General features: G+C 38.6%; 11 protein-coding genes and 1 long non-coding RNA gene across 15 annotated transcripts in view; 8 read left to right on the plus strand and 4 right to left on the minus strand.

The window, feature by feature from the left end:
• Nucleotides 1-1,690, plus strand: part of LOC144655012 (neuronal acetylcholine receptor subunit beta-3-like) — a 4,864-nt gene extending 3,174 nt beyond the window's left edge. Inside the window, exons 4-5 of the mRNA XM_078515235.1 lie at nucleotides 1-200; nucleotides 849-1,690. The exon at nucleotides 1-200 is cut by the window's left edge and continues 87 nt beyond it. Coding sequence (XP_078371361.1) covers nucleotides 1-200; nucleotides 849-1,690 — 1,042 coding nt within the window. The remainder of the gene's footprint in view (nucleotides 201-848) is intronic.
• A 2,326-nt stretch (nucleotides 1,691-4,016) lies between these two features.
• LOC144654240 (adenosine receptor A1-like) lies at nucleotides 4,017-7,707 on the plus strand. Its single transcript, XM_078514324.1, has 2 exons — nucleotides 4,017-4,089; nucleotides 5,838-7,707. The coding sequence occupies exon 2, from the start codon at nucleotides 6,017-6,019 to the stop codon at nucleotides 7,148-7,150; it is 1,134 nt and encodes a 377-aa protein (XP_078370450.1). The 5' UTR covers nucleotides 4,017-4,089; nucleotides 5,838-6,016; the 3' UTR covers nucleotides 7,151-7,707.
• A 1,040-nt stretch (nucleotides 7,708-8,747) lies between these two features.
• On the plus strand, nucleotides 8,748-31,807 carry LOC144655588 (ubiquitin carboxyl-terminal hydrolase 19-like). Of its 4 annotated transcripts, none has more exons than XM_078515872.1 (23): nucleotides 8,748-9,091; nucleotides 10,382-10,440; nucleotides 10,684-10,784; nucleotides 11,371-11,442; nucleotides 12,395-12,510; nucleotides 13,222-14,229; nucleotides 15,026-15,159; nucleotides 19,141-19,233; nucleotides 20,787-20,963; nucleotides 21,623-21,733; nucleotides 22,281-22,364; nucleotides 22,955-23,049; nucleotides 23,510-23,570; nucleotides 24,299-24,414; nucleotides 25,217-25,360; nucleotides 25,635-25,723; nucleotides 26,144-26,260; nucleotides 26,804-26,901; nucleotides 27,968-28,010; nucleotides 28,134-28,209; nucleotides 29,288-29,440; nucleotides 30,060-30,232; nucleotides 30,792-31,807. In XM_078515872.1, the coding sequence occupies exons 1-23, from the start codon at nucleotides 8,989-8,991 to the stop codon at nucleotides 30,992-30,994; spliced, it is 3,426 nt and encodes a 1,141-aa protein (XP_078371998.1). In that variant the 5' UTR covers nucleotides 8,748-8,988; the 3' UTR covers nucleotides 30,995-31,807. The 4 variants fall into 4 exon arrangements, with proteins under 4 accessions (XP_078371998.1, XP_078371999.1, XP_078372001.1 ...); XM_078515873.1 differs by having other exon boundaries at nucleotides 10,385-10,440; XM_078515875.1 differs by having other exon boundaries at nucleotides 8,748-9,082.
• A 1,907-nt stretch (nucleotides 31,808-33,714) lies between these two features.
• On the plus strand, nucleotides 33,715-44,755 carry LOC144655589 (dual serine/threonine and tyrosine protein kinase-like). Its single transcript, XM_078515877.1, has 5 exons — nucleotides 33,715-34,476; nucleotides 35,945-36,844; nucleotides 38,463-39,010; nucleotides 42,283-42,529; nucleotides 43,207-44,755. The coding sequence occupies exons 1-5, from the start codon at nucleotides 33,835-33,837 to the stop codon at nucleotides 43,663-43,665; spliced, it is 2,796 nt and encodes a 931-aa protein (XP_078372003.1). The 5' UTR covers nucleotides 33,715-33,834; the 3' UTR covers nucleotides 43,666-44,755.
• A 4,764-nt stretch (nucleotides 44,756-49,519) lies between these two features.
• LOC144654248 (uncharacterized) lies at nucleotides 49,520-51,555 on the minus strand. Its single transcript, XR_013570884.1, has 3 exons — nucleotides 51,469-51,555; nucleotides 50,384-50,434; nucleotides 49,520-49,997 (listed from the first exon to the last, which is right to left on the minus strand). It is a non-coding gene; the product is annotated as an uncharacterized LOC144654248 (long non-coding RNA).
• A 4,170-nt stretch (nucleotides 51,556-55,725) lies between these two features.
• On the minus strand, nucleotides 55,726-57,002 carry LOC144654241 (QRFP-like peptide receptor). The gene has a single exon (XM_078514325.1). It carries the CDS (start codon nucleotides 56,961-56,963, stop codon nucleotides 55,851-55,853), a length of 1,113 nt encoding a protein of 370 aa, XP_078370451.1. The 5' UTR covers nucleotides 56,964-57,002; the 3' UTR covers nucleotides 55,726-55,850.
• Nucleotides 57,003-61,310: 4,308 nt separating this feature from the next.
• Nucleotides 61,311-62,530, minus strand: LOC144654243 (QRFP-like peptide receptor). The gene has a single exon (XM_078514327.1). The coding sequence runs from the start codon at nucleotides 62,446-62,448 to the stop codon at nucleotides 61,354-61,356; it is 1,095 nt and encodes a 364-aa protein (XP_078370453.1). The 5' UTR covers nucleotides 62,449-62,530; the 3' UTR covers nucleotides 61,311-61,353.
• Nucleotides 62,531-69,639: 7,109 nt separating this feature from the next.
• LOC144654242 (substance-K receptor-like) lies at nucleotides 69,640-71,748 on the plus strand. Its single transcript, XM_078514326.1, has one exon. It carries the CDS (start codon nucleotides 69,823-69,825, stop codon nucleotides 70,933-70,935), a length of 1,113 nt encoding a protein of 370 aa, XP_078370452.1. The 5' UTR covers nucleotides 69,640-69,822; the 3' UTR covers nucleotides 70,936-71,748.
• A 7,903-nt stretch (nucleotides 71,749-79,651) lies between these two features.
• LOC144654776 (P2X purinoceptor 7-like) lies at nucleotides 79,652-81,285 on the minus strand. Its single transcript, XM_078515002.1, has 3 exons — nucleotides 81,080-81,285; nucleotides 80,586-80,712; nucleotides 79,652-79,963 (listed from the first exon to the last, which is right to left on the minus strand). Exons 1-3 carry the CDS (start codon nucleotides 81,279-81,281, stop codon nucleotides 79,777-79,779), a joined length of 516 nt encoding a protein of 171 aa, XP_078371128.1. The 5' UTR covers nucleotides 81,282-81,285; the 3' UTR covers nucleotides 79,652-79,776.
• A 4,829-nt stretch (nucleotides 81,286-86,114) lies between these two features.
• LOC144654244 (neuropeptide Y receptor type 6-like) lies at nucleotides 86,115-88,229 on the plus strand. The gene has a single exon (XM_078514328.1). It carries the CDS (start codon nucleotides 86,541-86,543, stop codon nucleotides 87,630-87,632), a length of 1,092 nt encoding a protein of 363 aa, XP_078370454.1. The 5' UTR covers nucleotides 86,115-86,540; the 3' UTR covers nucleotides 87,633-88,229.
• A 5,000-nt stretch (nucleotides 88,230-93,229) lies between these two features.
• On the plus strand, nucleotides 93,230-94,423 carry LOC144655013 (neuropeptide Y receptor type 6-like). Its single transcript, XM_078515236.1, has one exon. It carries the CDS (start codon nucleotides 93,305-93,307, stop codon nucleotides 94,421-94,423), a length of 1,119 nt encoding a protein of 372 aa, XP_078371362.1. The 5' UTR covers nucleotides 93,230-93,304.
• Nucleotides 94,424-97,745: 3,322 nt separating this feature from the next.
• Nucleotides 97,746-99,941, plus strand: LOC144654245 (neuropeptide Y receptor type 6-like). The gene has a single exon (XM_078514329.1). The coding sequence runs from the start codon at nucleotides 97,839-97,841 to the stop codon at nucleotides 98,949-98,951; it is 1,113 nt and encodes a 370-aa protein (XP_078370455.1). The 5' UTR covers nucleotides 97,746-97,838; the 3' UTR covers nucleotides 98,952-99,941.
• The last annotated feature ends 3,152 nt before the right edge of the window (nucleotides 99,942-103,093 follow it).

Raw genomic sequence — 103,093 nt, forward strand, 5'->3', positions numbered from 1 at the left:
TTCACCCGTGTCCTTCAAGAGTGCTTGCAACTTCGATGTCACCTTTTTCCCATACGACGAGCATCGCTGTGACATGATTTTTGGTTCATTGACAATGGACAAAACGCTTATGGATATTGAAACAGAAGAAATGCATGTACGCAAAGACGAGGACAAAGAGAAAGAGAAAGTCAAAGACCACGATGAGGACGAAGAATTTGGTACGTATAAATCATCCACGTATGTAAAAAATGTTTTAAGCACGCTGTTGTTTTTGTTGACATACGGGACTTTCAGTTTTTTATCGTTAAGTCAATTTTCTTAATTTCGGTGTCATTGAAGATGGCGGATTTGAAGGCGTTGTTGACTAGGGTCCTTTAATAAGGTTTAATAAAGCAGATGATCACGTGACATGTTTAGGAAAGAGAGGACGCCAGTTTTTACGATTAGGGAAACATTTAAGCTTGGTTGGAGCAAATCTAACTAATGATAAGTGTATAGCAAATGATCAATATCTACTTTTAAAGTTTATACCATTGTTATATTTCCGTTATTGTTATATTTTTGTGAGGGCCACAAGTTTATCAGTTTGATTACTGTCAGGTGTCACCCTCATTAAATAAAGTCATACTTACTTACTTACTTACTTACTTACTTACTTACTTACTTACTTACTTACTTACTTACTTACTTACTTACTTACTTACTTACTTACTTACTTACTTACTTACTTACTTACTTACTTACTTACTTACTTACTTCTTTCTACGTTAACGTTGGTATGTCATTTCCATGTTTAGGTAAGCAGAAGAGTAATATCCTGTAGGTTACAGTAGGAACTGACGTAATATATTTTTTTATCCTTACAGAACAGGTGGGAAAAAGTGGGTCCTGGTCAATCCAAATGATAGAAGTGAAAAGGAGGGAAAAACGCCTAAGAGGCTGCCCGAATCCATTCACCGAGATTCGCCTTAGTTTAATCATTCGCCGTAAGCCGTTGCACTTCGTTGTATTCTCCATGGTGCCGTGTATGTTAATCGGAGCACTGATCCTCGTCAGCTTCTTCATTCCTGCAGAAAGCGGTGAACGAATCGGTTTCAGCTGTACAATCCTCCTCGCTGTCAGCGTCTACCTGCTGATCGTGACAGAAGCACTTCCCGAACAGTCAGACACGCTGCCACTCATCGGTGTGTACTACATAATAATCATGATAGAAATAGGGCTGGCGCTGACCGCTACCATTGTCGTACTCAAGGCGCATCACGCTACCATAGAACCACCAGCTTTTCTCAAATGCTGCTTGTTCATCAACAGCATTTATAGATGTTGCCGGAAGTCTAAGGTTAGACGCACTTCGAAAATTGAGCCACCTGTCCAAGTGACCGTGCTCGACTGCGATAATGTCGATAATGTCCATGAAGAGAAACGCAACGGCGCTGAAGAAAGATACCTAAAGCCAAGTATGATTGACATGAGCCGACTGTCAGTAAGCAGCGGTAGCGAATTATTTACTCGCCCCAATAGCGTCGTCGATGTGGAAGAGGAAGACTGGAGCGAGACCTGGCGCCAGATTGGCAAGGCTTTAGATCGACTTTTCTTCTGGACGTTTGTCATTTCGTTTTTTATCTCTACCGTTGTAGTGTTTTCGTACGGCCCTTCCTTAGCTAAGCCTTTGAATAATGAAGTTGATAAGTTGTACAACTTTCACTGATACAGCCCATTTCAGCCGTGATGACAAAATACAAATTGCTCACCCCCATCCTTTCTAATTGTACTGGTTAAGGGAATCTGATTGTACCTAACGACAATTTTCTGTGAATAGTGATTTTACTTAGGACATGCAACATTGAGGGGTTTTTTTTCTGCAAAGAGAAATTTGTGTATATGCTGTACGGAGGCACGCAAGAGGTGTGCAAGAAGGGTGCTGGAGGCGCGCCTCGAAAGCAGTTTGCTCGCGTGGTTCTGCAAGCTAGATTTGACTGCACTACAATTTTAAGTTTCTTTATAACAAGACAAAATAATTATTTATCTTAATTCCACAAAGACGTTGCCCGCTATGCTCTTAGGCTAACTATGCAGATAAAATTTAATTAAATATTTTTAAGGATTTTTTACGGATTATCCACGGTCTCATGGCGTTGCTTGAGATTGTGAAACGCCTGTTTTGACGTTGGATTAATGTTGCCGTTTGGAGTTAGATGTCATTGCTGGAAAGAGATTTTACAGTTTCAATAAAAAAAGTGTTTATCATTTGCGCATGGTTATCAATGGTAACAAAGTTGCTATAGTTGTTGTTTTTTAAACAAACGAAAAGTGACCCCAGTCCTCTCGCGCTTAATTCAAAATGGCGGCAACTCGGAGTAACCGCCATATTTGGTACAGTAGGTAAAGTTGAAGGTAAAGTCTGCGTTCAAGGCAAGTGATCCATTAGGTCGGAGCTTTTCTCGGTTTCCGTAGCATGAAGCGACTAGGAATATTTCTACTCCCCTCTGGATGGGAGTACTAGTCCATCACAGGGTTACCTCCAGTCATTAAATTAGTCGCCGGTACCCATTTATACACCTGGGTGGAGAGAGGCACTGTGAGGGTAAAGTGTCTTGCCCAAGAACACAACGCAGTGCCCCGCCATGTCTCGAACCCAGAACTCTTGATCCGGAGTCCATAAATAAACCTGAAAATAAATTGAACGTTTACGTTCAGTCCAATAAGTAATTTAATTATAATATAACGAGATCGACATGTATATAATTATAATTTGCCATGTTCTGGCTAAACAATGTCATGATAAAATTTGCGTTCGTGGTTTTTCTGAAAGTTGTTTTATGACAATTTCAAGTCGACATCATGGCATATTGCAGCATCGTTTCAGTAAAACTAATCTCACGCATTTTATGTTGCTAAATAATCTTTTTTTAGCGCAGAAGAATTTTAGCAAATTTGTTTGTCCTCAGCACTAAAACATGTTTTTTTTCTGAAATAACTGTATGTAGAGAAAGGAAGCTGAAACTTTAAAATACGTTGCCTCCAAGCTGTAAAAATAGCTATCTTCTAAAGATATGACTTCAGTTCAAATTATCACACCATAGTATTCGCGTACTTTTGATTGACTAAATGTATTAAAATTGCAAATGATGAACCATGCTATTAAATGCCATCTTGACGGTTTCTTAGCTAAGTCGGTTGAGAGCACCTTGCATTATTTTCGCTTTGCTATTTTACTCGTTCAGTCGAAGAACATTACATCGTGGAACGGGAAATACGTGTTATCCTAGAGAATTACGTTTGGTTTTACTTGGTTTGGATCTGTGATAAATATAGAAATAGAACGGAACTGCCCCATTGAAGCCACAATTTATTTTGAAATGTGATTAACGAATGTTTCCGAGAGTTGTTTTTAATTTAACGGGTACTTAAATTAGTAACAAATTTGAAGTTAGCAGGTTACTTGAATTGGGAACTTAAATTTGCGCCAATTTCGTATGTTGCAAACTAAGCAGTATCTAGTTTCGGTTTTGCTTGTTATGTGCCCTGACAGCTTCGGAGCCTGAGAAACGATAAATGTATATATTTTTCCTTTTAAATAAACTGCACATAATAATATGTATACAGATGGTCATTAGTAATATTTCGCTAGCGTTTATAACATTTTTTCTGTTGTAACTTTTAGACAATGGACGAAGTTGCATAACTAGTTGAAAAACCTTGACAGACTCGTGGCTTTTTTTTCGAAATGTTCAAAATTTTGTTAGACATTAATATCTTGAAGGAAGAAAACAAGAAGGCTTTGGTTGGGCTCATTTATTTTTCTGACAAGACATCTTGAAGCTGTCGATCAGTGCAGTACAAGTAATATTGTTGTATAAATATTGCGGAGATGTTGCGAATCACACGTTCTGTTTCGGAAATATGTGATTGACCGCTTGTCATTCCTCAGGATATGAAATTTAGTGAGAACGGAAAAAACGATAAACAATCTGGCAAGTGCTTAGTAACAATTTCTAAACACTGCTAGCGCAAAGGTGTGCAACTTGGAAAAGCGGCGAAAAAGATGTTTGTAACAGCTAGAGAAGAAGCCTCGAACTGCTGATCAATTTGACTCAACTGTAACAGGTACTCTACGCTTGCTGATTCAAATAACAACCGCGCGATAGGGAAAGAAGAGATCCTTTTCTTCCTTAAGTGCTTCGTTTCACATCAAAATACCCTCAATTTAGTTGCAGCTATTCCTGGTAGGTCATTACTAAGACACTAAAGTACGGGCAGACGTCAGTTATTTTCAATCGGTCACCATATTCACCTTTAAAAACACGCCAGAATTAATTCTCATGCATTTCTTTAAAATCGTGAAAGTTATTGACTGCAGCTAAAAGAGTCAAACACTCGACAGAGTTGAGTGTGAAACATTCGGTTACCATAATTTTTAGATATTACAAAACTAGTGCGTGGGTCTTCGGCGCCTGCACTGAGCAGCTGAGTATCCTTAGCTGTCTACAAGCGCCGATTTCTCCCAGTTGTTGAAAAATATGTATGCACTTTTTTCTGGTCTTTGCTTTTGATTATTCGAGCTTGGAAAAAGTTATTTTTATCATTTCAGAGATGCGTAGAAAGAAAGGAGCAATGTTTTTCTAGTTTTTACAGAGTTGCGATAATTTGAATGTTTGGGAGATCTGGAAAGACTTAAATGTTAAATTCACAAAATCTTTGATGAGAATCTCTTGTGCTTTAGATCACATAAAAATACTTTGAATTCTTTGTTTCCATAACATGGACTGTTTCACCGACCGTGCTGTTTTCAGTCCACCGCGAAAATCTCTAATGAGCCCTCTATAACTTCATTGACGCACAGAAAGACAGTTCATGCTGCACGAGATAAACGTTTGAAATAACGAAACTTTCTTGCAATTCGACTGGACACTTTATTATAAGCTGCAAAACAGAGTCAGGCCAAGCGAGAGTAACCCTAAATATCAATCCAGCTCCAATTACCATTGGCAACTTTTCTCAATGAATGTAATACACTGGATACCTTTATGAGAAGCTACACCAGCGAAGTTCTGCTGGTGTGCCTTCCATCGATACTTACAAAAGTCAATATAACTGCAAATGATGTTTCGATTTTTTCATGGAACAGTACTTCCGTTTCATTGAGCAATTATGGCAAATCCGTATTAATTTGTTGGAGGTAATTTGACACTTTTCAAAGGCAAATTGGTGAAATTGCAGTTGTAATTATAACTATTTGCAGTTGCTTAAAAAATATTAGTTTTTTGTGTCTAAAATATACAAGCAATGACAGCGTTATTAAAACCTTCTGTCAATTAGCTGCCTTGGTATCCCCAAAAAAGCCTTGGGAAATCAGTGAAAAATTATAATGGTACATTTTCTATCCTTACTATCATTGCCAGGGTGAGCAAGCAAGCCCCCATGGATTTAGTGAAGTTTGAGTTATTTTAATCGAATTGAATTCAAACATTGATTCTGAGTTTCTGGGGGATTTGCCTGGATGTAAATTGTTACAACTTACATGAAAGTTAATGTGGTAAGGCAACTGGCTGGAATGATTAACATTCTGTGACTTACTTTTGTAGATAAAAATCTTCAGACATCAGAAACTGAACATCAAGAAATTGTCTGATTTGGATATAGTGTGCGTTATTCAACTATACAGAACTGAAAAAGCTCAACAGATCTGTGAAAAGATACCCTTCTGATTAAAATTAGCTCGTTGACAAGTCAACAAAAATAGAATAAAAAGTAAATACATTTACCACAGAGGCACATATGTTAGTTAGCTCAGTACACAAGGTCACCAAACCTTCAACCAGTATTTAATTTGTATTTTTTAAATTTATTTTCAGGCGGATGTGCGACCCCAGTGGTTAAATATTCGCTGTTCGTCTTCCTTTAGGTTCATTGTCGCTTTTGACTCAGATTTATATTCAGTGGTCTGGTACTGCCGATTTAGCTGGTACTGAGATTAGGGCCGGGCCTATACAAGCTTCGAAATCAAGGGGAAGAAAACGGAGACAAGAGCAAAATGAATAAAACTACCGCCCCTCGGCCTCATCCAAGGCAACCTTTTCTGCCACCAGAGCTAGCGTCTCTCGTCGACACAGTCAACATGGCACATTTGATATCAGGGATTTATCTATCGATAATCGCTGTCATAACAACCTTTGGCAATGGTTTGTTACTTCTGGCGATTATTAAAGACCCTTTCAAGTCGTTCCGAACGCCAACTACTCTGTTTGTCGTGGGTCTTGCGGTGGCAGATGTTCTTACAGGTGCTGTTGTGGATCCTTTGACCGCATTTCTTTATATTGCTTCTTACTTGAAGTTGTACCGCGACCCAGACGTGAATAAAGTGTGTGAAGATTGCGTCAAGGTTAACAAATACGTATCTTTTATTACGATGAACGTATCCTTTCTAATCCTTCTCGCGTTGACATTTTGCCAGTATCTGGCGATATCGTTCCCGCACAAACACCGCGCTATTGTAACACGCCGAAACGCCATTATCACTCTGGTTGTCATAGCGATATATTCCATTGTCTTCTCACTTCTCCCTGAATTCAACGTCCCTGAAAGATTGAAGCTGGAGATCGACACGCATTTGAACACGAATGCAGTAGCGATTATTCTGATCCTTTGCTATGTATTACTCTACCTGGCTTATCGTGGACATCTCAAAAGGGTTAGCAGTTTGGACGAGAACGATGCCGCGCGAAATCGAAGAAGAGGACAAGAACGCAAATTTACTGCAGTGAATTTACTGTTAGTCACATTTCTTCTTATCTTCACCCTGCCTTCCATGATCCTATGGAATCTTCGCCTGTACAAGTATTACGATCTTCAATCCCTATCATATGGTCAGAGCCTAAGACTTGAGCTTGCAGGAACACTTATTTTTGACGTTCTTGTCATGAAGTTTGCTCTGGATCCTTGTATTTACGCGTGGAGATTGTCCAAATACCGCCAAGCAATCAAAAGGATCATTAAGTGCGGTCATGTTCCTCGCGTGGATGGAAACAGCTCAACGAATACGTCGTCGCGCGTCATTTCAACATATGTTGAAGGCGGAGAAGGAATGGGCCGAGAACGCGCGCAGACCGGCTCCACCCTTCTGCCCCTAAATTCACCCCAGCGAGTAGTCCCGGTGCCCAAAGCCTGAAGGCTGAAATTGAAATGGGTCCGTTTCGAATTTAAAAAAATTAAATAACAACAATAATAATAAAAAACAAACTACAGGAATTAAGAAGATTCAGCCCTACCAATAAAGCGACTCACTGATAGGTTGTTGCCTGATTCTGTTGGTTTATTTTGTTTATGCTTGTAACGGTATAAATTTGGTAGACAAGAAGTTTGAAAAGTAAGCGAACTCATCAACATCGGTCGGCTGCCACTTACAAGACGCCAAGAGTTTTAATTTAATACTTAGCCAAAATGTCTAGAACATACTACATGGTAATAATAACATGTACCCCATTTATCATATAAGAATGATCCCGCTATACTTATGACTGAATCAGATGCGCAAGTATGTGATAAAGAATTAACTATTGTAGTATTTTCTAGGAGAAGTTAGTGTACAATAAAATGTAAAGCTTACATTTGACTTGTTTCGCTTCGTCGTATCCTTGAAAAATAATCCCGCTTGCAATGCTTCTGTTTACTTATAGAGGTGCATCGCCTTTTAAACTAAGTGCTGGAAAACTAACTGTTTCACCTCTTCCCGTCAACACAGCAAAGCAACCGAGTATCTTTTGAAACTGAGTCGCATTGAGTCTTTAATTTCTTGACTTAATTTGATCCAAAATGAGTTCTAACGTTAGCTGGTGTTAACTCAGCTGAGTTCTACGTGATAAGGAGCCCACGTAGCGTTAGGGGTATCAAATGGTCTTTCGAACATTTGCGAGCATGCGACCACAGCGTTTTTCTTTGCGAGCACGAGCATTGACAAAAATTAGCCTTGCGAGCAACGAGCACTTTTCAAAAACCTACCTTCACTAAAAACCGAGCATGCGAGCACTTGTAAAATTGTGCGAGCACCCACTAAAATTTTGCGAGCATTTGCGAGCATTGCGAGCACTGCGACATTTTGAGGGACCATTCATGACCCCTCGCAATGGCCGGCGATCTTTTTATTAACGTAACCGGCTAACCTTTAATCTGTGATCAGGCGTTTTTTTTATACTAGTGGCGTCCAAAGGGAAGAACATTTCTTCTTGATTTTTCCTCTCTTCTGCCGCAGCGTAAAAGAAGGACGCCTGACCGCAGCCGTAGCTTCACCCTTCTACTTATTCTCTTCTTTACCCGGCTCAACATCTTAATTAGTTTTACAATTGCAAATCGCGTAGAGAGAGCCTGACACAGAATTGCTTTATCCAGTCAAAATCTGGAGGTATGTCCACCTCCACCCTAAAGCACGGTGTTTCGAGCGCTAATCGGTCTATCAGAACAGTTACTTAACTTGAATGCGGCAAGAAGGATGAGGGATTGCCCCCCCCCCCCCCCCCCCAAAAAAAAAAAAAAAAAAAAAAAAAACGTTGATTTCCCTGCGGTTTTCAATATTATTTTTTCATGGCGTAAGAAGAAAACTCAGCCAAACAGGCTGCCGGTGAGTAAGCGCAAAGGAAAGCAACCTTGTGACGTGTTTTTCCTCGTCCCCCCTATTACTTCCGCTTCCGCTGTCTTCGTGCATCGCTCCTCTTATTGCATGATGGGTAAATTGTAGTTATTGAGCATGCGTGATACTAGCACGTGTTCATATGATGTCACGACGGGCTCACGAAAAGAAATTTTTTCACTGTATCGGTGACTTTTTCACAGTTTTTACGGACCCAGAACTACCTAATGATTGTGAACTACCCAGGGACTACCGGTCGAGACATCTTGTGAATGTTTTTCTTGCTTTAAGGCTTCAAAACGCGGTTTACCACGACGATTACGCGCCCAAACATCAAGAACTCTACGGTCCCAGCCAGACGTAAGCGAGCGGCTTGCGGGAAAATGGCCATAAAATGTATGCATTCAGACCATTCTTCCGCCGAAGAACAGCACAAATACCAGAAGATTCAAGCTGAAGAAGCACAGGAGTGTAAAGGTAATGAAGGTTAGTGCTAAATGTTAGTGCTAAATGACATAAACATGTTAAGAAATTGTCCAAAAAATTGCTTAGATCGTGAACGGAAGTTACCTAAAATTTGTACGTTATCACAGTGATCGTGCAATTATTAATTGTTAGCTTCATTTTACGATCAATCCATTTTTAAGATCGATAGTTTGAAGTTTCTGCATATAATTATTGTGTTTGAATTATTCAAGTTTGTTAGCGATAAGGGTTTCTCCTGTACAAAATTGTACATGCAGTAGATGTTTTGATTAAATCTTGGGTTGTTTACAAACCGGCATGTCAGTTTCACGTGCCGTAAAAATATAAAACTGAAGGTGATACAAGATGGATTTCTCTCCAGAAGTCTCACTGTGTTCTTATAAATGAGAGTTACAGTCACATGTACTCAATCACATAACAAAAAATGGCCAGGGTAAACTTTATAATTCCGGTTATGTTATGTTTCAGTTTTCTTTGAACATAATTATGAGCCCATTTCTTTCTCTCTGTTCTTTAACACCCTTACAATGCAAGTACACTGCATTGTAAGGGGCCGCCTGAACAAAAATTTACCAAACAAAACAAATCTAGCAAACCAATCAAAACTTGAAGCAAATACACATACTAAGCTGGCCAGAAGTATAAGAAAATGCATGTCAACAAATCACAATTAGTTTTGCTTTCACTTTCTGATTGGTTAAGAAAGTGGTACAAATTTTTTAAACCAACCACTTGTACAGTAAAGTAAAACCAAAGCAAATGCAAGTAACTTCGAACACTCAAGCCAAGTGAAAATCTCTAGAGCTATAATTTCAAGTAATTTAACAGACCTTTATATTTCTTCACTTCGTTTCAAATTTAAGCTGTACCCTTTACATGCAGATGTGTTGTCTGGATGCTTCAGAGTTATTTAACACAGGCTGCATTCTGTGTTTGGTCAAGATGTTGCCCAAGTAGATTTCATGTTAACTGAATATTTTGCCCGAAGTGGAAAACATCAAAACTGTAGTATCATTCATTTAACTCTGTAATTCAATTCAATTCATTTAACTCTGTAATTTAACAATGTAATTATGTGTACTTGTGTCGAAACACTGTGTTGTTTTCGGTGATGACGATGTTAGCCAAGAAGTTAGTTAGTACTCAATGTTGATAACAGTGTGGGGTCTAAGATCAGTCAGATAATAAATCGTTTATTAGCCAGTTTCAAAGTTTGTAGTTTTGCTGTACATTCTAGTTTATTGTTTGTATTTTGACTAAGTTATAAATTTCTGGCATTTTTTGTTGTAGCAGCTAAACCACAAGACACACATAACCTGGTCCATGTGAAGCATGACTGGTTTGACAAGGTAGATTGAATGTGTTTGTTGTAAGTTTTTGTAGTTCCTTTTCACTCCAGTAAAGAAGAATATTTCTACATAGATGTACATGTTAGATAGGGGCAGAGCTTTCAAGCTTTGTACATGTTTGCATGTCCTTTCTGCTTTCAACTGTCAAGTTGATGCAAATTCTACTGTTTTGAAGTTGAACACATCTCTTTATGCCTATGTGGTGTGGATGTTAATCGACCTTTTTCTTTGTGTTTCTTCCAGGGAGATACCGTAGTTATCCACTTGTACGTGAAAAATGTCAACAAACAGCTCCTGGATGTTGTTCTTTATGAAGATGAACTTCATGTTAAATTTGCTACAAGGTTTGCAAAGAGATTACTGTTGGCCCATGCATATTTTGTAATTGTGTCAAAAAATTAGAAGCCAGTGCAATTCAATTCATACTTGATTGTTTATCAACTAGAAAAAAAAGATTCATAGCTATTCATTCAGTTGAACTAGGTTGTCCGTCCGTCCGCTGTCTGTCAGTCCGTCCCTCAGTCAGTCACATTCAATTGATAATTTGTTATGGATTGTTACCAACACTGAGCTGTCCAATGATCAATATTATAAAGTTATTATCCAGTGGCAAAAAGCTTTTTTTGATATAAAATTCAGCTTCTTAGCAAAGCCTAGAGGACACACACAAAAGAAATATGGACCTTATGTTGACATGCTTGTTCAAGTTTCTTTGTGTCCTCCAGGCCATGCTTGCAGTGTAAGTAACAAGCTGACTTTTACTACATATTAAAAGTACATATGTAGCATATTGAAGAAGGACACATCTATTGTTTTGACATCAGTTTCAATCTTTTGCTTGTTTTGAAAATTACATGATACTATTTCATGTACAATGTACTTGTGTTGTGAAAGATTTCTGATCATGTTGTGGTACTGAATTTTTTTCAGCAACAATGAGTTTCTTAAGATGTATCCTGGTACATCAGAAAATACTCTGTTTTCATGGAATCTAAAACTCAGGTTTGTTGAATTTTCATTATTTTGAACTGCAGAACTTTACATGTGGCTTACACTTGCCAGTATCTGAAATATTCTTCAAATCTTGGATTGATGTTCAATATCGCTGACACTGTGTGCCTATTTTAAAATGAGTTGGTGATACACACAGTGTACCCTGAAACCAGCAATAAATGTATTATTTTCCATTTCTTTTACAGCAGTGTCTGTTGCTTATCGCGAAGTGAGCTCCCATGTACATGTACAAGTACACTGTAGCTTAGTTCTTGATTTGGATTTTTTGCGTTTACCACTGTACTGGGGATTAATAGAAATTTTTTTTACATACAACATTGGCTTCATTGCCACGGCAAATTTGACCACTAGACAACTACTGAAAAGTTCCCCAGTTGGTAAAAAAAAATGTTCAAATTATTTCTGCTTGCCGTGCCTTGTGTTTAGAAGTCATTGCTGGCCTAGTGGTTAGCTGGTCTCCAGATTGTGGCAGCTGAGTCGAGGATCAAGCCCTGGCCAGAGTGATTGCATTGTGTCTTGGGCAAGACACTCCTGTCAGTCCACTTTCATAGTGGCATGCCTCTTTCTTCCCAGATGTACATGTACAGTACATGTATAAATGGGTATCAGCAAATTTAATGCTGGGAGTAACCCTATGAATCCACTCCATGGGGAAGTAGAAGTACTCCTAGTCTATGCTTTGGAAACTACTGAATTATCTGTAGATCTGGTGGTATCAGAAACTATGTCTTGTCCTTGAAGATTTTACCCATTTAAAATGGATTTTATACGCAGTGAGCCTAAAATAGTGACAAAAGCTGCTTGAGTTGGAAAAATATAAAAGCCCAATAATAACGTACTTTTTCAAGTTGTTAATATTGTTAAAGGGAACCTCCACTCCGAAAACAAAGATTACCTTGTAGATTGTTTTGAATGATGTTGTGCCATTGATTGCCTACAGGGGGAATGTCGAGATAGCAGAATCAAACAGCAGAGTAGCAATAGCCTTTGTACAGGTGTCGCTAAAAAAGAAATCTCCTGCAAGATGGAATGGCTTAGAAAAAGTCAAAATTCCAGGTATTTATGTAAACTAACAGCCTTGAACCATTACTGTGCCTTTCAATCACATGTTAATTCTGAAGTTCAAAACCCAAGTAATGATTGCGTTTACGCTGCCGTCATTCATAATTATGGCAACAGCCAACAAACAAAAAAGGAAAACAAGAAACCAACAGTCAGAATGGATCAAAATCTATCAATCAAAACCAGCGAACATGACCTTTTGAACTGGTTGAAGTGAACTTTCTGTTTCCTAAGAGGTCACTTAGATGATTCAGATTGATTGCAACAATAAACCGTACTGTTGAGTTAGCAGAGTTTGAGTGTTTTTGAAAGGCGCAGTGAAACAAACAACAAAACAATCCTAAAAATTCTAAAAATTTGCTCTAACAACGTCGCAGTGTTAAACATAATATCATAGAGTGCAGGTCTAACTTTTCTTTAGAATGTCATGGGAAACAACCTTTTATATATGCATGTGCACTGTACAAAAACTGTATGTTCTTAACATGTACTGGCTATGTAGTACAAGAAATTATATTGATTGGAAATACATTGCTTCACAAATCAAATTTTGTAGAATTGATACATTTTTTAGACACGATTGTCATGTCAAACATGTTTTATGGTACATTTGTACAATGAAAAAAGGTTTTTCCCCATGAAGCTTTAAATGTGATTTGTTGTACATATTTTAATATTGAAACTAATTTGTTTTTCTGCCTTCAGGTCAAAAAGGAGACAGTGCTTTATTAAGTGACAGACCTTTCAAACAACTGTTCAAACCTACAGAAACATCTCAGGTGTCGCAATCAAGGGAGAAAATGACCAATGGAGTTCATGAGACTGCTAGCAACACAGACAACTCTGAGATTACTTGCTCAAAGGAATCTAAAAACTTTACCAAAGAAAATGCTTCTAATTTAAAAGTTAAGGAGGAAATAATTGTTACCACACCTGAGGAAAAGCTTCTTCCGAATGGGGTTTCTGAGTCAAGTGCAGTGGAAGATCCTTGTGATGCCTGTGGGTCTTCTGACATGGAAACTATGAACTCGCAATTCACTACAGATTGTATACCACAAGATATTGATGGTGATGACATGTCAGTAACGTGCAATTTAAAAACTCCACTAGAATATAAACCAGAGACAAAATTTAGTGAAACGAGAACTACATCAACATGCGATGAATCAGCAAATGGACATGTCAATTTAGAAACTCCAATTGAATCGTCAGGCATGGAAAAGGATTGTGATTATCAAGCTCAGCATGCTACGGCAACATCCACTGCTGAGAGTCTAACAACATCATTCAGTACTTTATCGACTACCGTACAACCAAGTACATCAACTTCAACCTTGCCTTCAGTTTCATCATTTGACTCAGCTTCAGCGTCAGTAAGCCAAACGGCGATTCCATTACCACCACCTACCCCACCTCCTCCTCCCCCTGCCCCTCACTTATCTGAAGTGCGGGGATGCGGCGATGGCCAAGCGAAGACAGGAGTGATGGGTGGGAGTAAGAGTAGCGTCACTCACCTTCCGTTTAGTGACGCCATCAAAGCTGCTGCATCTAAAGGTGCAGACGCAGTTGAAGGAAGCTTTTATGAGGAGGAAGATTCTGATGAATGTGTCCACATTGGTCTCACAGGGTTGGATAATCTCGGAAACACCTGCTATTTGAACTCCATTATCCAGTGCTTGGCAAACACAAGGCAGCTGAGAGACTTTTTCCTTGGTAAGTTGAGCATTACACTACCGGTGCCAGAAGTTTTCCTTGCACAGCTTCTGGTGTTGGTCATGTCTCTATTGTTACCATATGAAGAACCTCTGGAACAGAGCACTATTCTTGGGTAGTGCCAAGCCAATGACAAACCTGCTAAATCAGTCTACATGTAGTAGTCCAGAATCTGGACAAGAAAGCTGATTGGCTTCTTATGGTTTCCCATGGGTCTTCTAATCTAAGCAATGCTGTGATTGGTGTATAAATATTACACATCAACAAAATCCAAATTTTTTTTTCTTGTAATAAATCCAACATAAGAAACAGTGTTTATCTGGATATCAAAACACCAAAAGAGAGTTGAAAATACGAAGCCCAGCAGAGTATTTTCAACGAAATTCAAGGTGTTTGGATACCCAATAAAAGACTGTCTCAAGTATTTGATATACAGTGTAAGGGATCTTCTCAATCTAAACAAAAACTACGGAGTAAACAGAGAAATAAAATCGTAAAAATCTATGCTAATTAAGACTTGGTATCCAAACCTCCTTTGCGGTTATGATTTTCTTTGTTTTGACTACAGCTGTAGATGAATTATCAATGTGTTTTAGAATGTAATTTCTGAATTTTTGTAGGCAAACAGGTAAATAATAGAATTTTGCACATTAATCAAGGTTTCGGCCTTGAACTGGTAACACTAGCCTTGTCTGGGTTTTCCTGTCATATAATTCAGTCACAAAAAACCTTGTGTAACAATATAGGAGATTGAGAGAATGTTTGTGACCATTGTGAAAAAATTGTATTTTAATAGGTGATGAGTATAAAGATGACATAAACACAGAGAACCCACTGGGGACTGGAGGAAAGCTTGCTGTTAGTTTTGTCAACTTAATGAGAAACCTGTGGTCTGGAAAGGATAGATCTTTATCTCCATATAAACTCAAGGTAAATTAATTAATGCATAATAATGGTGTGGCTCAATTTTACTCTTGATGCAATCTGGTATTTTCCTTGTTTTATAATCATTATATATATGTATTGCATACACCAGAACAAAGTAAAATACCAAATTGTACATGTACCAAGGATAAATCAAAGATCTCTTCGAGATATCGACTTTTTTTTGCATGAAGTTAGTATGAGTAGAAGGTTTATCCTGGGCATTGTTGTTCGAACATATCATAGAAGAATTCAAACGTCTTTCAGTTCAAGCATTTTTTTATTTTCGCGGAGTAAATGCTGTACTTGTCAGTCGCGACGGCTGGGTGCTTTGCGACTCATATACTTTGGCTTGGTTAAAAAAGGTAAACTTTGACGTTTGCCTTTAACATGTTTAATCGAAATAGTTGTTTCCTTTCGAGTTAGAAAGATTTCTACTCGGCTTAATGCAGAAAAATAACGCCTGATCGCAGGTTAGGTTACGCACGACAGAGTTACCTTTTGTCTCGTCACGCAATCTTAACCCCACATTGAGAAGTAAATTTTCGTTTGGATATTACCAAAAGCCGCTTCTCCTCGCTATTCTTTACCTTACGGCTACACATCCCATTTCTAACGACTACATTTCCAGCAAAACAGTTGCTGTTTATTTTTCTAATGGCGATGCATTAACTTCTGAACGGAAGAAACGTTTAACGTTTACTGCTTCCACCGGAAGTAATTTCACAACAGGCTACAAAAGCACTTATAAATATCACTTAACACATTTAATGATGTTGCAATTAGCGAAGCGCACTAATGACGTCACAGACTGATTTGACCCCCGGTGTGAGTCAAAATTCGGACAAACAAACCGCTCTTAGCCTGCGTAGCAGGCGTTGGCGGCCACTTTGGAGGCATATTTAGCGATTGTTTCACAAAACCATGGCCAGATTGGCTCGGACTTCGGAAAGCCTTACCTGTGCAACGTAGAAAGCTCAAACCGTGGTTTGAAACAAAAGGTTTGTCAAACAGAGCGATTATTCAATAAATGTGTAAAATGTTTTACTCTCAGTTATTGAATGGATTATAAAGGCCCGATTTGCTGCCGGGATTTGCTGAAAGAAAACATTTATTTTTATGAGAAATGCAAAACTTTTACACTGCGATTCCCTCGCCGCTCGCTCCAAATTCTTCGCGGTTCCCTCTATTTGCCGTTCGCCGGCCCGTCTCAAAGCGAGCACTCGCACTCGAATCCCGCCAGCTACGCAGGCTACAGATCGGATGGCCGGCGATCAGTGCCGTCAAATTCGGGAAGAATTCTGAACTTCTTGCAACCGACGATCTTTCCGGTGCCTAAATGAAGCAATCCTTCGCAATTATATAATTGGATAGTAATTCGCTATCCGCCGCTCGGCAGCCTGAATAATTTTGCAGTGGAAATCAACGGTGTCATTACCGGATCTTCGACTAATAAATTCAATTTTGGGCCATTTTTTGGATACCTTCAATCTATTTTTCACTTACTAAAGCAAAAATGTTTGAAATCTATCATTTTTCGAGCCTTTCGAGAATCTCGGCCTCAAATTGTGCCTTTCTCGCCCTTTTTTTCTTGTCAAGAATGCGTCCCCTCCATACAAAGCCTTTGCCAAAACTAAAATTGTTGTCCGACTCACGCAGGGGGGGGGGGGGGGGGGGTATCATGTGGCGAAATCTATTTTTAGTAATAGTGCGCTTTGCTAGCTAGATGATGTTGCAATTCTAAATTGTGCAACTCAGCAGAAATAATCAATTGTCACGAAATGAGTTCCCTTTGGTTAACTATTAGCAACGTTTTAGTGTGTTCGTGCGGGTAATGTTTGACCTCCTGACCTCTTTCAGTGCTTTGGCTAAATTAAAGGCACGGCGCCGCACAGTAAAATCTTTAGAAAAGCAGTCACTTGAGAAACACACAAGTCGTGTTTCCGTTAGTCACGGAGTGAACGTGACATGAATTTCTGCCTAGCCGGAAAAATGCCTGCTTACGCATGCAAATATTTATTTTGTTCCGAATGTTCAATAAAATAACCCAAACCAGTTCATTTAAAAGAAAGCCAAATCACGCCAAAATAAAGAGTAGACTATAAAAGCTATCCCATTGTGTTTCTCCGTTAAGCGTCTTCCGACAAGCTTTTGGTAATTCCCCTGACGCGATGACGTGTATCCCGTGCTTTGACACATTCTTGCTGAGCTTGCAACTTACGTTTCGATAACGTTTCGATTCTCAAAATACTGTAAACTCAAAACAAAAATTGGGATATCCAGAAAATAAGTCGTTGTTTTGCAATATTTAACACGTTCTGGGTAAATTGTACGACTTGTACTCGCTCCGAGCCAAACGCTTGAGTAACACAACAATAAATATTTCACACAAACAGAGCGCAGAGCATTCAAACTGAAAATAGGTGAATGATTATTTATAGCTACAAGCGAGAGATCGCGTGACATGGGTCTGACGTAGTGGTAGTTTTAAATAGCTTGGACATGTCCAAGCGGTCTTTGTTTTCGCTATGTGATTTTAGGTCAAATTGATATTAGCGCCTAAAGACTTGTACTGGTAAAAATTGCGTTCTTAATCGTTTTAAACTTCGCTGCCTTCTGTAATACTTTTATTCGTCCATTATATTTCTAATTTACAGAAATGTCATATATCTGCTAAAAATATTAATAGATAATGACTGGAGATCTTAGCAAGCTCTACTGAGCTTTTCTTAAGAAGATCCCCATATGTTAAAAACTAACAATAATATAGCAGATGGATATAATTTCTATAAATGTAGTATCTAACACGGGTTTTGCTATTTTTAAAAATTAACTATAATCTAGCTTAAGGAATACATATGATTTTGCACATAGACTTCGAGCGCTGAACCCCTTACATTCTTAATTGGTTATGTGACGTAAGATTTGGGCTACTCACGTTTTTGATCCTTATATAATGTTTGTAAATTTGACAAGTCACGTTTTTTCTACAAGAACGGAAGTGCTGAAGCACAACTATAGAGTGACACTTTACAAGTCACGCGCTTTGATCACCCACAGCGGAAAGTATTCCCTTGAGAAATTAAAGCAGTCCCTTGAGAGTTAACAAGAATGCAATCCCTTCCGGTTCAGATTTTAGCCCAGGTAAACGCTATTCTTCCTCTTTTTGCTTGTAAACAAGCAAAAAAAGTCGAAAAAAGGGAAATTGTACATGTAAATTTAAAGCAACTGTGTCATTTAGCAGGAAGAAAAAGCGTTAATCATGCTTTGTTCAGTGAAGCACAAAATGTAGCAAAAGTACAAACAATCATATAGAAAAACATGAGCTATTAATAGTCTCTATTTCTTTGTTCTTATTGATCTCTTTTAAAGAACCCATCATTAATGTTGATTAATTGATTTATTAATTTTTAATAGTTACTGCAGTACAAAGCAGGATTGAGGTTTTTTAATTCTGTTTTTTACTAATAGAGAAATTGTGTTTCGTTTTTCATGATGAAATGTTGAATTTAAAACAGTTACAGTTCTGATGTAATGTATATGAAATGATTCATACATGAACTGTGGATGTATATGAAAGTGATAAATGATCGTCGCAGTGAATTTTTAATTTAAGCAATTGGAATAAAGAAGCCTGAAAAGAAAAGGGAGGGAGGTCAATTGTGAGTCACAATGTGTGGCTTCAATAGCTCAGTTGGTAGAGCATCGCACCGGTATCGCGGAGGTCACGGGTTCGAATCTCGTTGAAGCCCTGAATTTTTTTTTTTCAGGCTTCTTTATTTCAATTGCTTAAATTGAAATTCACTGCGACGATCATTTATCACTTTCAGTTACAGTTCTCTTGTGAAATAAATAACATCATTTCTTTGCTTTATATGTATTTTACAAGGCATGCTCAAATCCAGTTTGCCAGGATTGACACATACAGCTCACAATTTACAGTGACACTCTTGATTGAACTTGACAATTTTTTTTTTACTTCTGTAGGGCATTGTGGGTGAAAAGGTCTGCCAGTTTAAAGGTTATATGCAACAAGATGCACAAGAGTTTATGGCATTCTTACTGGATGGTCTGCATGAGGTAAGACTTATAATTCCACAGAAAAAATAGATATATTCAGTGTTCTCCCTAGGATTTTGGGAAGGCCAGGCGGTATTCGGACTGTGATTTTTAAATGCCGTCAAAACCTGATTTGCGGAACTTGTTCCCCCACGTTTCTATCACTTTTCTATTTTTTTTTTTTACAGAGTAAAAATTTACTAATTTTGCTTTAAGAAGCTTTTAGTTTCTTTTCTGAGTAACCCGAGTCGGCTGAGTTCACCATTCTTTCCACAAACACGAGAATTTCGTTAAGTATTCCATGTACGACACCTTGAAGTGCTGTTGTATTCCTTTGGAAATTTTTGATAAAGCTAAGATAGCTGGCGTTCAAGGAAACGAATGAATTACACTCACAGGTTTGAACATGTTAATGCAAGGGTAAATAACTTTTATGATGATATTACAGGTGCAAAAACAGAGTAAAGAAAATAAGTGATTTCGTCTTTGCTTATGGATAGCAATCCCCAGATCTCAAACAGTAAGGTTACTTTGTGTTAAATCTTCAATTTTAAGCCAGGCGGCAACGATTTCCTTGCGAATCAAGCTAGGCGGCCCGCCTGGCCTAAAATACCCAGGGAGAACACTGATATTACTTCTTTAGCCTGCATTGTAGCAATCATGTGTACATCTGACTTAAACATGAAAGTGATAAATGATCATCGCAGTGAATTTCCAATTTAAGCAATAGGAAATAAAGAAGCCTGAAAAAAAATTCAGGGCTTCAAGAGTTTATGGCATTCTTACTGGATGGGCTGCATGAGGTAAGACTTATAATTCCACAGAAAAAATAGATATATTACTTCTTTAGCCTGAATTTTTTTTTTTTTCAGGCTTCTTTATTTCCTATTGCTTAGCCCTGAATTTTTTTTTTTTCAGGCTTCTTTATTTCCTATTGCTTAAATTGAAATTCACTGCGATGATCATTTATCACTTTCATATACATCCGCAGTTCATATATGAATCATTTCATATACATTAAATCATGACTTAAACATGTAGCATAAATGCAGCACTGTACATGTACATGTAAAAAAGGTTATTTGAGATGTACAGTCAACTCTCGCCTTGGGGACACCCCACTATTGCGGACACTCGCTATTACGGACAAAATCCAGATCCCTGGCGAAAGAGGTTTGACTGGAATTGACTCCCGCTATTACGAACTCTTGCTATAACGGACACTAAACGATGTATGTAGGTTGGACTGGGAGGCTCATTCCTCTGGAGCTTATCCTGGTTTCCATAGCATGAAGTGACTAGAACTATTTACTTTCCACTCCCCCCTAGGTTTGCTGCTACCGCATTAAATTAATTTGTCCATTTGTAAGCCCGGGTGGAGAGGGGCACTGATTAGAAAGTAAAGGAACTTGCCGAAGAACAAAATGCAATGACCCTGGCCAGGGCTTGAACCGGGACCACACTATCTGGACTGGAGTCCAGCACACTAACCACTTGGCTGCCTTGCCTCCCAAGAAAAGTATCAAATTTAATTGTTTTTTTTGTTGTTGTTGTTGTTGCAATATAATCTTAAGGACCTAAACAGAATCAAGGAAAAGCCTTATGTTGAGGAGGTTGAAGGAGCAGGAAAGCCTGATGCTGAAGTGGCTAATGAGGCATGGAGGAGATACAAAAGCAGGAATGACTCGGTGATAGTTGACTTGTTCCAGGGGCAGTTGAAATCCAAGCTAACTTGCCCCATGTGTAATAAGGTAAGTGGGAGTTTTTAATTAGTGAGTAACTGGAATCTAGATAGTAAGTTGTAATGACACAGCCTCTAAGACAGTGTAGTGAAACAAAATGGTCCGGCCAAAGCTTAATGTTAACTTAACCCTTTAACCCCTATGAGTGCCAATTGGCACATAATGTCATAACTTGGTCAATATTTGTCCAAATGATTTGAAATTTTGGCACCAAAATTGTCTCGGAAAGATCTGCATTTTGAAAGCATAAAATTATACCTCCCCCCTATTTGTGACTTGATTGACCACCCCTATAACTTTTAAAACTTTTTTGCCTGATACATTTGTGGTAAGCAACATAACTGAAATTAACCACTACACGTCTGAGAGCTGCGCAATAAGATACAGTTTAGGGTATACCCAAAATTTAGGGAGATAAACAACGTTTTAAATATTTTTCTTTTAAATGTTTTAACTCATTTCTTTCAAAGCTGTAACATTCTTTTTATTTGCTATTTAAAGTGTTTTATGCAATTTACTGATCCACACCTTTCAAATGGTATCTCATACATGGAAATCTGGTTGAAAATTTTTAATATACGAAAAAAGGCCATTTGCTTTAGGGGGTAAAGGGTTAAGATGGTTGTTATGTTGCAGATATTCACAATCAGTTTATTTTTTTACTTTAGATCTCTATCAAATATGATCCTTTCATGAACCTGTCTGTTCCATTGCCAAAAGAACAGAAGCTGTTACCGGTGTATGTTTTCTTCAAGGATTACAACAGAGTTCCTCTTAAGGTACATATTTGAAAATGTTACATTGTAAGTTAACCAGTATTGTGTAAAGGCCGATTTACACTGTGCAATTTTGCGGCATGCAACAAGCTAGCAACATGCCTGCGGCAATCGTTAGCGAGTTGTAGGTTTGATTTACACAACACAATTGGTGTCGTAGGCCTGTCGTAAGCATGTTGCATGGGACAAAACGTACCATGCAAATCAGCCTTAATAGAAACAACATTACAGATGTACTGAGTCCCTGTCACAATTAATGAGACAATTTGCTCCAGGTTGGAAGGTGTGACTCATTTGTCAACCTCTTACCCTCCCCACCCCTCATGTTCAGTTAAAGACTTTTGGACACTATCATGATTTTATCAGAATTACAAAAAAGATGGAGAGAAACAACTCTCAACAATCGTGATGCAGACTGAAGAAAGTTTTTGCTAACAGTCATGCACGCATGACTAAATGTAAATTCAGTAAGGTGTCTCTTGATGAGGCTGACATTATGTTGAATAATTTTTACAAAGGTTTGATGTTTTATTGTTCATGCACACTGTAGATTAGGGTCAAGGTAACCCAAGATGCAAACGTGGAGCAACTCACTGCTGCTGTAGAAAGGATCACTGGAATTCAAGTAGAGAATGTAAGAAACTAAGCAAGAGGGTGCCAGTTCATACATTTGTGTAGTCGTGGTAGAGTTATTACCATATTTTCTCGATTAAACACTGGACCCCGATTAAACGCCGGCCTCGTATAAATGCCGTGTCAAAATTGCTTATTTTTAAATAAACGCCAGGGGCGTTTGTTCGAGGTCTCGGCATTTATTTGCGGTCACGCTAACAAGTGAAAATATTCTCTTAGACATACTTGTATGATATGCTGCTTTCCAAATTTCAATTACTGTGCAAAGGTAAAAGGCTGGCGTAACATAGCTAGGATGGACGCTGTACAACAAAATAAAACCTGCAGCTATTAATGTTTGCGTTCCGGTCCCGTCTTCATGACTGACGCATTTTTTTCCTTACAAGTGTTAGTGCTCACAGTCATTGAAATCTCAAGGATTCCTCCAGCGTGTGTTTATAAGTTAAAGGAGGTTGTTTAAAAATGTGGAGGATATTGTCGACATTGCCGTTTATGAACTTAAACTTTGTACCCATAATCTTTATGCTCCTTTATTCATATACCGTTCATGCTATGTTTGTCACGCATTATGCATTGTACGTTATCTCATAGATGAGGGTATATGAAGTATTTCATGGCAAATTCCATCGTGCATTTGACAGAGGGTGCAGCTTGTCATCTGTGGCTCCAAATGACATCACTGTTGTGTAAGTATTCTCTCTAGCTGTTTTGCTCGTCACTCACTGTAATTCTTACGTTATGGCTCGTTCAGTCTTGAAAAGTGTCCAATGTCCAATGCTCTGAAAAAGGCCACTAGGGGTGAAAACGTTTGAGCTAAAAGACATAGAGAGAACACTGACTGCAAAGTTAGATGTTCTAGTACACTGGAGTAGGAAACCTGTACTGACTTAAATGATTAAAAAATATTTGTTTTAAACAGACGGGTAGGTCTTTTTTGTGAAATTGTGAGCAAATAGATCTAGGGCTTGAAAATTATTTTTGTCCTCAAAATGCTAAAACTTCACGAGCCATGTACGTGTATTATACCAGAACAGAGCAATGAAATAGCTTTGCAACAAAGCACTGAAATTTTAGCTCGTCTACGTGAAGAGAATTTAGTATCTTACAGTTTGGCTTGATATTGTTACTTTGATCGTTTGTGCACAGTTATGAGGTGCTTAGTGAAGAGGAGGCAGGCGAACAAGTGTATGAAGTACCAATTATACAGGTAAGATGCAGGGATGTCCCTAAGGGCCGGCTGCCGACTATTTTCACCGGCTGAATAAGAACTTAAATCGGGCTGAAATTTCACATGAAAACAAAGACTTGGGTTTTCTAATGAGCTGGCTTGGTGTTTTCTTAGCTACATTCCTGAAGATAACAGTGTTACTGAAATTGAAACTTGCCGCAGTCAAATCGTTCTCTCGTTTCCCCGGCTCTTAAGATGTACAATGCAGCATACTGTAAGAAAAGACAAGAACCAGACTCTCTTTCAGTAGAGGTTTTTTTTTTTTTTTTGAATTCTTAAAGTTGTCCTTGTTAACTGGAGTCCTAGTTTTTTGCCTGAAGGGATCACTAAATGTTTCTTGCATTGTATGGTTACCTACCGCGTTCTGAAAAGCGTGGACAATCAAGAACAAATTTTAGGTGGCAGGCTTTTGTTTTTGTTGCTACATTGATTGATTAAGACGTGTTGGATGAAATAATAAAGGGTCTCGGCAAGGTTTCACATACATGGCTTGCTACCCGGGCCTTTGAAAGAAAAAAAGAACAAACAACAACGCCCTACATGTAGCCCTAAAAACAATAACTACTGTTTCACTGGAGGTTGAGGAGCAGTACAATTACAAGCTTACGAGAGTTAATTGCTACACTACTGATAGTGAACACTTTGCACAAATAAGTTTTAAATTTATAAGAAAAGTTTGATCAAGTGTTGGATTTTTGTCACTGCAGAGAACAGTATGCCCCCGTGTGGTCCCAGGTCACTGTGCAAGCTGCTACAAACGCCCGAGACCTGGTGAAGTCCTCCGAAGGTGTACGCAGTGCTGGGGAATAGGATACTGTAATCAGTAAGTAAAGGAACCTTGGGTTATACCACACAGCGGTCAAACGCAAAAATGACGTCACCTCCGGTTTTCGGCGCCTCGAACTTTTCTGAGAATTTGTCTCGAAAGTGTGCAAACTTTTGTAGGAAATTGTTAAAGAAATGGTACGGTGAAAGAACAGTTCAAGCTGGGACACTCAGTGGAGATGAATTATCAAATTTCCAATCCATAAGCGGCGTATAAACCTTAACTTTCCAGGGACGGCGTTAACTTTTGGCTTTAAAGCGAAAGTTTTCGGAAAATTTAAGACTTTGTATGGAGAAGTTTGGCGGGAATTGCACAGTAACTGCGCAGGCGCGCCACGTTTGGGAATTACAAAAGACGAGACGGGTAGCAGCTCTCACAAGGTGTTAGATGAGTTGCTTGCTACCCTTCGAGAGAACAATAATACAAACAACAGGAACAATGCCTCTATCCTCCAAAACAGTAGCAACTGCTACACTAGGGTAGAATTATAAGCTTATGTGAGCTGCCACACTTATGCAAAAGACACTCGATGGTTATGAAAGGAAAGCAAGGAAGTAAACTAGTCAGTTATCAGTGCCCTGTTGTAGAATTCGAGATAAACCCAAGCAAGAAAATAGTCCATTCACAAATTTTTTACCATCAGTTGCGTGAATTCCTCTCCTGGGAAAGATGTAACTCACGCGTGGATAAACTACTTGCGTGGAAACTCGTGCGCGCTTATTTGGTGGCTGTCTATATAAGAGAAGAAAAGAATGACTGGTCGTTAGACATTTTTTTTTATTTCTTTTGCTTTATACAGGGACTGCCAGAAGGATCACTGGGCGACTCACAAGAAAAGCTGTAAGAGAGTACCTCAACCCATAGGAACTCCTTTTATACTCAGCGTTCCTGCCTCCAAGGCAACCTTCAAACAACTTCAAAAGATGGCGGAAGAGTATGCAAAGTAAGATTAATGGACATTTTGAAGGGCAAGAAACATGATGAGTTTTAGGCGTGAAGTAGTACGGCATCAGATTGCCATGCTTACATTCATGTATTCAGTTAACTATATACTCATGCCTCATTTCATCAACATTGCTTAAAATTAATAGCTAGGACGGCTCATTGTAATACGTTTCCTTGTAAACATATTTTCGCCCGCATCACCTTGATAGAAAAGGGAGCTTTGAAAAGTGTGGCCGGCGTATTAAAATTGTGTTTGAATTCTTTGTTTGCAGATATTCAGTAACTGTGCAGCCTGGTGACACTGTCCAGGCGAATTCGTCGACAACAGGTGAAACCTCCTCTGAAGAAAACACGGCTTCCGGTGAGTCTTAAAAAAAACACAAGCACAACTTGAAAATATTGCTCTATAGCCCTGTCTCTTTCTCTCTTCAGTCAACAGAACAGGCTCTGTAAAAATTCAGTAAAAATTCCGCCTTGGATACTTAACTTGTACCTGCATTGTGTTCTGAGAGGCTGTAACATGCAATCAATAACAAGTGTCCAAAAGCTTTAGTGTATGTCACGTGTGTGCGGCATGTATGTCATGTCTGTGCGTCATGTTTGTCACGTGTATGAGAGGCTGTAACATACAATCAATAACAAGTGTCCAAAAGCTTTAGTGTATGTCACGTGTGTGCGGCCTGTATGTCATGTCTGTGCGTCATGTTTGTCACGTGTATGCAACATGTATGCTTTATCTAATCCTTGATTAATCTATTGTCTTTTTTTGTCTTATTCTCAGGCGTCACTTGTGTAGTGGGTCCTCCTAAGGGTAGCTTCCCTAAATTTTACATCAAACCTGTGACTGTGTACGGTGATGCTGTGACCGGACAAGAGGGAAATCGTCTCTCAGAAGAAGGTAAAAGAAAGGGGAGGATTACGCAACAACGGTGTCTTGTATCAGATCAAAAGTCTCATTTGCGATCCTCCGATCCGCCTTAATCTGCCTAAGGGGATCAAGAACTGTAAAGAGAAACAGGAACATTGACATTTATGATATGGACTTTCAAGTAGAGAATTCTCGTACTGCAATTTAGATCGAATATTTTTTTTTTAATATATAGTTCTTCTTTTATTGTTGCTCTCGAAGTCGCTTTTACTATTTTTCTACATTTTTAAAGACACTGTTTTTATTATTTATGTAAATAATATGTTTATATATAAAGTTCTTATTCGAATAGTCAAATCATTGTAATTCTTTTAGAAATTGGTTAATAAAGTTTTTTAATATATAAAAAAAAAATGCAATGTGATTTTTTTACACGATGTACTGCTGTGAGTAATATAACTTTTGCTTAATTTTTGCTTTACTCTTCCAACAACAGAGTAATGGAAACTTTTACAAACACGATATAATATTAGCAGGCTTTCTAATATCGATGATCTTTTTTTATGGCAACAGGGACAGAACCACTCGAGTTAGAAGGCAAATTTCTTTCCATTGACTGGAGAAATCATCCTCGGTCGCAAGAGTTTGTCGATGTGGACGAAAAAGTTTTGGTAAGTTGGAATAATGGGTACAGTCAACTCTCGTCGTGCGGAGACCTCGCCATTACGGACACCCCGTTATTACGTACAGGAGTTGAAGTCTCGGTGAATAAGAATTACTGAAAATAACTACCGCTACTACGGAATTCCTTTTTTACGGACACCAAATGGGGGCCCCGAGGGGGTCCGTTTTAGAGGAGGTGGACTGTGCATGTATTTTTTTTATTTGGGCATAGAAATCTGATCTGCCTGTACCTCTGCCTTAACCCTTGTATGCTCTTACTGAAGTTGGGCGAAAGAAGTGTTGTGGCGCGCGCTAAGCGTGTGGTTTCGCGGGCTCACTATGCGAGAAGTTGTAAATTTGAACGTCCGCGAAGTTTGTCGACTTTCAAGGCCACTTTGTGGAAGATTTATATGGCGAACACGCGTGAGGCGTTTGAACTATAACCACAGACCAAATTGCTGGAAATCTTTACACGTTTGTTCTTCACTTCCTCTTCCATTTAATGTTTAGCTGATAACCTTACTCACGTGCAAGATTATAAAGTGAGGTGCCAACATTGATCGGGGGGGGGGGGGGGGGGTTGGGGGATCCTAAAACAGTATAGAAATGATGTTGGCTATTTTGAATTGAAAACTCACTATTTTTTACAACTTTCCCAACTTCTTTTGTCTGTGGCTGTAGTCAGTAACTCCATTGAGCAGTTTGTAATCAAAAGTGATGAAATAGGGAATAGAAACTGTGTATGACCTTCGGATACGAGGCTGAGCCAATTTATTGCTTTTCCTTTCTATTGCCATTTGCATGACACATCATCGCTGTTTGGAAGGCGCAAGTAGTTAATCTACAGTGCCAGTGAAATGTAAGTTGGCAGTCAGTGATTCTCAAAACTCGAAAACGTGGAGTATCGATACCTCTAGTCGAAAGCTTTTAGTTTCATTCGAGAAAACAAAGAGCTTACCAGTCGATTAATTCTCCTCGAGACTACATCTAATGCGTTTACGTCATGAAATTCTTGTCTATTCTTTTTAAACACAGGGTGCCTTGATCGATAACAAATGTTAATTTTTGTTTCAGGAATGTGAAGAACATCCATCTTGTAAATCTGAAACGGTTACAGGTGAATATTGATTTTTTTTTGTCCTGATTCAGGTTTCTAGTCGATTTTGTGATCGCCAGATATGCTTCCGTGTACATGAATGGTTTTAATATCTCACGAGAGTTCTGTTTTTTTTTTCTACAGAATCATATAGTTGTTCGTTAAAAGAGTGTTTGGAGCTGTTCACCGAACCAGAGACATTGAGTGAGAACGATGCTTGGTGAGCTAACAGGCCATCTCCGAGTTACCCTTTGTCTCTGTTTCACATCGAGTCTACGTGCAAAACCATTCATATGGTATTGAGTTTCACCTTCAGATCCATTTTCATGCAAATCAAACTTATTTTCATTTGAATGGTTTCGCACGTAGACTCGTTTTGAAACAGAGGCAAAGGGTAACTCGGAAATGGCGTATTTCTCAACATTAGCTGCGAAGCGGCTAGCCAATAATTACGAACAAATTTGTCTCTATGAAATTTCTTTCAACCCAAAAGTCACATTTGGTGAATAGAATTGTTTTTGGTCCCTGGTAAACTGGAGAAACGTGTTATTGTTGTTTGCTATGTGTTTACTACATACTAGTTATGCAACGCTTTCGAGTGGTATACTATGGAATATCCCACGAGTCACTTGTATTTTCTCGGTATACACACGAGCCTTTAGGCGAGTGTGTATGCCAAGAAAATACAAGTGACAAGTGGGATATTCCATAGTATACCACGAGAAAGTGTTGTGTAACTATTTTATACCATGCCATAGAAAATACGCTTACTAAATTTCGTCGAGAATACAGTCGCAGCGCACTATGGGAAGGTTGGGTTGAATACCGTCGAATATACAACGGCTTTCCTGTATTCTGATTGGCTGTATTTTCTATGGCATGGTATAAATGGTAGTTGTGGAGGCGTTGAAATCGTGTGCAAGCGAAACTGGTAAACAAACAAGAAAAAATAAGTTGAAAATGGCATGATATTGGTACAGTTGCCAGAACATTCGATACTGACGTTATATCATCTTTAAAGAGTCGAGACTATACGAAAGAAGTGAAAAGCACAAGTTATTTTTAAGTTGCCTTTTTACCTCAGTCTCATCGAGTCTTGGTTCGCAAAAATAACATATCGAAACGAGTTTGATTTGCAAGACAATGGAATGCGCAAGTAAAATGCATTTCCATATGAAAATTTGTGCACTCATTTTGAGACCAGAAAAAAGCCTATCGGAAATGGCCTATTGAGCTATAATGCATTAAAAAATGTTTTTCTTGCGCATGTGATTAACGTTTTACCCGCTGACTAACAGGTACTGTCCTGAGTGCAAGGCTCATCGCGAGGCTACCAAGCAGCTGTCAGTATGGCGTCTACCGGAGATCCTGATTATTCACCTCAAGAGATTCTCGTTCAGGAATATCCTTTTCAAAGACAAGATCACCAAACTCGTCGAGTTTCCATTAAGGTTAGTGAACTATGGCTAGGATAATAAGGATTATGGGGGTGACGAATGAATAGTATTGACTTTCGTGACGGTTCGGAAGCAATGAACAGCAACCTTCAGATTAGAGTAAGAGTACGAGATTGAGTACGAGTACGACTTTTGAAACCTAGAACTTGTACTTTCGATTGTCACATTTCAACAGCGATCTCACACCGACAGTCTCCTTTTCATCTGATCAGCAACAGGGAGGCGTGAGGGCTATTGTAACGTAACTGAATTGAAATTCTAAAGTCATACCTGTAGCCGTTCTCGTACTTCGATCTGAAGGTCCCTAAAGCCGGGCTGACAGAGCCTGATGTACCCATTTTTTGTATGCACGAACCGCAGTTAGCCTCTACCTCTCAAAAACCTCTATTTTTATTCGTCCGTTATAAACACTACCTCTATTGTTTTCTAAGGCTAAGGGTATTGTTGTGACATGCTTGTTCTAAGAACCAATGACGTTTTTCGTGTCGAGGTGTAGTGGGCGACCCACGAACCGCGCTGTTAGTTATGAGACGATTTTATGTTGACACGTTGTGATTTTATTGTAGTAAGGTTGAAATTATTGAATCGTCTAATGTCGTCTCCTGTGTACTAGGGGCCTTGACATGTCCCGCTTTACTCTGGGCAAAGATGACAAAGAAGGGTCCCTGTACGATTTGTTTGCTGTGGCCAACCACAGTGGAACTGTCAACTTTGGTCATTACACCGCATTTGGCAGGCTAGCAGAGGCAGACCAGCCTATTGACGGACTGAAAAAGGATGGCTTTGGTATGTATTGCTCGTCATTTACTTATCTACGGGTAAATTATCGCCTCGTATATTTTAGAAGAGTGCAATGTCTGAGAGAAAAGAACGAACCCCAGGAATTTCTGTGAGTCCATAACTTCAAACAAGACAGGCCGTCCCGTAGATTTATTCTTCCTCAGGCAGTATTAATAATTCGAGATAACCATAGTTGATAATGCATCCTTTATATTTTACTTTGAGACGTCGTTTCCCTAAGGTACTCGCGTCCCTTCTTAGTTTTTAAAACTAAAAGACAAACGGGAATTAAAAAAAAAAACATGGAATTGCTTCTTATTTCATACTCAAGGTGTACTTACTTTCGAGGACGTTCTCAGAAAAACCAATAGGAAAAAATTAGTTTTGCGACTCACGCGAGCCTCTGCGGTGGGGTATTCCCCCGCTTAAGTTGCAGCTTGAACTTTCCCAACCACCTACAATGAACAAACTTAAATTTTGTCCGACGGAATTCTTAAGTTTGCCTAGCTTGTGTACTCAATGGAAATTAATTCACCTATGACCTGTTTTCATATTTATTCTACAGGTTGGCGTTATTTTGACGACAGACATGTCACGGAGACCTCAGAGGAACGCATCGTGTCCAAATACGCCTATGTGTTGTTTTATAAAAGGCGGCCCACTATAACCGACTTGGTCAATCCAGTAGTCTCGCTAAAACAAACTCAACAAGCCACGGAAACAACAAAGGCAAGCCTGGAGGACGTTGACGAGAATGAATTAGATTGAATGATATAATTGTACATATAGTGTAAATACGTAACTTAAATAGTGCTATAAAAAATTTGCTTACTTAGTAAAAAAGGAAGAATTGTAAAAGCAACTTCAAAGCTCATTGCGTCTCTCATTGCTCTGTGTTACTTTTGAGCAGTGGGCAGGTAAATTAAGCGCGTGGAAAGTCACGCTGTAGTTAATATTTGCACTTCCGATCGGCTGAGACAAGCTGCAGTGTTTTGATTGACCCATTCAAAAAATACCAACCATTCAGGAGGTCGAGCGGTATTACGGCTGACCTATCGGAAACAAGGGCGGGAAAACGCGACACGGTTGTAAATTAAGCGTGGGAAGAGTCCCGCTGTAGTTTATATTTGCACTTCCGATTGGCTGAGACAGAAGCTGCTGTGTTTTGATTGGGCCAAGCATAAAGTACCAACCAATCAGCAGGTCGAGCGGTATTTACGGCTGACACATAGGAAGAAACGGCGGGAAAACGCAACGCGTTTGTTTTTACTTGCCTTCTGATTGGCCGAAGAGAAGGTTGCCGTGTACGTTGCGTGTTCTTCGAACGGAAAATAAAATTGGGCCATATGCCTTTTGCATACATTTAGGAAGAAGCTAGTACTGTTTTGCTGGTGCTTTTTCGTTTTTTGGCAGCTAAGGTTTGCATCGTAGGAATTTGTTTTTTAGAGAGTTTAATTTAAGGGAAGAATAATGCATAATCTTACAAAGCATGTTTAGTTATTTGTTCTTATGTAAAGTTAAGATCCCCTGAATAATTCTCCTTTTTTTTTTGGAATGGTGAATAAAAAGATACTTAGGGTTGGTCGTCATTGTTATTTTTGATTGCCGATTTATTAACGGTTGCTCTGGCCCATAGGACTACAAAATAAAACCTCGTAATTTAACAACCTCTAAAACTTTTCACTGTACTGTACTTGGAAGAAAAAAGGATTGACCTGAGACTCGAAAACCTAGGTCTCGTTTACACGAATCGCTCATTAATCAATTAAAGCAGAACTTGGCCCCATTTTATGTTGTTTAGACTCTTTCCTCTACATAATGCTTTCTGTTATCAAATTTTGGAAGGCAATAACTAGTTCGAAACTTACAAACTAAAAAGACAGAATTGGACCTTAGTGATTGCCGTATCAATTAAAGTACTTCGTGACATTTACAAACACTTATAGATGTTAGTGTGCAGTTCATTGATTTTCCTACCGCTGTTCTTGGTGGATCGTTCTCTGATATCAACTGTTTATTTTTGTTGTGGTTTTTACATTCGGAAATTCTCCCAATAAACAAATAAAGAAAGCAATTACATGTAAAATACTTTAGCCATTTAGTGAAGCCAGTTTCGATACAACTTTTAAGTTGTTGCTGGTTTCCATCACTTTTCATTCAAACGTATCGAAACATGGCTTCTCTAAGGGCCTGATTACATGAGCCGGGCTGGCCCGGCTAGCCGGGCTGGCTCGGCTAGCCGGGCTGGCTCGGCTCGGGCTGGCTCGACAACCGGGCCAGCCCGGTTAGCCCATTATAAGAGCTAACCGCAAGCAATCTAACGTGGTGTAATATGTCATCAGCTGTCTCCACATGGTCTGAAGCAATGCTTCGAAGTGATTTCCGTTTGAAAAACTTTGCCGACAACTCTGATTTGGACTATGAACTCTGATCACGCGCGCGAGTCACACCACCGCGTGACGTCATCCATGTGTCTGTACTCTGATAGATCATGGTAAGAACCAATCAAAATGCGCGTAGAAATCAGGCTATTATATAAAAAACAATAATCCCAGCGGACTATGTTCTATACAGGATGGGGCATTTTCACCTCACATAAGCACGAGGCATCGTAAAATTACGGTTAAGCCCACTCGCTTATAAGTCCCCTCCACCGGTTATAGGCCCATCTACCTGGAAACAGAAAAATACATCCGATTATAAGCCCCCCCCCCCCGGATATAAGCCCCCCTCTACTGGATGACAGTACTGAACAGGGCTAAATGTTGCCTTATTTATATGCGTTTTTTAACTTAAAAACGGATTTCGATCAACACTCCCGTGGCTCGTTTCGAAACGGTTTTTTTATTCCGCTAATAATATAAGCCCTCCAGGATGAAAGCCCCTCCGCTTATAAACCCACTCAAAGGCCCTTATGAAGTTGTATAAGACCAGGATTTATAACCGGAATTTTAAGGTATTTCCCATCCCGAAAAAAAGGAAGTTCAAAATATACAGAAACTCGAGATAAAGTACCCGGAATGGACTTCGATTCCTTTCTCAAGCATGTCACGCATTTCTTCCGTATGCCACCGAGTTCGTCCTGCTACGTGACGAACTGACCGATTTTATTATTTTTATTATTTTTAACGTCTGAAAGGGCTTTTAAAGGATTTATTTCAAGGCACGTACTAGATCCTTAAAAACCTCTTTTTCTCCTCTGCTTCTATTTAATAATTTCCCTCACGTGATTTACTAATGATATTAAGCATAACGTGTGCAGACTAATTCTTGGAATAACGACGATCTATTGAGTTCTAGATCTATCTTTATGTGGAGATTAATCGTCTTTCACTTGATGTGTTGATGGCTCCTTTCGTCATTGATGTCACGCATCACGCAATCTCTTTAACGAAGAGGATCGAGACAAAGGAAACCAATGCCCATATATGGGTACAGAGCTTTTGATTGGTTGACGAATTTTCTAGACAGGATCGACTGGTCGCAAAATAAAATTGCTCAACTTAACTGGAGCAAGAGTCAAATTGGAACTCGTCCGAACTTTGAGGATGCGTTGGGACTTGGAAAAATGTAGCTAACGTTCAATTCATTAGTAGCCTTCTTCTTCTATGATGGCTGCGAACCTTCCTTACGAGATAAGCAAGTTTCAGGAGCATTCAAGGCTACTAAAGCAGATAAAACGAGACACGAATCGATACTTCCAGGAAATTCAAGATTCGGGGCAGTTTAGCCAAGATGTCTTGTCGGCATACCTTCCCGAAAACGAGTATCAGTCTTTATCGAGAGTCTGCGAGAAACCCCCAACGATCATTGTAATCGGACAGACGTGCTTCGCTAAAGTCTGCGTGATAAACGAGCTGCTAGGAGAACCGGTTCTTCCCGTGGTCGGAGAACTCGACAGTCGAACATCATGGCGAATGATTCGGATAAAGTACGGCAACATTTCGAATGTGAGTCTCGTTTTGCCGGATAGTTTTGAACTGGCGGCGAACCTGGACGCATATGAAGGCTCGTGGGAGTGTGTTCCGAGAGCAGATCTTGAATTGAATGAGATGCAAAAAGACGACCCAGCGATGGCTACTGCAGTAGCTGAAGTCTCATTGAGTCATCCGTTGTTGAAAGCTGGGGCAGAACTTGTTTGCTCGCCGAGCAATCACGAAGGGGATGTGGAAAATATCTTCCGTGCCTGTTGTGAAGATGTACTTCCGATTATTCTTTACGCCATAGAATTCGATATTTTGACTGAAAAGGTAGGTACACTGAAAAGCGAGAATCCATTCAAAACTCTATTTACACGAATTCATTGTTTGAGATGTTGATTTCGTCCGCGCATGCGAAGATACGTTTTCTCTTGCATTCGAAAGAACTCGAAGAAAGAAAATTCCCCTGAAAAGGCTTGGCTGGGATACAGCGAGACAAGACGCTCGAACGCCTTGTTGATTGTACGAATTATGTAATGTGGCTATGTTGTTTTTGTTGGTTGCATGTGTTTGCTTATTGTTTAGAAATGGAGTTGTTGTGGTTGCCCTTTCTTGTGAGGTTTTGCTTTTAATAACAATCATAAATATGAAAAATGATCAAGTCATTAGAACCGCATGGATTTCCACATAATTTATAGTTAATTGTTGTGTGTATGCAATAGATTGTCTAGAACAAATGAACAATGTTGAACACCTTGATCCATATGATGCAATTGTAACCTACATGTGTGAGACACACAGGGTTAGGTTACTATCAACAAAATATTTCTGGGAAAATGTGCACTACCGGTACTTTAAAAGAAATCACAGAAGGCTATATATCACTGTAAAGCAAAAAAATGTAGAATCCAAAAATTATAATATTTTTAACCATTTTGTTTTGACACGCGCAATCCCATTAATGCAAAACTGACAGCGTAATGCTTAACTGAATTACCAGCCGTTATGTTACCACGGACAGCCAAACAGACTAGACTATATCACTCAAAAGATACATGTAACAGGCTAACAAATTATTTGAGGTTTTTTCATGGTTACTAAGAATGTCTATTTTGAAGTCAGGCAATAGAAAATTATTTTGTTGTTGTTACACACCAGGACATTAAAAAGAAAAATTAAATGTTTTAATTTCCCTAGCCACACACACACTTTGGTACGTTAATAGTTGAGGGACATTTTAGCCAAGTTTTGTTAAAATCTGACAAACAAACAACCCTCTTAATTCAAGGAAAACAAACCAAGTTTGGCTTGGAGTGGAAAGAAATTCACAGTTTTCGCACCTTTATTTAAACATGTGACAGAGTCTTACAAATGTACGAGGCAGGGAGGTGTGTGAGGCAAGACAGTGAGGCATGCGAGGCAAGGCAGCGAGACATGCCAGGCAGAAATCCCTACTCCAAATAAAAAGGCTACACAAGCTACCAAAGCTAACAGTAGGCTAACCGGTGTGCTATATATGCTAACAGGAGTGCCATTAAGGCTAACCTAAGTGCTATTTAGGCTAACTGAAATGGATCACATGCCTCGCTGCCTTGCACGTTGTATTGACCCCATGTGTCAATGTGGTTATACTATTGACCAATGATATGCCATAAAGAAGCTCCTTGCAAGTCTTTCGGGAAAGATCATTTCACAATCTTGCAACATTACAGGAGAATGTTTTTTTTTTATGTTGGAAAATTTATAGAACTAGATTATTATCATTACATTTTTGTACAATTAATTTTATCACTTTCAGGACAAGCAAGAACTCCTACAAGTGAAGGCTCTAGCGCCAGACATGGCTGTTTTCTTTGTCAAGTGTAATAGAACTCCACCTGCCGAGCTTACAGAGTCCATGACAGAATCAGCTCGTAATGACATCATTCAGGCCATGGACCAGGGAATCATTAACAGTGAACCAAAGATGAACATTCAACAAAATGGAAAGGCCACTAAGACAAGACTGTTTGAGCAACTTTGTGAGTTAGAGTACTTGTCATTGGAGGAAGACGATTGCAAAGTGCCTGAGAACCATGAGCTGACAAACAATACCATCTTAATGTCTGCACGACCTAAGTCAAATCTAATAGAAGACTTCTCACTTTTTCCATGTTTTCTGCTCTTTGTGCGGCAAGTGCTCAAATACAATGTGGTCTCAGCTGCAACAGTCCTGAACGAAGCTCATGTGAGAGTTCTAGGAATGTTCATAACTACAGCATTTGACATGGCACGTGATATGGTTATCACCCCACGAAGACTGGATTATGCCAGGGAGAAGGAGGAAGATCTGTTTAAGGCACTGATGGAAAGTGCAACTCGCAAGCAGGAAGAAATTAAAGAACTTATACACACCGCAATATGCTCACTATCACCAGAAATTTTAAAAGAAGTTGAAGATCTGAACTTTGGTGGAATAAAGGTCTCATCAGATGGTGAGCTAGCAAATCCCAAAGATCTCCAATACTGCACCACAGTGATTCAGGAACTTGTTCTTGCAAGAATAAACAATTCTGTAGCAGAAGGATTGATCAGCTCAGTAAAGTATCTCCAAGACAATTTTGTTGGAACTCTGAAGCGGTGCATTGAAAGCTTAGAAAAGATGGACAGGGAAGGGGTTTATGATAATGGGGAGTCTGCAACATCATCACTTAGTCATGTGAGTACAGCTAATTCCAAGAAGGTTGTCGGAAAAAAGCACAAAAGTGCACACGACAAGACCAAAAGGTGGTCTGGGTATTTATTTGAATTTTGCATATTGGCCAAGAGGAAATGTACAAGTTTGTATTTTTTCTCAAGAAGATTTTGTTTTTTTCTCTCAGGAGGTCTTTTTCTGTAGCTTTACTTTTACTGACGCGTGTCTTTGAGTTTTGAAAATTCTTCTAAAAGTCAGCGTGGCTAAAAGTACCTCGTTTCCACATGCCAGAAGAGAAAGAAAACGTCAGTGCAAATTCGTATTTGTCGTGTCACCATCTTATTAGTATTCAGCACATGCAGTAGCTCTCTTCTTCTACCCAACAACAGAGAAGTACCTTTCAGTCTTGTCGCTTGCACTTTTGTCCTTTTTTCCGACAACCAAATATGGTTGTAGTCTTTCAGCCATTATTAAGAATTATTGTTGTTAATTGAATATTTCTCTTAGGGTGCATTCCTTGAGTTGATCCAGATCAGGATCAGTGATCTAAGATCATTCAGATGATGGTGTATCAAAGAAACTGGCGAATCCTTACCCAGAGCAGATTTGCCGGTTCCTTTGATGCACCATCATCTGAGTGATCCCGTATCACTGATCCTGATCCGGATCATCTCAAAGAAATGTACTGTAAGACTGGGTTTTCACTAGTGATGGAGTTGGAGTAGTAATTGGAGTTGTAAGAGCACTTACATTAGACCTAGGAAATATTGAAAATCAGAGGCATAAGCAAAGTGGTTACTTGACTGAATCCGAGTCATAAGGAATCACTGGAGTGTTTCCATTTTCTTCCTATCCCACCTATGACTCTGTTGCTTACAATCCCGAAAAGTATCTATTGTCAGAGCCACAAGCAGAAGCAGGCAGAAGAACAAACCAATCACAATGCTAGTTTACGCACCCTCTTGTTCATACTTTTGTGGAGAAAACAAACAAACTAATAGTACTTTGGGATAAATTAAAACAGTGATTCATATGAATAAAGAAAATTTTCTTTTTGCAGTGAAAAGCCGATGACAGGTTTTAATGATTTATTGCAGGGCTGTCTTTGAGTTTTTAAGCAGCCATTACATTGAAGTCTTCACCCGTATCATCATTTCGCTCTGTACGCAAGTGTGACACAACACAAATCAACACTTTCACTCGTAACATCGAGTGAACTCAGCTGTAACCGGTGCTGTGGGTTATGGCCCTTAATGACAGCCCTGCATTGTGTATTAAACGAAAGTCAGTTGCGATGCGATTATTGTAACGTAACGGAAACACGTTTTACATTTTTGTTAATCTTTGGGTATGTTTTGTATGTCTGGCATGGCACGATTCGCGGTCTTCCTTGTATTAGATGTTAGATGGAGCAATGACAAGCCACTGGAAAAAAGAACAATTATTATAAAGAAAAGAAAAAACAGTTTTATAAGCTGGCTCGTACATACTATTTATGCATATATATATGCGTACATGCAGAGTATACACATATACGCATATGCGCATAAGCATACAGGTATTTTGAGTATATTTTGGGATGCTTATTTCTTAGCGGAACTGTTAAGTTTTAATTTTCCTGTTTGTTTTTTTTTTCTGACAGGTGTTAGACTCAGCATACCAAATTGAGGTTACAGTGAGAGCTAGTTCATCACTAGCTCGACTTCTGTGGGAGAAAATGAAGCAAGCCCTCAAAAGTCTTCCTGGTCAAGCCCCTCCTAAGGTTGATGGTGCCTGGAAAAAAAAAGTAGCTCAAGACATGCTTACCAGTTTGAGTGAAACACGGTTAGCCAGACACATATGCTTGCAGTTCAGAATGCGACTCCAGAAATCGCACGAGGCCTTTTCAACATCCTTGAGAATACTTGAAGCACATCACTGTGGAAGACTTGAAAAAACTGAGGAGAAACGCATGAGAGTGCGCAAATGCCATGCTCCCAAAATTGCCAGACTTGCTCTGGAAAGTACTTCACTGAGAGATATTGTTGTCTATGGAATGCCTCAGATGGGTCGGGAAGTTGGGAGGGGACAGTATGGAGTTGTGTACTCATGTGAACGTTATGCGGGCCACAGCCCATGTGCTATCAAATCCGTTGTCCCTCCTGATGATAAGCATTGGAATGATTTGGCCTTGGAATTTTTCTACACAAGGTATAGTATGTGTATGTTTACGGCAGAATCTGATTTCTCAAACCCTCAATTTCTTTAACCTTCCTAGAACTCAACCCAAAAGTTGTTTCCCTTGGAAAGATGAGCGCTGCTATCTTTGCCTGATTTCTCAAACTTCCTGATTTCCAATTTTCATTTCCCTTTTGAGACATTCAAAATATCAGGATTCCACATTTGCTTCAATCTATTTTTTTTTGTTAACATTTCTCAGTAACAGTGACTTTGTTAGGGTAAAGTCACTCTTGGAGCACTGTTCCACACTTTCTGGGCATATTCTGGTTTTCGTAATTAACAATTGAAGGGCTCGGTGCAAAAAGGGTGGTAGTGATTTTCCCTTGAAATGAACATTATCGAAACAGCTCCAAATTTCGCATGCAGATTTGTTTACGTGTGCTTAACACTAGCTACTGTCCTGTGTTTCATTTCGTTGTTCTTTCCTTTGTTTTCGAAAAATAACGTATGCAAAAAAAAAAAAGATTTTGTAACTTACATTGTCCACAGTAATCCAGTACTAGACATATTTCTACCCATCACGTGTGCAAATCTTCCCTCGAGGCACTTTATTACAGTCGTCCGGGATGTAAAAACAGCTTTTCAGAAACCAACTTTGCTGACCGCCATGTTTCTCATATTTAATTTGCTCCCAGGCGGTGGCAGCGAGGGACTGGGACTCGCTATTCTATTGTGACGTCTTAAGTCACATGTTAGTGGTTCAAGTACAGAGACAAAAATGGCGCTTTTCTTAGGAAAATAAACTACTGGTTCGTTTGAGCGCTAGTGCGTCCGCTTGGCAGTTGAAGTACATCATTAAGTCTGAAAACCCGTAAGTCCCACAGCATTTCTCGAAGAAATGAGAGATGTTCGGCCTTTGTATTGTACAATAGTGCTTTTCAGCGTTCAAGAGAAAGTTGTCTGACAAAGGCCGGCGGAGCCAAGTGGTAAATAAAGTCTAAAAACACAGATCTCTTGTCGGGAACTATGTCAGCATGAGTTTTGAAGTGTCCCCTTAGGTGCTGCAGCGACAAAGTTGCTGAGAAGCGAACTGGTTTTAGACTTTAAAAAGTTCTTTAGATGTTTTGCAGGGCACCTTCCCTTCGCAAAATTTTTTGTGTGGCCTCATTAAATATTCATCAATCAATCTGTCGATTCGTGCGAACGAAAACCTCAGAAGTTTATCTTGTTTTCGCGGGATTTTGTAGATGTGTGATGATGTATAAAGGAGTGGAGATAGAAGTGAGAGCAAGCCGGCAGCACTTAACTAAAAGCACAACTAGTATAAAGTGAAAACACCAGCAAACATATTCAATCAATCAGTCTATCACAACAATCAATCTTTATTTCACTTTCACCTCAAATTACAGCTAACGGTAACAGATTAGAATAGTCTTGCCTGAAACAACAAAAAGCAGCTAACCGCAAGGGTACTGCATTCAAACCTAGCCACAAGCAAACTGGCGTGAAAGCTTCTGCACGAAAAGCGTGATCTAAGTGTTAAGGCTGACTCTGATCCTAAACTTAACTTGAAACGCTAACCCTAACCCTTATCCTTGGGGTTTAGCTTTTTCGTTAGGGTTCAGCAGCCCTTAACCCTAAATTTGAAATGAAACCCTAGCCTCAAACCTTAACCCTAACCCTTGGGGTTAGGTTTAAGCTTTTTCACTAGGGTTAAGCTTTTGTGTTCGGGTTAAGCTTTTGCGTTAGGGCTAGGCCTGTAATCCCAAAACTTTAGCTGGTTTCATTGTTTTGAGGAACAAAAGGTTTCCTTTGTTTATCGTTTGTGAAAGAAAAGTCCTGAAGAGGCCGCCAGCAAAATCTTGTCTTTTGCATTTTTTTTTTTCGGAAACAAAGGAAAGACTAGCAAAGTGAAACGCAGGACAATGTTTAGCACATGTAAACAAACTAACATGCGAAATTTGGAGTCGTTTTGTCCATGTTTGTTTTCGGCCAAAATCACTCCCGCCTTTTTGCACCGAGCCCTTCAATTATTCACTGAAAAGGAGGTAAATGGTGGTGGATATTTACTGGGCTGCGAAGCGGCGAGGTAAATATCCACCACGTTCACTGACACTGAGATGAATAATTGTTTTAGTATATACCACACAAGTTGAATAACAAGGGGACCTAAACATCACTTACGGTAAACAAAGTGACGCGCGAAGGCAGTTTGTTTTATTCTTTAGCTGCTACTTTGCTAATCACCTCCGAGTTAACCAATCAGCGTGCGCGAAAAGCACTATTCACTTGTGTGGTATATACTAATTTGATATAAAAGTACCTTCTTGGGTGCAATGCTAATCTAATGTAATGTTACCTTCCTCCCCACTTCCTCCTCTGTGGGAGGCACATGGTGTCCTAATGGTTTGTTTGAGCCCTGGCCGGGGTGTGTTGTGTTCTTGTGCAAGACACTTTACTCTCTTAGTGCCTCTCTCCAGCCAGAAGAATAAATGGGTGCCAGCAAATTTAATGCTGGGAGGTATCCCTGCGATGGACTAGCATCCCATCCAAGGGGGAGTAGAAATACTCCCTGATGCTTTATGCTTCCGAAATAGTCAAACTGGGGTAAACTCCGGGCCACTAGGCTTGACGCAGACTTAACCTACCCCTAACTCCCCTTCATCATTTTGTCATGTTGCTTTGACAGTTTACCAGCCCGAGTACCCTTTTGATCAATATCAAATTTCATTACAAGTTGCTAAGAGGCTGACAAGAAATGTCTTTATTGCATTTTAATTATATTTTATTCAGTTCTGTGATCCCCTTGAGTTATTAATATTATTCGAAATACATAATTGCATTAAGGCACTGAATACCAATTTTATGAGATATGACACAGTTAACAGAATTTTGATGTCGAGCTTGGGAGTGTAAAAGTTAATACATGTACTTGTAACAGACCACCATAATAACATAGCATTATAGTTAACATGATTTATTGCAAACAAAAAATCAACAACCAAACAATGCATAGTACATGTACACGATATATACTGGATATGCCATTTTTTCTTTAAAAACTAATTTTACATACAAACTTCTGTTACACTGAACAAGGACAAGCCTTCTGTTGACTACAGGATTTAAAATAGTCTAACTGTAACTCAAAATTTCTTCTAGCCTACGGGCTACAAGACGTACAACATTACTAGCCCGACTGCATCTACGCTACCGGCTTGCTTTACTTAAATAAGAATTGGAAAGATTTTTTTCAGGGTGTGTTATATTTAACCAAAACTGTTTTGTTTTCCTTTCATCAGGTCCATACCCAAACACAGTCGCGTTGTCTCCATCATTGGGTCAGTGATTGACTATAGTTATGGTGGAGGCAGCTCCCCAGCTGTCCTGCTGGTCATGGACAGGCTACAGCGGGACCTGTATCAGGGGATCAAGACTGGGCTCAACTATAGAGGCAGGCTGTTGGTTGCTCTTGATGTGGTGGAGGGTATCCGGTTTCTGCACAGCCAGGGTCTGGTGCACCGCGATATCAAACTGAAGAATGTGCTGGTGTGTATATAGACATTAACTTAATGGCTGAATTACATGATAACTAGAGTCAGGGAGAGTTGATGGATGACAGTATGAGAACAGTTTTCTTCAATTTTCATCAACTATTATCATCGTGCAGTCTAACGAGTCGAGAGTCAGTTTGGCTCTTAAACAAGGACGAATTCTTGTTGACTCTCTTGAAACTGTGAACAGGTTCAAATTCGATGAGAGCGGTGGTCAAATGAGAGTGAGAGTTTGAACTCTGTTTGGCTCTTGTTAACTCTCGCTGTCGTTTGATCCTGCTTTAGATGAATACAGTCTGTGGATGATGACTTCACTCGGAAAAATAATCATCCGCTCAGAAGTAATCCCTTGTTTGTCATTAGTTCTCCAATGCGGTCAAAATGTTACATGTACTTATTGTTAATTCGGTTGTTGGTCCACACATGCTGAATAACACACTTTGATCATGCGGAGTTAATCACGCGCAAATGCAAGGGAAATTTTGTTATGTTACTTTAAGAATGTTAAATGGATGGAAGAGATACTTGGCAATGCTTTATGTTTGTGAAAAGAGAGCCCATTTTGAGCATGACGATTAAGAACTCGCAGTTGTTCTAAAAGTGTATTGAGTAAGAGGACAAATCTCCTAGCCTTGATACTGTAGATAATACTAGGGTTTTCTTCGTTTTTAGTTGGATGCCAAGAACCGTGGTAAAATAACTGACTTGGGATTCTGCAAGCCAGAGGCCATGATGTCTGGTTCCATTGTAGGCACACCCATTCACATGGCCCCAGAACTCTTTTCCGGTCGCTATGACAACAGCGTGGATGTGTACGCGTTCGGGATCCTGTTCTGGTACATTTGCGCCGGGACGGTTCGTCTTCCCTTAACATTCGAGCAGTGTGCAAGTAAAGACCACTTGTGGTCGGCTGTTCGGCGCGGCGTCCGACCCGAGCGCTTGGCGAACTTTGACGACGAATGTTGGACGCTAATGGAGGCTTGCTGGTGCGGCGACCCGTGCGGCCGACCGCTTCTTGGAGTCATTCAACCGAGGCTGATTGAAATCATCAAACGAGCAGAGAATCGGCGCAGTGGCTCGGTCAAACAACGACGGGATAGACCTTATAAAGAGCTAGAAGCGTTGCTTTAACGAATGAATGTCTGGCAGAATGTCTGATTAAATTGGAAAGTTCGATGAGCAAGCGTTGGAATCGCACTGAAAAGTGGCCTTGCTTGCCAACGGCCAGCGAAGTACCAGAGGGTATTTGAAGTGCCTATCAAACGAGATTTAACTTGTTTCTCTTGTCCTGTGCGCCACTGGGCGCGATAAAGACCTGTAGACCTGTATGAGAATGATCACCTAAAATTGTTTTTTGGATATTATTAACAGCATTTCCAGTTTCAACTTACTGCACTAAGCGTATATCCCACTGACATCAAAGCTTCAAGGTTATTTAGCAACTGTATAATTGCATTTGAACACGGTTTAAAATGAGTGCATGGGAATGAGAGAAGGACAGTGTGTAGAAGAAGACTAACTGACGAAGCCTCGCCCCCCACAATGTGTAGCCTACTTCTCCAGCCCCCCTCCCTACCCCCACAATCATTCCCCCACACCCACAATCACCCCCCCTCCCCCCGCCCCCCCAAAAAAGTAATTGTTAAAGATAGTTAGAGCTTAGGAGTCGTAAGTGAGAGGCCAGGAAATACAATGTTTTGTAACTTGGAACATATAAAGCTAATAATCAAGATTCCTGTTTTGAATTACCGGGCTTTAGGCAACAAATCCTAAATGTTTGCGACAAGATGTTTGTATTTACATACGAGTCACTGTTAGTTGAAAGAAACTCGTATATTTGTTTTTCAAAGGACAGGTGAATAGACTACTGGGATCTTTATATAGGGGCTACACATGGAAATCGATCGAGGGTTTTTGAATTATGTAAATATTGCAACCAACCGATATTTTATAGGAACGAGAAATTAGACAATTATTTTTATGAAGTGAATGGCAACCGCGTGTTCTGCATTTCTCTTAAAAGCCAAATGCAACAAGCAAACAAAACAAACAAAAAAGAACAATGTTACAGTAATATACAATCGACAATGGTGTATAATCCATGCGAAATTGGGAACTGAGTAAATTCAATGAGTATCCATTTTTCTCTCGAGACAAGTCAGGAAGCAGTAAATCGAAATGAAGTGTATATAATATTTGTCTATTAAATTATTTTTCGCTACTCGTGTTGTGTCTCGTTGCTGGCTGGCAGTCATTCGCGTGCGAAGATAGCAATGTCGCTTGGCGGGGAGTGGGGTGGGGGACTCATGATCAAGGCAAGAGCTATCGGAGAAATAAATTTCGGCAGAATGAGAGAAAGGCGACTACCTCCGATAGGTGACCACGACCACTTTAGGACTGATGGTTTAACGTTTTCTATTGTTTAAAACTTGGCATCCGGCCCTACCACTTGTGCCAATTACTCAGGGGTAACGAAATGCCTTGCTGCCAATATTAAACAAAATAACATCTAAGAGTTTGCTCTTAATGAGTGCAATTTATTTTGATGTTCGATAGCCGGTTCATTGTGACAGTACACCGCTAGAAGAAAGCAACTTGAAAAAAGCACTAAAATCTCTCGAATTGCCAGATAGTCTAAGATGTGTCCTTGAATAGAGCGTCTCTGGGTTTACGGATGCGTTTCAACCTTGTTGACAAAGAAGGAAAAGGAGAGATGCCCTGGGAACGAGGCTGGTTGCATTTGTGCCCTCTCGAGATCTTGGGCGCTCTCCATTTGTTCGCAAATTCCGGTTTGGGGGTAAATGGAAAACGTTTTTTCGGTTTACCCGACTGGAAAATTCCCGGAAAAAGTGGAACTGCTCAAAAGGTAGTCCCGTTTTCCCGGTTGGAACGTCCCGACTGGTTGCTCGCGTTCATTTGCATTTCCCGGTAATCTCTACCAGTTCCAGGCCCACCGCAACCAAGTTTTCATCGCCATATTGTAAACAAAATGGCGTCAGAGGTCGATGTAACAGTGTTTATGTTGCTTGCTCGCAAAGCACTCAATTTGTTATGTTAGAATCTCGTTCGTTTACTTTTTAAATGTAGTTTATTCAAGTTTGTTTGTTATTTTAGTTGCATTATTGTTGTTTAAAGCACGTAGTTTTGGGCACGCGTTTTGAATGTATTTATACGCAACATTTCAGCTAAATTGATTAGAATTCGTTATATTGTTAATTTTCAGTTTACGATCGTTGATCGTTCATCCTTGATTGTTGATTGTTTTTAATCGTCGCAATAAATCGCCGTTAACCGCAACTTTGGTTTTCCGTGGTTAATTTGCACCTTCGAAGACGACCCGTAAGATAGTCTAGGCTTGTACCGAAAGCGTAAAAAAACATTAAATGCTAAAAGAGGTGCTCGTTTTTTGCCAAAAAAGTGCTAAAATAATGCTAATTTTTTTAAAAAGTGCTCGTGGGTTACATAATAATGCTCACTTTTTTCCGATTTTAGTTAGATTTTTCAACAATAAAATATAACGATCAATGTTTGATGTCAGAGTACGCTCTCGAGCTATCTCTGCCTTGGCTGGCTGACTTCCATTGTTCCTTGATGACAACGTGGATGACGTCATCTTGGAAGGAGTGTGATGAACTGGGTTTCTAGAAGACAATCACTGACGTATCAAACCGATCAAACCTATTCCCCAGGCCTCCTCGGCTCCTTTGACTAAAATGAGGGCATAATGCATCTTTGGACGCCATAAATGAAGTCAGATTGTGCTTTTTAACACAAAATTATACAAATAATCAGTCGAAAATCCAAAATAATGCTAGCAGTGCTTTTTTGGATAAAATGTAAAAAAAAAAAAATGCTCGCGAAGCCAAATAATGCCAAAAAAAGTGCTAGCACTTTCGGTACAAGCCTAAGATAGTCCCTAACACCTCGTTACCACACGCCTTTAAAGCGACACGCCTAGAAGATTGTTTGTTTTGTCTTGATTTCATTTTGGCCCAGTCGCTGCAAGCGCCACACTCACAAAGAAGAGAAATCCCATTCCCATTTTCCAAAGTGTTTGTCCCATTGCCAGTGGTAACATCCCAGTCCCAGCGCACGAATCCCATTTTCCCAGCCCAAAAAGAGGCAAATCCCAGCTCCCATTTTACCCTTTCAGGACCCTCCATAAACATATCATATCAGCAACAATCATAAACAGATGTTTGGTGGCAAACACAGGCGAAATTTGTGACAAAATGGAACAACATTTTCCCGTTGAGAAATTCCCGGGAAGTCACACCAAAATTTCCGGATTTTTTTTTCTAAATGGAAAGCGCCCCCTTGACTCGCGATCATAAGCAAGTAACCTTGAAATTTTGGGTGGTTGCTTACAATAGGTTCGACTGGACAAATTCTTAATGTCAGTTTTGGCATCCAAGCAGCAAGGAATGAAACTTGTCCAAAATGAAGATTTCGGATGCTGATCGAAGCGGGCGGCCGGGTACTGGGCATTCGGCTTAGTAACCGGGCCTCACGTTGCGACAAAAGCTTGGTTACCCAAGTCCAGAAACTTGCAGAAAAATGAGTCGTTTTTGTGCCTTAGACAACTAATCTATTAATAATATGGACAGAGAAGCTAAGAGGAGAAAGAACACTTTGCTGTGAGTAATTTGTTTTTATTTACATTTCCTTGTGTCCGTGGTAGTATTACTGGACTTTGGCTGAACGAGTCATACGTGTGACTTATGCAAGTCTTATGCAGTTCTCCGAGAAAAAGATGCGTGGCGAATCCCCATTGACGTGCACACCACTTTGCCACCGCAGTCGCCATATCATGCCGTAAAGTAAACCTCACCGTGACTGTTCTTCTTCCTTGTGGCAATTAAACTATAGCCTGCGTTGCAGACGAACAAAACCCCGGTATAGTGCGTCTGCGAATTAGAGCACAAAAGCTTGTTCCGGCCCCCCGCGTGTTACCAGGGATTTCTATAATAACCTCTGATTGGCTTTTGAATAGGGCCGTTCTTTCGTGCGCCGTAATTGGTTGAGTGGATCTCGATATGCTGTCAGTTGTATTATTCGGAGGCGTTTAAAGTTGAGTAGAGCCATAAGACATTGGTCTGGCTTTCCGTTTGTATATTTTTCCCGGATATTTTGACACCTCTGTTTTACATTTGTCATATGTAATTACTATCGCGGTTAGTCTTGGAACATTCATATTTGCAAGATATTTTTTGAGCTTTTGAAATATTCCCTCTGGTCCTAAATTTTTCGTGAAGATGTCTACTACTTGCATTCTGCATTTGTAATGCCGGGTCCGGCTGTTTATTGTGTTGCAAGGTGTGTTGCTTCTCATCACGGATGACGGACGTTCGTTGTGTGACATTCTTTCACCACAAGACAAATGTAGATTATTTAACATTTATACCATGACCTTTTTGCTTGTCAGTTGTGTATGCTTCTTGTCGTTATCGTTGTTTTCTTTTTTTTATGAGATAGTTCGAACCGGCTGCTTTTTTACCGCTACAAACGCTAATTCTCACCGATCTGGTCCGATCTGCCGTGATCGCCGCCAAGTTTGTTTTGTATCTGGTCTTCGTCGAAAGCGTAACTATGGTTTCTCATGATGCACTCGACCAATTACGACGCACGAAAGAACGGCCCTATTCAAAAGCCAATCAGATGTTATTATAGAAATCCCTGGTAACACGCGGGGGGCCGGAACAAGCTTTTGTGCTCTAATTCGCAGACGCACTATACCGGGGTTTTGTTCGTCTGCAACGCAGGCTATTAAACTAGTGCAACGAGTGCATAGGAATTCTCAACATGCCACAGATGAGCTGTTAGGGTTTCTACGACTCCTATGAAAAGAACGGGCTTCACCCTGACCTTCATATGCCACTAACTGTCTCACATAGTTCCAAGGCCTTCTAAGCCAGTTAAGGTAAGTTGTTGTTTGAGTATATTAGGATGGTTTATAGTGTCGCACTGAAAATGTAAGTCTGGACGAGAAGACGAATGAAATCAGGTCAGACTATGTGTAATCGGTATTTACAGGGTGGTGAAAGCAGATTTTTAAAAGGTCCTTTACTTAAAATATTTCGAACAGATGCATCGTGGCTGTAATAATTTAATTTATGAAGCGCTACATTAAGTACATGTCTTTCAGGTATATGAAAGGGGTACCTTTTTTCAGTAAAAGCCTAAAGGTATACGAAAAGGGTACAATTTCTGTCAAAATGGTATATAAAAGGGTAAGGGGTTAGAGCTCGGGGTAACCTGAGATCATGCCCTCCCGCCTGATCGCAGGTTAAGCTCGGGGCGGAGCCTCCCCGTACAAAACTTTTTTGTGTACCCCCCGGGAGTCCAATGTGAAAGTCCGCGATCATACCGATCGTTAATGCTCAAATGGGAACTCTGTGCATTTCCAAATTAAAAAAAATCGGAATGACCAGAGTACGCGTTCTTTGTGCTAATAAAGGAAATGTGGGCTCTGGGGACAAGAATGGACACCGTGGGACCAACACTAACTGCCTGGAAGTGTCCGTCTAAGAAAATATCTCGGGTCACCTGATACGGACAGTAAGTTGGAAAAATCGAGTGAGGGCGACGGTTCCCTTTTCTCAAAATCCGCAAGTTTGTTTGTATACTTTCCAAAGAAACTTGCAAAGGTTTGGTCAAATTTGATAACCTCGACCAAAACAAACCATTAACCAATCGCTGCTCAAAGTTTCGTGCACGTGACATTATTTGCCTAGCAACAGTCTAAAATTCAATATGGCGGGCGATAGGATGCGAGGAAAGAGTACAGAACAACATTACGAAGCAATTTCTTCGAATGGATTTCATGCTTGCATCATAATAGATCGTGGAAATGGAAACAGAAACGTATCGAATAAATTATTGTCCAAAAGTTATATGTGTATTTTGTATCGATCTCAAATAATGTTTGTTAAGCAACAACGTACTGTCCCGAATAAAAATGACAAAGTGAAGGAAGACAACGGTGTTAACCGGAAAAGCGTTGTTTATTAACATTAATATGACAAGCTTCTTTCTTCATTTAGGCTTCGTTTCCTTGCATGGGAGAAGGCGGTGCTGGTTTAGTTGTTCAACAAATTATCTGTATAAAATATAAAAGACACAACAACAGTAAATACATTTTGCTTTTGCAAATGACACTGAAGACTGTATTGAAGTTTTCGATTGCACAGGAAGCGATGGCCCAAGGGGAAAGCTAAAATTACGTTTAATTTGCATATGCGAAGCGTCTTTAGGATCAAAAACGAAGACATCTCTCACTATGAAATGAAAATGAATACCTGTAGCTTATCTCAAAAGCCACATCCGATCCCTCGCTTCCCATTTCTTCGATGGCCAGTGAAATCACAAAGAATGAATGCCCCATTCCACCGGCGTGCTTGACATTTTGCTTCTATTTCTGATGCACCGGCGTTCGCTTCGTTGTGGGCTCGCTTAATATATTTCTGGCAACAACAAAAATATAGCGGGGCTTTTAATTCGTGTTATACCAAAATGTGTACGTACAGAATTTTATGTCAGGATGTGTGCCAGTAATATTGTCGAAACTTGGTCTTGGTAGACTTGGTATTTCCGGAAAATATTATGTGAAAGATCAGTTTATTGTTGTATATTCGGTGATATGGAAAAATTCGTTCAGTGACCGATTCGTATAATATAGACTTCAATTCAGTGCACTTTCGTAACTGAGTTCACTCGATAAATCTAACACTCAACTTCAATCTTCACTATTTAAAGACTGGGTTTAGCCGGCATTTCTGGAAAATGTTTCTCAACCACGAGCAGTAGATCTCTAAATTGGTTCATGGATTCTAAAATATATACAACATACCCTTCAATGCGATAGCAGTCCAGTGGATATCAGCATCCGCCATCTCAACGCCTAGGAACACATCGATTAATCAAAGTCTCTTCGAGATATCGACGTTTTTGCATGAAGTATGAGTCGAAGGTTTATCCTGTGCATTGTTCTTCGAACTTATCATTACAGTTTCTTTGTAGTTTAGTTTAACAATTTCCTATCTTCGCGGAGGAAATGCAGCCATATTATTTTGTCAAAAATGGCTCGTCCGCGCTGGGTATGCTTTCGAATTATATTTGAAGATGAAATACGAAAGAATTTTGCTGTCTTTGACTGAAATTCCACTTGAACTGCGTAGATACGATCGCATGTTGTAAAGCCGATTCATGCAACATTTCTGTCAACGCGAGGTCTCGTCCCTAACGACCTAGGCTGATGTAGCGACCAAATTTGGCCTAATTTTTAACCGCTCCTAAGCTAAAAGAAGCCCCCATCTCTTGCATTTGTTTTAACTTCAATAATATCTTTGAAAAGAGCGAGTTTTTTGGTATGGTTTATTTTTGACTTTTGTAATTTTTAAACGATGTAAGTGCTAGTGATTATTTATTCGTGTTTTAGTTACGCAATCCATCGTTTGTGCGACGCTTTTTATAGATCGCCTTTCAGACACACTTGCGTTGTGATAAGAAAGCTGACATGTCACTTTTAAAATTGTTATATAACGTTTGTAAATGTGACAAGTCACGTTTTTTCCATGAGATCGCAAGTGATCACCCACAGCGGAAAGTAATCCCTAGAGAAATTAAAACAGTCCCTTGAGAAATTAAAAAAGTCCCTTGAGAGTTTACAAATATGTGGTTCCAAATTTTGTTCACATAACCCCTATTCTACGTTTTTAGCTTGTAAACAAGCAAAAACGTCGAAAAAATGGCCGCCATTACTAACAGCCGACATCGAAAATCAAAATATCCCCGTGCACTTTTTTAATAGCCGTGCACAACAATAAATACACGTTGAATCGCAAGAAAATAGCTTAAAGATAAACGACATATTTTTTGTGACTATGGCAAAAATCTACAAGTGCCTAAAATTTAATGACAAAGTAGAAAACATACCTGATTTGGATGCAAAATTTCAAGTGCTGTTTCACCGTACGAGTAACATTTCACATCGTTTACGCTGCTCTTCGACCGCCATCTTGATAGTAGAACTATGGGTAAATAACCCGAGTAAAACCGAACAAATAACGAATAAAGCGAAGTGAATACGAAAGTCCCCGATTTCTGAAATGGCCGCCATGTTGTGACGTAACATGATGAAGCTACAATGCTACGATCGGTATGATCGCGGACTTTCATATTGATTATAATTATTAATTTCTTAGTTTTTAGCAAACGTTTTTATTGTTCTTATGTATGGAGCAACACAACTGAACGTAATCTTGATAAACTCCAAGCGGCAGGGAGTGCCCCAGGTTACTTGACTGAGCAGTTCATTAAACGCTCCGACGTGTCAAAGCGCTCTACTAGAAACGCACAAGCTCTTGATATCGCACTATTCAGATCTGCTAGTGGACAGAAAACCTTCTACTATCAGGTTGTTAGTCTTTGGAACTCTCTGACACCCGAACTTAAACTTTGCCAATTCCAGAGAGAATTTAAACAATGCTTGAAGCGCCTACTTTTAACGGAATTCTTATGTTAATTAATTTTTATTTTTATTATATTCATAGTATATTTACAACTCTAAAAAGCCTCATCAGGGATGGGTTAATACAATTTGTATGTATTTGTATGTAAGTGTGGGTCCCGAATGCTGATTGATTGCTTTCATTGGTTAAAATGAAGCGAACTGGGAATATGAACACCCACTGATTTTAATACTAAAGATTACTTACCCAACTGCCTCTGGTTGCCCCTGTCGTCCGCTCTTAAGTATTTTTAAATAATCAAAAAGCACCTTTCCTGTTTTTGTTGGTTGTTTTATGCAATGTCCTTTTTAGAGAGAAGTCGGTGATGAGGAAAACTTCTATATTTCGCTTCTACATTTCTTGTGCTTGCCTTAGTGATCGATGAGGAAACGAAACACTGCATAAGCACAAGAAAACTGTTTACGTCTGGCTGTGTCTAGCCAATTTTTAAAAAGCACTCGTTAAAGCACTCGTTCCAAAGTCCCTGAGATTCCCCCGCGTCTGAGCATGAAGGCGGAGGCCACGGTTGATTTTGATAAAAGTTTTCCGAGGTTATCCGGAGGAGTGTAGACAAAAAAAGGCAAAATCGTTTTTGTTGGAGTAGCAAAAGAAATGGAGATGACTTATTTCTTTAAAAATATCTTTAACCCCAAATGTTTCGTTTTCCTCAATAATGTAGTCGCTTTCGCTTTCTTTGTCACAAGAGTAGTAAGAGACAATAACACTCGATACTTGTGAGTTTCTGCCGCCATATTTGCCGTGAGAACGGAGCCTTGAAACTAGTAAACATCGTGTTCGCATGCTTATGCTTATGTCGACGTTCGTTTTCACTTGGCACACACTCATCTTAAGCTTGTGCTTGTGCTTACGTTGCTAGTGTAGTGTTGCGATTGAAAACAACGTAAGGGCGAGGAAGCTGTTGTCTTAGAAGGCGACATTTGCAAACAAATGTCCGCTCCGATACTCTGGGCTCCAACCAAAACCTCAATTAAATTAAAATAGAATAATAAATAACTATTTAGTGTCAATGCACTGAATGTATTTATCACTGTTGTGCTAATTGTGGACACTGTAAACAAATAAACAAATATTGAAAACCGAACATAAACTTTTAAAAGCCCCAACCAGCAGGAGGCTAACCAGTTGGCTATTTACAAAGCGTGGAGGAGTTGAATTCGGGACGACCGAAGACAAATCCATCTAGTAGTGGCAGGGAGGCCACGCCGCTCCATGCAGTCACTGACGTTTTTTAAAGTAGACTTTATTTCTGCCAACAACGACCTCAAGTTTGAATGGGATGGATTTGTGGTAAATTGGAGGCGTATGGTTTTTCCTTAATAACGAATGTTATCTTGATGGTTTGCGTGGATTCTTATGCCCATTAGTGGATTTAAAATTGGCTTTAATTCAATAATTATTAAGTTCTGTTAAACAACTTACTTTGGCGATCAAGCTTATATCCCTTCAGTTAATGAAATATAATTAATGAGGCGCGCGCTTTATTTAGTAGAACTGCAGTAGGTTTTGATTTAGGTCTCCTTATCTATTCATTGGGACTCTTCTTATCAAGGCGAACTTGGTATTTACGTAATCATTTTTGATAGAGCTTAAATTTTATGTTTATTTTACAACGTACTTTTCCAGAGTCTGTCGGTACATATTCATAGAACTTCCGGTGAAATCGCACAAGAACTTATATTTTAATGCACATCTTGATGCTTTGTGCATAAATTATAAATTAAGGCTGTGTTTCACTCGTGGCCGAAAAAGCCAATTCTTCGGCCGTTAATAAGTGTATTTAAAGTCGCCTTTAATTCGATAAGAATTTAGTTTTGTTAAACAACTTACTCTAGCGATTAAAGTATATCCCTTAGTTTATGAAATATAATTAAAGAGGCACGAGTTTTCTTTTATCATGGGAAGCAGTAGGTTTTGATTGAGGTCCCCTTATCTTTTGGGAAATGGCATTTCTTATCAAGGCTGATGAACATACGTGATCATTTTGGATAATTAAACCTTAACGATACATTACGTTTATTTTATAAAGTACTTTTCCAGTGTCTGTCGGTACGTATTCATAAATCACCCGGTCAAATATCGTACAATGATGTATTTGAAAACTCAAGAATACACAAGTTCAGTTGGAAAAGTTCAGCTCCACGAGCTCCTTTCAACGTCTTCAACCAAGGTGGATTGGTTTTCAGTTTCTTAATAAACGAGTGGTATCTTGATCAGTAAGGCGGGGGTTCACGTGAAAGCTCTCTTTCCACCGTTAAATGTAGGTTCAATGCGAATATCTCGTTAGCGTTTCACGCAAACCAAAAACTCCTTATCCTATGCTCATTTCACAAATCTGTGCTTTGCGGTGTTTTGAGAATTTTTTGGTGAATTTTGAGGATTTTTGGGAGGATATAGTTTTTCTCAAAGGAGTAGAAAAATTTGGAAAAACAAGAAATAATAAAGATTAAGTGTGATTTTAAAATTAAAATTTAAAGTTTAAAATAAGTAGGCACTAAAAACGTCATCGGACAACCTGGAGTGCTCTTGCGCGGGGGTCAACTGTTTGATGGTGTTTCTCCTTTCCTTTCTTTAATCCTCCTAAAATCTCACTTAAATTAACGTGTACCCCCGCCTCACCGCCAGAGCTCCGGCTCTTGTTTACGAAGCCGAAGTAAGTTTTGTTAAACAACGTACTTTGGCGATCAAGCTTTAAGGAGGCTCGATGTAGTTTTTTTAGCCGAAGGGTGGTTGTTTTGAAAATTAAAATTATCTAGGAAGCAAATGTTCGATTTTTGCCAAAATACACCATAATGATCAAATATGACCAAATTTTAATTTTTTACTCGTCACTTTGTCACAAAGGTTACCATAGCAACCATTGACGTTTTCTTTTGTTCTCAAACAAGCTTGGTTTTCTCGAAATCTAGACTGACACTTGGTATTCATTTTTTTGATATGTTCAAGTACAGTAGATTTACTACCTGTGCTCAAAATTTTAGGAAAATCTGTAAGAGCGTTTTAGAGTAAATCAAGAATGAAGTTTTTGGTATATTCTTATAATTTCTTACAATCGGCAGTCGATATATTTTAACAAATTAAAGCAAAAAGTCTTTCGCTTTTAGTTAATGGTCTTTGATGGTGTAAGTATTTATATTTCAGTGAGAGAAACTGTGCTCAAATAATACGAAACAATTTTAAGGCGCCTATTTTATATTAAAACGGTGTTTTTCTGAAAATTTCATTCTTCATTTACTTGAAAACGCTCTTACAGATTTTCCTAAAATTTCGTCAACAGTTAGTCAATCTACTTAACTTTCACATATCAAAAAATAAACACCAAGTGTCAGTCTAGATTTCGAGAAAATCAAGCTTGTTTGAGAACAAAAGAAAACGTCAATCGTTGCTATGGTAACCGTTGTGACTAAGTGACGGGTAAAAAATTAAAATTTGGTTACATTTGATCATTATGGTGTATTTTGGCAAAAATCGAACATTGGCTTCCTAGGTAATTTTAATTTTCAAAACAACCACCCTTAGTCTAAAAAAACTACATCGAGCCTCCTTAACTGATATCCCTTTGTGAAATAGGCGTGAGTTTTCGAAAGCAGCAGAAGGTTTTGATTGAGGTCTCCTTATCTTTTGGAAAATGTCGTTTCTTATCAAGGCGAACTTTGTACATACGTCATCATTACATTATGTTTATTTCATAAAGTACCTTTGAAGGGTCTGTCGGAACATATTTGTTAAACTTTCGGTCAAGAAGGTATATTAGACCACAGAAAACTATACAAGTAAAGCTGGAAATGTTCAGTTTCGCCTTTCTACCAAAGTTGCAAGTTCTGTCGACTTTTTCTCCACTTCCACCCTACTCTTGACGATATGCAGTGCCTTTAAAATATTCAGCAAACCCTTGCGGTATTTATCATTCAGTATAAAATAAATCAGTGGATTCACCGATGCGTTTGAATACAAAATAAAATGGACTGCAAAACCAACGTGTCCAATGCCACAAGGCACTTGTCCGGGAGACCACACGAAAAACATCAAAATAGCGAAAACGTTAATTGGGATTATACAGACAATGAAAGCAATAAGTATTGCAATAATGATTCTCACAACTTTTGTGTCCTCCCTTAACCTTCTCGATGTGAAAAAACTTGAAGGATCATTGAGTCTTGCAATTCGGCTCTTCTTGAGATTCAGGATAATGGCAGAATACAATATTGTAACGACACATGTTGGAATAATGATTAAGAAAACCAACAATATAAGATAGTAAGTTTCTTGAGACTTTCTGTCATCAAACTTGGGAGCCCAGCTAGGTGTGCAATATGTTTTCGTATCTTTTGTTACTAACCGAAAAATATAGAAGTACACTGCATGTAGACCCATCGACGTAATCCATATTAGCGGTATTATAACTTTACAGAGTTTAGCGGGCTTGATAAGTTGTTTACGCAACGGGAACACAATGCCTCTGTACCTGTCAATAGCTATGGCTACAAGACTCAGAATTGACACTGCAGTTGAGATGTCTTGAAAGAATGAAGCAGTTTTACAGAGAAATGAACCCAACGGACCGTCAATTAACCATCTACGAGGTCCAAGCAATATTTCTGTGATCTTCCGCGGTACAACCAGCACTGTTATTAGTATATCGGAAACCGCCATATTGGCAATAAGATGGTTGGTAATGGTTTGCATTCGCTTGTTCTTCTTAATGATAGCAATGAGCACAGAGTTTCCCAGGACTGAAAGCAGCAGTAGGACACAGTAAGAGAATATTTTCACTCCGTTGGTAATGTTTGTATCGCTTGGATAGGGTTTACAGTTGTTTTCGTCGAGCGGTGTAGCATTTGAGCCATTCACGCTCCAAAGTGAATTGCTGTGTAGCGTCGGTGACTCTGAAGTCATGGCCATGTGATTCGTTGAATAAGAATAGATTGGCACAATCAGCAGGGCTTTGATCTTTCCTTTGTTTAGCCAAACTCAACTTTTACCTTTTCATTCAATAAAAAACATATCCAATGTGCTTACGAATTAACTGCGCTTCTGAGGGCCCGATTAAAAATGATGAATGTGTGATCTTGGCCGGACGTGCTTCTTGCGTCGTTTGCTCTGGTAGAGATTGGCATACAGAAAAATTCAACGTGTCGTCGCCACCCGATATAGTATTTGATTGGTTCCTGATATGTTTTTTTTGCGGGCTTCTTATTTCTTGACTTGTGGAAAACCAAACTTGTATCACGGGCGGAGAATTCAAAACAAGGTGTAAGTATTTTGCATTTTCAATATAGCTCGTGGTTACCCTTAGGGAAACTGCTAATATAAACACACACGTTTACATGAAATGAAATTTCTTCTGTCAAATGTACGTATTTTCGCTGATTGTGATACCTAAACGAGAACACTGTCGGGTTGTTTTCCTAAATGTTGTGTAGTTCACTCGTGTAATTCCAACATATCTATATTTCATTTTTCAATAATATTTTTTTAGTTGTAAGGGGAGCTTTAAATTTATTCATGCGTTCTAAATTTCTATTTTAAAATACTGGACCAGCGAGATTGTTCCTGCCCTGTTTTGTGGCAAACCATTAAAAGAAAAATGATAAATGTTTCCTTCTATTTGTTTCCCACCATAAAAATCTATAGAACCAAGATATAGAACATGTTCATGTTTAAAAATAACCAACGTTGAAGATAAAATGGTAATTCAATAGAAATAATTTAAATATAATGTAAAATTATGCAACACGTTTATATTTTTATTAAAATGTCTAATTGTCATTTATTTGAATGTTGAGATATTTAATATACGTTTAAACTTATACTATTAAGAAAATAGCAACCGCTTATCAGAGTGGTTAGTTATTATCACGATATAGCATTTAAATTAGGTACAAATAAAACAATATTAAAAGTCAGTTTAACAATATTGGTTCGCATTCATGGCTTAAGTTTCCACCTACAATTTGCCTTTCATTTTACCGCCACGATAACGTCTTGATAATCAACGCCTGAGGTTTTAAGCCAGGTCAGTACACGAGCAATTTTAATGTGGTAATTTTTATGTGACAACTTTTATTTGCTCGTGCAGATGAAAAAATTGGTCAATTTTTATGTGACAAATATATTTGTTGACAAGCTGGCGTGTTAGCTTTTTTGTGAAAAATAAAAGGTGCCATTTACAAAAATTGCTCCTGTAGACGACTCGTCGCATAAAATGTGGCAAATATTGCGTCAGCATATGTGGTCCCCAATCTAATAATCGCTGTGTCATCTACACGGTCAAATATATTTGTCACAGAAATTGCCACATAAAAATTAATTGCCCGTGTAAACTTTTTCACCAACCCTCCTCCTCCCCATTCCTGCCTCTTTCTTGTAATTATGGTCGTTATATTGCTATGTATTGGTTTATTGCCCTCACCTTCGACGGCAATACATGTTTGCAACGAAAGTTTGAGTTCACTACCTATTGGATATTCAGAGTTTAATAAACCGGCTATGTGTCAATTTTCACATAGCCATTTTTTCTCCATCTCATTGTTTGCATTGCCTTTACGAACGGAGCACAGCACACATTTCATTCTGTTTAACAATTTGAGAGTTTGTGGGTAAATTGAAGCATAAAAATTAATTGCTCGTGTAAATCCGGCTTTGTTAAGTTCGGCGTGTTGGTCATACAAAACACATCACTGATTTAGTAACCTTTGCTCGTTGCATGTAAAACATCTACCCAACAAACTGGAATGTATAACGAAGAAATAAAAGGCATAATGCGAGCATAATGCCAATATATAGCTGCTGTTCGGTGTGGTATAGAGACATTCGTCAAATTGCATGAATTGTGTCATCGGCAGTCTTAGAAATATATCTACGGAGTGTCGAGTGGAAAATGTAAAAGTTGAGCGACAAATTTTTAAAAAGTTGGCTGTCAACCTTCAAAGTAAGGCACCAGGCTGCTATACTTAAAACGTGGTAAAATGGTAAAATAAAGTCTGTCTTCAAACCTAGGTAGCTTACCACATCCAATTTTTCCATACAAATCTTTTTAGTTTTTCTAAAACTTAAACTATCATAAAATTTCGTTCTTGAACTCTTCATTTTGCTATTTTTGATATGTTCTTTCCATTTCTGGCATTAGTTAAGTTATAGCCTATAATTTTATCAAATTTTATCAAAAGCTGGTCGCGTGATGGCCGGCAGCTTGTCTTAAGCTGCCATCCTTCGCAAAAAAGCCAAGACTTCCTCAAAAATTTTCGGAATTCGAAGAGCGAAAATTATGAATAGTAGCAACTCTCGGATGTGAAACGGTTAGCTCTGTGCATCTAGTAAGATAAGAAATAGAGACCTGAATGTTATTGTGAAGAAAATGAAACGGGATTCGGCCGAAGCAAAACATCGAGTTCAGAACGAAGCTGGGATCCAATACACATTGCCCACTGCACAGTTTAAGGGCCACAAGGATGTCTTTGAACTCTTAACGTTCTGTCAAGACCCATACGCCGACGCAATGAAGTATTAATTTTATAAATGCAGTCCTTTTCAGTGGAGTAGACAAAAAAGTGAGTTGACTTAAAGATTTTGTCTAATCCAGTGATGGTGATGTCGACTTCATGTAATTTCAAAAACGTCTCAGTGTTGTGCGCAAAAGATGTAATGACCAGACTGGAGTATCAGCATAAACACAACATCGCCCACAGAGACCTGAAGTTGGGGATCACCCTAGTTCCTGACTAGCATAACAGCACAGGTGATGAGGATTTGGCCAATATCTATGTAAACTTGCAGATTTTGGTCTGAATCCGCGGAATTCGGAAAACCAAACAAACTCATTCTTTCAGACGAAGACCGAATCAACTTGCGGTGGTACTCCTGTATTCATGACACCAGAGATCCAATTACAAGACCTTAAGGTGGCTGGCCAGGAGGACCTTAAGAAGGCCGATATTTGGGCTTACGATTTTCTCCATGATACCGCTTATTTCTCTTATCCATATCGTATTAAATGTTAACGGTATGGTATCACAATACAATACAATACAATTTTAATGTCCAAATGGTATTCCATTTTATAGTTTCTGTGAGACGACAGCAACTATCCTATCACGACAACAAATATGAGTCTTTCCGAATAACTCAGTGCTGGCGAATTAAAGACGTTTTCAAATTATGCACCAAATTTGACCCACGCTCAAGACCAACTGCAGCTAACGCTCTTCGGCACCACGATAGAAATCAGCCAGAGGCATGTTTTGTTTGCTGAATTAACGCATGTTTTGTTTTGTGAATCAGCCAGACGCAGCTTGTGAAAATGAGGACTTGTAAGACGCGGAACGGAGTTGTTAAACAAGGACTTGTAACACTAGGACTTTTAAGACGCGGACTTGTAATTAGCCTGCGTTGCAGACGAACAAAACCCCTTTTGTTCGTCTGCAACGCAAGCTAACTTGTAATACGTCAACTTTAAACGCGGGCTTTTACGACGCACATATTACACTAAAGAAGAAGGGGGAAATACTCACCTGCTGCTCGTGTTTCCGGCACTGCACTTCTTTCGTGCTTTCCTCACTTCCTTGCGTGCTTTGTAACTTAAAAAAAGTAAAGGGGGGGTCAAGGCTGTTTCTGTAACAAAGCAATGTGTCGACGCAAACACGTACGATCGTTGAGGCCATTCTGTGCGCGCAACCTAGGAATAAAGAACGTGCTTTCTTTTGTTATAAAAGCACTCAAGAAGTGACGACAGCGCTCAAGAAGTAAGGAGGTACACTCGCCTGCGGATTGTGTTCCACCCTGCACTTCTTTTATGCCCTCGTCTCCTTTTTACGCACCTTTTAAATAACTGAACGTACAAAGCACGGTCAAGGCTTTTTTATTTGATAAATAAAGTTGTCTTTGACGGTGGTCAACAGTTATCGTTTGACACAAAACACCTCCGGTCAAAACACCTGGGAAAATATTTGAATAAACAAGTTTTAAAAACTCTCTGTATTAGCATTGAAGTTTCAAATTTCTGTCTTGACCTTCTCTTCATTGCATCCTTTCTCCTGAGCAAGGATCCTGCTCGACCGTAAATGTCGGATGAGTCAATTTTCGTTAGACAGAATGATTTTGAGAATTATCAAAGGATAAAAAGAAAATTGTAGTTTCTTTGGATTGTCCTTAATGTGAATTTGACATCTTTTTTAAATTATATTTATTTTAATTAATTAGTTTTCGACAGTCGTCTACCATTATCGTTTAAAATGCAACACTTTCGGTCAAAGGACGTCAAGGAATATTTAAACAAACCAGTTAGTTTCTTTGCTTACACAGAAGTTTCAAGTTTTACCGACCTTCCCTTTACTGCATCTTTTTTCTTGATATGAGAAGCTTTCAAAATGTCCCGCAAACCCTTGCGATATTTTTCGTTCAAAGTAAAATAAATAATCGGATTCACCGAAGCGTTTGAATACAAAATAAAATGGACTGCAAAACCAACGTTTTCATTGCCACAAGGCAACTTTCCGGGAGACCACCCGAAATAGAATATTAAGGAATAAACGTTGATTGGGATAATACAGACCAAGAAAGTTATAAGTATTGCAATTATGATTCGCACAACTTTCATGTCCTCTCTTAACCTTTGTGATGTGATACAACTTGAAGGACCGTTGCGTCTTGCTGGTTTGCTTCTCTTAAGGTTCAGTATAATGACAGAATACAATGTCGTAACTACACATGTTGGAATAGCGATGAGAAAAACCAATACTATTAAATAGTACGTTTTCTGAGATTGGCTTTCATCAAACTTGGGAGCCCAGCTTATCGTGCAATACGTTTTCGCATCGACTGTCTGTATCCGAAAAATGTAGAAGTGAACTGCATGTAGACCCATCGACGTGATCCATATTAGCGGTATTATAACTTTACAGAGTTGAGCGGGCTTGATAAGTTGTTCATGTAACGGGAACACAATTCCTCGGTACCTGTCAATGGCTATGACTACAAGACTCAGAATCGACACTGCAGTTGAGATGTCTTGAAAGAAGGAAACACTTTTACAGAGAACTGAACCCAACAGACCGTCAATTAACCATCTGCGAGGTCCAAGCAATATTTCTGTTATCCGTCGCGGTACAGCCAGCACTGTTATTAATATGTCCGAAAGAGCAATATTGGCGATGAGATAGTTGGTTATGGTTTGCATTTGCTTGTTCTTCTTAATGATAGCAATGAGCAAAGAGTTTCCCGGAACTGAAAGCAGAAGCAGGACACAGTAACTGACTATTTTGATACCTTTGGTTATATTTCCATCGCTTTCAACCGGTTTACAGCTGTATTCATCGAGCGGTGGTGTAGCATTTGAGCTGTTTATAGTCCCAAATAAGTCCGTTGTGGATGAAACTGGAGTGATATCCATGAGTCTTGTGAATAAGTTACAATCTGTGCAGTTGGTTGTCGTGAATTCAGTGCAAAATAAAAGAGACGATCCACGGGAAAGTCAGTAAATTCGGCCAAATGATAAATAATCCAGCTTCCAGCTGACCGCACTGAATTTACTTATGTAGAGTGTTCTTGAAGCTGAAAAATTGCCATGCGTCAGATCCAGAGTGTTGTCAATTCATTGGTTGAAAGTTCAATCATCTGCTAAGATCATGTTTGCTGTCTTTCAATTAGTACAACGGGATAAGCAAAAAATCGTCGCGATATTCTAATGTTCAAGTTTAAGAGAAAAAAGGAATTATGAAAATGCCATTCCTTGAAAAATCATGTAAGACAATACTGTAGTACTTTCGGTTTCAAGCTAAGTTATGGTGGAAGAAATAATATTTTATACCTAGCAATATTTCTAGTCGTTTCAATTTGAGTGGACTAGGCTTGTTATTCCGATTAAGATTAACATAATATATTATTTTATCTTGTAGCATTTAAGCCTTTGAATTATTGTAAGGCAGCTGGCGGTTATAAAGACTTTTCTGTGACAAAATGTTACCGTGCATTTAATTATACTTGAAAGAATACACTTGACAGAAGACTGTCATATGGAATATAGCTAGGATAATCTGTCAGTTCCACGCACAATAAAACTTTGTTAGAACCCAGAAAAACATATCCTGTCCGCGTTCTTTCCACCAGTTGTTTTATTTTTACTATGGAGATTAGGTTTTTTTTTTTTTGCCAAAGTATCGCCATTACTGGACTGACAAAATTTGTTTGGCTCTACCAAAAATCTAGACAAATTTTGTCTCAACCAAATTTTGAATTTGGCAATCGTGGACGCACTTGAAAACACCAAATTATTTGTTAACCACAACGTGTCAATCATGTTAAAACCGTACACCTTCGATAACTTTCCGTTCGCTAAAAAGAGTCTTACTTTCCGGCCGATAGGAGCCGTATTTTTCGCTTTTAGTACAATTCAATAGTCTTGACTCGCCGCGCTTTCATTTTGATCAGCAGCGGTACTTGTACTCGGGCGGTTTGAAAATTGTGCCAAGCCAGGAGTACTTGCATACCGGAGGTGTAATGGAAAGGAGATTTGCGAGCTATATATATATTATAGTTGTTGTATGGAGTCGATGGTCATTATAATCTTTGCCGTCCTCCATGTCGAACTATCGAGAAAAAATAAAATATTTTGGCGGAAATCTGCCTTGAAAGCGAGATCAAAAATACTTGTTTGACGTTTTCATATAGATTAAGGCGTGTTAATTGAAAAATCTGTCAGATTTGACGCTTGACAAAAATTTGTCCTGCTCCGAGGCAGGACGACGGCGCCTTTGAAGTTTGGTAAGGCTTGACAAAATTTGGTAGATCTGAAAATCACCGGGCGCACTTGTCTCACGGAACTGGTGACAGATTTTTTCGCAAAATAAACAAAAATTTGCCCAGTGTGTCCGGGCCCTTACTTGAGACAAAATAAAAATGTATGGTTAAAAATACAGTTAAGCGATCACTCTGTTGAGACACCTACTCGGCATGTCCATTACTAGCTGTTATACGATGAAAGCTATCACAGCTTGTTATAGGAGGGTCTCAATGGGGTGGTGTCTTTTACGGTTAACGGTTGTTTAAAAGTTTAGAATTAATTTCCATTGTTGTAGAAAGGCAAAGGTTAATTTCTAACGCTGTAAAACATATCTTACGGTCCTAGGACCATTCTCGCATAAAAAGTAATCTAACCTATTTTATTTAAAATAATTTTGCCGCTAATGTTCACGAGGCGTTACAGTTTTGGTTCAAATAACCCTTGTCCTTAACATATTTTACGACTAGCGATTAAGTTTTTTTCAGTTTGTTTCGCCTATAAACAGCTAAATTTTTGGCCATATTACGGCTAACGGTTAACCCCATTACATGTTCTGCTAAGTGTTGGCAGCTTTTTAATGCAAACACCCGCTATCAAACGGCAAGTGTCCCGGGAAGTGTTGACGCATTTGTATTCCCTTTGAGTAACTTATTGATCAACCACAACAAAAAGTATTCCCTTAAGAGTTTACATTAACAAGCAATAGTCGAAAAAACCGTCAAATCACCGATGATGGTCATTTTACTTTCAGTCGCCAAAGTAAAGTGAATGGTGAAAGCTGGCTCGGTGTACCACAGTTCATTTGTCGGAAAATATGAATTTTACATAAACAGTAGCATCCATTCGACGCAAAAATATGCACTAATATTTGTCCGCGGACAACATTATCTGTTCCGAGATGAACATTATTTCTTATACACCATTTTAATAAGTCGAGACACCATTTTGAATATTTAACTTTCCGCCAATGACGTTGTTAATGAAATATTCATTTGTGCCTCGACGTATTAAAATAAAGTATCTACCATTGTAATAGGCCGAGGTGTCATTTTGAATATTTTATTAATGACGTCATTCGCGGAAAAATACAAATTAAAAATGGCCCCTTGACTTATTGAAATGGTGTATATCTAATCAGTAGAATGAAGCCACAGTTTGGCGATATTTACGCATTGTTTCGTACATACTGCGATATGCTTTACGGCGCAATATTTCCGGTAAGATTTGTAAGTCCTTCTTGTTACGATCTAGTTTTTGGCGTGATCAGAACTCTCCTTAACTACAGTGGAACCCCGATATAACGATCTTCGATATAACGATATTCCCGATATAACGATGAATATGTTATGTCCCGGCAATAGTAAAATGTATGGGACGATAAAACGATATAACGATTCCTCGATATAACGATATAATTTTACTGCCCCCTTGCATTGGCATATCGTTATATCGGGGTTCCACTGTAGTGCATATTTCATTTACATGCCCTAAGGGGGAGATTATCTTTTTTTAATTAATTAAGACAGAGCGCGCAAAACAAGAATTTGTACAAGTAACATCCAGATATTTACACATTGTTTTGACGGGCAAGGCATATTTTTTTTATATATTTTAGTTTTTTTCTAGTTTTACAGATTTTTAAATGTTATTAAATAAAGTAATAAATAAATAAATGAATAAATAAATTTATAAGTTAAAGGTAGATAAATTAGTAAACAAATAAATAAAAAGAAAAAAGGGAGCGGCTGCAGAAGCAAATTAAAACTGATAATTTCAACTAAGTGTTTCTAAAAGTTTTTCCCATTTCTCTAGGTGCAGATTTAATTTGTTCTATTCTTTGGCAAGGTATTCGTCTATATTTTAAATCTTTTTAAGGTGTACAAGGAAGATGAAAAGGCCTGGAGCAATAGATTCTCGTCTGCAGAAAAAGATGGCCTGCTTTGCTATTAACACAATATGATTCAAGGGCATAACCACGTAACTACTAGAGATTTCTTTCCAGAAAGCTCTAGAGGATTGGCAAAATACAAAGAGAGGTTCGGGGATTTCCTCGTAAAGGAGATTCAACTAGTTTAAGCTTGCTTAATTTTAATAATTCAACTAGTTTAGACTTGCTTAATTTTGCATAAGTAAATAAAATTCTATTCAAAGTTTATACTGAAAATCTCTGGTAACGTATCTAACGCGACTTGGAAGTGCAAACTATATTTTTTTTCACACTAGCTCAGAATTAGGAAGCATTTCATTAAATCTAGATTGTGCTGTAGGAATGTCACGCAAATCAGACACCTGTGCTTTATACAACTTTTTGCTATTTATTTTCTGATAGCACCAACACATACTCAAGAGGGTCGAAAGGGTGAGTATGTGGGAGCGTGTTGGATTTCAAATCTTTTTTCCAATTGATAGGGATAGCGTCTATTAACCCGTTCCAGAAGAGGAAATTTTTGGACTGAAGACTTTTAAGCTGCAAATCCAACCACGTATAAAAGCTTACATCGGCCTTAACCATATCGCAAATTCTATGTATGCCCACTTCAACCAAATCCGAGTAATAACATGTTTTCTTGATAACGAGTAGGTTCTTGTTATTCTACACTATCTCATGCAAAATATCCTCGACATGATCAGGCAAGGTTGTGTTGAATCTAGACCATAACGTCAAACATTCAACATAATAAGGGCTCACTTTTACAGGAACATCATTAAGACTAAAGTTACACTTCAAAAGTCAAGGGCCTCCAACCGGCTTTAAAAGTGTATCTAAGACAAGTTTCCAGTCAGCTGCGTATCCTGGGTCCACACAGCGTTGAAAAAAAAAACATCTGCGCTTGAATAAGAGATTCCAAGTGTATCATTTTAAGCCCCCCATTTTCAATGTTATTTATTAGAGCACGTCTTTTGACTTTGTCCTTTCCTTTCCGTATAAAATCAAAAATAATTTTGTTGGCGCTCTTAGTTATTTCCTTCGAGAGAGGAAACTGTGATGCACGATATAGAAACTTTGAGATAGCAAATATTTTGACGATTTGGATCCTGCCTAAAACAGTTAAATTCCTCCATCTCCATAAATTAAGTTTCTTTTTCAAAGAATCCAAAGTTGATTCAAAATTTAATTTTCCTGCTTCCTTTTTATTACACGAGAAAAAGATACCTAAAAGAACACATTTTCATGCCAACAATATCAATAACACTTAAAAAAATGTTTATTTTCCAAGCCGTTATGTCCAAACCGCGCTGGGCTTGCTCGCCTAGAAATGTTTTGCTCTATTCCTCACAAGGACTCGAAGAGTTGAGGACAAATCGAAATTACTTATGTAAATTTTCAAATTTGACTTTCTAATCGCTTGTGTTTCCATCGGGCTATTTACAGTGCGACTACTCGAACCGCGCGACTTAAAAGAAAGTCAACCATTCAACATTAATTGAGAGAAAAGGAAACGAACCAATAACGTTGAACAATACAAAACCCAAGAAAGTTGAGAAGATGTGGACCTCTAGCCTTTGGAAAACTTTTAATTTTTTTTATTCGTTAGATTCGATCCTAAGTTTTCAGCGGCCTTTAAAGGTTTCGAGTTTGCAGTCGTCCGAAAACGAGTTTTCAAGCTATTTTTTTTTTTCGAGTAAATTATTACAATTATGCTATATTGCCGCCAAGGATGAGATCTTTAGAGTGCATACGGTGCAAATGCAAATTCAAGTAAAAATGACTTACATTTGCCTTCACTTGATTACAAACAGGTCGCAAAATTTGTTTTAGAGCTGTTGTCTGGATGGTTTAACGTCATTGGTCTGTTTACGAAAAAGATAGCCATCCATTGTTCTCAACTAACGTTTTGATTGGTCAACTTTCTTCCAAGTGGCCCGGTTCGAGTAGCCGCACTGTAAAATTGCGTGGTACTTTCTATTCCTTAAAAACGAGCTAAGTGTCTTAAGTGCCTATAATAACACGGGAACGCGCGAAGTCGTCGCTGGCAATCTTTTAAATGTCGAGTAGGATGTCTTCTTAGAATTGTCCAGTTTATGAATTCGTTGATGACTGAGCAGAGAGACGGGGCATCTAAACTGTGAAGAGCTTTGAGCTATGCTGGCAGCCTGTTGTCACTATTTTCTTGCTGTTCGAAGTCTCTTACTGTGTTCCTTCCTTTTTTTGCTCACTGTGCCCTGCACCAATGTGGATGGCATATCTCCAGCCAGGTCTGTTGCCTTCCTTTTGCTCCCAGTTCTCGGTGCTTATACCGCCGCGAGTTTTATTATTAAACTTCAGTGCTACGCCGAGTGGTAGCAATTCGATAAAAACGCTATCCCGCCAGCGGCGATAACATTTTTATCTGCACATGTGTGATACTATCAGCACTCAAAGATAAAACCTGTTTCTCCGCGCGGCCATATAATATCCTCATCCTCTATGTCTCAGGTTATGTTTCAGGTTATCTTTGGAGATAAAATAATATAAAGATTGGGTTTTGCACTGCCGTCGATTATGGGTTGTGATTGGTGGATTTCGATTCATATTTGGTTTCTATGGTTTCTTTATTGGTTGGCGTGGGAATTATGATTGACGGAAGTGTAAATACATCGTTTGTCGAATGATGAACTTCCGAGTTCTCGTGTTTTTAAAAGGCACAGTAGCAGTTCAAAAATGTTATACACCGTTTATAAAATTGCTATGAACATATGAATGCATAGGGATAATTATTATTGTTCTCTTTTAAAATCTCTGAACAAATTAATAGCTTTTTCCCATTTATGAATGTTCCCCTTCTTTGTTCGTTCGACAGTGTTGTTATGCAAACATTAAAAGTTATCTCTACCTTTAAAGGGCTATTAGCCTTTCTCAGAGCAGGGCCATAATGCAGTTATCTGACAAGCCTTTAAAGCCAAAAAGCGCCACACCTACTGTATGATTAATGTTTGTTTTTTTACATTGGGCCTTGGAATTGCATTCATTCTTGGGCCAGCAACAATACCTACAGCTACATTTTTTCCTTCTGAACGTTTCTCCTTAAAGATAAATTTACTTCTCTCAGAGCGGGGCTTAACAATCTCTTTAGCTAAAGACCCTGTTTTTTCGTTTGAAAACTACCCGATGGTTTAATGTCAACGCATTTGAAAAGTCCAACTTGATATGCTAGTGGAAAAGAAAGAAAGCTGACAAGTTATATTTTTTCCATTTTTGTATGTACGTAGATTGTCGGACAGTTGTCGAGCAGCTGTTTTAATAAGTCGACAATTGTTGCGTGGACTTAGCCTCCAAAGGTAAACAATAAGAATATATGCACGAAAAGATCACGGGAAGTAATGAGTCTCATTCTCTTTTTTAAACTTACATTCTGTGATCAAGGTTTAATGCACTTTTTATTTCAATACAGAACGGTTTAACAGCTTCAAGTCACACAAAGATATGTACCCTCATCATTTGCGTTTTTAAACATGACTGAATGCTGCACGATAAAATGATCGCAGTTGTTAATGCAAATAACCCCCACACTTATAATTTTAAACCTTTTGGCATAAATATTGCTAATTAAATATCATGTCTATTTTTTGGAAACATCGTTATATTTCAAGAGCCAAATGTTTTATTATCTCTTAACAACCGTAAAATGTATCCAAAGGAAGGTTTAGTTTTCGACCCTTTCCGTGGGTCGTTGTTTTTTTTTGTTATCCTTTATTGGTTCCGCGGTGAGTTGATGTTGATGTTGATGTTAGACAATCTGTAAATGATATGACGTCATTCATCATCATTAAGAGGAAAGAAGAATAAGCATTAGACGTCTTCTGTTAATTGTTCAGCTTGAAGTGCAGAAGGTACTCAGTTGGGTGCAGTTTCATCCACCATTCGGCCGATTTTTTTGGGTCCTACAAAAGCACAGATTATTCGCGACATTCTATTTCTTTAAGTTTCAGTGATCGATTATAAAGTAGAGCTTTACTGAAAGGACGACGGCCTACCGGCTCAATTGCGTTTCAATTCAACGACTCATGGATAGCACTTCACAGTTACTAACAACGAATAACGGTTCGTTTTCGACCACGAATGCGACCCAGATATTTAACGAACAGCGCTGTAAACCGTTCCAAAGCGATACAACCACAAGCAAACAAGTAAAAGTATTATCTTACTGCGTCCTGCTTCTGATATCAGTCCTTGGAAACTCTTTGCTCATTGCTATTATTATACGAAACAAGCGAATGCAAACCATCACCAACTATCTCATCGCCAATGTGGCTGTTTCGGATCTTCTAATAACAGTGCTGGCTGTACCACGGAAGATAACAGAAATAGTGCTTGGATCTCGGAGATGGTTAATTGACGGACTGCTTGGTTCAGCTCTATGTAAAAGTGTATTCTTCCTTCAAGATATCACAGTTGCCGTCTCAATTTTTAGTCTTGTAGCCATAGCTATTGACAGGTACAGAGGAATCGTGTTCCCTTTGCGACAACAGTTTATGAAGCCCGCTAAACTTTGTAAAATCATCATACCGTTAATATGGTTCATGTCGATGGGTCTGCATGCAGTTTACTTCTACGTTTTTCAGATACTAACAGACAATGCGAAAACTATTTGCGCGCCGAGCTGGGCTCCTGCCTTCGATGAAAGAAAGTCTCAGGAAGTGTACTATGTTATATTATTCGTTTGCCTGATCGCCATCCCAACATGTGTAGTTACATTCCTCTATTCTGCCGTAATCTTGAATCTCAGGAGGAATGGAAATGCAAGACGCAAGGGCCCTTCAAGTTGCATGACAGCAAGAAGATTAAAAGAGGACACGAAAGTTGTGAGAAACATCATTGCAATACTTATTGCTTTCCTTGTGTGTGTAATTCCAATCAACGTTTATGGTATTCTGTTTTATTTTGTTTGGGATTGGCACATGCCTTGTGGCATGGGGAACTTTGGTTTTGCAGCGTTTTTTGTTTTGTATTCAAACCCATCGGTGAATCCATGTATTTATTTTATTTTGAATGATAAATACCGCCAGGGTTTGATTGACATTTTGAAGGTGTTACATATCGTTAGGAAGACGGCGTCAAAATCGACAGAATCTTTGGCCTTAGAGAGATTCAAAACCTTTTCAGCAAACAGCGCATAAAATAGTTGGCCTGTTCATGCGATTTGAGGGGAGTTTTAATGGCAAAATATAGTTTATAAAAAAGTAAGAAAAATTGCTTTGAATTGACGTGGTTAGAGGATATGACGACTATTGCTTATTCCTCTTTCCTCTTATTGATATAAAGAAAACTATAATTAAGGAGGATGTTTTTATTGCATAGTTAAGAATGAATGGGATAGGACTTGTCAAAAGCGACAAAGAATGTAACATACATGATGCTTATTATGTACGAGTTGCGTACCAAAACGTTGGTGTATTTAAAATACCTCATCTATTGTATATAGAGCACAAGTTTCCATGTATAACAGCACGTCCGTGGGCAAAGTAATCACTCAAGGCTAGATGTAATGTTTATTATTATTGCATGAATAAATTGGAAGCCCTTAAAATGTCAATAGATCGCGAAAAATGATATAGTTTATAATGCAGTTTATTTATTAGTACTGACATTTGGCAATGTATTACTCCTTGGATAATATCAAATGTGGTAAAACATTTATCGGAATATAACACGCCTGTTGTCCATATCCTTTTTGAGGGACACTGTTGAAGATTAGCATAAAAAAGTGTAAGCTGAGTCAATTTAAGGCTCTTTGATTCTGTCTAAAATCTTTTGTTTTGGTTTTATTTTTATGTAAATTTGGAATTATCTAAATAAATGGCTTTTTAACGATTTCCCTAAGAGAACAGCTCGTCGTATCTACTTGAAAAGCCTGAAACCATCAAAACACAAGTTGCCATTTGAAATCTCATTCTAATAGGCTAACGTGTTTTTCCATACGTCAGACTTAATTAAAATAATGTTCTGAATAAAATTCGATTGGTAGCACGTACGCATAATTTATTGATTGTCAATTTTGGGAGATGAAAACAAAACGAAACAAAACAAAGCAAAACACTGTCCAAGTGCTGCGAGAATTAGCATCAAAGTTGTCTTAGTTCTTGGTTTAACTTCAGTAGGGGAAATCGTCCGCAAGATAGCTAAAAGCGAAGGAAGTTGTTAGTTGTCAAACAGATAAAATAAGCTATAGATTTTTAATAACTAATGCTTCCTTTCTGCCGGGAACGAATAGTTCCTGTGCTTAAAATTATTTCACAGCGTTTACTGATGTTTTCACGGAAGCTGTCTATTTCGGTAAGAGGTCTCTTCTGGTAATAATAATTTTATCATTCAGCCACTCGCCTAGTTTTTCATTCAACAACATGGAGAGGGTGAACCAATTCTACAAAAGTTGTTTGAGATCATAATCTCTGCAAATATCAGTCAGATCGGTCAAAAGGTATATAGTAATGATTCGATTTAGCGCCCGGGGCGTTTTTTTTTTTGGCTGGGGGGGTTTTGGGGCCTGGGGGGGTTTTTTTTTTTTTTTAAAAAAAAAATTTTAAAAAAAAATTTTTTTTTTTTTTTTAAAAATAAATTTTTTTTTTTTTTTTTTTTTGGGGGGGGAGGGGGGGGGGGGGGGAAAAGGGGGGGGGGGGGTAGATGTCCGCGAACTTAATATGTGTTCCTACTGCGTCGGTCGGATTAAAGTGTGGGTTTTTAACAGTTATCTATTAACAGACGACCATTTTTAGGCGATGCCAAGTACCGCAGTTAAATTGAAAACATAAAACGTTTTATATGTGTGTGTGCGTTTTGCTTAAAGAATTGGAAGTTTCTTTCTAGTAAGGCACAAACAAAAATTTAATTTATTCTTTCATCCTTACCGTACCTACACACCAAAAATGCACTCGGATATTTTCTACAAATTGTTACTTTTTCTTCCAACAATCTATCAGAGCTGGACGAGTGGTGTTATTAAGCTGCAACCCGGTATCTTGGAATCTAAAAAGACTTTGTTCGAACAAAGACTTATCGAAAAGTAAAGATCTCAAAGTGGCGTATCTTTTCACAAAAGGGACCAGCTTGGACGGTTTTCCCTTGAAAAATCCTCAATTTGTAGGCGGATTTCATCCGTACGACGCTTGCGTAGGTTTCTCGTTAGAGGAAAAGGTAGGAGGTACTTTATTTGTTGGATGGCGGTAAAACCCCCTTATCCGCAGTTACTTGTAATGAAATTATAATTTTAGTCTTTTTTAGGAGCAGATGTTTAAAGAAAATGATCGTTTTATGACTTCTTAAAAAGGATCATCTGCCTCAAGGAATATTAATTGAGATATGTTTAACGAGGAAACGGTTATCATGTTTGTCGAACATAGATGGCAAGATTACTGAATTCTGATTGGCTAAGAAGAAGGAAATTTCTTTCTTTAATCAGTTATTGCCCGAGGCAAAATTGCTTGAAATTGGTTGGTTCTTCGGCCGCTTAGCAACGGTGGAAAAATTTGCTTTTCCACTGTTTGAAACAATGGCATCTCATTTCCGGGCGGTGAACGATGAGTTTATTGGAAAAACTGAGGAAAATGAGCGAAAAGAAGAACGTTTTCGTGAAGTGGGCGTTTTAAACAAAGAAGGAAAAAAAATCTAGAAGAGTACGACTGCGAAGCCCTTGACAATAAGTTGTCGCAGTTTTATGCCGAGTAACGAAAAGAAAAAGAAGATGACTACGAGCCGGATTCCCTTGAAGTAAATATAATGCAGACAGCACTGGAGTCATAGCCGCAATCTATTTAATTATCCGAGATTGAGTTTAGAGTTCCTAAGTTCAAGAAATGTCCTCGAATGCATATGAAAAGCACAAAACTCAGAGAACAAGGAAGGATAAAGCGACCGAAGGGATCCAAAAGTTTGACGATTGAAAAAGAAGAAATCTTCTGGTTTGTTCTTTATCGACTCACAATACGACCAACCGAGCTTCCTCACTCGAATTTTACACGATTTAATAATGGTGCTGAATTTGCTAATAATTTGAAAGGTCGTCAGACAGTTTTAATTAGTTAATTATCCTGTTCAGGAATTTCTGTAATAAAAATAACCTTAAATTAAGCTGGATACTCCACTCCATTTGTCAGTGACGTGAAGACTTTCTTGCAGCTTTTAACTTTATCCCTCGGTTCCGTGGCATAAGTCAGTCCATTTTTCAAGGCATGTGAACATTTGCATAATAAATAAACGATGTGTTGCAAAGCTTATTTAGCCCACCTCTTTCTCTTTAGCCAGTAACTTGTGCAGACAAAGTAATGTTCCCTTTGCCAAAAAAAACTCTGTAAAATCACCATACTTGTTGTACAATAACATAAAATACCAAAACCGTTTTGCACTCCAACCGGTTAATGAATGAAAGCCCAATGACGCGTTTTAAATTTTACTTCAACAGTGATGTTGTTCATGCTGCAGGAGTGTTAAAAATAAGACCAGCCAAGGCATTTTTGTAATACTGCTTTTCGGAATCTCTCTCTCCCGCAGAAGATCTAAAGGAAAATTTATATTATGGGCCTCCTCAAGCATTACTCAGGCTAAGAGCGCGAAGAACCCTCTGCGGAGGAGAGAGTAATGAAATGAAAATTACTAGAGTGTGTGCTATTTGGAACAGCAACTAGACTGAGCTCTGTAACAAACATCTTTATCTATGTCGACGTCTAAGGAGATCTTATTAAGCGTGTGTCAGAACATAAGTAGATCGGTGTTGTCTTAGACGAGGCTCTATAAAATCTTGCTAATGAGACGATGGAGGCAAGACGCCAAAGACGTGTATACAATCTATTTCGTAGGTGTATTACTGGTGAAGTGCCCCAATTGTTAAAAAAACTATTTTACTTTTAATAAAGATAAGGCACTGATACAAACAAGGCAGGCCGATCTTTTACATCTGCCGAAAGTACGGAAGGAAGCCGCGAAAAACTCTTTTTATTATTCTGGTTCCCAAATTCACAACTGTTTTGAAAATAATATGTAATTTTTAAATATTTTGATTTCATACACATGCAACATAATTTTAGCTTAAATCTTAATATCCCTGTATATTTTACTAGTTTAATTTCCAGAGGTGAATTCAATTCTGATTGGTCAAGAAGCTCGGACTATGACATAATATTCACCGCGCTAGGTGATGAATATTTCATCTCAAGGTTTGGCCACTAAGCCATGCCTCGTTTACCATCCAGGCCAGTGAACATGGTGGCATTTGTTTAATGAAAATTTCTATCATTTAAAAGAAATCACTCCAAGTCCTGGATATTTAAAACATTAGAAATTTTGCAAATTAACTACCAAGGCTTTTAGACCGAAAGTATTTTCAAGAGATGGTTTTCAAGGCATTAAAATTGATCGCAAACATGGTGATTTTGGAGATCGCACGCGGTCATGTACTTAGTCAGATCGACTGGCAAACCATTGCTTAGTTCTCCTCTCTCTCTTCTTCTCACGCAATTACTCAGAAGTCGCCAACGATTAAACAAAGGTACTGAATATCTTTCGTTTTCGTAGTGTTTGTTTTGTTCCGTTTTATTGCTAAAACTTGAGTGTAAATTACGATTTTAATCGATGAAGTAAACTGGTTAACACATGTAAGCGAGCTCTTGTGTTTGTTGTTTTCGTGTTTATTTTATTGTTATTATGCAGTTTTTGATATTCACCTCTGAAAATTATACTAAAACAACTATTCGCCTCAGGCTCAGTGATTATTGTTGAATAATCACTTCGAAACACAGCGTGAAAATTGGGATTTACATTAAATTAAAGGTGGTTAAATCTGGTGTAAAGTCGATTATCCAACTTTACGCCACCAATTAAATGTTGTTAAAGGTTGTTAAACCTGCCTTTACACTACTGTGTGTAAATGTGATTTAAAGTTGGTGTAAAGAAGTATCTTTATCTACTTTTATACTTGAGTGTAAAGCTGGGATAAAGATCAGCTTTAAAAAATGTAAAGTCAGCGTATAGGTGAAGAAAATTTCAAATTTACGCGAGCTTTATTTGAGCTTTACACCACGGTAAAGTTATGTTTTCATGCTGTGTTCGCCTTCGGCGAATAATTGTTAAAGGAGAAGTTCACTCTAAAATTGCCTTTATCTTTTTTTTTCGCCAACAAAAAGTTCATACAAAGATATGTTACTCACCAAAATTTCAGCTTCTAGCGAGCGCTAAAACCCTACGAAATCCTCCTCTAAAGTAGCCTAAAACTCGATGACTGAACGCCGCCATCTTTGAAGCTGGTAATGTATGCGTGACGTCAAAGAGCTCAACCTGAATTTTGCGGGAAAATTTAAATATTTGAGCTCCTTGTTTCTTTGTCAAAATGCCTGTTTGTGCGGCTCCCTTTTGCACAAACAGAGCTCCAAGGGACACGAAAAGAGGCATTTCTTTTCACCGTCTGCCGTTATCGAAGAGAAAAATTGCCCTAGAATGGCTGAGAAGAATGGACAGGAACGAAAAATTCCTGCCAAAGCAGGCACAGCTATTTGTATGTTCGGACCATTTTACCGATGATTGCTTTGAAGTGGAACACCGATTCGATCTCCTGGGTGGTAATATCCGCAAAAGAAAAAAGAAACCAGAAGCAATTCCCACAATATTTAAGAAATCTTCGGCAGTTAAAGTTCCTTTTAAACGGCACGCCAGCGAAAGGAGGCGAATGGCTAAGGATAGAAGAGAGGTTAGTCATTTAATTCTTGATAACATTAATTAACAACCACAACAACACCATTTTATTTTCCAGAAAACATGCAAATAACTACAGCATAAACAAACTTAGATTGGCCAAAAAAAGCTAGTCCGAATTAACTAAACGGGCTGAAAAAATAAAAAAAAATTGTAAATGCTATGACTGGGTTGTACATGTAAATAAATATAGTAGGGCAAAAAGATTTAAAAGTTATAAACAGATAATTAGTGAGGTAAAAAAATTGTTTGGTCTAAAGTGGAATAATTTAAATAGTTGTTGCTGTGTTAGTCGACTACAAAAAAAAAAAATGCCATAAAGGTTTCTTTGTGAGTGCGATCTTAAATTTGATCAAGAAGAGTTTCTCGAGTTGTTTTTACTGATTTCTAAGACATTGATTAAAAATCCTCCCTAAAATAAAAATAAAAAGGCGAAATAACATAAATTTAACATATATCGGAATTGATCTATTTCAGTCGTGATAAGTTTTGTCATGTATTGGAAATACTTTCGTAGCTCATGGCACAAGTACGAAATGAGTTTTTCCCTAACTTGTTATAACCTCCTTTATTATTATATAACCCGTAAATAATTTCATTTAGGAAGTCGAAAGAATTTTGGAGAATGCAAGGATAGCCGAACAGGTGGCTGAAGAGGCCAAAAAAACAGGAGAGGTGGAAAATTGTCTTGAAGAAGAGTTACTTGAAGTCAACCAATCTGCTGATGTTTCTGATGTTCCGGAACCAGAACAAGACACCATTACAGAAGCACCCGTGAAAACGTTTGTTCACGTGGCGACGCAAACGGAGCCCCTGGATTTCTCAGTTAAAAAGTGGCCAGTTGTTGAAACACCTGAAGTACGTCAAAGAAATGTGTCCCTAGATCACGCGTACGCGTACAGCAGCAAAGTAAAGCGGGACGTCGAACCGCAGAATGCAGTAACAAAAGAAAGCCCGGACTCCATGCCAGCAGTAGAAACTGTGATTTCGGAGCAGTCTGACGAGTCCGACGAGGAGTGGGACGACGACGTTGACGACGCAGGATCGGTCGGTAGCTGTGATACGTCAGATGAAGACTGGGGACCCGAAGATGAGGAAGATTCCGATGATGAAAATGCAGACTTCTCCCCCTGCCCAGACACCAACTGGCTTGAAGAAACCGAGCATTCCAGTAACGAGAGAAAATCGATTGTTTTTGACAGCTGCTTAAAGCAGCTGTTTCAGTTTTGCAGGAATTGTGGCGCTACTGTGATTAATGCTGAGCTCAGACAGAGAGGAACCTTGATTTGTGTGACCACAGTGTGTAAGGCTGGCCACATCGAGCCTTGGTTCTCTCAACCATTTGTAAAACGGATGGCAGCAGGAAACCTCATTTGCAGCGGCGGAATCCTCTTTACGGGGAATCATTTCAAGCGAGTCCGGGATGTCATGAGCGCGTGCAATGTCAGATTTTATGAAAAGGGAACCTTCTATCTTATTCAAAGGAAGTTCCTTTGGCCAGTGGTCAACAACCGCTACCTGATTCAGCAGAATGAAGTACTTGAGTCGTTGAGAGGACAGTCCCTTGTTCTTGCGGGTGACGGCCGATGTGACAGTCCCGGGCACAACGCCAAGTACGGTACGTACAGTTTGATGGAGGTGACGACCGAAAGAATCGTGGATTTTTCAATTGTGCAAGTATCGGAAGTAGCCAACTCTAACGCCATGGAGAAAGAGGGTCTTAAGAGGTGCCTTGGGTTCTTGGAAGGTGATGGTCAAGTTATCGACCTGCTAGCAACAGACAGGTATTAAACGTTTTCTTGCGGTGGGCACTTAAGAGGAAGCCTGTGAGCAAGCCCGCGTAAAGCGAGGGGCTCGCCACGCGACGCGCTCAGCTTGAACTACAATTCTTACAATGTTGTCATAATGTTGCTCAATAAAATAATTTTAAAAAGGCTAAAATGGGATAAAAATGTTATAAAAGTTCTTAAAAACAAAACGTTTTCGACTCTAGGTCATCATCAGGTTGAAAACGTTTTGTTTTTAAGAACTTTTATAACATTTTTCCCCCATTTTAGCCTTTTTAAAATTAATTCTTACAATGTTCAAACAGACAACTTGCTCACAGCCTACGTACCCGAATGTCCTTGGCTTGTAGTTATAAAGCACTGCACAAAGGCGTAGGAAATTAGCACGGTCTCCATGAAAGAAATTTAACCTGCCAACGTGTTGTTTAATATTTAGGCATGTTCAAGTAACAGCAGTGATGAAAAAAGAAAAGGCCCACATCAAACACAGATTCGACCCGTGGCACTTAGCAAAGTCCGTGCGCAAAAATCTTGTTGCTGCGTCTAAAAAACGAGAATGCTCAGACCTGACGCCTTGGATCGCATCTGTAGTTAATTACTTGTGGTGGTGCGCGGCGACCTCTGATGGCAATCAATTGCGTTGTCAGGAGAAATGGAAGTCAGTCGTTTACCATGTTGCCGGGATACATGAATGGCCTAATTTTCAGTTGTTTTCTGAGTGCGAGCACGATGAGCTAACTACTGAGCAGAGAAGAAACAAGATATGGCTCCCGATTGGATCTCCGGCACACAACGCTTTGAAAGAAGTGGCATGGAAACCTAAACTCCTAAAGGATGTCTGTCTCCTGGCCGATTTTGTTCAAACGGGATGCCTAGAAGTATACCATGGCTCCATGGCAAAGAAATACGTAAACAAGTCACAGCATTATTCTTATAACGGCATGGTTAGCAGAACGCAGCTTGCTGTCATTGATCACAACTGTAATGTGGGAAGAGGGGTGGCGACAATGGCCTCTGGAGAAGAGCGCTACAAGTGTGTATACCCAAAACTACAGAAGCAGTGGGTCGCGAAACCAATATATGAAGAGAAGACATATCAGTTTGTTCACGATCTAATGGATGACGCAATTTTACTGAAGAAGGAAGAGATCGAAGTTCCCCTCCTAGAAAGGCCACACCTTCCACAAAATATTGCACCGACTCCCCGTGGTAACAAAGAAGACATCATTGCAAAACATATTCCGAGATTTCACTGATTTCACTGTTGCACAGTAACAAGTGACGATGTGCTGCCACAGTAAAAAAGTAAACAGTACCAAATATGAAAAAGTACTTGTATTCTAACAGGCCATACTTGACAGTAAGAAATGTTTAGTTGGAGAAAACAGGCAAAACTGGATACATGTTTACCTTTGTTTATTTGTCATTATTTGTTATTTGTTATTATTTTTTCACAATAAAGCCACACAAAGAAATACTTAGCCATAAAACAAGTTAAAAAAATGCTAAGTCGAATTCAGTGACTGTTGGATCTTTAAAGCCCGTGTAGTTGCCAGTAGCTTCGGGAAATTCTCTTCGTATGGCAGATACCACGCAAGATGGAATGACTCTTCTTTGTTTCCTTCCCAGTCTTTGATAGATCCACCACACATACTGTCTGTACGCTGCATAGCGATAGTTTCTGCAATACACACCATAACATAGAATGGCATGTATTATATAATAAAATTTGGTTTGTATCTGATCTTAAAAAAGTTGGTAAAAACGTATAAAAACTGAATTTTCGGTAACTCTCTGTTACCTTCATCAGAGTTAAAATTGGTTCAGTTTTTGCATAATAAGTATTTTATACACCGCCGGTCTCTAGGGATGTTCCCAATGTTAAATAAACTTGTGGGAAATGCACATGCTCATTCACACAGTTAATGTCCTGGATAGAATGTAGCGCTTCTAGGAATAGGCGTTGTTGCCTATTGTTGACATTTCTTTCTAAAATTTCTACATAATCCGGATGAATGTCATGGTCTGTTGTTTCCGCGTGAAATCTTATTGCGCTTTCGTTATTAGATCTTGTGCCAGGCTTGTGCTCTGCGCCACGCGAATTCCATGATCTTTTGCTCTCTCCCACATAGGCAAAATCACATGTTTTGCATTTGACTTTGTACAGAATTCCCTTGATCTGATTTGTGGCGGGGCGGTCTTTTGGTTTCTTAAAGATACTGCCCAGTGTTTTATTTTTGGTGGCTTGTGTATTCTTGGTGATAGTTAAAATCAAATCTTATTTATAAGTATACATTTCTTACCGGTTCTGCATGGGTGAAGGTACCGGAGTGCTGTTTAAATAATGGAACCCTACAATTGCAGTTCTTAAAACAGCTCTTGTTAGGCAAACAACGGTAAACTCTTCGTGTTCTGTAACACAACACATCCCTGTATGTGCAAGTGACGTGACAAAAAAACATTATATTAGTGACGAATTAATCCTTGCTTTAAGGGCACGTTCGACAGAATTTATAGCTTAATAAACTGCTTTCAATATTTTGTAACGACACTTGAATTGATAGAAGCTTGCTCGGTATTTATTCCTAATAAAACGTTAAATAAGAAATGACTTCTGGCGAGCTGGGTTAATGAATAACTTATTAAAATCGGGGGCAAATAACATGAGATGTCACATTTTCTTAACTGTGAAGGCTTTTAAAACTTGACTTTATCATGTAAAAGTGATGCATGGGTAAGCATGGTAAGCCATGCAAGTGCAAGAAAAGGCCAGAAATATTGCAATTTCATAAAATACCTTCCTCGAACTTGTTTTCCGTCTCGGGTACTTCACGACAGCAGATGGACTCTCTTTCAGTTGCTGTAAGTTCACAACGCCAACAGATACACCAGAATAGATTTAATAGTCTTTCCGATTCTTCGTTGTCATCATCAGACGCTTGGCTTTCATCGGGGACGCGTTCTGGCTCAAACCGATAAGGCTCCAGAGCTGCAGCCATTTTGTTTACATGCGAGGTTGAGCTCTTTGACGTCACGCATACATTGCCAGGCTGCTAAGTTATTCCAAGATGGCGGCGGCCGGAACTCGATTTTCGGGTAACTTTAGAGTAGGATTTCATAAGGTTTGAATGCTTTTTAGAGGCTGAAATTTTTGTGAGTAACGTATCTTTGTATAACCTTTTTATTGGCGTAAAGAAGAAAAATGGTCATTCTGGAGTGAACTTCTCCTTTAAATATCTTTGACTTCCATTTTAGGTACACTGTAAGGCTTTTTGCGACTTTTTAATGTTTACTTTTTACTTTTTATTAGGACCTCTACTGATAACAGTTTTAATTGTAAAAGCTGATGGAGATATTTCATTACGCGTTTAAATCCTCGGATAACCTTAAAAGTGGATTTATTTGAGGCATAAGGGTAGCAGTTACATTTGCCCTTTGGAATTTTCTATTGTTTTATCAGCTCGAAAGCAATAAAAAAATTCCAACGGAGAAATGCGCTATGCGCTTATGTTGCATATAAATACGCCCTAGACTACATGCTTTCGATACAAATATTGGCTTCACGAAAGGCACGTGAGAAACTGAACAATATCCGCTATTTGCAGAAAAATGAAAACTCAGTCAATGGCAATATTTTCTAATTTCTTCTCTGCTAGTATTATTTTTAAGTCTCTTTAACACGCCAAAATGCTTTCCCTTCCTTCTGGTATTATTAGCGGGTTGTTAAAAGCGACAAACGAACAAAATGTTCAGAATGTCAATTGGAAAAGTCACGGATACCTCTGCAGTCATTACCAACGGTCAATCTGGAATGTAAAAACTCCAAATACTACACCACTACTCAATGAACAAAATTGTAAACCGTTTTAGAGCGATACAAACATAACCAAAGGAGTGAAAGTATTTGCTTACTGCTGCTTTCAGTCCTTGGAAGCTCATTGCTTATTGCTATTACTCTGGATCATACCGATGACTCTCGCATAAGGTACATAAACCTTATTATAGGAAATTAACGCTTCATGAAATTAACGCGAATTTCAAAAGTCGCGTTAATTTTTGTTAACGTTAATTTCCACGCCGTTAACTGTGTATATGAGACACAAAATTTTTTCGGCGATATTGCATGCTTCTGTTGTTAGAAAAAATGTTTGAAAGTTATTTGCTGAGAAAAATGTTTGTAAACCTCCTTTTTTTCGTTCAAAATGCGCGCTTATTTCACTTTAAAAGTGTCGCCATGATCGCGCGACCAAAAAATCACGTGATGAAGCCTGTGACGTCAGTTGAATTGATACAAACAACAAGATGGCTGAAGGAAGAGTGAAAGCTGTAAAGCCAGGAGGTTGATATTGTGTGGCTGGAGCGCCCAAAAATGAAATTTTGTGAAAATACTAGCTACACACCAGGTATATCTATGCAAACTTTTCCCAAAGAACCGACTTTGAGATCGAAATGGGTGAAATTTGTTCAAAGACACCGCGTTGATTTCTCTGAACCGATGAGCAAATTAACTGCGCTGTGCTCGGCTTATTTCGAAAAGCATTGCTTCGAAAATGACATGGGCTGGTCGATGGGATTTGCCAAGCGAAGAGATCACATCGTTGGTTCCATCCCTACAAGAGATACAGTCATTTCTGAAGCCCAAGAAGTTCTGACCGAGCGACAAGTAAGCGAACACTTTGCATATTTTGACATGCAAGCTTCCATGAAAGCACCACGTAATTCGGTGGTGTTAACGGTGAATCCTGCGATAAATATTTGCGATGTTGGGACTTTTCCTTTGAACAAAATTTTTCCTTTGAACAACAAGCATATTTGATTGTTGATTGAACCCCCAATTACCTAAAGGTCTGGACAGGATTTGCACCCTTTTTACAAACAATTTTCCAGTACTTTTCCAGGACTTTTCAATGACTCAGATTGATTTTTCTAGTACATGTACTCCAAAATTCACATTAACCCTTTTACTTCCAAGATCTGAATATCATTTCTCCTTATTGTCTGCTATACATTTCGTATAATTTCAGTTCTGAGAATGCTGGTGTTACTTGAGTTTAACAGATTTCCAGAACTTTCCGGGACCGGTAGTCTTTTCCCAGGACTTTCCAATCCTGGAAAGTGCCACAATAAAATTACAGCCTAGCATGCCAAATGGCAGTACTCCAAGCAGTACCTCCAAACAGTAGCCTAGGCAAAAGGCCTTTTATTGCTAAATATGTAGAAAATCAGTTCGTTTGCATAAAAAGTTATTTTATTTGTTTTGACAAAACTCCCCCATACAATTAAAACAACTAGAGGTTGTACATGTGTTGATTATAAAGGGAACATGGTTTTCCCATTCAACTTCTTCACTTTTATTCAGTTCAGATGGAGAGTAAGGACAATCGAAGATGTAAATAAATCAATTGTTTGTTTTTCATTGTAGCAGTTTCTTTCTATTATCTATCTATACAAGTAGCTTGACTGACATGGCTGGTATTTCGTTAAAATTATGTGTTCGCCTCTCACCAATGTGGCCCGTGTTCAATTCCCAGACCCAGCATTACATGTGGGTTGAGTTGTTGGTTCTTGTCCCTGATCCAAGACCAAGGGTTTTTCTATGGGTTCTCCTGTTTTCCTCCCTCCAGAAAAACCAACATTACAGTTCTAAATTCCATTTCGAACTAGAATTAGTGGGATCCAAAGAGCCACTATGTGGTAGATGCCACTGTAAATTTTTACATGTTTTTATGTAAAGTACTGTGATAAATACAAGCTGGACAACCCATGAGGCCACAAAGCATCTTGTGGTCCACCTGCATGTAACAGATAATAGGAACCTAAAGAAGACGACTTTAAAAGGATAAGTAATTTTTTCTGTCATTTTAAAATTTTAATTGGAAAACCTATAGAATATTGCCTACCTAACTTGAACTGCTCTGGCTCACGCACCCCATAAACTGTACTGTCTAAGAAAAGGTTTCTGAAAAACTGAGGCCCATTGTTGACAGCAACTTTGTAACAATTACTATTAAAGGAAATTTTTCGCTGAGAAGGAAAGAGTAAGTTTTGTAAGTTCAGTAGTCTAACTCTGTCCCTGTCCCTGCGGACCACAGAGGAAACATGTAGTGGATAAAAAAAAAAAAGCAGAATGGAAGGTTTAGGGAAGCATCATAACAGATCAACGTGATTTGAATGATAGGTCTAGGGGGTTTTGTCGAATTTAAATTATGTCTTATATGAACGTTTTCAGGCACTTGGCTGTGGCGCGACAATTCCCTGAGTTCCCTTTAGCCCTCGGCATTTAACAGGACATTTAGCGATATTAAACTGCTCGGTTCTTTATTTGCGCCATAGTAATCGTGTTAGGTAGTACATTTTATGTTCTCGATTAAACGTCGAAAACCATCTTTCTGGACGAACAAGTGACCTCCCGGTAGCAGCGCTACTCGAATGCGCTAACTAAATTGTTGCAATGGCCACATCTGCACCTGAATTATTATCAAAAGCAGTGGCAGTTACTTGAAACTAAATATCTTTCTGACTTTGTGAAGAAACCAGGGCTTGCTCAACTCGCTTTACATACCAAGATTTAACAAGCACAGTTCCTTCGTATCTTCTTTTCGAATGACTGGAGTTAAACCATCGAGGTCTCTTTCTTTTCGTTAGTCGCTCATCGCTGCCAATTTTTTCTTTCTATAACCCATAACAAATCCTTCCTCGAAATCATCACTTAATCTAAGTTTTTCGCAACAGACAAAGAATCGGCGGTTCTGAATCGCTAGACATTCCTCAATTTAAACAAAACAAGCTTAAAACAAGGATAAATCACAGAAACTCGAAGCTGCAGAGCCAACAAGTTTGACTGAAAAATCAAATATGGCGACTGTTCGATCAATTCAATTGACGTCACGAACAAGATTTCTCGCCCCAGTCTCCGGGACAAATTTATGGGGAAATTGAGGGTTTTTTGGCCGCTAAAAATCAAGGAAGAAATAATTTCCCCAAATTTTTAAATTGATATTTTGTTATTACATATATAAGGGAAGAAAAAGAGGCGATAAAAAATTTCTTGTCATATACACTTTAATTAAGTGAAGCATTAATTTCCATGACTTTAATTTCCATTAATTGGTCCCAATTTCTCGATACAGTCCAGACGTCTTGACGCTAAGGAAAAGGCATAATTTCATCAGGGTGTAAATCTGCCGGATCACTAAAACTGTGAAGAACGCTCAGATTCCTTTGTGTTAAAGTAAACTTGTTCCTGTTATCTCAACAAGTTCTTTTTTTTCCCTTGTGTTCGTCGCGTTAATTTCCTTCATTTTGAAATGTTATCCTCTCTTTTGCGTTTATTTCCTTTATTTAGAAATAATTTTTCCTTCAATTCGCGTTAATTTAAGTCGCGTTAATTTCAAATACCTTAATTAACACAAGCGTTAATTTCCTATAATAAAGTAATTTAACATTTTCCAGGTAATATAACCTAAGAGACTAAATACATTTGATGAGTTCCCTTGGATTAAAAAAAAAATGCAGAAAACTCTAGAATTCTTTACAAAGTGGATAAAAAGACAGCGATTAACCTTGCTCACGAGTAGTTTTGCATATCGTTTCAACACAAGCAGTCAAAATTTCACTTTTAGCAAAGAAGAAGTTATCTATATAATTTGACATTGATTTAAGCTTTGACAAGCTTCTTGTATGGTAGTCGTCTGAAGGAAGGTCCTAGTAGTAAAACTGAGGTTTTTGTGGTGAGCAGTGCAGAGTTTTTTTAATGTTTTTTTTTTTTAACGGCTGTTTGCTTTCACCAATTTGAACCTCCAGTTTGCAATTGCGTGATTCGAGGCGACCTTATGGGCCTTTTGATTACAAGTGTTACAACGGAAGTCGACGACGGGTGGTTATAAAAATAGATTATTGTTACACAAATTAAAATTATGCAAGACATGAATAACTTTGCAATTGGAAAGAGTTATCAGAAGGAGCTAGTCACGAACGAAACCCACTCGGATCGAAACTAAAATTAATCGTCATCGCTTCAGATACGTTCTGCGAGTTTCTTTTAACTTCCTCGTCGACGCTCGAATTAACTAACGGAAGAGAAGAGATACAACTGTATAAACCGTAGATGTTGCCGGATTTTTCCTTGCAGTTTGAAGACTTCACAAACATCATTGTAAACTAAACAACGACGAGCAGTAATTCGCTTTGGAGAACGGTCTTTTCTCTCAAAAGACAAGGTAAACAACCGTCCAGTTTGCGATTTTAATAGAGAACTTATGGATACTACTACACAATCATCGACAGCGCAATCATTTGGAAATATGAGTAGTACAAGTGCTACACCGCGGCTCAAGGAATACAGCTGTAAACCGTACGAAAGCGATACAGACCTAATCAAAGGAGTGAAAATATTCTGTTACTGTGTCCTGTTTCTGCTTGCAGTCTTGGGGAACTCTTTGCTCATTGCTATCATTAAGAAGAACAAGCGAATGCAAACAATTACCAACTATCTTATCGCCAACATGGCGGTTTCAGATATACTAATAACAGTGTTGGCTGTACCGCGACAGATTACGGAAACATTGCTTGGACCTCGTAGGTGGTTAGTTGATGGGCTGTTAGGCTCTGTTCTCTGCAAAAGCCTTTCCTTCTTTCAAGACATCTCAACTGCGGTGTCCATTCTAAGTCTTGTAGTCATAGCCATCGACAGGTACAGAGCAATTGTGTTCCCTTTGCGTAAAGACGTCATGAAGCCGACTAAAGTTGGCAAAATTATCATACCACTAATATGGATAATTTCAATGGGTTTACATTTAGTGTACTTTTATATCTTCCGGACAGTAACACATGATGGGAAAACATACTGCACACTAAGCTGGGCCCCTAAGTTTGATGAAAGGAGTTCTCAGGAGACCTACTATATTATAGTGTTGGTTTGTGAGGTCGCTCTTCCAGCGTGTGTAGTTACAGTATTGTACTCTGCAATTATCCTGAATCTGAAAAGGAGCGGAGTTGCAAGACGCAAGGGTCCATCAAGTTGTGTCACATCACGAAGGTTAAGAGAGAATATGAAAGTTGTGAGAATCATTATCGCAATACTTATTACTTTCATGGTCTGTGTGATCCCAATCAATGTTTTTGGTATTTTGTTTTATTTCGTCTGGGATTGGATCATGCCTTGTGGAATTGAAAACGTTGTCTTTGCAGCCCATTTTATTTTATATTCAAACGCGTCAGCGAATCCATGTATATATTTTACTTTAAATGAGAAATATCGTCGAGGTTTAATAGATATTTTAAAAGAATTCCATATTGTCAGAAAAAGGTCAACCGTGAAGGATGAAGGAACAGAACTTGTGACAGTATAGCAATAATGTTCATGTAACTGAAAGAAAATGAGATCTTGTCTTGTGAAGGGATCCGTGCGTTATTTCATGAAACGAAACCCTCGGCTTTAATGAATAAGGTGTTGCATAATCTTATGCTTTGTGTAGTCAGTGTTTTTATTCTAAATTTGAATGACGAGCACTCGTCAGGGTTTGTTGGCCAATGTAAACATCACCTTCACGTGAATAGAGTGGTAATTGTCAGTTAGCAAATCAACAGGACATTCAAATTTCGATGAGCACGTTGGATCCTGATGATCGAGCAGGTGTTTACGTAAAGTTGTATTTTTATCAAAACATAATTATTACGATTTAGTGAGATACTGACGTGGTCAAGCAATTAAAAAATCGTTTAAAGCTGACATTAAAATGTATGGTGAAAACATGCTAAATGGCTTTATTGTAAAATGTGTGGACGCTAAATAAATCATTTTCATGTTCATTCTGCAAATGGCAAGTATTGCAATTTCTGACGAATATAGAGCACGCAAATAGGCCCCGTCGGCTATTCGCTCATACAAAAATCGGGCTCGTAGTTACTGTTAAATAGTAAACGAATAAAAAACACTGAAACAAGAACCGAGTCTGTTTGTATTTTGATAGGAATGTGGTATTGTATAAACGCTGAAGTGCGATTAATTTAGATATTGGCTACGTGACTCATTACGAACGAATGCTAAGTATAGTATAAACGTACGTTGCGTCGCGATTAATCAAAATTCTCAAATGTGAAGCAGTTACTCTTCCTTCCTGTTACGATAAGAATGTTGGATGACCGTGCAGGTGTTAACCTAAAATTGTATATTTATCAAAACAAAGTAATTACGAAATTGTTTTCGAGACAATCTGTTGAATTGCATCTCATTTGATCTTAATCATATTCTTCAGTCAGTGTGGTAACTAAAGCCCACACAAGATAACGAAGTTTACCGATTGTTTCCCTCTAAAGTTAGCGGTAACGTGGTTAGATTGAGTTTTGGAGATTTTATTCCTTTTTTCGAGCTTCGTAGCGATTTGTTGTGAGTAGGGTTGTAGCTTAAATTTTACTTTCATGCAACAGATAACTACTTCCGTTTAAAGCCAAAAATAAGTCATAAATGAATATTCAAGACTCGTCAGAAACTAATGCTAACATCAATTGTGTACACCGCGTGGGAAGTTTTGGGAGAGATTCACGCTTCAACGTTTATAATTGTAGGCATAGTCTAAAACCAGGACTGGACTCTGGACTGGACTCTGGACTGGACTCTGGACTCTGGACTCTGAACTATGGACTCTGGACTCTGGTCAATTTTTTTTTAATATTAAAAAAAGTTAAATATTAATATAAAACCAGATTGATTAACAAATACTTTTACTTTTAATTTGTTAATTTTCTTTTTATTTTATGCATTTTTTTTATTTTGAAAGCGTCTTTCAAAATATCATGATAAGGATGTTTTGATGGCGACTCTTGTGCAGTCATGTACAGGGAAGCGTCCGAGTTTTTGTGCCTGTTTACCATTTAACACGGCAATAAAGTTCGACATTTTGCATGCCCATGCCGTTGCTGTGGACCTGCTCCCGAGTGACGGACGTTGTGGTGTTTAACGAAGCCAACAACTGTGCCCCTAACTGAACGTGTTTTCTTTCTTTATGTTGAGCGTATCGATGCGAACAGCATAAATCGCTTTCTTGACAAACTTTTGGAAGGATATTTATTTTCCTTTTATAAGGCCTAAAAGCACGATGGTATAACAAAAAAAGGCAGACAGGACGTAGACCATGATTGGACGAGAGTAGTTTTCACAAGATTTTTATCAAGGCAGACTACTTATTCTTGGTTTTCATGTTACTAAAATCAAAATTCACTAGGCCTGCTAAATTTTCGTTGTCATTAGGCGAAAGACGTAGCACCAAGCTAGATTTAACAAAACAATCACTAAGTAGTCGGCCTAGATTAAAATCTTGTGAAAACTACTCTCATCCATTAATGGACTACGCCCTGTCTGCTCTCAGAGATGCTTATCTGTCCTCGTTACCCGTGATGGATAAAAAAAAATCGCCCAATCTCCACTTCAAATACAAACTTTACTTTTTCTCGATATTTTGGTTTAAAGGTTGTGATCGATTGTTCTTGAAACATGAAACAAGTAACATTTCCGGCCAAAAAATAATAATTCGCTACATTACCCGGCCTCTAGCTTGGTGCTACGTCACCGACAGAGGAAAGCGTTTTTAGAAATATCATGATAAGGATGTTTTGATAACAACTTTCGTGCAATTATGTTCCAGGAAGCTTCTGAGTGTTTGTGCCTGTCTACCATTTAACAAGACAAGTCTGCCTTGATAAAAATCTTGTGAAAACTACTCTCGTCCAATCATGGTCTACGTCCTGTCTGCCTTTTGTTATACCATCGTGCTTTTAGGCCTTATAAAAGGAAAATAAATATCCTTCCAACAGTTTGTCAAGAAAGCGATTTATGCTGTTCGCATCGATACGCTCAACATAAAGAAAGAAAACACGTTCAGTTAGGGGCACAGTTGTTGGCTTCGTTAAACACCACAACGTCCGTCACTCGGGAGCAGGTCCACAGCAACGGCATGGGCATGCAAAATGTCGAACTTTATTGCCGTGTTAAATGGTAAACAGGCACAAAAACTCGGACGCTTCCCTGTACATGACTGCACAAGAGTCGTCATCAAAACATCCTTATCATGATATTTTGAAAGACGCTTTCAAAAAAAAATGCATAAAATAAAAAGAAAATTAACAAATTAAAAGTAAAAATATTTGTTAATCAATTTGGTTTTATATTAATATTTAACTTTTTTTAATATTAAAAAAAAATTGACCAGAGTCCAGAGTCCAGAGTTCATAGTCCAGAGTCCAGAGTCCAGAGTCCAGAGTCCAGAGTCCAGTGTCCAGAGTCCAGGGTCCAGTCCAGAGTCCAGTCCGGGTTTTAGACTATGCAAATACAAAATTTGATGAGGTATTACTGGTGTGGTCAAGTAATTAAAGAAAATCGATTAAGGCTAACATAAATATGTATAATGAAAACATGCTAGATAACTATATTGTAAAAAAGTGTGGACGCTAAATAAATGATTTGATGCTCATTCTGTAAATGGTAAGCATTGTTATTTCTGACGCATATGAGCACGCATACATACAGAACTTTATTTATTCTCGGGTTAACGAGGCTTGTTGGGCCACTAGCAAATACAAGATGTCCAATAAGCCTCGTTGGCCTGTTTCGCTAATAGAAAACTCGGGCTCGTAGTCTAATTGTTAAATAGAAAACGAATAAAAAGCGCTGAAACAAGAACCTAGTCTGTTTGTATTTTTTACGAATGTAAGTCAAATGTGATCTGTATCGTCGGAGTGTAGTTCCCCAGCTTAATTTTGCACCAAGGCTGCGTGTTCACTTTGGGATGATCATGTGATATGTAATGACAGAATACTGGTTCCCCAGCTTCACTTACTCTAAGCCTGGATAGTTACTTGAGGCTTTAAGTTAAATGTGATCTGCAATAAATCTCAGAGTTATAGTTCCCTAGCTAGAATGGCACTAAGCCTGAACATGGGAATGTAGGTCAATTATGGCTGTGATGTCAGTCTCGTAGTTCTCAAGGCGTTTTACCTGTATCGAGAGGAAATAGTTTTATCCCTGGTTGTTTTGATAGGACTTGTCTATGTAAATTATAAAGAAATATCATAATACTTGGAATAGGGTGTCCAGCGGACATCTTAAGAAACCTGCTACGCGTGCAACGATTCATTTGGAGCCTACAGTGTATCCCTCAAATAGACCATCTGAGATTTATTGTACCTTTATTCGTGTAATTTTGCGTCGTCATTTACTTTGTCGATTTTACTATGGTAGTTGTATAGTATAAACGCTGAAATGCGATTAATTAAAATATTGGCTACGTGATTCGTAAAGAACGAATACAGTTAATTATAGATTAAACGTTGCGTTGCGATTAATTAGAGTTTTGGCTACGTGATGAAATATTAAATGGTTGTCTAGTAATTTACGTGCGCAAAATTTATGTAGCTTATAACAATAAAATATCATGTATATACAGCTACCGCTTCTGAAAAAAAAATGCGTTTGGTTAATTTTTCACGCAGAAGCCAGCATTTCATGGCGAAACTTTTCTTTTTTATTTGTGCAAGTAAAACTAATACCATACAGTGAAAATTCTCTTTTTAAAAAAGTAAACAAATCAAAAGCTTTGCACGGAGTTGAGAAGTATCCACGATAGTTCTCAATAGAAAGCTGACCTCCAAATCGTGTTCAGATCAAGTAGCACAACTAGGCCATCAAAGAAATGCTGCAACAAATTTATGAAAGGTAAGCTTGGATAAGGCAGCTGGCGTCGTGTGTGGTTTAACTATTTTTTTTCTTGTTTCCTGAGTTACAAAGGTACCCTTAACGAAAAACATATTTTCAATAATGCTAATTCAAATCCCACGGTGCCTAGACCATTTAGCTGCAAACAATTCACAGGAGATTCGTGTACATTTTCCTGATGTTCTTTTCTATTTTAGGAAACTCTTTGCTCCTGGCTATTATTACCAGAAATGCAATATATCATTAACTACCTTATGACCAACATGGCGGCTTAAGACATCGTAATTACAGAGCTGGCTGTTGGGGGTCTTTCTTTTGCGCGGTTTAATTAAAAAACAAAAATAATGTTTAAAATGAATGGTTCTGCAGTTAGCATAGGCTGATTGCTTTTCATTTAGCTTTTGCCAAGCATTTGACAAAAGAAAAACCGAGAAAAGTGCGTTTTCGTATCTTCCACGGATATTAATTTGATAGATTTTACAGGTGTGTTATATGCCTCTTTTGTCCAAAGAGAAACTTGAAGGCCAAAGTCAACGGGAGTCGGCAGTTAAATTTGCAGCTGGAAAAGACATTTTAGAAGGAGTCACGATCAAACCACTCTCGGATGGAAACTGGCTTAACCGTCATTCGGTCGCTTCAGATAAGCTCTGTACATTTCTATTGAGTTTCTTAACTTCCTCTTCGATACTTGAATTTATGCAAAACGGAAGAGAAGAGGTACAACTCACAGTGTAAGCCGTCGATATTGCCTTTCACTTGCAAGACTTAACCGATATCATCGTAAAATAAAAACGACGAACAGTATCTTGTTAGTTTGGAGTAACACAACACAAGGTTAACCGCCACAAAGTTTGTCATATGACTTGAGAAATAATAAATAATGAATACTACTACAGGAATTATTTGGGAGTATGAATAGTAGTTGAGATGTTACATAGATTATTGTTACCAAATTGAAATTGATATTGTGCAATGCGCGAATAAATTTGCATTTGGATAGAGTTATCAGAAGGAGCAAGACACGAACAAAATCCACTCGGATGGAAACTGAAATTGGTTGCTGCAGATACGTTCTGTGCATTTTTCCCGAGTTTCTTATAACATCCTTGTAGATACCCGAATTAACTGACGGAAGGGAAGAGATACAACTGTATAAACCACAGATATTGCCAAATGTTTCTTTGCAATTTGAAGACTTCACAAATACCATTATAAACTTAACAACGACGAGCAGTAATTCGCTTTGGAGAACGCTCTTTTCTCTCACAAGACAAGGTAAACAACCGTCCAGTTTGCGATTTTATTTAAGACCTTATGGCTACTACACAATCATCGACAGCGCAATCATTTGGAAATATGAGTAGTACAAGTGCTTCACCGCGGCTCAAGGAATACGGCTGCAAACCGTTTCAAAGCGATACAGACCTAATCAAAGGATTGAAAATATTCTGTTATTGTGTCCTACTGCTGCTTTCGCTCCTGGGAAACTCTTTGCTCGTTGCTATCATTAAGAAGAACAAGCGAATGCAAACAATTACCAACTACCTTATCGCCAACATGGCGTTTTCAGATATACTAATAACAGTGTTGGCTGTACCGCGACAGATTACGGAAACATTGCTTGGACCTCGTAGGTGGTTAGTTGATGGGCTGTTAGGCTCTGTTCTCTGCAAAAGCCTTTCCTTCTTTCAAGACATCTCAACTGCGGTGTCCATCTTAAGTCTTGTAGTCATAGCCATTGACAGGTACAGAGCGATTGTGTTCCCTTTGCGTAAAGAAGTCATGAAACCGACTAAAGTTTGCAAAATTATCATACCCCTAATATGGATAATTTCAATGGGTTTACATTTAGTGTACTTTTATATCTTCCGGACAGTAAAATTTGACGGGAAAACATACTGCACACTTAGCTGGGCCCCTGAGTTTGATGAAAGGAGTTCTCAGTTAACTTACTATATTATATTGTTGGTTTGTGAGGTCGCTATTCCAACATGTATAGTTACAGTATTGTATTCTGCCATTATCCTGAATCTGAAAAGGAGCGGAATTTCCAGAAGCAAGGGTCCTTCAAGTTGTGTCACATCACAAAGGTTAAGAGAGGACACGAAAGTTGTGAGAATCATTATCGCAATACTTATTACTTTTATGGTCTGTGTGATCCCAATCAATGTTTTTGGTATTTTGTTTTATTTCGTTTGGGATTGGACCATGCCGTGTGGCATTGAAAAAATTGTCTTTGCAGCCCATTTTATTCTATATTCAAACGCGTCAGCGAACTCATGTATATATTTTGCTTTAAATGAGAAATATCGTCGAGGTTTAATGGATATTTTAAAAGAATTCCATATTGTGTGGCATGTCAGAAAAAGGTCAACCGTGAAGGATGAAGGAACAGAACTTGTGACAGTGAAGCAAGAAGCTTCATGTATCTGAAATCCTGAAACAAAATGTAATCTTATCTTGCGAAGGGATCCGTGCGTTATTTCATGAAACGAAACCCTTGGCTTTAATGAATTAGGTGTTTCAGGTGTTGCATCCAAATTCATTTGAATACTCAAATGCTTTGTGTGGTCCGTGTTTTTATTTCAAATTTGAATGACGAGCACTCGTCAGGGTTTGTTGACCATTGTAAACATCACCTTCACATGAATAGAGTGGTAATTGTCAGTTAGCAAATCAACAGGACATTCAAATATCAAGCAGTTACTCTTCCTTCCTGTTTCGATAAGAATTTTGGATGACCGTGCAGGTGTTTACTTAATATTGTATATTTATCAAAACAAAGTGATTACGAAATTGTTTACGAGGCGATCTGTTGAAATGCATCTCATTTTATCTTAATCATATTCTTCAGTCAGTGTAGTAACTAAAGCCCACACAAGATAACGAAGTTTACCTATTGTTTCCCTCTAAAGCTAGGTGGTAACGTGGTTAGATCGAGTTTTGGAGATTTTATTCCTTTTTTCGAGCTTCGTAGCGATTTGTTGTGAGTAGGTAGCTTAAATTTTACTTTCATGTAACAGATAACTACTTCCGTTTAAAGCCAAAAATAAGTCATAAATGAATATTCAAGACTCGTCAGAAACTAATGCTAACATCCAATTGTGTACACTGCGTGGGAAGTTTTGGGAGAGATTCACGCTTCAACGTTTATAATTGTAAATACAAAATTTGCCGAGGTATTACTGGTGTGGTCAAGTAATCAAAGAAAATCGATTAAGGCTAACATAAATATGTATAATGAAAACATGCTAGATGGCTATATTGTAAAAAAGTGTGGACGCTAAATAAATGATTTTAATGCTCATTCTGTAAATGGCAAGCATTGTTATTTCTGACGCATATGAGCACGCATACATACAGAACTTTATTTATTCTCGGGTTAACGAGGCTTGTTGGGCCACTAGCAAATACAAGATGTCAAATAAACCTCGTTGGCCTGATTCGCTCATAGAAAACTTGGGCTCGTAGTCTAATTGTTAAATAGAAAACGAATAAAAAGCGCTGAAACAAGAACCTAGTTTGTTTGTATTTTTTACGAATGTAAGTCAAATGTGATCTGTATCGTCGGTGTGTAGTTCCCCAGCTTAATTTTGCACCAAGGCTGCGTGTTCACTTTGGGATGATCATGTGATATGTAATGACAGAATACTGGTTCCCCAGCTTCACTTACTCTAAGCCTGGATAGTTACTTGAGGCTTTAAGTTAAATGTGATCTGCAATAAATCTCAGAGTTATAGTTTCCTAGCTAGAATGGCACTAAGCCTGAACATGGGAATGTAGGTCAATTATGGCTGTGATGTCAGTCTCGTAGTTCTCAAGGCGTTTTACCTGTATCGAGAGGAAATAGTTTTATCCCTGGTTGTTTTGATAGGACTTGTCTATGTAAATTATAAAGAAATATCATAATACTTGGAATAGGGTGTCCAGCGGACATCTTAAGCAACCTGCTACGCGCGCAACGATTCATTTGGAGCCTACAGTGTATCCCTAAAATAGACCATCTGAGATTTATTGTACCTTTATTCGTGTAATTTTGCGTCGTCATTTACTTTGTCGATTTTACTATGGTAGTTGTATAGTATAAACGCTGAAATGCGATTAATTAAAATATTGGCTACGTGATTCGTAAAGAACGAATACAGTTAATTATAGATTAAACGTTGCGTTGCAATTAATTAGAGTTTTGGCTACATGATGGAATATTAAATGGGTTGTCTAGTAATTTACTTGCGCAAAATGTATGTAGCTTATAACAATAAAATATCATGTATATACAGCTACCGCTTCTGAAAAAAAAAAATGCGTTTGGTTAATTTTTCACGCAGAAGCCAGCATTTCATGCCGAAACTTTCCTTTTTTATTTTTGCAAGTAAAACTAATACCATACAGTGAAAATTCTCTTTTTAAAAAAGTCCACAAATCAAAAGCTTTGCACGGAATTGAGAAGTATCCACGATAGTTCTCAATAGAAAGCTGACCTCCAAATCGTGTTCAGATCAAGTAGCACAACTAGGCCATCAAAGAAATGCTGCAACAAATTTATGAAAGGTAAGCTTGGATAAGGCCAGCTGGCGTCGTGTGTGGTTTAACTATTTTTTTTCTTGTTTCCTGAGTTACAAAGGTACCCTTAACGAAAAACATATTTTCAATAATGCTAATTCAAATCCCACGGTGCCTAGACCATTTAGCTGCAAACAATTCACAGGAGATTCGTGTACATTTTCCTGATGTTCTTTTCTATTTTGGGAAACTCTTTGCTGCTGGCTATTATTACCAGAAATGCAATATATCACTAACTACCTTATGACCAACATGGCGGCTTAAGACATCGTAATTACGGAGCTGGCTGTTGGGGGTCTTTCTTTTGCGCGGTTTAATTAAAAAACAAAAATAATGTTTAAGATGAATGGTTCTGCAGTTAGCATAGGCTGATTGCTTTTCATTTAGCTTTTGCCAAGCATTTGACAAAAACAAATCCGAGAAAAGTGCGTTTTCGTATCTTCCACGGATATTAATTTGATAGATTTTACAGGTGTGTTATATGCCTCTTTTGTCCAAAGAGAAACTTGAACGCCAAAGTCAACGGGAGTCGACAGTTCAATTTGCAGCTGGAAAAGACATTTTAAAAGGAGTCACGATCAAACCACTCTCGGATGGAAACAGGTTCAGTCGTCATTCATTCGCTTCAGATAAGCTCTGTACATTTCTATTGAGTTTCTTAACTTCCTCTTCGATACTCGAATTTTACGCAAAACGGAAGAGAAGAGGTACAACTGTGTAAGCCGTTGATGTTGCCTTTCACTTGCAAGACTTAACCGATATCATTGTAAAATAAGAACGACGAACAGTACCTTGTTAGTTTGGAGTACGGACCAACACAAGGTTAACCGCCACAAAGTTTGTCTTATGACTTGAGAAATAATAAATAATGAATACTGCTACAGGAATTATTTGGGAGTATGAATAGTAGTTGAGATGTCACATAAAATTACCAAATTGAAATTGATATTGTGCAATGCGTGAATAAATTTGCATTTGGATAGAGATATCAGAAGGAGCAAGACACAAACAAAACCCGCTCGGATGGAAACTGAAATTGCTGCAGATACGTTCTGTGCATTTTTCCCGAGTTTCTTATAACATCTTTGTAGATACTCGAATTAACTAACGGAAGCCTGAACTCAACTGTATAAACCGCAGATATTGCCAATTTGCAATTTGAAGACTTCACAAAACATCATAATAAACTAAACAACGACGAGCAGTAATTCGCTTTGGAGAACGGTCTTTTCTCTCACAAGACAAGGTAAACAACCGTCCAGTTTGCGATTTTAATAGAGAACTTATGGATACTACTACACAATCATCGACAGCGCAATCATTTGGAAATATGAGTAGTACAAGTGCTACACCGCGGCTCAAGGAATACAGCTGTAAACCGTACGAAAGCGATACAGACCTAATCAAAGGAGTGAAAATATTCTGTTACTGTGTCCTGTTTCTGCTTGCAGTCTTGGGAAACTCTTTGCTCATTGCTATCATTAAGAAGAACAAGCGAATGCAAACAATTACCAACTATCTTATCATCAACATGGCGGTTTCAGATATACTTATAACAGTGCTGGCTGTACCGCGACAGATTACGGAAACATTGCTTGGACCTCGTAGGTGGTTAGTTGATGGGCTGTTAGGCTCTGTTCTCTGCAAAAGCCTTTCCTTCTTTCAAGACATCTCAACTGCGGTGTCCATCATAAGTCTTGTAGTCATAGCCATTGACAGGTACAGAGCAATTGTGTTCCCTTTGCGTAAAGAAGTCATGAAGCCGACTAAAGTTGGCAAAATTATCATACCCCTAATATGGATAATTTCAATGGGTTTACATATAGTGTACTTTTATATCTTCCGGACAGTAACATATGATGGGAAAACATACTGCACCCTACGCTGGGCCCCTAAGTTTGATGAAAGAAGTTCTCAGGAGACCTACTATATTATAGTGTTGGTTTGTGAGGTCGCTCTTCCAGCGTGTGTAGTTACATTATTGTACTCTGCAATTATCCTGAATCTGAAAAGGAACGGAGTTGCAAGACGCAAGGGTCCTTCAAGTTGTGTCACATCACGAAGGTTAAGAGAGGACACGAAAGTTGTGAGAATCATTATCGCAATACTTATTACTTTTATTGTCTGTGTGATACCAATCAATGTTTTTGGTATTTTGTTTTATTTCGTTTGGGATTGGACCATGCCTTGTGGCATTGAAAACATTGTCTTTGCAGCCCATTTTATTCTATATTCAAACGCATCAGCGAACCCATGTATATATTTTACTTTAAATGAGAAATATCGTCGAGGTTTAATGGATATTTTAAAAGAATTCCATATTGTCAGAAACAGGTCCTCTGTGACGGATGAAGGAACAGAGCTTGTGACAGTGAAGCAAGAAGCTCCATGTATCTGAAATCTCGAAACAAAATGAAATCTTGTTTTGCGAAGGGATCTGTGCGTTATTTCATCGTATCCAATTTCTCTTTAATACTCAAATGCTTTGTGTAGTCAGTGTTTTTTTTTTTTAAATTCGAATGGCGAGCACTCGTCAGGGTTTGTTGGCCAATGTAAACATCATCTTAGATAAATAGAGTGGTAATTGTCAGTTAGCAAATCAACAGGACATTCAAATTTCGATGAGAATGTTGTATGACCGAGCAGGTGTAACTTACGTAAAATTGTATATTCATCAAAACATAATTATTACGATTTAGTGAGATACTGACTTGGTCAAGCAATTAAAAAAACGTTTAAAGCTGACATAAAAATGTATGGTGAAAACATGCTAAATGGCTTTATTGTAAAAAGTGTGGACGCTAAATAAATCATTTTCATGCTCGGCATTCTTCAAATGGCAAGTATTGCTATTTCTGACGAATATAAGCACGCAAATATATAGGCCCCGTCGGCTATTCCGAGTCTGTTTGTATTTTGTTAGGAATGTAAGTCAATTGTGATCCGCGGTCAGTAGTACGTATTGTATAAACGCTGAAGTGCGATTAATAAATATATTGGCTACGTGACTCATTAAGAACAAATACTAAGTATAGTGTAAGGTTGCGTCGCGATTAATTAAATTCTGGCTACGTGACTCATAAAGAGCGAATATTTTAATGCATTGCCACTGTACATGTCTAGTAACTAAGTGCCCAAAAGTTTATGTACCTTATAAAAGATCATGTATATACAGCTGCCGCTTCTGAAAAAAAAAAATGCGTTTGGTTATTTTTTTTTTAAGCAGAAGTCAGTATTTCATGCCGAAACGTTCCCTTTTTTTATTTCTGTAAGTGAAACTAATGCCACACAGTGAAAACTCCTCTTTTTTAGAAAGTGCATAAATCAAAAGCTTTGCACGAAATTGAGAAATATCCATGATAGTTCTCAAAAAAGAAGCTCACCTCCAAACCTTTAGAACAAGTAGCACAAGGTCCTCAAAAAATGCTACGAAACAAAAAAGTTGTCTTGAATAATGGCTAATTTAAATTTTACAGTGTTTGAAGCGTTTAGATTTTGACATTTCTGGAGCGATTCATTTCTGTATTGTTTTCCATTTCGGGAAATTCTTTTCTACGTGCTATTACTACCAGAAATACAATCTACCACTAACTTCCTTTTGGCCAACATGGCGCGCGGTTTTAGACATTTTAATTACGGTGCTGGCTCTTGGGAAGTCTTTCTTTTCACGGTCTACCTTTAAAAGATGAATGTTAAAAATGTTGTTTTTCACTTAGCATAAACTGATTGCATTTTATTTAGCTTCGACCAAACACTCAACAAAAGAAAAACTGAAAAAGTGCGTTATCGTTTCTTCCACGGATATTAATTCGATATGCTTATTTTGTCAAAAATGAACTTCCTTCAACAACACATACAGACAACAGCAGTCGACAGCCACGAACAAAAAGCTCTCGGATCAAAACTGGATCAGTTGTCATTTGGTTGCTTCAGATGAGCTCTGTACACGTCTCTTGAGTTTCGATAAAGTTGAGTGGAAAATCAATATTTAAAACTCGTCTGAAACTTGCTTGCTAATATTAAGTGTCTTTAGTACACCCGATGAACACGCTGTGTGGTATAGTACGTGAGTGCGTGAGTAATATTTCATATCCGGATGCTTTTGATGTGAGATTAATCTTGGGCACGTAATGACTGGTCTGACTGAAAATTGTCCAATAACTTTATTGCCCGCTAGGTCCAAAACAGTTCTTTTCGTTTTTCTTCTTTCCTTTGTTTTGACTTTCATTTAAGAATCTAAACGAACGACACATGACAAGCTGGCTGTGATCATGAGGTCATAAGCGACAAGTCTTCAGTCCACTCTTCATAGTTTTAATGTTAAAGGCAGGTTCAGTTTCTTTTCTCAGTAGAGAATGGTCACCATGTGTGCCGTTTGAAGCTCGAATGATATTATAAATAACGGGGGCTGATCAGGTTTCCAACATTGCTCTGATGATCGATAATAATGTAAAAAAGTGCAAATAGAAATAAAGATAAATTGTACACCATTGCGTGCCCATAATATGTAAACAAAATAATACTGAATATTAAGACACAGCTGACACAGACATAACAACTGGGTTTTGCATTATCTTAGTTTCCTTTTAACAGCTTTATGTTAACACAGAGATTTTTCTTGTTTTCTAAACGCATGGCTCACACAATAATAAAGTAATCTTATATCTGGAGAGCGCGAATTTTCGCGAATTTGACATTCTTTAATACCTTGTCTACTGGCTTTTATATTGTGTTTGCTTTAAAGCCAAAAGCGTGCTACAGTATATAAGAAGTACAGTTTTTTTGTTTTTATACGACGTACAGTGACTTTCCTACTAATTTCTATTTCTGAGCTCTTTTCTGTTCAATGATCTAAGTGAATTAAACCCACAGGCAAATGTCAGACGTATAAACGTTTTTGCCGACACATCTTGTGGTCAAGTAAAGAAGTAATTCTTTATCAAAACGTGCTATTGCAAATTGGAAAGCGTATTTAACCAGAACTGATTGCCGCCAGTTAACATTTTTAAGTCGTAAAATCTACTAATTTTTCCGGCTTTCAGTCTTCTAAGCTTCTCTTCTTTAAGCGGAGGATCTAGCGACGTCTAAATGGCACCAATGACTCAGAAATCGAATTTCACGCACATCTACGCAGTTTATGAAAACCGAACTTGGCTGAACCTTCAAAGCGAGAGAGGCGAGCCGCAGCTTGAACTATCAATTTGAAACAAGAATAAAAGAGCCTGGTTTATTATTCCTACCTAAGAGTAGTCAAAGCGAGAGGAGTATTCTTGAAATTGAAAAAAGATCTGGAGTAGCAATAGCATCCGTCGACAAACCAAAGTCAGGCTTTATAAGACACTGGTAAAGCCAGTCTTGATGTATGGCTGCGAGACGTGGAAGATAAATAAAAGTGAGGAAAACAAAATCGACGTCTTCCAAAGCAGATGTCTTAGGGCCTGTTTATATGGAAGAGGGCTGTCCCTGGTAGGAGGGTTACCCTCCATACCGAGCCACCCCGGGCGAGAGAGCTTTTCATACGTTTCTTTATAAATAGCTTCGAACTGTTTATATGAGAAATTGCAAAGTTGGCTCGGGGAACAGGGTGACCCTGGGTAGAGGGTCACTCGCTTTAAAGGTGAGATGACCCTGGAGAGCGAGCCAACATTTTTCCATATCAACAGTTTGGTTATTTTTGCCTCGCCTACCAGGGACAAGTTGACACATACGGACCATGCGCAAACGCTAAAAAGTCGGTGGTAAATTAGTCCAAAAAATAGTCTTGGTCGACGATTCAGCGTTCCTGATTTTAGAAAAAGCAGCCATAAAAGATGTTTCAAAACAACTCTCGCCAGTCCTTTTAATCGAGAGGGTTAAGTTTTGGCTCGGTCAACAGGGACAACTTTTTCATATAAACGCTCGGCAAAAGATGTCTCGGGGGAGAGGGTAACCCTGCTACCAGGGACGATTCTCCTTCATATAAACAGACCCTTAGACGGATATTTAAAATACGCTGGCAGGAAAGAATTACAAACAATGAAGTCGTGAAGATGGCTGAGATGGAAAACCTCAGTTGGGACGTGCGAAATAGAAGATGGAAATTCATCGGACACATAATGAGAAAAGCACCAAATAACGACTGCAGAACTGCATTAACTTGGACCCCAGAAGGGCGGCGAAAACGGGGCAGACCAAAGACAACATGGAGGAAAACAGCAGAGAGAAAAAGGGATAAAGCTGGATGGAAGAACTGGAGCGAGGCACAAATTGTAGCGGCTGACAGAGATGGTTGGCGAAATTGTGTTGAGGCCTTATGTGCCACATGGCACGAAGAAGATAGGTAGGTAGGTAGGTTTATTATTCGAAAAAAAAAAAACATTTAAAAGCCCTTGTGCCACAATAAATTAAAGAAATGTTGACACTGAGAAAAGCATAAACCATAAAAGATAAGAGCGAATGGGATTCCTGGTAGACAGCATTGGTTAGCTTAGTAATATTCCATTTATTTATATTCAAGATTTTTGAGAGCTTTAAAAGCATAATTTATGTAACCTGTCTTAT

Source organism: Oculina patagonica, chromosome 5, assembly GCF_052425735.1.
Source record: "Oculina patagonica isolate OP01 chromosome 5, crgOcupat, whole genome shotgun sequence".
In the NCBI taxonomy this organism is placed as follows: domain Eukaryota; kingdom Metazoa; phylum Cnidaria; class Anthozoa; order Scleractinia; family Oculinidae; genus Oculina; species Oculina patagonica.

Excerpts from the sequence above, each read along its gene's own strand:
- LOC144654243 (XM_078514327.1), bottom strand. The coding sequence starts at position 62,448 with ATGGATATCACTCCAGTTTCATCCACAACGGACTTATTTGGGACTATA.
- LOC144654242 (XM_078514326.1), top strand. The coding sequence starts at position 69,823 with ATGGATAGCACTTCACAGTTACTAACAACGAATAACGGTTCGTTTTCG.
- LOC144655013 (XM_078515236.1), top strand. The coding sequence starts at position 93,305 with ATGGCTACTACACAATCATCGACAGCGCAATCATTTGGAAATATGAGT.
- LOC144654776 (XM_078515002.1), bottom strand. The coding sequence starts at position 81,281 with ATGGCTGCAGCTCTGGAGCCTTATCGGTTTGAGCCAGAACGCGTCCCC. Across the intron at positions 80,713-81,079 it reads GGAAAACAAGTTCGAGGAAG|GGATGTGTTGTGTTACAGAA; the intron begins GTATTTTATGAA and ends TTGCACATACAG. Across the intron at positions 79,964-80,585 it reads CCTTCACCCATGCAGAACCG|AAACTATCGCTATGCAGCGT; the intron begins GTAAGAAATGTA and ends TGTGTATTGCAG.
- LOC144655589 (XM_078515877.1), top strand. The coding sequence starts at position 33,835 with ATGATGGCTGCGAACCTTCCTTACGAGATAAGCAAGTTTCAGGAGCAT. Across the intron at positions 36,845-38,462 it reads CAACATCATCACTTAGTCAT|GTGTTAGACTCAGCATACCA; the intron begins GTGAGTACAGCT and ends TTTTTCTGACAG. Across the intron at positions 39,011-42,282 it reads TTGGAATTTTTCTACACAAG|GTCCATACCCAAACACAGTC; the intron begins GTATAGTATGTG and ends TCCTTTCATCAG.
- LOC144654244 (XM_078514328.1), top strand. The coding sequence starts at position 86,541 with ATGGATACTACTACACAATCATCGACAGCGCAATCATTTGGAAATATG.
- LOC144654245 (XM_078514329.1), top strand. The coding sequence starts at position 97,839 with ATGGATACTACTACACAATCATCGACAGCGCAATCATTTGGAAATATG.
- LOC144654240 (XM_078514324.1), top strand. The coding sequence starts at position 6,017 with ATGAATAAAACTACCGCCCCTCGGCCTCATCCAAGGCAACCTTTTCTG.
- LOC144654241 (XM_078514325.1), bottom strand. The coding sequence starts at position 56,963 with ATGGCCATGACTTCAGAGTCACCGACGCTACACAGCAATTCACTTTGG.
- LOC144655588 (XM_078515872.1), top strand. The coding sequence starts at position 8,989 with ATGGCCATAAAATGTATGCATTCAGACCATTCTTCCGCCGAAGAACAG. Across the intron at positions 22,365-22,954 it reads CTGGAATTCAAGTAGAGAAT|ATGAGGGTATATGAAGTATT; the intron begins GTAAGAAACTAA and ends GTTATCTCATAG. Across the intron at positions 23,571-24,298 it reads ATGAAGTACCAATTATACAG|AGAACAGTATGCCCCCGTGT; the intron begins GTAAGATGCAGG and ends TTGTCACTGCAG.